The 144,179-nt window shown below is 35.7% G+C and overlaps 13 protein-coding genes and 2 pseudogenes across 13 annotated transcripts in view; 8 read left to right on the forward strand and 7 right to left on the reverse strand.

Annotated features, from left to right (window-relative positions):
* The window catches only part of LOC119986816 ((13S,14R)-1,13-dihydroxy-N-methylcanadine 13-O-acetyltransferase AT1-like), an 8,345-nt gene extending 4,650 nt beyond the window's left edge, over positions 1-3,695 (forward strand). Inside the window, exons 2-3 of the mRNA XM_038831511.1 lie at positions 2,985-3,547; positions 3,597-3,695. Of these exons, the coding sequence (XP_038687439.1) occupies positions 2,985-3,547; positions 3,597-3,695 (662 nt within the window). The remainder of the gene's footprint in view (positions 1-2,984; positions 3,548-3,596) is intronic.
* Positions 3,696-12,803: 9,108 nt separating this feature from the next.
* Positions 12,804-14,934, forward strand: LOC119986817. Its single transcript, XM_038831513.1, has 3 exons — positions 12,804-13,221; positions 13,346-13,380; positions 14,857-14,934. The coding sequence occupies exons 1-3, from the start codon at positions 12,804-12,806 to the stop codon at positions 14,932-14,934; spliced, it is 531 nt and encodes a 176-aa protein (XP_038687441.1).
* A 6,625-nt stretch (positions 14,935-21,559) lies between these two features.
* LOC119986796 (7-ethoxycoumarin O-deethylase-like) lies at positions 21,560-23,418 on the reverse strand. The gene is made up of 2 exons (XM_038831477.1): positions 22,420-23,418; positions 21,560-22,332 (listed from the first exon to the last, which is right to left on the reverse strand). Exons 1-2 carry the CDS (start codon positions 23,356-23,358, stop codon positions 21,709-21,711), a joined length of 1,563 nt encoding a protein of 520 aa, XP_038687405.1. The 5' UTR covers positions 23,359-23,418; the 3' UTR covers positions 21,560-21,708.
* Positions 23,419-24,700: 1,282 nt separating this feature from the next.
* Positions 24,701-25,447, forward strand: LOC119986818 (acylsugar acyltransferase 3-like). Its single transcript, XM_038831514.1, has one exon. It carries the CDS (start codon positions 24,701-24,703, stop codon positions 25,445-25,447), a length of 747 nt encoding a protein of 248 aa, XP_038687442.1.
* Positions 25,448-44,183: 18,736 nt separating this feature from the next.
* LOC119986819 (acylsugar acyltransferase 3-like) lies at positions 44,184-45,170 on the forward strand. Its single transcript, XM_038831515.1, has one exon. The coding sequence runs from the start codon at positions 44,184-44,186 to the stop codon at positions 45,168-45,170; it is 987 nt and encodes a 328-aa protein (XP_038687443.1).
* A 9,184-nt stretch (positions 45,171-54,354) lies between these two features.
* On the reverse strand, positions 54,355-54,837 carry LOC119986820. Its single transcript, XM_038831516.1, has one exon. It carries the CDS (start codon positions 54,835-54,837, stop codon positions 54,355-54,357), a length of 483 nt encoding a protein of 160 aa, XP_038687444.1.
* A 3,677-nt stretch (positions 54,838-58,514) lies between these two features.
* On the forward strand, positions 58,515-59,991 carry LOC119986795 ((13S,14R)-1,13-dihydroxy-N-methylcanadine 13-O-acetyltransferase AT1-like). Its single transcript, XM_038831476.1, has one exon. It carries the CDS (start codon positions 58,571-58,573, stop codon positions 59,957-59,959), a length of 1,389 nt encoding a protein of 462 aa, XP_038687404.1. The 5' UTR covers positions 58,515-58,570; the 3' UTR covers positions 59,960-59,991.
* A 3,524-nt stretch (positions 59,992-63,515) lies between these two features.
* LOC119986621 lies at positions 63,516-66,016 on the reverse strand (annotated as a pseudogene).
* Positions 66,017-67,513: 1,497 nt separating this feature from the next.
* LOC119986821 lies at positions 67,514-68,386 on the forward strand (annotated as a pseudogene).
* A 382-nt stretch (positions 68,387-68,768) lies between these two features.
* LOC119986823 (stemmadenine O-acetyltransferase-like) lies at positions 68,769-70,127 on the reverse strand. The gene has a single exon (XM_038831517.1). The coding sequence runs from the start codon at positions 70,125-70,127 to the stop codon at positions 68,769-68,771; it is 1,359 nt and encodes a 452-aa protein (XP_038687445.1).
* Positions 70,128-82,775: 12,648 nt separating this feature from the next.
* LOC119986824 lies at positions 82,776-85,076 on the reverse strand. Its single transcript, XM_038831518.1, has 5 exons — positions 84,979-85,076; positions 83,958-84,320; positions 83,295-83,789; positions 83,071-83,145; positions 82,776-82,800 (listed from the first exon to the last, which is right to left on the reverse strand). Exons 1-5 carry the CDS (start codon positions 85,074-85,076, stop codon positions 82,776-82,778), a joined length of 1,056 nt encoding a protein of 351 aa, XP_038687446.1.
* Positions 85,077-85,618: 542 nt separating this feature from the next.
* LOC119986825 (BAHD acyltransferase BIA1-like) lies at positions 85,619-86,497 on the forward strand. The gene is made up of 2 exons (XM_038831520.1): positions 85,619-86,149; positions 86,255-86,497. Exons 1-2 carry the CDS (start codon positions 85,619-85,621, stop codon positions 86,495-86,497), a joined length of 774 nt encoding a protein of 257 aa, XP_038687448.1.
* Positions 86,498-93,376: 6,879 nt separating this feature from the next.
* Positions 93,377-94,006, reverse strand: LOC119986826. The gene has a single exon (XM_038831521.1). The coding sequence runs from the start codon at positions 94,004-94,006 to the stop codon at positions 93,377-93,379; it is 630 nt and encodes a 209-aa protein (XP_038687449.1).
* A 3,330-nt stretch (positions 94,007-97,336) lies between these two features.
* LOC119986827 lies at positions 97,337-97,819 on the reverse strand. Its single transcript, XM_038831522.1, has one exon. It carries the CDS (start codon positions 97,817-97,819, stop codon positions 97,337-97,339), a length of 483 nt encoding a protein of 160 aa, XP_038687450.1.
* Positions 97,820-101,071: 3,252 nt separating this feature from the next.
* LOC119986828 ((13S,14R)-1,13-dihydroxy-N-methylcanadine 13-O-acetyltransferase AT1-like) lies at positions 101,072-102,260 on the forward strand. Its single transcript, XM_038831523.1, has 2 exons — positions 101,072-101,522; positions 101,641-102,260. Exons 1-2 carry the CDS (start codon positions 101,072-101,074, stop codon positions 102,258-102,260), a joined length of 1,071 nt encoding a protein of 356 aa, XP_038687451.1.
* Positions 102,261-144,179: the final 41,919 nt, after the last annotated feature.

Raw genomic sequence — 144,179 nt, forward strand, 5'->3', positions numbered from 1 at the left:
CATGAGAGTGAATATAAAGCTTAGGGATGTACTCAATTGCCCTCCCACGGTCTAACTCATTCCCTTTTGGTCTCACTTTGTTCTCCTCTTTCTCTTCATTTCTCTTCTCTTCGCTCTTTTCCTCAACCTTTTCAACTTGATAATTGTCCTTGTCTCGACATGATCTATCTCCAACTATAACATTTTTCACCTCACCACCCACTTCTTCCACTAATTTCTCATCCTCACTTACCTTAGGAGTCATGGTATTGTCAATTACTATCCCACTCCTTGAGGTAATGATGGGTTGTTCTTGTTCTTGCACATTCAACCCCTCACTTGAAGTTTCGAATTGAAATTCTAATGTTTGAGTGATCTTTGTCAATTGGCTTCTTAAATCTTCCAAGGCTCTATTGGTTTGCTCACGAAATTCAAATCTCCTTTGATTAACCTCCAATTGAGCTTCCATGAATATTTGAAGCGTATCCTCAAGTGATCTCTCTTGGGGTGGGGTGCATGGTTGGTAAGATGGTGGAGCTATACATTGGTGTGAAGATTTTGCTTGCCTAAAGGGTTGGTACTCATGTGCATGAATGTAGTCAAAAGGAGGAGGAGGAGCATGCACATCATGCCCATAATATGCATATTGTGGAACTTGAGGCGCATGAGGCATATAATGCATGAGTGATTCATTGGGATATTGAAAATCATGTTGGGGTGAATTTTGAAGTACATGATCATGTGGAACATTTATGGTCACATTTTGCAAATGGTTATCCTTTTGGACAATTTGTGGCACATTTTGCAAAACATTACCTCCTTGGGCATTTGGTTCATGCCTAGAATTTGACAATTCCTTTATGTTCACATTTTGCAATAAACAACACAATGTATTCAAATCAATTTTGTTTCCTTGACCACCCCCCATATCATTAGCATGAACACTACTCCCTCTAGATAATGACATTTTGGCACAAAGTTTCAATTAAGCACAAGGAGCACAAGATAGTAATCGAAGAGTTTCAAGCAAAGAGATCACAACCAAAGGTTCATTCAAAGCAAGAATTTATGAGAATAAGCAAAGGCAATGATAGATCAACAATAGGTTTCTAAGAAAAGATAACCACACCAAGTATACAAGCAAGTAGTAGGGAATAAAAAAAAATGCTCAAATCTCTCTCAAACAACGTTCCACTACCACAAAGCAAACAAGGTGGCATCCATCGCCCACAGGAAACTAAGTTAATCCCATCCGCCAAGTTCTCCTCACAATTTTTTTTTCTTTTCAGCAACTATACTAAATCAACTACTCTAGAAAGCAAGGAAAATGAAAGAACGAAGTTACCCTTGAAGCGTGACCATGCTCCTTCCTTATTTGATGGCGTTTAATAGCATAAAACTAGCATCTACAAGCCACCCAGCTCCGTCTTTGACACTCGCTTCCCCGGCAACGGCGCCAAAAACTTGACCGACACCAAAGTGTGTGTGTGTACTTACCCCAAGTGTAGGGTATCGTCAAGTAATAAACCGGTGAGTCCGGTATCGATCCACGAGGAAGCAATGCAAATTTGAAGTGAATGATATGCAAATGACTAGCTAACACTAATAAATACAATGAATATCAAATAAAAGCAAGTAAAAGAAATGGGCCGAATGACTCGGTAGCATGAGCGATTTTGTAATCAAAGTAAGCACAAATTGGATTTAAAACAATTAATTAAAAACCTATTCTCTAGTCCGTCCCGGTGGTTACTCGGTTCTCATACTCAAGATATCATTGCAAACACACACAACCATACACAATGCATTGTGTGATACTATCAATCATGCATATGCAAAGAGAATTGGGATATAAGACTTCAATTCATACATGTAGGCCATCGGGTCTCTTAATCTACGATGAACACAAAGGGATAAGCACCTAATATTATGGATTAATGTTCCCCCTTGGGGCTCGGCTTGGCTAACACCCTAGTTTCACACTCAAAGATCAATTAACCATAACTCTCCCATGCACATTCCTAAATTAACCCAAAACCCCATCATCAATACACATAATTAATAGCTATGCAATGGAAAACTCAATTAATTAAGGAAATCATGCAATGGGTTTAACAATTCTCAATCTAACACATTAGATGCAATCCCTAGACTAGACAATCCAAGAATACAATCAAATATGTCATTCTCATATATCCAATCACACAACTATCACGAAATTAAAAGAGAATGATCGAAACTACGACCCTTTGAGCATACCTTGAGTAATCGAAACCTTGCATCCACCCTTCGGGATTAGAAACTAGAGAAGAGAACTACCCACTCATGATTATTGCAATAAACATCCAATCTATTGTCATCTAAATCAGAGTTTATACAAAATCAAGAGAAAGCACCAAAAACAACAAAGAAAACTTAGAGAGAGAAACTAGATCTACACTACTCCTATGGTGGCTTCATGTTGGAGAAGTTCATGAATGAGAGAGCCAAAACAAATCTTAGGGTTTTCTCCTCTTTTTACAAGTATAATGACCTATTTACCCTTATAAAGCTTTCTCCCATTGGTTACATTTGAGAGATACCCAAAAACCCAGCTCAATTAATCATTCTCGGAATGCAGAAATCGGGCGACTGTCCGGACGGTTGAAATCTGTGTGGACAATTAAACCCTCTGGTTCCAACTGTCCAGACGGTTGAAATCTGTTTGGACAGTTTGTCCTGATTTTCATTTTTAGCTGTAGCTTCATGATTCTTTCACCTTTTTGCCCTTTGATTCAATTATCCGAACATCCAATGAAAGTGTCCGGACAATTCTTCATCTCTATGAACTTTTCTTCAATCCCGAGAGCTTCTAATTTTGTCGGTTTAATCATATTTTCTGCAAAACCAATGAAAGACAATCATAAGAGTAAAACTAACTTATTTAAACACAATTACATTACTTAAGATACTAGAACTCCCTAATTAGATGGTATTAGGACCTCAAAATAGAGGTCCGGTCAGTGGTCAAGAACAAGTGTGTGGTAGTTCTTCCATGTTCCCACCAAATGAACGTTTGTCGACTCGTCTAGCGGACTTGCAAGTAGTAGTGCCACCGAGAGCTGATGAAGCCAAAAGAAACAGCAGGATAAAAAGGTTTTTCTTTGATGCAAGTGCCATATCCTCTCTCAGGTCCAAGGCAAGAAGTGAAAATGTCCCTCACCCAACTCGTATCGAAGCAATCTGTGCACTTTTCTGGAAATGCCTGGCCAGTAGTACTGCTTCCACATCTGTGTTCATCAATTTTGTTAATATACGGAAAAGGTTAGATCCTCCATTACCCGCTCTCTCTCTGGGAAATATTTATTGGCTGGCGATCGCGGTAGATGACCAAATTACTAAGAGTGGTAAAAGTGATGAGAATAAGAAGGAACTACCTTACTTTGTCCATCTTCTGAGGAACTCCATCAAGAGAATTGATTCCAAGTATTTGAAGAATTTCCAAGGTGAACAAGGGCTTGAGCGAATTTGTAAATTCCATGAAAATGCGAAAGAATTGTATTCCAAATTACTAAGATGTGTTTTGTGGGTAATGTAGATTCTTGTTTTATCCTTCCAACGAATCATTTCTGAACCAGTCGAGGAGTTCTTCCAAGTCCAATTGGTTAGCGCAACACAACGCGGGTGTCATGGCGGATCTGGATTTCTTTATAGTAGACGAAGCTTTGGAGAAATAGAGATCTGCAATATTATTTCTATAACTTATAATCTTTGGGTGTGCAAATTGAACATGAAAAATCCTTCGGTGACGAAAAGTGCTATTAACGCGTATTAAATCCAAGGCCAAACATATTACACTAATAAGTTACCAACTTTTTTTGGTCTAATACATCTTATATCATCTCCTACTTCAAGCCTCATCTGCTTTCTATTCCTAAATTCATGTCTCTCTCTTAGAACATTGAACATTTGTTTTTGAATGATTATATGTACTTCATTTGCTATAAAATTTCATATCAACATTCTTACATGCTTAATATGATTTATCATGATTGAAATTTAAAAATTTTCACTGTTATGATTGGAAATCTACTATTTTTGAAAAAATTTTACTATTTATTACTTGTTTTAGTGATTATTCGTCTTGGAGGTTTTTGTTTATGATTCGCATACCAATCTTCTTCAATATGGTTATATACTTTACATGAATTTTGGATGAAAATTAATGCGACGTTTTGGTTTGAAACTAGCTTGCTTACTGAAATTAAGTGAATAATTACTAGATTAGATTGAAACGGATATTAAAGGAGTAGTCCTTTCTTCGTGCATATGTATAGACAAATTTTTAGCCGACACAAAGTGGCCAACATCTTCTCTTTGAAATAATAACTAGTTGCATGATCGCGTTTCGCGTGACACATAATTAATTTAAAAAATAAAGATTTTTAATAATTTTTCGATACTTTGTTACCATGATGAACAACATAGCTTGAATTATAGAAAATGAAGATAATTGTGAGATGAACAAATAACTACAATACCTTTTTCTCAATATGTTAAGAAATAATTTCTTAAGAGGGAGCGAAAAATTTGATGTATAAGGAAAAAATATGCTCAGAGTTTAACAATTATTGTTTGCGTTGGTTTTTTAAACAAAGTTGTCAAATAACTAAAAAAAATCTCATAAATTCTAAATTCTACAGCAAATATAGCGCACCTTCTTTGTCTCATAGTTTTTACTTCTCATTTATTATTGCTTCTTATGTCAGCACAATTTTTCATACTATGTCAATAAGCATATATAATATATAATTTGTTGTACTCTGTATCTCACATTTGATTAAATTCCTCATTTGTACGATCATCCACTAAGGGCATCCTAAACTGGATCTTTTTCATCATCAGGGTTTATTGAATTGTATAATTTGGTTGTTGTTTGACAACTAATTCCATGATTTGTAGGGTCATATCGTTAGAAATTTTCTTGAAATTGTTCATTTTTCCCATGAAGTTTTTGTAGTATCTCTTAGAACTTTATTGTGATCTTATATGTTTTTGTGTGTTATTTTATACCTATATTGTGAATATGTTTCATTTAAGCTTTTATCTTTTTGTTTTTCTATGCAATTAATAGGTGATAATTGATATAACTATTTATTGTATCATTAAATATGATTTTAAAATTATTTGTATATTATTAACGGTATTTGTTTGTGGGTATTAAAGTTATTCAATATATTTAATTTTTTCTTTTGTCCGTTACTTTTTGTTTTTTGTGTAGGTTTTTTTAGAAGCATCCACGTGGCACCAAGGAGAAGCCTTTTGGATCTTCCATTATATATATATAGATTGATGATTAATGATCAATAATGCAACCACGTGATGATACAAGTGATTTGATCAATTTTCTTCATATAGGTCCACCACAAGTATTTTCAAAAATAAAACGTTTTGAAATTTTATTTATGAAAAAAAAAATTTAAAAATATGATTTCAGCAAAATGAAGTCAGTGCTATGTGTGAGAATAATTGAACCAATTTTTTTTTACATAAAAATGAATATTTGTGAGGCATGGCTCAAGTTGAAGTCGTTGGAATTCACAAATGTGCTAGAGCGCTCGAGCACTCTATTGTGCGGTGGTGTGTGCTTGCGCGAAGTACTCCCGAGATTTGTGTGCATGAGGTAGCGCTCCTTTTGTGATAGTTGGGTCTTTGTCTACAAGATCAACAACCTGATCTAGATCATTTAGAATTGAGAATCTATTATTTATTCTAGGAGGGCTGTCAGGCTCACTGTCATTAAAAATGTCAGGCTGATTTTGGTTGGCATTAGAGCATTCAGGGACATCTAGAGCGTTCTGAATTTTTTGATAGATTTCTTTAAGAGGAGCCTGTGTTACAGAAGCTGGAAGATTGGGCTTATCCCCTTGCTTTTTGACCCCTACAACCTTCCATTCAGTGGAAGGTTTTTTGGTCTCTAAAGTGGGGGGATTAACAACAGCACTATTGTTGTTCTTGGGTTGGGGAAGACTAAGTTTTTTTGGACCACAGTTAGACTCAATATGACCAACCGAAAAGCATTTGGAGCAGTATTTTGGGATGTTTTCATATTCTACTGCTTGCCAATAGTCCTCACCTTTGTTCCCTAATTTGATCCTAATTCTTTCTGGAAAATCACCTAGTAAGTCCATGGCTACACTGATCTTAGCCATGTTAGGGCGAGAGAGAGAGGCAGTGGCTGCATCGATCCTTAGAGGATCACCGAGGCCTTTCACAATATAAAATAATGAAGAATCATTGAAGAATAAGGGGGGCATGTTGGACCTATGATCCTATATGTCTAATTTTGATGATATTAAATCATTTATAAATGATAATGAAACATTAAAGCAATATTTGATTTATATGAATTGAATTTAAATGACTATATATTTTTGAGATAGTGCTGGAAATTAAGTTTTGAAAACAAACATACATGGACTAAGTTAGAGCATCAATTTTCCAATTATCATATCTTAACCAACTTAGGTCCAAATGACTTGAAACTTGAACCACATGCACATGAAGGTTTAATATATGTTCTAGGACTACAATCATGAGAAATTAAGTGCATCACATATATATTTGGTCATATGCTTAAATTCCGCCAAAACTAGGTTTTACCTAATTTTGTGCATGTGTTCTTTGTGAACGTGGTGAACCAAATGAACTCCGATTTAAATGAAATTTCGTGTGAATCTTAGTTTCATCACTATGAAAATATTTGATTTAGTAAAGTTCAAGAGAAAAGGTCATTTACACTGAGTTTGCAAAATGACTTTGAATTTACACTTAGAATTTATCAGTTTCGCTATTAGTGATCTAATTGCTTGGTTGAGTGACCAAACGATTTCCGATTGTTATGAAATTTTACATGGACATTCTAATACATATAAAATGATTTATCATGCAGTAATATGAATTTTCTGGGTTGTTTTTCTAATGTAATTAACCTATGCGCTCTATATGAAGCTCTTTGAGCTTACATGCAATTGGGGAGTTCTACCTCCTATTTCCTTGTAGGTTAATCATCATTGTGGTCTCATATGGCTCAGAATTCAGTATGTTCAAGAGTGGTCGAAGTCCTGTTTCTAAGAATGAGCTTGGAGCTCTAGGAAACTATGAAAAAACCTATATTTGCCAACTTTCCACTAAGGCATTTAATCAAGTTGAATGAATCCAACATTGAGGCTATTGGTTGTGGTCTTCATGGAGATACAACTCTTTTCAAACATGTGGGACAAACCTTGTCCTCTCTATCATTAGTGATATATTCTTGTTTGACATTTTCACTCAAGACATGTGCTACCAAGAAAGTTAGGTTGGTGCAATCAAACAAGATCCTTGACTAAGAGATCACTTTTGAAGTCTTTGATTCAAAATGAAGGGACAAGATGGCATAGTACAATCTACATCCATGGTTGAGAATTAAAGAGAGTTTGAATGGTCAAGATTTGAAGACATACATTGATCAAATGGTTGTGCATAAGACAACTTTCTTGCTTGCAATTTTTGACTTAAAAAAGGAGCATGTGCAACGTCTATATGCTCTATGGTGGAGATTTATTTGCTCAAATCATCAATGACCAAGATTAGGAGCTGCAATGGATGGTAGAGATCAACTCTTGAAGTTTGATCCAATGGCTGCAAGCATAGGAGAGAATTGCCTTTAAAAGAGGATCTTCCCTTTCATACAACTTGGAGGAGCAAATTGAAAATTATCCTTGAGAGAAACCTCTTGCTATCAAGTTCATCAATCATCAAGCTTTCTTGCTATTTGCTACAACAATCTTCTCCAATACAAGCCTCTACAATCAAGGACTTCTCACTACTCTTGCTTTTGCAAAAGGGAAGTTCCTATATCCTTTAGGCTTTGTTTACTTACAATCTAAACCTCTCTTGTTCTTAAAATCCTATCTTTGAGAGTGTTGCTGTAATCTTGAGAGTTCCACACCAAATACCTTTGAGGTAACCTGTGAGAACCTTGGCTGAAAATCCAATTGAGAAATTCCCTTTGTTAGGGGAAATTGTAAACATTCACTATAGTGTATCACATCTTGCGTTGGATTGAATATTGATTAGGATAATCATTAGAGTCCAAATTTGTGTGTTATGTGTTAATTGTCATTAATTTGTTTAAATTTAAAAAGGGATTCCATTTCGAGGTTTTCATCATCTGATGCCCAATGTACCAGCTGTCTTTTGCCCACATTCGATGAAAATCCTCGTCATTGTTCAGTTGAATCAAGATGTGCTTACGGTCCAAGACCCCCAATTTGCAATCAGCTTTGAGGTTGAGGGTTAGGAATTGTTTTCTTAACCACTCAATCGGCGGTCGCTGGTGAACAAACTTGCCAACGAGGGTGCGGTTGAAAGGTAAGGAAAGAGATTCAAGTTCCTCGTCAGTAAATTCAACGGCTGGTTCGCCGAGAAATTTCAAGGAAGGTTTGGATTGAAAGGAAGGTTTGGGCTGGGAGAGGAGAGGGTCTTTCATTAGAGAAGCATATGATTTGGAAGGATCAGGGGGCTTCTCTTCTTGTGGCAGAACACGGCCAACGATGACCGGCACGGCCATTGGAATGGAGATACAGTCGGAAACGGCTATAAAATTAAGAAAGCTTTTTAGCCTCCGCTTATCGAGGAGTGAAAGAGAGAGACCGATCTTTTTTTTTTTATCAAACCCATTCTGATCAAAACCTTGAAATCTTGGACACTCAAACTGAGCAAATTAAGGGAGCTGAGAATATTGCTTTGATTGAATCTTACAGTCGTCAATTCACATCCACTAGTCAATCCTTAAGAAGAACTTCTTCAGCTAATGACCTTAATCAGATGACACACAATGATTTAGCTTCTCCTAATGGTTCTCAAACCTCCCATTGCATGATTCCTCTTAGAATCTGTGATGATTCTTCTATAGCTGTCCATAGGAGTCAAGTTATTCAGAATAAACTTAATAATGCAGAGTGTTTTTCAGACATGTCTAAACAATTTTATAAACATTATAGTAAGTCTGAAAAAAAGAAAACTAAAAAAGGGATAGATTTGGCTGTAGTTCTTTTTGAAAAGCCCACTACTCAAGGAAAAGTAGCTAACTCTCATAACAAAAAGAAATCTCCCCCAAAACAGAACCATAAAAAGAATGGCTCTTCAAAAAAATCTCAAACCAGAGAGCTTAAGCAAGCTCAAAAAACCACTTTTAATGATGATGTTTAATTGCTTAATTTGGAACATTAGGGAAGTTGGCAACTCCGCTTCTATTAGTAGGTTAAAATTTTTATGCAAAACTCATAACATCCAAATTTTAGCTATCTTTGAGCCTTTTATCCCAGTGGATCAAATTCAAAGTTTAACCAAAAAGATTAGATTGAATTCCTTTGCTAGTAACTCCTCCGGTAAAATTTGGATGTTTTGGAATGAGACCCTCCCTTTAAAGAGAGCCTATGACCATGATCAGATTCTAACTTTAGAGGCTAATTTAGGTCAGGGTCCTTGCCTTATTTCTGCAGTGTATGCTAAATGCAAAAGGAAAGACAGAATCCCTCTCTGGTCTAAGCTCCCAAATCTCTCTTCTCTAGATATGCCTTGGTGTGTGGGAGGGGATTTTAATGTGGTTCTCTCTCCCTCTGAGAAAAGAGGTCTTACTGGTGTTAATAGAGGGGCTGTCAATGACTTTTCCCAAGCCCTTCATCATGCTAATCTCTTTGACTTGGGCTATTCAGGATCTAACTTTACTTGGTCTAATGGAACTTGTTGGTCTAGGATTGATAGGATCTGTGCTAATGGTATTTGGCAATCATCTTTTGCCTCTACTTTTGTCTCTCACCTTCCTAGAGCTAACTCAGATCATTCCCCAATTTTAATCAAAATGATTCCTATTAATTCTAGCTCCCCCAAACCCTTTAGGTTTCTAAATGCCTGGACCTCTCACATAAATTTTCTTCAGATAGTTAGAAATAGTTGGGATGATCCTATTAAGGGCAGACCAATTAACTTAGTTTGTGAAAAACTCAAAAGATTGAAAAAAGCTCTTCAAGTTTGGAACAAAAACGGTTTTGGTCATATTTTCCAAAAAATAAACTCTGTAGAAAATGATCTTGATCAAATTCAATCTGCTTATGATCATACCCCAACTACAGCATTAAAAAACTCTTTATTGCAAAAAACTGCAGAGCTCTCAAATGTTCTTAAACAAGAAGAAATGTTTTGGGAACAAAAAGCTAGGACTAAATGGTGCAAAGAGGGGGATGCTAACACTAAATTTTTTCATGCCTCTGTCAAAGCCCAAAGACAAAAGCTTTTCATTGATAATTTGAAAGACGATATTGGTATTTGGTGTCAAGGTGAAGATCTAGGGAAAGCCATAAATCTCTTTTTTAAGAACCACTTGTCTCTTCCCCAAAATCATCCAAATAAGGATATCACTGATTTTTTTATTCAAAACATTCCTAGGATAGTTTCTCAAGTAGATAATGACTTGCTTGACCAACTCCCTGATCATTCAGAGGTCAAGCAGGTAGTTTTCTCTTTTAATGCTAATAGCAGCCCTGGCCCTGATGGTTTCAATGGCCTTTTCTTTCAATCATGTTGGGATATCATAGGGCATGACATTGTGGATTCCTGTAGGGCTTTCTGGGTGGGTCATAGCCTGCCAAAGGCCTGTACCAGCACATTAATTGTACTGATCCCTAAAGTGCCTCATCCTACTAAAATAACTGAGCTTAGACCTATAAGTCTATGTAGTTTTTTAAACAAAATTTTTTCCAAAATTATGGCTAAGAGATTAGGTAACATTCTTCCTAAAATTATTTCTCCTAACCAATGTGCTTTTGTGAAAGATAGAGACATTTCTGACAACATATTACTTGCCCAAGAACTTATTTCCAATTTGAACAAGAGAGTTAGAGGTAATAATATAGTCATCAAGTTGGATATGGCTAAAGCCTTCAAAGTTTCCTGGTTTTTTCTTATTCAAATTCTTAGAAAATTAGGTTTTAGTGAATGTTGGATTGATTTAGTTTGGAATCTTATTTCTAATAACTGGTTTTCTATCTTGTTTAATGGCAAACCCACTGGTTTTTTTAAATCAGAGAAAGGCCTAAGACAAGGAGACCCTCTATCTCCTGCTTTATTTATTCTCATGGCTGAGTCTCTTTCAAGAGCTCTGGAAGCCTTCCATGCTGCCAATCCTGCTTTTTCTTATTACTCTGGAAGAGAAATTAATGTTATTTCTCACTTGTCTTATGCGGATGACTTGCTCCTGTTTTCTAATGGTTCTAAAAAGGCCATTGAAGGTCTTATGAAAGTCCTTTCTTTATATGAAAAATGTTATGGCCAACAGATCAACAAAGAAAAAAGTTGCATAATCTTTCCTAAAAAGATGCACCTGTCTAGGATCAACACCCTTCTCCACATCTCTGGTTTTAAAAGAAAAGAGTTGCCTATAGTGTATTTAGGGTGCCCTTTGTCCTGTGATAGGAAAAGAATTGTCATGTGTGACAATTTAGTTGAAAATTTTAAATCTCATATTGTGAATTGGAGTACCGCTATGCTCTCTTCAGGAGGAAAACTAATTTTGCTAAAGCATGTCTTGTCTTCCTTCCCTATCTACTTGTTCTCTGTTCTTGATCCCCCTAAAAAAGTCATTAATCATTTGAACTCTATATGTGCTAATTTTCTTTGGGGAAATTCTGAATTTGGAAAAAAACATCATTGGGTTGCTTGGAGGAAAATCACTAGGCCTTATGCTGAGGGTGGTTTAGGTATAAGAAGCTTTGATGATATGGTGCAAGCTCTAAATTGTGAATTATGGTGGAAATTCAGGAATTTGAAATCCATGTGGGCTCTCTTTATGAGTCAAAAATTCTACAGGAATGTTCACCCCTCCATAGCTTCTCCCTTAGGCTCCTTCACTTGGAAAAGAATTTGTAGGGTTAGAAATTTTATGGAAAACAACATGAAATTCATAATTGGGAAAGGTAACATTAACCTATGGAGAGATAACTGGCTAGGGGATGGCCCTATTTCTAATAGGATTGAGATTGATCCTAGTTGGCCCTCTAAGTTGAATGGTTTCATTGTGAATGACAATTGGGACTTTGATAAATTAAATATCCTCATTCCTGATCATCTAGTTCAAGATATAGGTAGTTATAACTTTCAGATTTCAGCTAGGAATGATTTGATGGTTTGGTTTCCTAATGGCAATGGTTTGTTCTCTGTTAAGTCTGCCTATGATTCCATCAGAATTCATGATGCTTATTCTCCATTATTTGACTCTCTTTGGAATGAATTAATCCCTTTTAAAAATTTCTTTCTTCATGTGGAGATTGATTCAAAACTCTCTGCCTGTGGATGAAGCCTTATTCAAAATAGGTATTCAGTTGGTTTCTAAATGTCAATGCTGTAAAAACCATCCCCAAACTGAATCTCTATTTCATATTTTTGTGGAAAATCCTATTGCAGTTGTTGTGTGGTCCTTCTTTTATAATCTGGTTGGCATGTCCTTTAGAAGTGATCCTATTCATATCATTTTGGCTGATTGGTGGAAATTTAAAAAGAAAAACTCAGTCTTAGGTTCTTTGGCTTGTTTAATTCCTGTATGCGTTTGCTGGCAGCTTTGGAAAGCCAGGAACAAGTCTAGATTCGAAGACTTTGGTCTAAAAAGTCATGATATCACTAATTGTGTCATTGATCAAATTAGATTGATTTTTCAAAGCTCTTGCAAAACTCACCGGGACATTTGCAAAGACACTTTCTTAAATACTCTTTTCAATTTACCTGTGAAGGCTCAAAAGAAAGGCAGGATGACTGTTTTATATTGGAACCCTCCTCCTCATTCTTATGTGAAAATAAACTGTGATGGTAGTGTGCTTGGTCACAATGGTGATGCTGGTGGGGGGTGCTTGTTGAGAGATCACAATGGTCAATTTGTGGCTGGTTTATCTAATTATTATGGTGCTTACTCTATTACTTGCACTGAAATGAAAGCTATTCATGATGGCATCTGCCATGCTAAATCCCTAGGATTTAATCAGATCCAGGTTGAATCTGACTCTTTGGTTGTTATTAACATTCTGTCATCTAACTATCATTGTCCTTGGAAAGTTATTTATATTAAAAGACAGATTGAAGAAAGTTGTGGATCTATGGATATCCAGTTTAAGCACATCTTCAGGGAAATCAATGGTTGTGCAGATTTTCTAGCCACAAAGGCTTCCCAAGGTAAGCAATCTAGCTACTTCTACAAATACAACGACCTTCCAGCTCAAGTTAAAGGTATCATACACATTGACTCGATGGGGGTCCCTATCATAAGACATATTAACTGCCAATGTTCTATTTTTAGGCTATTATCTGCCCTTTTGGTTTGCTATTGTTATGGTTTGTTCTTTTCCTTCTTGGTGCTTGTTCTCTTGTTCTTTTTTGTCCATGGGTTAGGTTTAGTACCCCCATTGTGAGCCACCGGAGAAGGGCTTTTCTTCTCCTCCTTATGAAATAAAATTTCCGGTTTCCTAAAAAAAAAAAAATAAAAAAAAATGTAGCCCTCGAGCGCTATACTAGTCACTTGAGCACCAATTGTATCTGATGTGTTTTTAGGTTGAAATAAAGACCCAAAAACATAAAGAAAGAAGAGTTTTTTCGATTATGTTTTTACGAGAACCACAGAGAGAGAAAGAGAGAGAGAGGGAGAGAGGGAGAAAGGCCTCCAATTCTTATTTCACTACTTTCTGTAAATGTTGCAAATAAAATGCCAAATACTCCTATACGTAATTTGCCTCATAATATCATCTACCATATATGTTACCAGCAAAAATTGAACCAAAGACTACCAACCATTGAAACAACATATCTGCTATGATTATGTCTAGTATATCTATTAGCATATACGCTACTGACAAAATTGTTTGTCAAACGGAGCCATTATATGGGCACTGTAGCACATGAAATAATTTCTGATTTTTGCACCATAAAAGAACATCCACTCGCTAAAAAGGAAAGCAGTTACAAACCGAACTTGAAATTCAAGATGCATATTCATGCAGAAACACACACTAAAAATACTTTCAAAATAAGACAAATAGAAATACAACAGATAGTGAATAGCCCCACTTGTTCACAAATTAGAAATTAAACACTTAGTCAATCAAGAAGCAAATAAGCAAGCAATGCAATTAAGAAAATTGACACAAGTATTTTAGAGTAGTTCGGAAACCCTTCTCCTACGTCTACTACTTGTTTTCACAAGGATAGCACTAAGCTAATGATATGTAGAACTCTCTCAATACAACCAATATACCTCACGGGTAGAATATGAATGAAGAATAAGTAGGATTTTAAATTTGAAAATTCAAAGCCAAATGAGAAACACTCCCTTCTTTGCAAAAGCAAAATAGTGAGAAAGCCTTTAGAGTGGCTTGGGTAGAAGTTCGGATTCAATGGCACAAACTAGCTTGAACGCTTTGAGGGCAAGAATTTGTTCAATGTAATTTTGTCTTCTCCGAGGGGAATGGGGAAGAACCACTCTTTTTGATTTACCAAACTCTTGCTTTCCCAACCCTTGGATCTTCTCTCATGTCAAATCTGGACTCTTCATTGTAGTTTCAATTTGAACCGTTGATGAAAACATGAAGATTGAATCTCAGCTGTCCATGTTGTAGCATTTGCAGACGCTCCTCTTTTAAGTTCAAAATTGCAAGCAAGGATGTTGTCAAAAGCATGACCATTTGATATTGTTTTATGACTTCCATCTTAGCCCTTGAAATATCTCTAGGACACTCAGAATATCTCAACCGTTTGATAATTCACGTAGCAAATCTCATCCTTTCAAATAAGAGCGGTTGCCCTTGATATGAGTAGACAATAGTACAAGGTGCTAAGCCTTGTTTGGAGCAGCAACCAAGGTTTTCGAATGAGCTTAAAGATCTCCTAAAGTGAGCTGAACATGCCATAGTCCATATACGATAGAGAGAGGTGATGGCTTGTCCTTTACAGCATTAAATGATGATACCTTTTGGGTAAGTGATGAGCAGGCAACACCATGGCCTAGTAACTTGGCTCTACACAACTTTCTCTTGAATTCAAACATGACAGATGTAGTTTCTAAAAAAAATAATTATATCGAAAATAACATGTAGTCAAACGGTTTAGTAGTCCAAGGGAGCTCAAAAGTTTTATTAAATCAATGGAATAGCTTTGTTCAACTCTTTTGAGCCACAACAGTTTTATTGGATCTATTGTTTTTGAAATTCCATTTCAAAGACAATAGAATTTAAAAGACAATGAATTCTAATGTTTAAAAAATTACTTTACCATTAAAAGGCTAGCAATACTCAAAAAGTAGGAGATACGAACCGAATAACAATCAAGTATTATGGAAGCGAAAATGATGCGCACATGGTGCGGAACGTGCTTCCAAGCTATCCGTCCTTTCCATCTATAATTCTCTGCTTCCATTATTTCTGAGGGACCTCAAAATTAATTACAACAAACAAAATCTTTATAGTTTTCGATCGGCTTTATGAAACGATAAAATTTTATTCTAAACAAAAATCGAATTCAACATACGCACACATCAAGTTCTTAGTTGTCTCAAGCTTAATGCAAAATTAATGTTCTAAAGATTAATTTTAGCTAGGAGACAGTGGCTGAGCCGGGGACAGGGAGGCTCGGCACCCCCTGATTTTTAATAATTTTTTTATATGCATATAATATTAAATAATTTATATTAATACAAGTATACTATAATATCAAAATGAGCAAAATTATGAATTTTACCATATACAAAGATTCATAACAATAAAATAATCAGGATTGGAATGACTAAAATTGCTCCGGAAATTTTATCTTTCTCATAATTTAATTGGTTGGCTCACATGTTTGTTCAGTTAAGGGTACCTGTTGTAGTAGAAATTACAAACAATCCTCCAACGGTTAGGCGTTAGATATGTTTTAAAGTATGGGATCCATAATATTTTTTATTTCAAAAACAAAATCCGACGATCAAAGGTGGAATAAAAAAAAATTTATATACTTCATGTACATGATGATGAGAAGCATATAATAGCTTTCCAGGTTTGATAGAGAGTAACACCTTGACACAGAGCCAGAGAGCCATCCTTTCTATTTGGGGCAGTACATAGCTAAAAGGTAGACACACGATAGACTCCAAGATACATAGGTCAACAGGTTTGGATTGACTAATTGAACTATTAAATTTTCAATTAACCGTTTTCAGTTTTCCATTAAAATGGACATTTCATTGTGATTATTGCAAAATATGTATATATTTAGCTTGAAAATGTCTCTAAAATTGCTTCAAGGTGTTTGATCAACATGAATTTATCTTGAATATTCATCGAAATATCATTCAATTCAATATATTGTATTGTTGTAAAATAGCCTTAAAAAAAATTTGGGGGCTCTGTTCCTGAACCCCGTAAAACTTTTCCAAAAAATTAAAATTGCAATAGTCCACCTCATTATCATTTCTTGGCTCCGCTCCTACCGACGATTAAATGACTGTTTGTTTGGGCTTTTGCTGCATGTGCGAGTGTCCGAGGGAGAGGGGATTGTATCAGAAAATTACAGTACACCAAGTCCTGTCACTTGCCTCACAAGAGTGTGGGACCCATCATTTTCTAAGGGTCTATCTGGTTTAATGCAAAAATAATGTTCCTCTGACCATCACGTTCTAAGGGTACCCACATCATAATTATAATGTTCATGGAGCTTGTGTGAATTTTCTCCACCTTACGTACACACAGCATGTCAAATCATCATATTAGGTGGAAGACAGTGGCATGGCAGATCCATGGGGATCAGGGAGGCCCGGCACCCCCTGATGTTGCTCAAGTCAATAGATATCCAGTATCCCTATCAGATATAATCTATCAATCGCCATCGCTGTCCGTTGAACACGAACAAAACGAGGGTATTCAATAGTAGAAATGAGAAGTAAAAGTACCGCATCTGCATGAATTGTGGAGGAGCGTGATTGTTCTAGTCTCTAGGTAAAGTGTGTGTGGATTTTTGTGCGCTAGACTGCTATGAGTCTATGACAGACTAGATTCGGGTTGGGACATATATGATGTACGCAGAACTTACCATTACATAATATGTGAAAATTATAACTGTACCTCTAAATTTCACCCTTACAACTCTATTGCTAGTTAAGGGACTTAACATTGTGTCGTTGTCATTTAACAAATTTTGTCACTTGAGATTTTTCGAGTATGCCAAGTAAGCGCCATGTTTGATTTTTCCGACGTCAATCTCACTTAAAAGATGAAATATGTAGCTATTCAATTGAGGGACGAAATGTATATTTTTGCCGAAAGATCGTGTATATTTTGTTTTGCTAATAAAAGTTGTCCCCAATAATATCCATAATAACATTGAATTTTCTCCACCTGACGTACCATTCTCCATATTTGATGAGGTACAACGTTATATTCGCTTATGCTGGACCATAATAACTGTCAAAAGTTGTCCCCAGATAATATATATTTCTAAAATTATATTCGCTGAAGGTGGACCATAATAATTAAGAACTGTGATATTGATATATAATAAGATCTTTGCATGGACAAAGATAGGACCAAAATTCAGAGAATTAGCATATCTAATTAACAAATTTGTCTAATATTCTAATGATTAGCCGGTGCACTAGCGCATCAGCACTCCCCCCATACCTCTTGAAGACCAATACCAATAATTTCCAGGGACGTACTGATGTACATATATTTATACACACTTTTGTGCACATTTATATATTCGTTCTTGATATTTTTGATGGAATTGGGTTGATATTACATGAATTCTTTGTATTCTTATTGTAGGAGAGTCGGCGGAAATTAGTTTGGATTCAATGGCACAAACTAGCTTGAATGCTTTGAGAGCAAGAATTTGTTCAATGTAATTTTGTCTTCTCCGAGGGGAATGGGGAAGAACCACTCTTTTTGATTTACCAAACTCTTGCTTTCCCAACCCTTGGATCTTCTCTCATGTCAAATCTGGACTCTTCATTGTAGTTTCAATTTGAACCGTTGATGAAAACATGAAGATTGAATCTCAGCTGTCCATGTTGTAGCATTTGCAGACGCTCCTCTTTTAAGTTCAAAATTGCAAGCAAGGATGTTGTCAAAAGCATGACCATTTGATATTGTTTTATGACTTCCATCTTAGCCCTTGAAATATCTCTAGGACACTCAGAATATCTCAACCGTTTGATAATTCATGTAGCAAATCTCATCCTTTCAAATAAGAGCGGTTGCCCTTGATATGAGTAGACAATAGTACAATGTGCTAAGCCTTGTTTGAAGCAGCAACCAAGGTTTTCAAATGAGCTCAAATATCTCCTAAAGTGAGCCAAACATGTCATAGTCCATATACGATAGAGAGAGGTGGTGGCTTGTCCTTTACAACAATAAATGATGATACCTTTTGGGTAAGTGATGAGCAGGCAAAACCATGGCCTAGTAATTTGGCTCTACAAAACTTTCTCTTGAATTCAAACATGACAGATGTAGTTTCTAAAAAAAATAATTATATCGAAAATAACATGTAGTCAAACGGTTTAGTAGACCAAGGGAGCCCAAAAGTTTTATTAAATCAATGGAATAGATTTGTTCAACTCTTTTGAGCCCAACAGTTTTATTGAATCTATTGTTTTTGAAATTCCATTTTAAAGACAATAGAATTTAAAAAACAATGAATTCTAATGTTTAACAAACTACTTCACCATTAAAAGGCTAGAAATACTCAAAAAGCAGGAGAGATGAACCGAATAGCAATCAAGTTTTATGGAAGCGAAAATGACGCGCACATGGTGCGGAACGTGTTTCCAAGCTATCCGTCCTTTCCATCTATAATTTTTTGCTTCCATTATTTCTGAGGGACCTCAAAATTAATTACAACAAACAAAATCTTTATAGTTTTTGATCGGTTTTACGAAACGATATAATTTTGTTCTAAACAAAAATCGAATTCAACATACGCACACATCAAGTTCTAAGGTGTCTCAAGCTTAATGCAAAATTAATGTTCTAAAGATTAATTTTAGCTAGGAGACAGTGGCTGAGCCACACGGGGACAGGGAGGCTCGGCACCCCCTGATTTTTAATAATTTTTTTTATATGAATATAATATTAAATAATTTATATTAACACAAGTATACTATAATATCAAAATGAGCAAAATTATGAATTTTACCATATACAAAGATTCATAACAATAAAATAATCAGGATTGGAATGACTAAAATTGCACCGGAAATTTTATCTTTCTCGTAATTTAATTGGTTGGCTCACATGTTTGTTCAGTTAAGGGTACCTGTAGTAGAAATTACAAACAATCCTCCAACCGTTTGGCGTTAGATATGTTTTAAAGTGTGGGATCCATAATATTTTTTATTTCAAAAACAAAATCCGACGATCAATGGTGGAATAAAAAAAAATTTATATACTTCATGTACATGATGATGAGAAGCATATAATAGCTTTCCAGGTTTGATAGAGAGTAACACCTTGACACAGAGCCAGAGAGCCATCCTTTCTATTTGGGGCAGTACATAGCTAAAAGGTAGACACACGATAGACTCCAAGATACATAGGTCAACAGGTTTGGATTGACTAATTGAACTATTAAATTTTCAATTAACCGTTTTCAGTTTTCCATTAAAATGGACATTTCATTGTGATTATTGCAAAATATGTATATATTTAGCTTGAAAATGTCTCTAAAATTGCTTCAAGGTGTTTGATCAACATGAATTTATCTTGAATATTCATCGAAATATCATTCAATTCAATATATTGTATTGTTGTAAAATAGCCTTAAAAAAAATTTGGGGGCTCTGTTCCTGAACCCCCGTAAAACTTTTCCAAAAAATTAAAATTGCAATAGTCCACCTCATTATCATTTCTTGGCTCCGCTCCTACCGATGATTAAATGACTGTTTGTTTGGGCTTTTGCTGTGTCCGAGAGAGAGGGGATTGTATCAGAAAATTACAGTACACCAAGTCCTGTCACTTGCCTCACAAGAGTGTGGGACCCATCATTTTCTAAGGGTCTATCTGGTTTAATGCAAAAATAATGTTCCTCTGACCATCACGTTCTAAGGGTACCCACATCATAATTATAATGTTCATGGACCTTGTGTGAATTTTCTCCACCTTACGTACACACAGCATGTGAAATCATCATATTAGGTGGAAGACAGTGGCATGGCAGATCCATGGGGATCAGGGAGGCCCGGCACCCCCTGATGTTGCTCAAGTCAATAGATATCCAGTATCCCTATCAGATATAATCTATCAATCGCCATCCCTGTCCGTTGAACAAGAACAAAACGAGGGTATTCAATAGTAGAAATGAGAAGTAAAGGTACCGTATCTGCATGAATTGTGGAGGAGCGTGATTGTTCTAGTCTCTAGGTAAAGTGTGTGTGGATTTTTGTGCGCTAGACTGCTATGAGTCTATGACAGACTAGATTCGGGTTGGGACATGTATGATGTACGCAGAACTTACCATTACATAATATGTGAAAATTATAACTGTACCTCTAAATTTCACCCTTACAACTCTATTGCTAGTTAAGGGACTTAACATTGTGTCGTTGTCATTTAACAAATTTTGTCACTTGAGATTTTTCCAGTATGCCAAGTAAGCGCCATGTTTGATTTTTCCGACGTCAATCTCACTTAAAAGATGAAATATGTAGCTATTCAGTTGAGGGACGAAATGTATATTTTTGCCGAAAGATCGTGTATATTTTGTTTTGCTAATAAAAGTTGTCCCCAATAATATCCATAATAACATTGAATTTCCTCCACCTGACGTACCAATCTCCATATTTGATGAGGTACAACGTTATATTCGCTTATGCTGGACCATAATAACTGTCAAAAGTTGTCCCCAGATAATATATATTTCTAAAATTATATTCGCTGAAGGTGGACCATAATAATTAAGAACTGTGATATTGATATATAATAAGATCTTTGCATGGACAAAGATAGGACCAAAATTCAGAGAATTAGCATATCTAATTAACAAATTTGTCTAATATTCTAATGATTAGCCGGTGCACTAGCGCATCAGCACTCCCCCCATACCTCTTGAAGACCAATACCAATAATTTCCAGGGACGCACTGATGTACATATATTTATACACACTTTTGTGCACATTTATATATTCGTTCTTGATATTTTTGATGGAATTGGGTTGATATTACATGAATTCTTTGTATTCTTATTGTACGAGAGTCGGCGGAAACTAGCTTGGATTCAATGACACAAACTAGCTTGAATGCTTTGAGAGCAAGAATTTGTTCAATGTAATTTTGTCTTCTCCGAGGGGAATGGGGAAGAACCACTCTTTTTGATTTACCAAACTCTTGCTTTCCTTGCTCAAAATACGGGAGCTAACTTACCAGCAATTATACTGACTTGTCTTCCATTTTATGGATTAGAGAAGCTAGACATTACCATGATCAATGCCATTGTTTGAGTATTAGAAATTGATTTTCCTGTGTCCAAATCCTTGAAATCAAGCAGGTATTGCATATAAAGAGGCCCAAGCATCGCCTCAATTCGTCTTGACATTCAAGGATATTGACGTCTAAAAAGTTATTTGTAGCAGTATACAAAATAGCGAAAAAATAACCAACAAATGCTAATCTTATTTCAAGACAACAAGCCATGGAAACTTAATGTTCTGGATTTTGAAGCCGCGGTGTTGGAATAACAATCAATGGCCTCGCCTTCTTCACAATAATCCCTGATTTTTCTGATAATTCGAGCTCTTCGCCTGGCGGTAACTTCCAGTCAAAAGATTGCAACCATGAAGCCAGCAAATACATCAGCATCTTCTCTGCTAAGGGAACCCCAGCGCAAATCCTCCTCCCTGAACCAAACGGAAGATACTTACAATTATTACCAGAGAAATCCAATTTGCAATCTTCACCATTCAAAAACCTCTCAGGCCTAAATTCTAAGGGGTTGTCCCAAAGTTCGGGGTCTCTTTGGATAGCCCATACGTTCAAGAAAACTTGAGTACCCCTTGGAATGGTGAATCCGCCAACTGTGGCGGACGAGCTTGGACAACGTGGTACTAGCGTTGGTACTGCAGGGTGCAAGCGGCTTGTTTCCTTCACTACAGCATCCAAATAGAGTAGTTTGGGTAAGTGGAACTCTTCGACAGAGTTGTTCACACCAACGACTTCATCCAATTCCTGCTGTACCTTTTTCATTATATGTGGAGACATCATCATCTCTGCCATTGCCCACTCAACCACGGTTGCTGTGTCCCCCGTTCCACCGATCAAAACGTCCTGTGAACCACACAATAGAGGAGCAAACATCAGTATATGACTTTCAAAATCATTATTGGTTCAAGGTAATTAAAGGAGAAAACATACTACTAGCATGCCCTTAGCTTGGTTCATGGTAATTGATGTAGCAGGATCGTTACGTTCTTGAAGCTCTAGCACAAGTTGCAAGAAATCCCTTCCTTTCTTTTTTCCTACTCCATCTTCTTTCACAGCAATATTGGAGCTCATGTGTTTCTCGATTATAAAATTAACAATATCTTCTATCCAGACACCTACTTTTCTCGTTCTCCTCTCCACACCCTGTAGATCAAATCTTGCAAGAAACGGAAAAAAATCCGAAACATTTGCCTCCCCCATTATCACCATGAGTTCCGCCACAGCCTTTCGAAACTCCGCTGTGACTTTCGTCCCCTCCTCTCCTTGTAATGTTCCTCCCCACAGTATGTTCATGATAATATTAAACAAAGTCCCAAAAGCCAGTTCACCAAAATCCAGACACTCCCCTGCTTTGCCATGAACATTCTTTATACTCTTCTCCACCTCTTGTTTTCTCAAACTGTAACAAGCATCAAGACTTGTACTGCTCAACAGCTCTCGCACAAACACCTTGCGCATCTTTCTCCAATCAGGACCTAACGGTAGCCAGGTAATGTCGTTTCCAACAAAGGCTGCAACTTTTACTGAGACTGGTGGATCTCGGTTTGCAAAGATCGAGTCTTGGTCACGAACCACCTGTTTTGCTAATGATGGCGAGCTAATCACAACGTAGAGTTTGTTCCCGAGCTTGAGCTTGTAGATGGGGCCGTAGATTTGTGCCAATTTTGCGAATGTGTGGTGGAGATGGGTACCAAGAAAGGGGAGGTACCCGATTATTGGTAATCCTCGAGGACCTGGTGGTAGAGGAGCGACTTTGGTTCTTGATTTCTTGATCAAGAAGATCCATAACAGTACTGAAATAATCAGGACAGGAATGGCCAAAATCGCTCCGGAAATTTCATCGTTCTCAAAGTTCAGATGGCTCAACATGTTTGGGTTTGTTGTTTGTGTGAGGTGATGGGGAAGGGATTGTATCAGAAAATATAGTAACCCATTCTCACTTGCATCATCAAGTACGTCTTATTCATGTACGCCTTTTTTGATCCTACGGCTAAGATCTCAATAACACTGTTTGTTATTTTTAAAAATGAAAATTCTACAATATACATAAATCGTGTATATGTATATGTATATGTAGAGTCAAATCTTGATTTATTAATCAAGATAAGACGCGATATAGATATGATAAGATCTTGCATGTGACCGCAGTTCTGGGAATTAGCATATCTAATTAACAAATTGATCAACTCTCTGTCTTATAAATTAGATAAACATTCTGCTCCATGTAAATATTTATGCAGTAGTGTTGTGATTTCTTGGAACAAAAATACCATCATTCCTTTAAAGCTACACGTTTAATTTTGATGATGACATCGTTGTTTTTTTAACTTTTCTTTTTGTTAAATGAAATTTCAGAAGGTTTCGACTCTCAAAATACATATTAGATTTAGAAAAAAAATACATATTCGGAATTAGCACATCAAGCTTTTTCCAATAAGATTCATTATAGATAGTTTTTACCTGATGATTCTTAATCCTATTGTTTTTGCCATTGTTTTTGAAAACAATAGACTCTAAAAATAATGGAGTCTGAACTGTCCTTTTGAAAAACAATGGATCATGAATTGTACTCTTAAAAAACAATGGATTTTGCCCTATACCTTCAAAAAAACAGTGGAATATGGATTAAAAATAATGGAATCTGTACTAAAAACAATTGATTTTGTACTAAAAACAATATATCATGGGGGTGCTTTTAAAACATAATGAATTCTAGATTGCGTTTTAAAAAAAAATGAAATCTGGACTAAAAATAATGGATTATGGACCTTATTTTCAAAAACAATGAATTCCAGATGAAAAACAATGAATTATGGATTTGTGTTTTCAAAAAAATAATTAATTATGGAATAAAACAATGGAATTGAGCTTTTCAATTCTAAACCATTGTGTTTTATGCATTCATGAATAAATTTGCCCTCCTCTCTCTCTGTAGCTCATAGCTTTGCAATTGATAATAATGGAGGTTGAGATAGTATCCAGAGAATGCATCAAACCTTCTCCAACAACTCATCATCTCAAAACCCATAAAGTCTCTCTCCTTGATCAACTTGTCCCCTCCACATATGCTCCCATTATTCTCTTTTATCCACCAAACAAAGCATGCATCTCTGAAACATCGCAAGTGTTGAAACAAAGCATGCATCTCTGAAACATCGCAAGTGTTGAAACATCGCCGGAAAGGCTTTGGACGATCGTTCCTTTGACTGCAATGATGAAGGCGCTTTCTATATCAATGCCAGAATCAATTGCAATTTATGTGACTATCTCAAACACCCCCACTATCTCAGCATTCCCCAAATTTTTGCCAGATGAGATTATTTATGGAGAAATAACTGGCGGAGATCATGTTCTAATGATTCAAGAAACTCTGTTTTCTTATCATGGCATTGCAGTTGGTGTTGTGGCTTCGCACAAGATTTTTGATGGAACTGCTCTTTGTGCGTTCATGAAAACTTGGGCTACTATCGCTCGAGATTCAATTGAAGGAGCTCTGGCTCCAGATTTTAGTGCCTCATCAATATCCCCCCAAAACCATTCATTCCTAGAAGATCTAACCACCTCAGATTTAGCAAGTGTCTTGTATAAAAATAACATGTCTGTTACAAAGAGGTTTGTGTTTGATGGATCGATCTTGAGCAATCTCAAAGCCAAAGCAGCAAGCTCAATTGTGCCCAACCCGACTCGCGTAGAGGTTGCCTCTGCATTCATTGTTAAATGCATGATGTCTGCATTGAAGAAGGTAAAACCATGTATCCAAAAATCAGTTTTGGTGGCAAATTTAGTGAATATGCCACGAAGGGCTGTCCCACAATTCGCTGAAAATTCCCTGGGGAACTTTTTGATGATAGCGCTCATGATGTCAGAATCAGAGGATGAGGGAATAAAGTTGTGCGATTTCGTCCGCCAGATGAGGGAAGCTGTTAAGGCAATCAACGGTGACATTGGCAAGAGATAACAATGGAGTGGAAGAATGGGTGACACTAGATGAACAATTGATGTCTCTGTTAGAACATGATGAGGAATTACTCTCTTTAGCATGGGTGCTCTATAAATTGTTTTCGTTTTGTGTTTAATCGCTGATATTCCCTTTTTGTCTCTTTTACTTCTTTGATTGCCTAATCGTTGAATTATACGAACTCTTCAGGATTTCGAAACATAGCCTCGACCTTGGCTCTCTCAGTCCGCTGGTCTCCATGTGGTGTCTAGTAGATTGGTATGATTTTTATCAATTCATTACATAAAATAGCAGGTGATAATTTATATGTAAAACAGCAGGTGATACTTATTCCCAAGATTAGAAATCCGCAAGGATGGAGCCAGCATCTAAGCTGGGGTGATGCAAATCAACCCAATAATCACAATTGAATTGATTAACATGAAAGATAATAGGACAAATGAGAATCACTCTCTAACACTAAGATCAGCAATCACTCCTCTCACCATTCTTTCTTGTTTCAAATACAGAATAAGCTACCCCTCATTAGAAAATAAACTAGATTAAATAGGACTAGGTTGGAGAAGATTGTTGCACGTTCTTGGCCTTCACTCATGCCTCTATCAATGCTGATGGATTCAAGCCTCTACTCATAACTATTCCACAATTCATGCAGCCCAAGTCTAGCCTTTAGTGATTCCCATATCAATGATATCATAACTATGTTCACATTGCAGTCTTTGATAATACCATTAAGATTTGTAGCATCACCGAATGAGAATCAAATTTCAAATCACACCTAATTAGAAAGAATCAAATATTAAATCATATATAAAATAATATTAATAAAAAAACATTTGGGGGTGGGATAACCAATTTAGGGGATGAGAATACTTTCACTTTTTTATATCCGTTTAAATATAATCTAAGGGATTTCGTTGGAACCGCAAAAATGAGGGGTCGATTTAATCTAATGCAAAAATTATTTGCTTCGACCCAGCATCACCAAAGGTGTACCAAAATCAATTCAATAATAGTTAATTATCACTTCAACATAGCTTCCTTTTTTTTGGTAATTTTTTTTTTTTTTAAAAAGGGCTTAGCCCGGAATTTTATTAATGAAGGAAGAGAAAAAGCCTCTCTTCGATGGCTTAAAAGAAACGAGGGGGGCATGAACCTGACCTCGGCAACAAGAAAAAAAAACACAACAATGACATAACCAACCAAACAACACCAAGCAGAAAAACCACTGGAAACCTATTTTCTAATACGAAAGGCTGGGATCCCCAACCTATCCATTTGGAGCAAACCTTTAACAGTAGGAGGGAGATTACAGAACCTGTCATAGGCTACAGAAACTTTAGTGTTGAAAGCTTTGGAAGCTAGGAAATCTGCAGCACCATTGAGCTCCCTGTAAACATGTTTGAAGTTGATGTCCAAAGACATACAATTTTTGGCTATAGCTCTCTTCAAGTAAATCAGATTCCAAGGGCAACTCATGCTCTCAGAAAGAATGTTAATAACAATTAATGAATCAGATTCAACAAGCAGGTTTGAGAGCCCTAAAGAAGCAACAAGATATATACCCTCATGAATAGCCATCATCTCAGCAAAGGTAATGGAATTAGAGCCATAAAAATTAGAGAAAGCAGCCACAAAAATGCCAGAACTACATCTAATAACACCTCCACCCCCTGAATCTCCAGGATTATTCAAGGCACTACCATCACAATTAATTATAGTAACATCATGAGGAGGAGGGTTCTAGTAAAGAATAGAAACCTTACCTTTGCTGTTGGCTCGCATAGGAATACAGAAGAGCTTACTAACATTTGAATCTCTGAGTTCCATATTCAAAGTCTTGACTTTGCACTGGAATTGAACTCTGATTTGATCAATAATTTCCCCAATAATTTGCCCACCAGTAAGCTGAGTTTGATCAAACCTGCATTTATTCCAAGCATACCACAAATTCCAACAAATAAAAGCAGGAATCATGCAGGCCAAAGCCCCAATGACTGACGTCTTGTTTTTATGCTTCCACCAAGTTGTAAGTCTCAATAAAAGAGCATTGCTACTAAAATTGAGACCAAAAAAATTACAGAAGAAGGACCATACTTGACAAGCAATGGACCCTTCCACTAGAACATGTTCCAAAGTTTCAACATGAGGAAAATTAGTACAGCAATCACATTTAGAAACAAGACTAATACCTTTTTTCTTAATATTTTCATCTACAGGCAGCTTATTATTTAATACTTTCCACATGAAGATGGAAATCTTGATTGGAATTAAGTCATGCCAAATATAGCCATAAACTGGATTGAAAACATTACTCTGCCTAGTGACAAGCCATGCAGACTTAACCGTGAAGTTATCATTTTGATTAGGCATCCAGATCATCTTATCAAGGCAATCATATATGGAAGGGATTTCATTGAGGATTTTCTCCACTATGAAATCAGATATAAGATGTCTAATTTTATTTTCATCCCATTTATGATTTAAAGTGAAACTAAGAACAGAAGTTGGCCAATTTGGATTACTGTGAATTAAGGCAGCCAGAGGGCCATCCCTTAACCAATTATCCCACCACATATGAACTTTTCCTTGACCAATGATGACTTTAATATTTTTTTCCATCACTTGTCTAACACTACACATTCTTTTCCATGTTACAGAACCTGAAACAGGAGCTTGAATGGGATGACAATTCCTACTATATTTTTGATGCATAAAAGAAGCCCATAAAGAATTATTTTGTCTAAATTTCCACCATAACTTACAACTTTGGGCCACCACCATTTCTGAAATATCTCTGATGTCTAAACCACCCTCAGCCTTAGGCCTAGTAATCTTCCTCCAAGCCACCCAATGAAACCTGTTTCCAAACTCAGACTTCCCCCAAAAGAAATTGGCACATATTGAATTTATTTCATGAAGAATCTTTTTAGGAGGAGAAAGGACAGCAAACAGATAAATGGAAAAGGAGGATAGCACATGTTTGTTTTCTGGATCCATATTTAGTATAATCCATGTAAAATGGTTCTCTTTCAAGTCTGTTGGTATTTTTAATTCCTTAAGTGTACTTGCAATTTGGGCTGAAAGCTTGTTATTGAGTTAATCATTATAATGTGTTATGATAATCATTCGTAGCTTTCTGTTGAAAATATTGGCATGCTAGACCCTTCTTAAAAATTTTGAAACATTATGGTTGCTGGCCTATTTGTGCTTTGTTTTCAATTAAAGTATGGACAGTTTGTTTCGGATTTAATAGCAAGTATGCTTAATGTCTCTCTTCGACCGAAAGTGGTAAGCCTATGCATGTTAATGACCCAGTTCAATTATATTTCGGTTTATTGTCATATAAGTGTGGGCTCATTTCTTAAGGCTGTTATTATGTTTTGGGAATATTTAATTTCTGGGTTCATTTATTCATATATATCTTCTATTTGATTGGGCTGAATCGAATTATCAGAAAATTTTAACTGAATCTTTTGACTTTCAGTTGTTTACATTTTTATGCCTGGTTAAAATTCATATTCGGTATTGTTGATTTGTTCATAAATGAATATTTGCAATTATTTATGGTAGTGCATAATTATTTATTTGTTTAATTATGCATGTACATGTACCGATTTATGTATATTTTGAGTATTATGGTATAACTCAAATAAAATTTAGAGAATACTGTTGGTTAGTTTTATTTTTATATGGTTTATTAACTTGTAGTCGCCAAAGTGACCTATGTTGATGAATTTTATAAATAAAAACTACATTAAAGGTTAGTCATTAAGGGTGACATGAAAGACAATAATATTCTCAATGGCATTACATAATTAGAAGATTGAGACTATCCCAAAGGAAGTTACTTTTAACTAGTTATGTACTGGATAGGGTGATATAATTTTAATGGTTGTAGTGTACATCCAAAGGTGACACAACTAATTTAAGGTAGTAAAATTATATCAGACCTAATAGGTGATTAATGTGTTGCACCTAAAGAGTGGATAATATATATGCTAAGGTTTTGCCCAAAGGTAAACCAAAGTGATATAAATGATCCATCTTTTAGAATTTAATTCTATATTAAAGATCGACTCAAAGCCTTATTTGTGAGCATAATTTTGTTTTCAGTTTCCGTTCCTACCATGTTGCATTCCCATGCTTCTAGCATTCCGGTTCTCGATGGGACAAATTTCTCTGACTGGCTTGAACAAGTCAACTTTACACTAGGTTTGTTGGATTTGGATTTGGCTCTTCTGATGGACAAACCTGAAGCATATAACTGAATATACATCCATAAAATATAAGTGAATGACCCAAACTTAAAAGTCTGTTAAATTGATTTTAATTCACAATACCAAATACTTGATCCAAAATATAATAGATAAAAAAATTTACACCATTCTTATTCGGAATTTATGTGTAGATAAATCACTACGTGTCATTGTATGAGCAAAACCATGACCAAATACGGTCACGGAACTCGGTATTTATTTGATCAAAGACAAACGGAAAACATCACAGATTCAAATCGAAAACCATTATTGAACAGTACATAGTAATCAAACAAATCTGATAATTATCAAAACCAAGTAGAAATCATGAATCGGTCATATCAGATATGCAAGATTAAATCGGCTAATAATGAGATTTTATGTTCATGTTAACAAGTCATACCCACCGAAACATGAAGCATATATAATATTGAAAAGAAACCAAGATCTCATATGACCAACACCTTATATGAACATCATTCTGGATTAATCCACTTTGGATGTTATGGATCACGTAGTGCAGGTAACATAATAACCACAATGATTTCAATATCCCATGCCAAGATCATGAAACGAAACATATATATTACCCATATGTATATAGCCGCATGCATACTGAAGCATACATAGCTATTTCACATGTGAAATCCGAACATCCAGAGAATATAAAGTTGAACCGTACATCACATATAATTGTTCTAAAACAATAAACATGTAATCGTTCAACATTCTAAGATCTAGCAATTCAAACCTGCTCTGATACCAATTGTTAGAATAATCACCCTATATACTCTACTTATAATGCGGAAATAACTTTAATAGGATCGATATCATGTACCGTTATTTGCCATATCGATGGATGAAGAAAGTGTTCCACAAATGCTCCAAGAATAACCTGCAAAACAAACTTAACACACTTCTTCTCTCTGCCTCTCTTTTAGCACTGAAACTTTAGTGATGGAAAAAACAGTACGCTTAACGTATTGTATGTGCTGTTTTAATAGAGGAGAGAAGAGGGTTAAGATAAGAGATAACCACTAAGAGTTACCACCCATCATGGCTCTTTGATTTTATCTTAGTGGTTATTATCTCATATTAAAACTCATCTTAATTGGTAATTTAATAATCAGTCTTTCCTTAATGATAAGTCCAAGTTAAACTAAAACACTAAAAGAGATAAAGGTTAGTGGACCATATTTAAATAAAAAGTTTATAAGGTAAAGTCGTTTCCAACAAAGGCTGCAACTTTTACTGAGACTGGTGGATCTCGGTTTGCAAAGATCGAGTCTTGGTCACGAACCACTTGTTTTGCTAGTGATGGCCAGCCAATCACAACGTAGAGTTTGTTCCGGAAATTTGATCAAGAAGATCCATAACAGTACTGAAATAATCAGGACAGGAATGGCCAAAATTGCTCCGAAATTTGATCGTTCTCAAAGTTTAGATGGCTCAACATGTTTGGGCTTTGTTGTGTGTGAGGTGATGGGGAAGGGATTGTATCAGAAAATATAGTAACCCATTCTAACTTGCATCATCAAGTACGCCTTCTTGATCCTACAGCTAAGATCTCAATAACACTGTTTGTTATTTTCACGGAATTGGAGCTCCACAATTTCCTAAAATCTACAATTCAAAAAAAGTTATATAAATTTTAAAAATGAAAAAAAAAAACACGGTGTGATGTGACACACCTCGCACATCATTGAATTCAAATTATAGATTCTACAATTTTAGATGAATTGCGGAGCCCCTAAATCGTCTATATGTATATTCATACGTAAAGTTAAATCTTGATAAATATACATAAATCGTCTATATGTATATTCATATGTAGCGTCAAATCTTGATTTATTAATCAAGATAAGACGCGATATGGATATGCAAAGTTCTTGCATGTTTTTTTTTTTTTGATAAAGAGGACGGTACCTCAAGATTTTATTAAAACCCTCACTTATGGCGGAGGAATACCGAGGTTACAGACAAAAAGACCTTAAAGGAAAAACAAAAACAAAAAACAACAACAAACCTTAAACAAAAAGACAACTTCCAAAAAGGAAGCAAAGACCGAGAAAAGAAAGAGCATATCTCAAAACCAAACAACGAACTCTAAAACTTGATTGACCCTTAATTAGCTAGCTCATCTGCAATCATAATTGAGTCCCTCTGGAGTACTCTACACAAGAACAACTTTAGACTATTTCTGGAAACCAAGCCACAAGATAGTCTCTTCTTTCAATTCCTTTCTTTGCCAGGCAGTCAGCCACATGATTGGCTTCCCTCCAAATATGATTAAAAGTGACTGGAGGTAGAACTTGCAGATAGTTGTTAATAGCATTGAAATCCTGGTCAAGCTTCCAAGGATTGCTAGAGTCGTTCTTAAGCCAAGAAATAGAATTTAGAGTCTGATTCTATGATTATATTACCCCTTTCTGCTACTTCATATTCAACAGACAATTCCAAAGCTTTTCTAATAGCTTTAATTTCAGCTCCATTTGCATCCTGAGATTCCACAGAGCCTGAAAAAATGCAAATGAATTTTCCCTGGCTATCCCTTAAGACACCACCAACACCTGCTTTGTTCCCTTGAAAGGATCCATCAGTATTCCATTTAAGAAATCCAAGAGGAGGGGGAATCCAGAAAACATTAGCTCTGACAGCTTTGCACAAATTTGATTTGAACTTCAACTCATCACTGGAAGTCATAATTTCTAAGCCACAATAAGGAAGGGGGATGTTGATAGCTTTAAGCCATAAGCCATACCTGATGAAAATTAGATAGAATATATTCTCCCAATCCAAATGACTATCCTCAAAAATCACCTTGTTTCTCTCTGTCCATAGGGTCCAAGTAGTGGTAGCAAACATCAAATACCACACTTTCTTTGTATCTTTACCAGAGGCAAACGACAACCATTCTTCAAATAAATTAGAAACTGATCTTGGAGAGCACCAATCCATACCCCACCAATTCATTATTCTATACCATATTGAATTTGCTCCATTGCAGTGCAAGAGGAGATGATCAATTGTCTCTGAATGAGAGTTGCAAATTGGGCATAAATTATCATCCACAATGCCTAGTCTGTGAAGCCTATCTCTTGTATTGACTCTGTCATTCAGAACTAACCAATTGAAAAAATCCACCTTTGGAGGAGCCAAACCACTCCAAACTTTAGAATAATTAATTTCATGAACAGAACTTCCATATGAATCTGCAGCAGAAGTCAAGGATTTAACTGAGAAATTCCCATCTACTGCAAATCTCCAAATAATTTTGTCCTTTTTAAAAGGGCAGATAGCAACATGCTCAATGATACCCATAAGATCTTTAACCTGCTCTTCCTCCCACTGAAACAGATTCCTTCTCCAAACCAACCTCCATTTCCAACTTTGACCATCCCACACACCAAATTGCTCTACAGATTGACTTTGAGACCCTGAAATGCTAAATAATCTTGGAAAACGATCTTTGAGAGGAATATTACCCACCCAGAGATCTTCCCAAAAATTAACCTTTTCTCCATTGCCCACACTAAAAGCCAGACCTTCTTTAATAGCCCTTTCAATCCCTCCCTCAGAAGCCCCCAAGAGACTCTGAATATTCTTCCAATTTTTAGATACTGTGTTGGAAGCAGAAGGATCTAAAATCACATCAGGTAGGTTATATTTATCTTGAAGCATTCTCTTCCACTCCCATTTTTCACTATCCTTGGCTGCATTATATCTCCAAATCCATTTAAAAAGTAAAGCTTTATTCTTCTCTATGATGGATCCTACCCCAGCACCTCCCTTATTCTTTGGCTTTATAACTTGACTCCAGCTTATGTTGTGAAGTTTCTTTTGAGTCTCAGAATCTCCCCATAGAAATTTACTTTGCAACCTCTCAATCTTCCTAGCTACACCTTTAGGCATTTTAAAAAGAGACATGTAGTATGTTGGTAAGCTACAGAGCACAGACTTAATTAAGGTCAATCTTCCTCCCGAAGATAACTGCTTTGCCTTCCACATAGCCAACCTTGTTTCAACTTTTTTAACAACAGGATCCCACATTCTATTCCTCTTCATATTTCCACCTAAGGGCATGCCAAGATAATTCATAGGTAGAAAATCAGCCTTGCACTTCATCATCATTGCCATATTCTTAACTGTGTCCTCATCAACCCCAACACCTACCAGAGATGACTTGTGAAAATTCACCTTGAGACCAGATAAAAGTTCAAAGCAACGCAGCAACCGTTTCAAATTTAACAAGGAGTCTTTGCTTTCTGTACAAAAGAAGACAGTGTCATCAGCATACTGAAGATGAGAATAAACTGCCCTCCCAGCCTTAATAGTAATTCCTTCAATCAGATTCAAGTTGGTGGCATTTCTAATCATTTGGTGGAGACCCTCAGCAGCTATTATAAATAGAAAAGGAGATAAGGGATCCCCTTGTCTCACTCCTCTATGTAAGTTTACTTCATTAGTGGGAGAACCATTCACCAGAATTGCTGTTTTTGCAGTTTGAACACATTCCATAATCCACCTCACCCATTTAAGACCAAACCCCATCTTAATTAAGACACCTTCCAAGAATCTCCACTGAATAGAATCAAAGGCTTTTTCAAAGTCTATCTTCAAAATGAACCCTTTCTTCTTTTTCTTCTTCAGATGATCTACCACTTCATTGGCCATCAAGATTGAGTCCATTATTTGTCTTCCTTTAATAAACCCTGTTTGAACTTCACTGATAACGGAACCCAAAGATTGTTTTAGCCTATTTGCAAGAGTTTTAGAGATAATCTTATATAGACTGCTAATTAAACTAATTGGCCTGAAATCCTTTAGGCTCTCAGCTCCTTCAAGCTTAGGAACCAAGGTTAAAAATGAGGAATTAACACCTTTAGGAAGATGACCATACTGATAAAATCTCTCCATCATGCTCATTATGTCTCCAGAGACCATCTCCCACATGTTTTTATAGAACCCCATGTTAAAACCATCCGGACCTGGTGCTTTGTTACTATCACAACTCCAAACAGCTTCTCTAACTTCTTCAAAGGAAAAAGGAAGCTCCAGAGAAATTCTCATTTCACTGCTGATGCAATTAAAAGTCAAACCGGGCATCTCAACCAACTTTCTACCATTATCAGAATACAATCTTTGATAATGCTGAAACACTTCATCTCTGATGGTGGTTGGATCTGCAATTCTTCTTGAGCCAATGACTAGACTAGTAATCATGTTCTTCTTACCTCTAACAGAAGCAACTGTATGAAAGTATCTAGTGTTTCTATGTCCTTCCTTAACCCACCTTGCACGAGATTTCTGTCTCCAAATGGACTCTTGAAACTTGCTTAGATACCATAAAGTAGACTGCAAACGTTTATAATTATCTTCTTCAAGGCCCGATAATATCCTCAATTCCTTCAATTTTTCCAATTTGTCAATAGCATCCTCCACTTTCTTCAAATTCTCATCAATATTACCAAAGACACTGACATTCCATTCTCTCAGAAATTGCCTCAGCCTTTTTAACTTGGGAACTATACTGTAGTGTCCCCTTACTGAAATAGAGATTCCAGCCCAAGCAGAGCTTAAAAACTGTCTAAATTGAGGATGATCCCACCAGCAATTTAAAAATCTAAAGGGCCTAGGACCCCAGTTAAGATTCATCAAGGAGATATGAAGAGGGCAATGATCTGACAAACCTCTGCTAAGACCTTGAAGAGAAAGATTGGGGAATTTGCCAAGCCAATCAGAATCTATAAAAACCCTGTCAATGCAACTCATGCTTCTGGAATTACACCAAGTGTATTTTTTCCCTTTGAGAGGAACCTCAATCAGATTACAACAATTCACAAAATCACCGAACCAATTCATCCCTCTCGTCACTGAGGTACCTCCTAGTCTATCACTAGGAAGAAGAACTTCATTAAAATCCCCCCAAACCAACCAAGGAAGAGAACTAGCAGTTTTCAAATTGGCAATGCTTTCCCATTGCTCCAATCTCATAGTGTCTGTACTATGGCCATAAACAGAAGCTATAACACATCTGAAATTATGGCAGGGAATGATCCCTTCTAGAATAATAAATCTGTCCCCCATAATGGCAGCCTGCAAGGAGAAGGAAATTGGATTCCATATACATAAAAGACCCCCTGAAAGGCCATCCGCATCACAAGCTTTCCAATCAAAAAAATCAGAGCCCCAAATAGATTTGACACAGTTATAGTCCACTGTCGAAAGCTTAGTCTCAATTAGACAAAGAAAATCAACCTTTTTATCCCTAATCCACCTTTTAACAGCTCTTTTCTTCAGAGAGCTACCCACACCCCTAATATTCCAAGAAAGAAAACTAACCATAATGAGAATTTAACCTTACGAAAAAAATAGGCCTGATTAAGCATCCTTTGGATGGATGCTCTCCCATTCCTGCTCTTCCCGGGTGATTAGATCTTGTACCTCCCCTTCAATCTCCGAATCCTGCTCCCGACTGCTCAATCCGATCTCCTTCCCCAATCCCCAAGTTTTCTTTGCCTCCTTTTTCAACTTGCTTTGAGTCATATTAGAGCTTAAATCATCTGTCATTGCATGATCTTCAGAGTTTTGGTCAGCTGAAAACCTAATTATCTTATTTCTGTTGTTTATTCCTTCATCCGAAACAGAATTACCCACCACCTTAGCAGACTCTTGACTATTCACCGTAGGTTCCTCAGAATCTCTCCCTTCAGATAAAGCAATGGTTTTATTCCTGTTCATTATTCCTTCATCAGAGACAGAATTACCCATCACCTTGGTAGACTCTTGACTATTCACCGTAGATTCCTCAGAAGTGCTCCCTTCAGATAAAGCAATGATTTTATTCCTATTGATTATTCCATCATCAGAAATAGAATTACCCATCATCTTCATAGAATCAGTTGACTTGCTCTCTATTGTAGAGTCATTTTCAGCTTGCATAATACAACTAAGACGCCTGAGCTTCCTTTTCGTGGGATTTGCAAGTTGAGCCATCATTAGACCGTATTTACCCGTCATCTTCATAGAATGAGTTAACTTTCTCTCCATTGCAGGGTCATTTTCAGCTTGCATAATACAACTAAGACGCCTGAGCTTCCTCTTCATGGGCTTTGCAAGTTGGGCCATCATTAAACCATATTTCAGAGCTCCTTGAGTATACCTGGATTTTTTCCTCACTAGCTTTCGCTTAGAGCTTCTCCTAATATTTCTGTCTTCTTCATCTTTCTCCAGCTCACTGGAAGCCCCCATCTGAATAGGATCATTTCTATCTTCAGAGTCCATAGCCGTGGTATTGCTTGACCTTCCCTCGCTTGAGACACTCACCTGAGTTGAATCAATTCCTGTTCCTACATCATTATACACATCAAACTTATTTGTTGACCTAGGCCCCTTTTTATTCCTTCGATCCCTCTTCTTCTTTTTCTTTCCTCCAGTAGATCTATTTTCAGACTGAGGTTTGATGCAAGTTTCAGACTCACCACTAACTTGGGCTTTGGTGTAATCCAGGTCTAGGTTGCGGTCCTTCAGCCTATCTTCCTTCACAATGCTGGGCCATATATTGGGACATATGCCACCCTCTGATTCACTAATAGATTTGACATCTCCACTTGTTGGGCCATCCCTTAAATAATGCTTTCTGGCATTAGGCCCAACAACACTCCCACCCAAAAATCCAGGCCCATTTTTACCATCTGTGACTGCAATGCCCATTCTATCTACAGCTTGCAAATTCTGGCATATCATGACCGTATCCGAATTGTCAGACTTGTGAGATTGCGTTTCTGGCACTCTATTAGTACTGCTGCAGTGAAATGATGGAGACCTGTCCTTCTGACTCCTGCCTTTGTTCCCGCTGACATTCTGGGATTTGAAATTCAAATTGTGGACACTATCAGTTCTCCGGTCACCTGAATGTTCTCCCACTGGACTGATGTTGCCGGAAGAGAATAGCATCAGCTGGCCATCCTCATGCACCCCTTTCAATACATCAAACCTACCGGAACTGCATTCCTCTAAGCTCTCAGACTCCAGCATCCACCTACTGCAACCTCCATATCCATCATCTTGATCATACACTCTAGCTTTCTCTTCAAAAAATCTCCCGTACCCAGGTCCATCCGCCGGATCCTCCGTAATTTTAATCAAAAAAATATCTCCATCCACTGAAAGTTTTATTATTTGGCAAATAGCATCCTTTCTTTCTGTCCCTACAAGAACCTTAGCAACATCTAACCTCTGTTTTTTGGCAGTCAAGATATCCACAGAGACTGTGTTCCCGACAATGTCACCAATCATCGTGAATAGTCCAATGTTCCATGCATGCAACGGAACCCCTTCACATCTAAGCCAGACATACCTCTCCTTGCTTATATCCCGAAGCTGCCAAGGTTTAATTGATTCAAGCAGCACCTCCATCCAATCTGGCTTGTTTAACATGGCTGCCTGCATTTCCTTTTCAGAAGAGAACGTTAGAAGAACCATCTTACCCCCCATGGGAGTAGGGACACATTCTATACTGTTTTCCTCTCTACATTTGTCCCTCAGCTGTTGTATCGAAGAACTTTGCCATAACCGACCCACTGCAGACCTTTCCACCCACTCTCTATCCTCACGAACTGTATAGTACTCTAGCTGCACTTCATTATTGTCCAATTTGGGTGAGGGAATGAGCTCAGTATTTCGTGGATTTCTTCCTTCATTCTCACTGGTTTTGTTAGAGGCCATGTCCACAGCATCCACTTTTCTCCCCAATCCATGTTCACTCCTAACCACATCCACATAGCTTTTAGAGTTTTCTCCCCGAGATTGGTGATTATCCTCTTTCCTTCCACCCATCTTCACTCTGCCCCCCTCATCCATCAAAGCCTTTGCTCTCCGATTGACTGGCATTCTTGGCTTACTCATGTCCTGATTATACCGCACTTTGTTTGCCCTGAGCTTGTATGTACCTATCCAGATACCTTTCAGACTATTCAGAATCACCTCATCCCTCTCTGAGTTGTGGAATTTGACGAATCCGAAACGAACTCCTTTCTTGTTAAGTTTTGTCGGAACATAAACCTCCTCCACTTTTCCATATTGTGAAAATGCCCACTTTAGTGCCTCTGCATCCCAATCCGAAGGGAAGTTCTCAAAGTAGTATTTTTTGGATGGGATTAAAGAATGTAGCTGGTTAGGGTCATAATGGTGGCTAAGAATATGAGGTTGGTTCTGTGGATAATTAGTTTTCTGGCATGTGTTTGGGCTTACAGTAGTGTGTTTTGACTGGTGAATGGATAAGGATGGATGTTTGGATGTTGCCCGTAGTTCCGGCCAGCTCCCATACGGCATGAACGGGGATGGTGCATGTAATTTATGCAGTAGTGTTATGATTTTTTGGAACAAAAATGCCATCATTCCTTTAAAGCTACACGTTTAATTTTGATGATGACATTGTTGTTTTTTTAACTTTTCTCTTTGTTAAACAAAATTTCAAAACGTTTCAACTCTCAAAATACATATTAGATTTAGAAAAAAAAAGGTTACATATTCGGAATCAGCGCATCAAGCTCTTTCCAACAATATCCATTATCGATAGTTTTTACCTGGTCATTCTTAATTCTATTGTTTTTGCCATTGTTTTTGAAAACAATGGACTTTAAAAATAATGGAGTTTGAACTGTCCTTTTGAAAAATAATGGATTCTGCATTGTACGATTAAAAAACAATGGATTATGCACTATACCTTCAAAAAACAATGGAATCTGTACTAAAAACAATTGATTCTGGATTAAAAACAATATATCATAGTCTGTGCTTTTAAAACATAATGGATTATGGACTGTGTTTTAAAAAAAAATGAAATTTGGACTAAAAATAATGGATTATGGACCTTATTTTCAAAAACAATGAATTCGGATTAAAAACAATGAATTATGGATTGTGCTTTCAAAAAAAAAATTAATTATGGAATAAAACAATGCAATTGAGCTTTTCAACTCTGAACCATTGTGTTTTATGTATTCATGAATAAATTTCATTGTTTTTGAAAATAATGGAGTAACAATATAGATTATGGAATTGGCCTTTTTGATGTCTAATTACATTAAAATAAGATATTATAACATATTTATAATTGTTTAAAACAAAGGGGTTGAAGTTTCAACTCTGAAAAAAATGTGATTTATCCATTCATGAAATAATTCCATTATTTTTGAAAACAATGGAATAATAGTATAGATTATGGAATTGATCTTTTTGAGGTTCAATTTCATTGAAATTAGATATTAGAACATATTTGTGATTGGTTAAAACATGGAATTGAGGTTTAAACTATGAACTAGAGTGTTTTATCCATTCATGAAGTAATTCCGTTGCTTTTGAAAATAATGGACTTGACCCTTTTGAGTTATTGTGTCATCACTCAAGCGCTCATTAATGAGGATCAAAGAAGAGTGATCGTGGATGGAGACCGGCAAATGATGGTGTTTGAGCTGAGTATTTAGGCGGAGAATAGTGATAGAGAATTTAGAGCAAGTGTAAAAGACAAAGCTTTTGGTAGGTAAGAAAGGCAAAGCTCTAGCAAGAGTTTTGCGAAGATTCCCATGCAAGCATGATAATGCTCCAAATACCTCAGCCTTGTTTGAACAATTAAAGAAGTCAGATTTAGATGAATTTGGTAATGAACCTCTTTATTCCTGAATAACCAGACCGTACGTGTCCATGGCAGAAACATCGTGAAGCTGGAAGCCGGGCACATGGAATACACACCTCTTCTGTTGAACCACGTAAATTTGGTAATGAACCTTTTTCTTTATCCATCTGGATTGGGGGACGTCCGGTAATCAATTACCGGACTAATGTCCGGTCGAAAATATGAACTATTGGCTTGGCTTTAGCCAATCGAACGGTCTACTCTTTGAAGCTACTGGAAGTTGAAAACTCAAAGAGGTTGGGAAAATCGAAATTCTTATTGAAGGTAAATTAATAACTGTCTCAACAAAACCCTACTAACGACATATATATATATGAATAAGAAACCCTAATAAGTTTAGAAAACCGAATAATACTTGGAAACAAATAAGGAAATCCGAAAGAAACTAAAACACCTCCATAAACTAGGTAAACGTCGTTTTCTGGCCTTGATTAGGACTCTTCAATCGGTTTTACCGGAAATGCCCTAGCTGAATTTCAATTCAGTCCTTAAAAAGATATTATGGGTCTCATAACTCCAAGCAGATCAAAAATTACAGCTACTTTTAAATTTATCGTTAAACAACTAAACCGAACTTCGTTTTTTGACCTTTCGACGCTCCAAACAGTCTAGAAACTCATTCGCAACGACATCCACGTCTCTCTTTTGTCTCAATTTTCTCTTCTTTGTTTCACTTTCACCCAAAGAAGTTTTTGCCCCAATTTTCAGTTCTTAGTTTCTCTCTCTTCACCCAAACAAAAATCTCCGAAATTGTTCTCCCTGCTTCTTCGTCCCCTCCTCTCAAATTTTCTGGTTCACCACCTCCAACCGTCTGCCCTTACCCATGCTACCTACCACGCACAAGATCCGGTACACCGACGACCTCCTCACCTCAAAGGGGTCCTTCTCCAACACCATAGTGACTATCGGAGAAAGCTTCCGAAATCATTACATCTTCTCCTCAATCAATTTGCTGCAGCATAATTTATGACAAATAAAATTAACATTAAATCCTAGAAGACTTAATAATTCTATCATCAAAAGTATTTATTGCCAAATTGACAATTCTTTCATCTGCTTACATGAAGGAGTTTCTTTTTTCTTTTTTTTTAAGAAAAGGGCTTAGCCCGGAATTTTATTAATCAAGGAAGAGAAAAAACCTTTCTTCGATGGCTTACAAAAAACGAGGGGGGCATGAACCTGACCTCGGCAACAAGAAGAAAAAACACAACAATGACATAACCAACCAAACAACACCAAGCAGAAAAACCACTTGAAGCCTATTTTCTAATACGAAAAGCTGGGATCCCCGACTTATCCATCTGGAGCAAACAAACCTTTAACAGTAGGAGGGAGATTACAGAACCTGTCATAGGCTATAGAAACTTTAGTGTTGGAAGCTTTGGAAGCTAGGAAATCTGCAGCACCATTGAGCTCCCTGTAAACATGTTTGAAGCTGATGTCCAAGGACATACAATTTTTGGCTATAGCTCTCTTCAAGTAAATCAGATTCCAAGGGCAACTCATGCTCTTAGAAAGAATGTTAATAACAATTAATGAATCAGATTCAACAAGCAAGTTTGAGAGCCCTAAGGAAGCAGCAAGATTTATACCCTCATGAATAGCCATCATCTCAGCAAAGGTAATGGAATTAGAGCCATAAAAATTAGAGAAAGCAGTCACAAAAATGCCAGAACTACGTCTAATAACACCTCCACCCCCTGAATCTCCAGGATTATTCAAGGCACTACCATCACAATTAATTATCGTAACATCATGAGGAGGAGGGTTCCAGTAAAGAATAGAAACCTTACATTTGCTGCTAGCTCTCATAGGAATACAGAAGATCTTACTCACATTTGAATCTCTGAGTTCCATATTCAAAGTCTTGACTTTGCACTGGAATTGAACTCTGATTTGATCAATAATTTCCCCAATAATTTGCCCACCAGTAAGCTGAGTTTGATCAAACCTGCATTTATTCCGAGCATACCACAAATTCCAACAAATAAAAGCAGGAATCATGCAGGCCAAAGCCCCAATGATTGACGTCTTGTTTTTATGCTTCCACCAAGTTGTAAGTCTCAATAAAAGAGCATTGCTACTAAAATTGAGACCAAAAAAATTACAGAAGAAGGACCATACTTGACAAGCAATGGACCCTTCCACTAGAACATGTTCCACAGTTTCAACATGAGGAAAATTAGTACAGCAATCACATTTAGAAACAAGACTAATACATTTTTTCTTAATATTTTCATCTACAGGCAGCTTATTATTTAATACTTTCCACATGAAGATGAAAATCTTGATTGGAATTAAGTCATGCCAAATATAGCCATAAACTGGATTGAAAACATTACTCTGCCTAGTGACAAGCCATGCAGACTTAACCGTGAAGTTACCATTTTGATTAGGCATCCAGATCATCTTATCAGGGCAATCATATATGGAAGGGATTTCATTGAGGATTTTCTCCACTATGAAATCAGGTATAAGCTGTCTAATTTTATTTTCATCCCATTTATGATTTAAAGTGAAACTAAGAACAGAAGTTGGCCAATTTGGATTAATGTGAATTAAGGCACACAGAGGGCCATCCCTTAACCAATTATCCCACCACATATGAACTTTACCTTGACCAATGATGACTTTAATATTTTTTTTTCCATCACTTGTCTAACACTACACATTCTTTTCTATGTTACAGAACCTGAAACAGGAGCTTGACTGGGATGACAATTCCTACTATATTTTTGATGCATAAAAGAAGCCCATAAAGACTTGTTTTATCTAAATTTCCACCATAACTTACAACTTTGGGCCACCACCATTTCTGAAATATCTCTGATGTCTAAACCACCCTCACCTACGACCTCCTCACCTCAAAGGGGTCCTTCTCCAACACCATAGTGACTATCGGAGAAAGCTTTCGAAATCATTACATCTTCTCCTCAATCAATTTGCTGCAGCATAATTTATTACAAATAAAATTAACATTAAATCCTAGAAGACTTAATAATTCTATCATCAAAAGTATTTATTGCCAAATTAACAATTCTTTCATCTGCTTACATGAAGGAGATTTTCTATAATTTGAAGTGAAAGTTAAGCAAGATTTGATCAAGTGGTGGAGGCACATAATATGTTAAATTCTCTGACACAGGGGGAGGGTGAAGACCCTGAAGGAGACAGCGGCGTTTTGGTGGTATTTGTCCCGGATCCGGTGGGTGATGGGTAGAAGGAGCAAGGGAATACATCATCGGTGAACCTGAATCTTAGGGGAAGAAGAGGAGGGGGGAGAATAATTTTGGAGACATGTTTCTTTGGTTGAAGAGAGAGAAACGAAGTGTAAATTGGGGAATAAAGTTGAACCGTTGAATTAATCCAATGGTTCAGATCTGGTACTGGTTTGATTGCTCTATAATTTGTTGTCTATGAAGGAGCTGTTTTAATAGAAGCTGCAGGGAAAGTGAGATTATTCTAATGCTCACACCTATCGTTCCCTCCCCTCCTCTCTCTCTGTAGCTCATAGCTTTGCAATTGATAATCATGGAGGTTGAGATAGTATCCAGAGAATGCATCAAACCTTCTCCAACAACTCATCATCTCAAAACCCATAAAATCTCTCTCCTTGATCAACTTGTCCCCTCCACATACGTTCCCATGATTCTCTTTTATCCACCAAACCAAGCACGCATCTCTGAAACATCGCAAGTGTTGAATCAATCTCTTTCACAGATACTGACTCTTTACTACCCTCTTGCCGGAAAGGCTTTGGACGATCGTTCCTTTGACTGCAATGATGAAGGCGCTTTCTATATCAATGCCAGAATCAATTGCAATTTATGTGACTATCTCAAACACCCCCACTATCTCAGCATTCCCCAAATTTTTGCCAGATGAGATTATTTACGGAGAAATAACTCGCGGAGATCATGTTCTAATGATTCAAGAAACTCTGTTTTCTTGTGGTGGCATTGCAATTGGTGTTGTGGCTTCGCACAAGATTTTTGATGCAACTGCTCTTTGTGCGTTCATGAAAACTTGGGCTACTATCGCTCGAGATTCAATTGAAGGAGCTCTGGCTCCAGATTTTAGTGCCTCATCAATATTCCCCCAAAACCATTCATTCCCAGAAGATCTAACCACTTCAGCTTTGGCAAGTGTATTGTATAAAAATAACATGTCTGTTACAAAGAGGTTTGTGTTTGATGGATCAATCTTGAGCAATCTCAACGCCAAAGCAGCAAGCTCAATTGTGCCCAACCCGACACACGTAGAGGTTGCCTCTGCATTCATTGTTAAATGCATGCTGTCTGCATTGAAGAAGGTAAAACCATGCATCCAGAAATCAGTTTTGGTGGGAAATTTAGTGAATATGCGACGAAGGGTTGTCCCACAATTCCCAGAAAATTCTCTGGGAAACTTTGTGATGATAGCGCTCATGATGTCAAAATCAGAGGGTGAGGGAATAGAGCTATGCGATTTCGTCCACCAGATGAGGGAAGCTGTTAAGGCAATCAACGATGACGTTGTGAAGAGCTTTGAAGGAGATGAAGGATCGGAAAATCTTTGTGGGGCCATGAAAGAGATTCTTGAATTATCTTTGAAGTCTGTATCCGAAGGAATGGCTCTTGCCTTATTAATTGCTGGTGCAACTTTGGGGCACATGAAGTCGATTACGGGTGGAGAAAGCCTTTTTGGGTTCTGTTTCCCGGTGTGGCGGAAGCGGTGGCTGAGCATGCGATCAATTTTGTGGAACATGATGAGGAACTACTCTCTTTAGCCTCGGTTAATCCGAGTGATCTATAAACTGTTTTCCTTTTGTGTTTAATCGCTGATATTCCCTTTTTGTCTCTTTTACTTCTTTGATTGTCTAGTCGATGTGATTTGGGTCGGTTGAACCGCATTACTTTGTATCAAATATTAGTTGCCGGAACACACTAGAAATGACCGATGATTAAGAAGTTTTGATATATGAATGAGATCTAGAATGGAATATTAATTCTATTTATCTAAGTCATTAACTAGCGATCCATGTAGTTAGTTACTTTTATCATTTCACAATTAATCATTAAAACTAGTAATTGTACAAGATGTTTTAACAAGAATAACCCTAAAAATGAATTGATGTCACCGATCAACAATTTAACAGAATAACCCTAACAATGAACTCCTGTAGTGCCCCCTCATTCCCAAGGATACTAGATTGAGAAAGCTGGAAATCCCGCACATGGAATACACAACGTACTCTTCCCAAGAATACTAGATTGCCCACAACTACACTATTGCCTCTCTCCCTCTCTCACGCCCAAGGACTCACCCACACTGCCCACTGCATTTCAAAAGCTCAGGTTCATGGAACCTGTGCCAAAGAAAAAGCTTGAAATGTGTTTACGTGCAGTTTGATCTGTCATACTGTTGAATTTCAAGATGTTCACATGGTAGACTGACTTCTTCCTACATGAAGATTTTAAATTTATTCATGCATACGAGAATTGCTGAATCGTATTAGTTGCTTATATAATTTCACCATAAATTATTTTATCCTATGCCACCTTTGATTCCGTGCACCAATCTGGTCCTTAGCTGAATCGTCAAGCAAAATCGTGTTTTGTTAATATGACACGGTGTACTATACGGAGTCTTATCCTCTAATCCAAACGGACCCTTATATAACAATAAACTCACTTTAAATTATTTAGTAAAATAATATACGACGTAACTCATAGTATCGTCTACTATACTTGAATGCTACTAGGATCATCATATATTCTTTAAAATGGTCTAACGATGTTATTGCGGATAGTATTGGGGTTGACAGATGTAGGGCCACGGGCCCACTCTGTGTTTCTAAAGAAATTAATTATATCGAAAATGACAAGTAGTGTAACAGTTTGGTAGCTTAAGGGAGCCTAATAGTTTTATTAAATAAATGAATAACTTTGTTCCACTCTTTTTTTGTCAAAACTTATTGTCCAGAATTTATTTGTTTTAATTTTGATTCCATTGTTTTTCAAATTACATTTTAAAAACAATAAATTTTAATGTTTAACAAACTACTTCATCATTAAAAGGCCAGCAATACTCAAAAAGCAGGAGAGGAGAGATGAACCGAATAGCAAACAAGTTTTATGGAAGCGAAAATGATGCGCACATGGTGCTGAACGTGCTTCCAAGCTATCGGTCATTTCCCTCTATAATTTTCTGCTTCCATTATTTCTGTGGGTCCTCAAAATTAATTACAACAATCAAAATCTTTATAGGTTTTGATCGGTTTTACGAACTCAACGATATAATTTTTGTTCTAAACAAAAATCAAATTCAACATACGTACACATCAAGTTCTAAGGTGTCCCACCCAAGCTTAATGCAAAATTAAGAGTGCGTTTGGTTTGTTTTCTATTTTTATTTTCTATTTCCTATTTTCTGTTTCCTATTTCCTATTTTCTGTTTTCTAAGGAAGAGAAAATGTGTTTGGTTTGAAATAGGGAAACATTGTTTTCCATTTTCTATTTACTGATAATTAAGCAATGTATCCGGTCCTCAACAGAGTCATAGTCCTCATCCTTTTCATCAAAGTCTATCATTCAATTTCAACTAGAAGCCAACCTACTGCACAGGGTTGTATCATGTTCTTGAATGTGTATCAAATTCATAAAAGCTTGGCCCCAGTAGCTTGGTATCAAATTCATAACAGGTTATATCAAATTCATAATAGCTTGGTATCAAAATTTTGACTACCCTGATGAAGAATCCCCCATAAGAAGAGCTTCAGTCCCGGTGGCTTGGTCCTTGCTTCCAATACAGCTATGGAAAATGACTACTCTCCATGACCACCTTTACTTCACTTAAACAAATACAGAACAGAACTAGCATCCTCCAATTCCTTTATCCATAGCTGTTTGAATTCATAAAATAAATCAACGAAAAATAAGTATGAAGAGCACATAAGGGAAAACAATACAAAGAAATAGAAGAATAAGAAAAGCAAGGAAATTGCCTTAAGTAGTGGAAGCCAAGAACAGAAGTCAGAAGAGTGAAGAATAGGAAGAAAAAGAGAGCCCCAGAACAATAGCCGAAAGCTATTGTATATATACACATACATACATACATGTATAGGTGTAATCGGTCCATTGCTGACGTTTTCTGGTCATAGGGAACTACAACAAAAACTAATCATTATTTAATTACACAAACTGTTATTTAATTGTATTTAGGCAAAGTAAAGCCACTTCTTAAAGCACGTCAATAGTGCAAGTTTAATGACCCAACAAAAATCAATACTGGGTCCCAAATTTATACTAGGTAAAATCAATAACACAAAAGTCTTGGATATTTAAAACAAATTTATTCAAACATATTAACACATGCTACATTTCTAATCTTCCAACACAATGGTTTCAGAAGGAAACCTAGGACGCATATGTTGGACCTATGGTCCTATATGTCTAATTTTGATGATATTAAATCATTTATAAATGATAATGAAACATTAAAGCAATATTTGATTTATATGAATTGAATTTAAATGACTATATTTTTGAGATAGTGCTGGAAATTAAGTTTTGAAAACAAACATACATGTACTAAGTTAGAGCATCAATTTTCCAATTATCATATCTTAACCAAGGTCCAAATGACTTGAAACTTGAACCACATGCACATGAAGGTTTAATATATGTTCTAGGACTATAATCATGAGAAATTAAGTGCATCACATATATTTGGTCATATGCTTAAATTCCGCCAAAACTAGGTTTTACCTAATTTTGTGCATATGTGTTCTTTGTGAACGTGGTGAACCAAATGAACTCCGATTTAAATGAAATTTCGTGTGCATCTTAGTTTCATCACTATGAACATATTTGATTTAGCAAAGTTCAAGAGAAAAGGTCATTTACACTGAGTTTGCAAAATGACTTTGAATTTACACTTAGAATTTATCGGTTTCACTATTAGTGATCTAATTGCTTGGTTGAGTGACCAAACGATTTCCGATTGTTATGAAATTTTACATGGACATTCTAATACATATAAAATGATTTATCATGCAGTAATATGAATTTTCTGGGTTGTTTTTCTAATGTAATTAACCTATGCGCTCTATATGAAGCTCTTTGAGCTTACATGCAATTGGGGAGTTCTACCTCCTATTTCCTTGTAGGTTAATCATCATTGTGGTCTCATATGGCTCAGAATTCAGTATGTTCAAGAGTGGTCGAAGTCCTGTTTCTAAGAATGAGCTTGGAGCTCTAGGAAACTATGAAAAATCCTATATTTGCCAACTTTCCACTAAGGTATTTAATCAAGTTGAATGAATCCAACATTGAGGCTATTGTTTGTGGTCTTCATGGAGATACAACTCTTTTCAAACATGTGGGACAAGCCTTGTCCTCTCTATCATTAGTGATATATTCTTGTTTGACATTTTCACTCAAGACATGTGCTACCAAGAAAGTTAGGTTGGTGCAATCAAACAAGATCCTTGACTAAGAGTTCACTTTTGAAGTATTTGATTCAAAATGAAGGGACAAGATGGCATAGTACAATCTACATCCATGATTGAGAATTAAAGAGAGTTTGAATGGTCAAGATTTGAAGACATACATTGATCAAAGGGTTGTGCTTGTGACAATACTTATGGAAGATCATTAGTGATATATTCTTGTTTGACATTTTCACTCAAGACATGTGCTACCAAGAAAGTTAGGTTGGTGCAATCAAACAAGATCCTTGACTAAGGGATCACTTTTGAAGTCTTTGATTCAAAATGAAGGGATAAGATGGCATAGTACAATCTACATCCATGGCTGAGAATTAAAGAGAGTTTGAATGGTCAAGATTTGAAGACATACATTGATCAAATGGTTGTGCATAAGACAACTTTCTTGCTTGCAATTTTTGACTTAAAAGAGGAGCATGTGCAACGTCTATATGCTCTATGGTGGAGATTTGTTTGCTCAAATCATCAATGACCAAGATTAGGAGCTGCAATGGATGGTAGAGATCAACTCTTGAAGTTTGATCCAATGGCTGCAAGCATAGGAGAAAATTGCCTTTAAAAGAGGATCTTCCCTTTCATACAACTTGGAGAAGCAAATTGAAAATTATCCTTGAGAGAAACCTCTTGCTATCAAGTTCATCAATCATCAAGCTTTCTTGCTATTTGCTACAACAATCTTCTCCAATACAAGCCTCTACAATCAAGGACTTCTCACTACTCTTGCTTTTGCAAAAGGGAAGTTCCTATATCCTTTAGGCTTTGTTTACTTACAATCTAAACCTCTCTTGTTCTTAAAATCCTATCTTTGAGAGTGTTGCTGTAATCTTGAGAGTTCCACACCAAATACCTTTGAGGTAACCTGTGAGAACCTTGGCTGAAAATCCCATTGAGAAATTCCCTTTGTTAGGGGAAATTGTAAACATTGAAGTTAGAGGGAGTTCTTAGAAACCCTTGGTGTAAGGAGTTTTGTGGGTCTCTTAAAACCACACCTTAGTGGAGTTGGGAAAATCCTAGGTTGGTGAATCTAGGTAGTAGACGTAGGAGAAGGGTCTCCGAACTACTATAAATCGCTGTGTTGATTTCTTTGTTTACTTGTTTATATTTACTACTTGTTTCAAACTGCAGGATTTTCAAAACCCTAATCTGTCCGAGATTAGCCGACTGCCTTAAACTTTGAATTTTGATCTGAAATTTTGATATAGTGTTTATTAAGGTGTTGTGACATTGCATATAAAATTTCGTTACATTTCGACATCATTTGATAGGTAAAATCTGAGTTGAAAAATCTGTGTGCAGTGTGTTGCTTGAAAATCTGTTTTGTGCAATTCTTGATTATTTGATATTTGGTCATTCACTATATTGTGTCACATCTTGCATTGGATTGAATATTGATTAGGAAAATCATTAGAGTCCAAATTTGTGTGCTACTTGTTAATTGCCATTAATTTGTTTAAATTGAAAAAGGGATTCCAATTGGAATTTGGGGACACAATTCACCCCCCCCTCTTGTGTTAAACTTGATCCGTCAGCATATACTACATGTACGCATGAATTCGCTCCGCATATGGGGTAGCCCATGTAGTTGCACAATCATGCCTGAAGTGAACCCATTGAGGCATAATGGGAGGCATCGGGTAACCCTCTGTCAATACAACCTGGACATAGTGATTATTATTTACGTACCCAATAGCGATAGCAACATGTTGATACGACGGTGGTGGAGTAGATCGAAGTGTAAAATACTTGAAGCTTTGTGCAGCACTTAAAACGTGTAATTTCACATTGAACTTTGAAGCAATCAAGAGATCCATGTCTGACATAGCCATCCAATGCTCAATCGATGCTCCTCTATCTAATGTAAAGAAGTTCAGTGAGTTGTAAACACGAGTCCACTGGCCATCACTGCCAAATATTGCAGCATACTGTGTTCTGAATATGTGCAACTCTTCTATTAGGTTATATCGGATAGTTGCCCATGCATCTTCATCAAGACCAAGATAGACAGCTATCGCCCGAAAAACGTAATTTCCATCAGGTTTTACGTCTTGTATATGCATAATGTAAGGATGTAGTATAAACATTACAACTTGCATCTGGGTTTTACCGACTTTCTCTGTAGTTTGAAATTTCTGGCGTGCATTATAAACAGTCTTAATGGTAGACATGTTGTTTGGATTATACTTCTTCAACGATGTCAAGATATCTCTTGCTTCATATTTTTCGTAGACAGATGTACCATCAACTGGATTTAGAATTCAGAGAGTCGACCAAGGTATGGATGTCACTCCATAGATGTTGTAGGGGCATGATTATGTGTTCCACATACCACCCTTACCATCAAGTCATCACCTGTTCGCATTTTCACCCCTTTCAATTTAAAAGGACAATCAATTTTTTTTGTGCCTGTAACCTTCGTGGAGGTTTTCTTGCTTTTGTACGTGTCACCGCGATCACATTGAAACAAAAGTCTAGGACTCTTCTCGATTAGACTAGTCTATGACGTTTTAATGACAATGATATATCCTAAACTGCGTCCAGTATTTTGAATCCAATCAATAAGAGATTGGCGCGAATTGAATACCTAAAAATGCATTAATTTTGTTAGAAATTAACAATTTTTTATGACAAATTGACATAATAAAACAAACATTAATTGAGTTAAATATCCTACCATGTCGGTAGAAAATTCCTCCACATTTTCGTCAACATTTTCGACCACATTTTCATCAACATTTGCGTCCAAAATTTCATCTTTTTGTTGTATTTCGTGTCCGAGAATATCATCTTGAGAACAATAGACATTCACTTGAGCATCTGCAATTAATGAAAAAAATTTCCTAAAACAATTAAAAAGTTGTATATTTATCTGATCACTTGAACCACTTGACAATCGCAGATCATTGGCCCAAATCCTCAATTGATCTAAATTCATACCTTCTGCTGGTATGTATATTGCCAAGAACAACCATATATATGTATATATAGATTAATGGTGTTAAACTTAAATTTGTTGATGGAACTAAAGAGTTACACCCTTTTACAGAGAATATATTCTCTGCAAATAAAGAGTTTTACCGTTTTACAGAGAATATATTATCTGCAAATAAAGAGTTACACCCTTTTACAGAGAATATATTCTCTACAACTAAAGAGTCATACCCCTTTATAGAGAATATATTCTCTGCAACTAAATAGTTACACATTTTAATAGAGATTATATTCTCTTTAGACAGATAACACAGGACAAGACAAGATATGAGCATGCTTATCACTAGGCTAGGTAAAAACCCAAGATTTTTATAAAATTCAATAATAAATTCGAAACAGGGCCCAAAGGCTTAAATATGTTTTGAAAACCCTAATCCAACTAAATTAAAACAGAATTAAAATAAAACATGTGAAAAAGTAAACTCCGAGCTTTGACTGCAAATATGAGGCCCTAAACGAACTCGGATGGTCAAAATCCATCGAATGTCTACGCCACAAGGCATAGAGTATGATTTCTGTCATCGTTCCGCTTCCGACAAGGTATGGTTCACCCGAAACGGAGCTCATCAACAATTATTAAAATACCGGCTCTATCCTTTTTTAATGACGACTATGTCCTTTTTGTATTTTAAACTTCTTCCCCTCCAATTTTATGCAAATCCGACTAGTACGACTAGGATCTGATTGTAGAGGCTATCACCACTTGCTGTGTCTAGTTAATTACGAATAGCATGCAAGTTTTATGAAAGTGAAAATGACGCGCATATGGAGCGGAACGTTCTTCCAAGCTATCCGTCGTTTCCCTCTATAATTTTCTTCTTCCATTATTTCTGAGGGTTCTCAAAATTAATTACAACAATCAAAATCTTTATAAGTTTTGATCGGTTTTACGAACCCAACGATATAATGTTCGTCCTAAACAAAAATGAAATTCAACATACATACACATAAAGTTCTAAGGTGTCCCAAGTTTAATGCAAAATTAATGTTCCTGGGACCATCAAATCACCCCTGATTCTTAATAATTGATTTATATACATATAATATTAAGTAATTTATATTAATACAACTATAGTATAATATCAAAATGAGCAAAATTGTGAAAAAATAAAGACTGGAATGACTAAAATTGCTCCGAAAATTTTATCTTTCTCATAATTTGGTTGGCTCACATGTTTAAATTTTCAATTAACCGTTTTTAGTTTTCCATTAAAATGGACATTCCATTGTGATTATTGCAAAATATGTATATATTTAGCTTGAAAATATCTTGTCTGAGGGAGAGGGGATTGTATCAGAAAAATACTGTACACCAAGTCCTGTCACTTGTCTCAATGAGTGTGGGACCCATAATTTTGTAAGGGTCTATCTAGAGGTTTTAATGCAAAAATAATGTTCCTTCACGTTCGAAGGGTACCCATAGCATAACTATAATGTTCATGTAGCTCGTGTGAATTTTCTCCACCTTACGTACACACTGCATGCCAAATTGTCATATGAGGTGGCCGTGGGGACCAGGGATGCCTCACAAGAGTGTGGGACCTAATGCAAAAATAATATCACGTTTTAAAGGCAACTATAATGGTGCCCTATTTGTTGGGCCAATATTTTTGTTGACTCGGTCCACCTCTATTATATAAAAAGTTAAACCTGGACCTCTATTATATAAAAAGTCAAACCAATCACATATTCTAATACAGTCATATCAGCGAAACACATATCCCATTATAACCATATCAGCAAAACACAAATTTCTATACATTATCCCTTCCCATCCAATATGGAGGCCAACAACATTTCATGCTTTCATCTATATTGTCCCCAACTAAACTACACCAAAACACACAATCCCAATACAATCACATCAGTAAAACACGTATCTCAATACAGCCATATCAGAAAAAAAAAAATTTCAATACAGCTACATCAACAAAAGACAATATCTTTATTGGCCCAACAACAATTTACCATTACAAGTGCCTAAGGGTACCCATCCTACCCTAAACCTAAACCTTTAAGCCATTAATTCTGACACTCACGTGGGTCCCCTTACCTATTTGCCATTGGTTGCACCAGCTTCTCTTCAATTCATGCATAATATATATATATACACATACATACATGTATAGGTGTGATAGGTCCATTGCTGACGTTTTCTAGTCATGGGGAACTACAACAAAAACTAATCATTATTTAATTACACAAATTATTATTTAATTGTATTTAGGCAAAGTAAAGCCACTTCTTAGACCACTTGCAATGGTGCAAGTTTAATGACTCAACAAAAATCAATATTGGGTCCCAAATTTATACGAGGTAAAATCAATAACACAAAAGTCTTGGATATTTAAAACAATTTTATTCAAACATATTAACACATGTTACATTTCTAATCTTCCAACACAATGGTTTCAGAAGGAAACCTAGGACGCATATACTACATATACGCATGAATTCGTCCCGCATATGGGCTGGCCTATGTAGTTGCACAATCATGCCTGAAGTGAACCCATTGAGGCATAATGGGAGGCATTGGGTAACCCTCTGTCAATGCAACCTGGACGTAGTAATTATTATTTACGTACCCGATAGCGATAGCAACATGTCGATACGACGGTGGTGGAGTAGATAGAAGTGGAAAATACGTGAAGCTATGTGCAGCACTTAAAACTTGTAATATCACATTGAACTTTGACGCAATTAAGAGATCCATGTCTGACATAGTCATCCAATGCTCAATCGGCGCTCCTCTATCTAATGTAAAGAAGTTCAGTGAGTTGTAAACACGAGTCCACTGGTCATCACAGCCAAATATTACAACATACTGTGTTCTGAATATGTGCAACTCTTCTATTAGGTTATATCGGATAGTTGCCCATGCATCTTCGTGAAGACCAAGATAGACAGCTATCGCCCGAAAGCCATAATTTCCATCAGGTTTTACGCCTTGTACATGCATAATGTAAGGATGTAGTATAAACATTACAACTTGCATCAGGGTTTTACCGACTTTCTATGCAGTTTGAAATTTCTGGCGTGCATTATATGCGGTCTTAATAGTAGACACGTTGTCTGGATTATACTTCTTCAACGATGTCAAGATATCTCGTGGCTTCACATTTTTCGTAGACAGATGTACCATCAACTGGATTTCGAATTTAGAGACTCGACCAGAGTATGGATGTCCCTCCATATATGTTGTAGGGGCATGATTATGTGTTCCACATACCACCCTTACCATCAAGTCATCACCTGCTCGCATTTTCACCCCTTCAATCTAAAAGGACAATCAATTTTTTTTTTGTGCCTATAACCTTCGTGGAGGTTTTCTTGCTTTTGTACGTGCCACCGCGATCACATTGGAACAAAAGTCTAGGATTGTTCCCGATTAGACTAGTCTCTTACATTTTAATGACAATGATATATCATAAATTGCGTCCAGTATTTTGAATCCAATCAATAAGAGATTGGCGCGAATTGAATACCTAAAAATGTATTAATTTTGTTTGAAATTAACAATTTTTTATTACAAATTGACATAATAAAAAATATATTAATTGAGTTAAATATTCTACCATGTCGGTGGAAAATTCCTCCACATTTGCGTCAACATTTTCATCAACATTTGCGTCCAAATTTTAGTCTTTTTGTTGTATTTCGTGTCCGAGAATATCATCCTGAGAACAATAGATATTCACTTGAGCATTTGCGATTAATGAAAGGAATTTCCTAAAACAATTAAAAAGTTGTATATTTACCTGATCACTGAACCACTTGACAATCGCAGATCATTGGCCCAAATCCTTAATTGATCTAAATTCATACCTTCTGCTGGTATGTCTATTACCAAGAACAACCATATATATGTATATATAGATTAATGGTGTTAACCTTGAATTTGTTGATGGAACTAAAGAGTTACACCCTTTTACAGAGAATATATTCTCTGCAAATAAAGAGTTATACTGTTTTACAGAGAATATATTCTCTGTAAATAAAGAGTTTACCGTTTTACAGAGAATATATTCTCTGCAAATAAAGAGTTATACCGTTTTATAGAGAATATGTTCTCTGCAAATAAAGAGTTACACCATTTTACAGAGAATATATTCTCTGCAACTAAAGAGTCATACCCCTTTATAGAGAATATGTTCTCTGCAACTAAATAGTTACACATTTTAACAGAGATTATATTCTCTTTAGACAGATAACACAGGATAAGACAAGACATGAGCATGCTTATCACTAGGCTAGGTAAAAACCCAAGATTTTTATAAAATTCAATAATAAATTCGAAACAGGTCGGCTTAAATATGTCTTGAAAACCCTAATCCAACTAAATTAAAACATAATTAAAATAAAAAATGTGAAAAAGTAAACTCTGAGCTTTGACTGCAAATATGAGGCTCTAAACAAACTCGGATGGTCAAAATCAATCGAACGTCTACGCCACAAGGCATAGAGTATGATTTCTGTTGTCGTTCCGCTTCTGACAAGGTATGGTGCACCCGAAACGGAGCTCGTCAATAATTACTAAAATACCGGCTACATCCTTTTTTAATGACGACTATGTCATTTTTGTATTTTAAGCTTCTTCCTCTCAAATTTTATGCATATCCGACTAGTACGACTAGGATCTAACTGTAGAGGCTATCACCATTTGCTGTGTCTAGTTAATTACGAATAGCATGCAAGTTTTATGGAAGCGAAAATGACGCTCATATGGTGCGGAACGTGCTTCCAAGCTATCCGTCGTTTCCCTCTATAATTTTTTGCTTCCATTATTTTTGAGGGTCCTCAAAATTAATTACAACAATCAAAATCTTTATAGGGCTCGATCGGTTTTATGAATCCAACGATATAATTAAACAAAAATCAAATTCAACATACGTACGCATCAAGTTCTAAGGTGTCCCAAGCTTAATGCAAAATTAATGTTCCTGGGACCATGAAATCATCAATTTGATCCAACAGTGGTCCATCATATTAGCTAGGAGACAGTGGCGGAGCCACACGGGGGACCAGGAGGCTCGGCACCCCGTGATTCTTAATAATTTTTTTATATACATATAATATTAAGTAATCTATATTAATACAAGTATAGTATAATATCAAATTGAGCAAAATTGTGAATTTTACCATATACGTAGATTCATAACAATGAAATAATAAGGACTGTAATGACTAAAATTGCCCCGAAAATTTTATCCTTCTCATAATTTGTTGGCTTACATGTTTAAATTTTCAATCAACCGTTTTTAGTTTTCCATTAAAATGGACATTTCATTGTGATTATTGCAATATTCATCGAAATATTCATCGAAATATCATTCAATATGTTGTATTGTTATAAAATAATCTTAAAAGAAATTTTCGGGGCCTCTGTCCCCGAACCCCGGTAAAACTTTTCCGAAAAATAAAAATGCAATAGTCCACCTCATTATGATTTCTTGACTTCGCTCCTGCCGACGATTAGATGACTGTTTATTTGGGCTTTTGCTGCATGTATGAGGGTCCGGGGGAGAGGGCATTGTATCAGTAAAATACAGTACACCAAGTCCTGTCACTTGTCTCACAAGAGTGTGGGACCCATAATTTTGTAACGGTCTATCTAAAGGTTTTAATGCAAAAATAATGTTTCTTCAAGTACCCATAGCATAATTATAATGTTCATGGAACACGTGTGAATTTTCTCCACCTTACGTACACACTGCATGCCAAATTATCATTTTGATCCAACAGTGATCCATGGCAGAGCCATGGGGACCAGGGATGCCTCACGAGAGTGTGGGACCCATAATTTTGTAAGGGTCTATCTACTTTTAATGCAAAAATAATATCACATTCTAAAATAATTTGTCACCTACTCCCAATCACACATCTTGATATTCTAAACTAAACAATTTCTAAACATGCATATTGATTAAATCCATCTAAACTAACATTCAAATCAAGCATATCAAACATGCATATTGATTTAATCCCGAACCATGCGTACTAAATCATCTAGCATCCTAAATAAAATTAATTAACTACTTTATACTACTTTCCACTATTTTCCACTATCCTATTACAAAAATTTCATGTGCTTGATTGACAAGCATGATGGAGTGTTGGGGTTCTAATGTTTTGAGTTTATATTCTACAATTTAAAATTATTATTTATTTTTCATATTGGATATGATTTTTGTTAAGAACAAAATATTCATTATTCAATTTGTTGGACTAAAAATTACACATATATAATATTAAAAAGAAAAAAATAAATTATCTTAACAGAACCCCGACACTCCATGATTGGAGATTTTTGTGCTATAACCTATAGATTAATCCAATACATCAAAAGACAAAGCAGTTGAATTCATTTTAATAGATATTGATCAATTTCGATATATTTAAGTTAATAATATTTTTACTAAATACTATTTTATGAATTTATATTATTCCATGAATTGCTTAATTAAATTTCTTCTAAATCCATCTTAAATCATATTTTATACTAAAAGAATCCCATTTGCCGTGCTTAGATAGTGGTAAAATGATACTACCAGTTCTACCCTTAGCTTCCAATTCGACTAACCAATTCGACTATAAATTAGAAGTGAAGGTGGATTCATTCATTCATTCGAGCTAGACTAGCCTGCAAAGAAATATTAGTGCTTGAAAACTTTTGTTTGCTTGCTGAATAAACAATGGTGGCATTCGAAGTTCACACCACTTCACCAGAAATCATCAGACCATCTTCACCAACACCCCATCACCTTAGATCCTACAAACTCTGTGCTCTCGACCAGCTAGTGGATGGCACAGTATATTCTCCAGTATGGTACTTTTACCCCTTCTCAAAAGACCATATGTCCATGTCCGTGGAGAGCCACTTGGTCACCCTCAAAGATTCGTTATCAAAATCCCTAACTCGCTTTTACCCTTTGGCGGGGAGGATCAATAGTGATTCTACCACCATTGATTGTAACGATGAAGGAGCTCTATTTAGACAAGCCAAAGTAAGTTGTGATATGGATGATTTTCTTGGTCAGGTCTCTTCAGAATTTGAGTTATTATACAAGTTGCTTCCATGCCAACTTACTTGTCCGGAGGGCGTGGAAAAGGTGGCGCAAGTAGCAATCCAAGCCAACGTATTCGTATGCGGTGGTATTGCTTTAGGGACGTGTCTCCTGTACAGAATTGTGGATGGAACCACTTTTACTGCTTTCATCAGAGCATGGGCGGAGATGGCTCGTACCAACATTAAGGATTTTGATGGTCAAGAACAAGTGTGTGGTAGTTCTTCATTGTTCCCACCAAATGAACGTTTGTCGACTCGTTTAGCGGACTTGCAAGTAGTAGTGCCACCGAGAGCTGATGAAGCCAAAAGAAGCAGCAGGATAAAAAGGTTTTTCTTTGATGCAAGTGCCATATCCTCTCTCAGGTCCAAGGCAAGAAGTGAAAATGTCCCTCACCCAACTCGTATCGAAGCAATCTGTGCACTTTTCTGGAAATGCCTGGCCAGTAGTACTGCTTCCACATCTGTGTTCATCAATTTTGTTAATATACGGAAAAGGTTAGATCCTCCATTACCCGCTCTCTCTCTGGGAAATATTTATTGGCTGGCGATCGCGGTAGATGACCAAATTACTAAGAGTGGTAAAAGTGATGAGAATAAGAAGGAACTACCTTACTTTGTCCATCTTCTGAGGAAATCCATCAAGAGAATTGATTCCAAGTATTTGAAGAATTTCCAAGGTGAACAAGGGTTTGAGCGAATTTGTAAATTCCACGAAAATGCGAAAGATCTGTATTCCTCTTCTGGACTCACTCTTGAGGTTTCTGCTATAAATAGAATGGGGTCTTATGATGCAGATTTTGGGTGGGGAGAGCCTTCATGGGTGACTTCCGCACCATCTTATAGAAATGAAATACTTCTCATTGAAACCAAATCTGGTGACGGCATTGAAGCATCGATGATGTTGGACGACCATCAATTGGCACTATTAGAACATGATCCTGACTTCCGAGCACACACCAGGTCTGGCCAGTCCGTTCATCAACCTCTTAAGAGGCAGTTAATTTGTAATTTGTGAAATAAGAGGAGATGCTCTTTAACTGTTGTATCTCTCATTTTGAAAGTTGTGTGTTTATGTGCCTGGATATCATATCAGGCTTATGCATTTTGAATAAGTTTGTTTTCTGTGGGCTACTTGCCTTGAATCTCTGTGCTTGTAAAAGTTGCATCAAACTCTTTGTAATATCAGTTTTTTTTGGAAATTTAGAGATGATAAAAATTTAAAAAGATGATAAAACAATTATGGGAAATTTACTTAGAGTTCCCTGAGTTAAAAACAATGTATTAAATCAGGTTAATAGCACTTTTGATCACTGAAAGATTTTTCATATTTCAATTTAAACACTGAAAGATTTTTTGTGCCAATATGATCAATAATGTATAATGTATAGGCCCTTCATTAAAATAATAATTAATTATCAATAATGTATAGACCATTCTCCTACGTTTACTACCTAGGTTCACCAACCTAGGACATTTCAATCCACTAAGGATACGGTTTTCACAAGAGCTACACAAAACTCACAAGGGTTTTTAGGTGACCCTTAAAACTGAAGATTTCAAGACAATCTTCAAACTTTACAACCATGAGTTTTAAGCACTCCCTCAAACTCAACATCAACAAGCTTTTTGCTCATGTGATCGCGTTGATCTACTTGGTTTGCTGAAGTAATCACGTTGATCGACTTGATTTGCTCAAGTGATCGCGTTGATCGACTTGGATGTCACTAAAGTAGTCATGTTGACTGACTAGGTTTGCTCAAGTGATCGCGTTGATTGACTTGGATGTCACTCAAGTGATCACGTTGATCGACTTGGTTTACTCAAGCGGTCAAGGTTGGCGGGCCTGCAAAGTTGCTCAAGTAGTCGCGTTGACCGACTTGGGATGTTGCTTGGGCGGCCAAGGTTGGCATACTTGGATTTGTTTTAGTTGTATGTTTCGACGAGCATCATCTGTCTTAAAATGACGAGTAATTTAAGAAATACTGACTGAAAATGACAAACACATGACTTAGTGAATGAAAGAAATGAGAAAAAGAAAGGTAAGGGAAAAGAGGGTGGATGAAAAGGACGGAGATCAGAAGTAGGTTCTATGCTTAGTAGAGTAATAGTGAGAGTAATACTTTGATTTCTTAGAAGAGTATTACTAGGTTTGTACTTAACTTTATTAATGAAAGGTTTCTTTTAAATTTCTAAGTTTAGTATGTGACAAATTAGAGTTGAGATTAGTGACGAAATAGTAGACTTGGTAAGCAAAGGCTTTTCGGAGATCAAATTGTTATGATAAAATGAAGAATATGTATGATTGAGGAAAAGATAAGCTATAAAATAATCAAGTTAATGTTGGGAAGAGGGAGGGAATATCACTGTTCAAAACCCATGTTTGCATTGTGTAAAGACAATATTGTTCTAGATATTGAGTGATAAAGACAACATTGAAATTCCATTGAAAAAAACAATGGAATTAAGATTTACCTGAGAAAACTCATCGACAATGGATTTTGTTAGAAAGAGTTTTAGTCACTAATTCTGAATATGTAATTTTTTTTTAAAGTCTAACATGTATTTTGAGAGTTAAAATGTTTTAAAAGTTCGTTTAAAAGACTCGGACTCCCATGGGCTATCGCTATATGGGCTACCTAACATTACTGTTATACGATAGAAGGGTATTAGCATGTAGGTGAAATTACATGTAGGTGTGGAAAATACATGTAGATATTCAGTTTAAAGAGTTAGTTTACTCGTGTTCGTTCGCTTTGATTGTCATATCATACTTTGAATGCCATGTCCTTCAATCTGATGTTCGAGCGCCACAGGTATTTTGTTCTTTCTTGCTCGAGCATCGTATGCCTCGTCTCTCAATTTGATGTTGTTCGAGTGCCATGGATTTGGGATTGGTTCTTGTCGCAACCGGGGTCACGATGCGGATCGCCAATGGAGGATGAAATACGTTTAGAGTCGCCACCAATTGATTTAAGGTGCAATTAGACACCGTAAAGACCTGCGAACCAGAGAAAAGGGGTACGGGGATCGATTGAGTTTGGGGAAGGTGTTAGGCACCCCACAACTCCCGTTTGAGAACGGTTACCCTAATTAATTTAATGGTTATCTCTTGGAAATTTGTTCTTTGCAAGATATAATTGTTTTGAAAAAAAGTTTGTATGAAAAATACTATCAACTTATGATAGTTTTGAAAAAAAGGTTTGGAATAACGCTATCAACTTATGATAGTTTTTTTTTTTTGGAAAAAGTTTAAAAGGATACTATCAACTTATGATAGTTTTTTGAAAAAAAGTTTGGAATACTACTATCAACTTATGATAGTTTTTGAAAAAAGTTTGAATTATTACTATCAACTTATAACAGTTTTGGAGAAGATTTTGAAAAGCACTATCAACTTATGATAGGTTTAATGAAAATACACTACCAACTTTTGATAGGTTTAATAAAAATACCAAGTTATGGTATAAACTAATTTTAATTTTAAATACCAACTTATGGCATAAATAGACTATTGAGAAAGTGTCACTTATCAATTTAGACTTATTGTCAACTTATGATGAACAAAATTAGACAACATCTATATCCAAATAAAGAAAACCAACTTATGATTTTCTTAATTGAAATTACCTACATCCAATTTTAAGTTTACACATTCATGATCAATACAAACAAATAATCCAAATAATAAATGTTCAAGTTATACAAGCCAATATGAATGGAATAAATTATACAACATGAGGGTCAAATATGCGCACATTACAAATCGCAATAACATGGTATATTAGCACCCTATATTGACCCGATTAGGAACGACCCAACACCAGCACAATATATCAAGTCGAAAACATCAACTAGGACGATGTATGCTATTGCTTTCTCAAAAGTGAAACCATGGAGATGCAGAGATGGAAGTAGAAAGATACAACCAGAAATATAACCCTAGAGAGATGCAGAGCAGGAGCAAAAGAATAGAACCATAACAAATGGTCAATATATATATATATGCCGATTATTGCTCTCTCAAATATGGAACTAATAAAATCCAATCCAAATACTACCACAATGGACAAACAAGGGTATCAAGGCTAGACGTTGAAACCAAACATCAAAAACAGATATGAAGACAAATTCAGATATGACCTTATCTTCTTTCGTCCAGCACCTTTTCTCTACTTCTTTGAATCTGGTGCAGTTGTCTTTGCTCCTCTCTCACTGCTTTTTGTTTGAGTTGCTCAGCTACCCTTTTTTGCCTTCTTGATGGTGTGCGGCCCTCTCTCTTTTGTGTGGCTCCTCTCTATGAGACTATGCAAGATTCATATTAGAAAATCAATTTCATAAAGAAAATTGGTAAGAAAAATATTCTCTGCAGCTATAGTCATGAAAGAGGAGCTTTAATAAGTAAAAGAGGAATTTCTGTAAATTTTATGATTAATTTTTAAAATTTAAATAATTAAACTGAGGTTATTTTAGTCATTTAAAAAAATTAGGATAAGAGTTTGTCCTTTTTGAAATATTAGTTTAAAGTACATGGACTTTATGGAGACTTTTAAGAATGTCCCTATTGGAACAAAGCTCTCCCATGAAGGACTTATATTTAATTTTCTCAAAAAGTTATTTGTAGCAGCATACAAAATAGCGAAAAAATAACCAACAAATGTTGATCTTATTTCGAGACAACAAGCCATGGAAACTTAATGCTCTGGATTTTGAAGCCGCGCTGTTGGAATAACAATCAAAGGCCTCGCCTTCTTGACAATAATCCCTGATTTTTCTGATAATTTGAGTCTTCGTCTGGCGGTAACTTCCAGTCAAAAGATTGCAACCATGAAGCCAGCAAATACATCAGCATCTTCTCTGCGAAGGGAACCCCAGCACAAATCCTCCTCCCTGAACCAAATGGAAGATACTTACAATTATTACCAGAGAAATCCAATTTGCAATCTTCACCATTCAAAAACCTCTCAGGCCTAAATTCTAAGGGGTTGTCCCAAAGTTCAGGGTCTCTCTGGATAGCCCATACGTTTAGGAAAACTTGAGAACCCCTTGGAATGGTGAAGCCGCCAACTGTGGCGGACGAGCTTGGACAACGTGGACTAGCGTTGGTACTGCAGGGTGCAAGCGACTTGTTTCCTTCGCTACAGCATCCAAATAGAGTAGTTTGGGTAAGCGGAACTCTTCGACAGAGTTGTTCACACCAACGACTTCATCCAATTCCTGCTGAACCTTTTTCATTATATGTGGATACATCATCATCTCTGCCATTGCTCACTAAACCACGGTTGCTGTGTCCCCCGTTCCACCGATCAAAACGTCCTGTGAGCCACACAGTAGCTTGGTTCATGGTAATTGATGTAGCAGGATCGTTACGTTCTTGAAGCTCTAGCACAAGTTGCAAGAAAACACCTTGCGCATCTTTCTCCAATCAGGACCTAATGGTAGCCAGGTAATGTCGTTTCCAACAAAGGCTGCAACTTTTACTGAGACCGGTGGATCTCGGTTTGCAAAGATCGAGTCTTGGTCACGAACCACTTGTTTTGCTAGTGCTGGCGTGCTAATCACAACGTAGAGCTTGTTCCCGAGCTTGAACTTGAGCTTGTAGATGGGGCCGTAGATTTGTGCCAATTTTGCGAATGTGTGGTGGAGATGGGTACCAAGAAAGGGGAGGTACCCGATTATTGGTAATCCTCGAGGACCTGGTGGTAGAGGAGCGATTTTGATTCTTGATGTAATTTTTTTATTTTTAAATCAATTTCCACGTGTACAAAAAAAAATCATTTATACAAAAAACCCTAATTTCTATCATATCCAAAAGACTCTGTCGGCGACCTCACTCCGGCGATCAAATCAATCAAGCTAGTGGAAATCGAGATCCAACCGAACGACTTATCAACGCTGGTAGTTTCCAGTACGACCCAAAGCAACGCATCTGGAAAGAGCACGACGAGATGCGACCCAATTTTTCTGACTTGTGCTTGGAGTTGGACGTGGTCGTGAACTTGATGATGCTTCCTATAAAACAGATAATATAACCCACATATATTTTTAAGATTAAATATATACTTCACGAGTGGCATAAGCTTCTCACTTCAACAAACAATCAAAAACAAAGAAACAGGAATTAGGAGAAAATGTTTTTTAAATTATATGAGTAGTTTCATAACATTTCATGAGTCGGACTCCATGTCACATTTATCAGAGGAAAAGGTCATATACGAGGGGCTTTCCACAAGAATCCATCAAATTCCTGTGAAGTAAGTACATATTTCCATCATATAGCAAATTTCACCAGGAGAGATCTACAAAACAAAAGAGAGTAATTGCTAAAATAAAAGTTCAGCATCATAAGGTCCATAACTACTGAGACGGCCACATTTCATTCAATAGCAGAAGGAGGTTCAGAAAAAAGAAAGAAAGAGAGGGACTCAAAGTTTTACTAGTAAACAATAATACACCAAGAATTCAAGTAAAAAGTATCCCCATAGGGAAGGGATTCAAACCCCAACAACTAGGCTGTACCACAAAGTAATGAAGAAACAACTTACGGTGACAATTAATTAAGGCATTGATCATTAAAAGGTCAACTACTTTCCTAATCTTCTTTTTCATGAGCCAAGTCATAGTTAGCAAGGAATCAGCTAGCCTCTTCATAAAATTTATGACCGAAATGACATAGCAACTGCGATAAGAAATTGGACAGGAGTCTATTAATTATGTAATGTATTTTTCAATTTTCTGTTCGTATGTGACAACAAAAATATCGAGAAACTAGATGATCACGAGAAGTTCAGATGACACTCATGTTCTTGTCCTCATCTTTTTTTTTTCTTTTTTTTCTTAGAGCAAAAAAATGGAAATTACCTTATTGTTAATGGCATTTCTCTTCATTGGTGGCCTTATTAACATCTACTTCTACATACCCACCAAGAAATTCGATGATTGGCTTCAACATCTATTTCGAGTCCCCAAAAGTTCATTTTTATCTTCAGCATCAACATCCCCTGTTTCTATCACCAATACTACCAGTCAAGTAGCCTCAGCCCGTAGGTGAGTTCCATTCTTTCATTGAGATTTCCTCGTTCATGTGCACCGCCTCAAATGGATGAGTCCATAGTATGAGATGGTCTGGATGAGAGAGGCTTTTATCGTTGGGTTTGTAAAACTGATCAAAATAAAAATATATTTTTTTAAAAAAAATTTTGAGTCTTAAAAGTTAGGACCTTGAAGAATTCGTCTATTATTATATAAACTTTCATATGTTTATTTGAATATTTCTTTTGACTTAGTTTGTTTTGTGTATTTGTAAGTACATATGCAAATGGGCTCGAAATGGGCGTAAGACATGTCATTTGATGTACAATTTCTCTTATAATATCATCACATAGCCGATACTCTAAATCATTTAAATATTCATTTATTGGATCAATTTTTTTATTTGAACTCAATTCTTTTTACATCTTCCATAACAAAAAATGAAACCATATTTAAATAATAAATCAATTGTACTTAAATTTTTTTTATTCAATTTAATTATAACTTAAATGGTCCCAGGCTCCCAACCCCATCTCTGTCTCTGCTATTATTGATGCAGATTGAGATGGACTGTGGCGTCCACTTGGATTTTATGTGTAAAATGTGTGGATAAAATGTGTGGATTTTCTTGGATGCTTTTCCTTTTTATTGTCCCCACACGTTTTCTTTTTCGTCCTTCCATTATGACACACTGCTTGGCAGTTCATGCTCAAGCACAGTCAGCGCCGGGTCACAGTGACAGCCGATATGATGGGTGAGAGGGGCACCCGCTGTCGGGGGATTAATAAGACTTAAGATGTTTGAAAATTTTTGAAAAATTATATTTATAATTTTTTTAGTTTTACGAATACAACGATATATTTTTTGTTCTAAACAAAAATAAGACTCGACATAAAAATACATGACAATTATGAACCGTTGGATATAAATCAAAAAACATGATATACATTTTTCATGTTGAGTTTGATTTTCGTGTCAAACAAAAAGAAATTTTGTTGGATTCATAAAACCAATCAAAATGCAAATATGATTTTTTAAAAAATTTTTATAAAAATTACACCATTAAAATTATTTTACATTGGGCTTTGGTGTAGTTTTTTTTTTTACAGGAGAGCACCGGCACCCCATTGTGACAAACTTATCAATTCTTGGTACTCTTCACAATATTAAATTACCAAAAAATATTAATAATAAAATTAAAAATGTTAATTTTTCTAGAATTCATAAAAACTACAAAATACGTCTTATTAGTAAGACAATAACAACAATTTTTAATAATTAACTAAATAATGAAAATCTTATCCTATGTCAATCTCCTCCTTTTAATGACAATCACCTAGGTCTTCCTCTTCGAAACCCCCGACCTCCAATTTTGAAGAGTTTCAATAGAAAATTTCTTGACATCTTGATCCGCATCAATTTCTCTGTTTTTTCCTTGGAGTGGTGACACCAAATCCCATAAAAACTCTATAATTAAGTGTGTTTCTGTGAGATAACCAATGAGACCCAAAACAAACAAAGTATTACTGGTATTGAGGGGCAGGCTGTTACACCGTTGTCCACATAAGAAAATTATGTGTTTTCTCACACACTCACTAAGATTATTACTGAGGGTGAAAGTGAGTGGGGCAAAAGGGCCATCTATACCTTGATAACAAGCCAAAGCAAAGAATAGAATCGAAGATCAAAAAAAATAACAAGGTATTCTATGATGACAACTGCAGATTCTTCATTGTCTTTAACTAATGCTTCCTCTTCTGTTACTGATATTGAGCAAGAACAAGAAGAGGTTGCAATGTGCTTGATCATGCTATCTAAGGATGCGTGTAACTGAGGTCGTTTCGAGTTTCTTGCTGAGTATTCTGATAATAATTATGTATCTTTGGATGCTCCCTCATCCACTCAAACTAGTAAAAATGCTAGTAAGATTATGAAACCTGAAGATTTTGTTGATGCTATTGTGAAGAAAGAAAAAATTGAGACCAACAAAACTAGACCAGATCAAGCTAGTTATGATTCAAGCAAGCGAAAATCGAGCGATCATTTCGATCCTGATTACTCGAAGAGATTCAGGATCGATGCTTCTGATTCTAAATTCTTCAATAGCTCTAATAAGAGAAACAAATTCGAGTGTACTAGTTGCAGCAAGACATTCCACTCTTACCAAGCTCTAGGAGGTCACAGAGCCAGCCATAAAAAGAACAAAGGTTGCTTTGCGTCCGGAATTAACAGCAGCACTGAAACTGCTGGCAGAAGTTCTGTCGAGCATTTTATCGAACACTGTGACAACACGACTGAGAGAGGTGTCAGGGCAAAGAAGAGGAGTGAAGGACATCAATGCTCAGTTTGTCTCAAGGTTTTCTCTTCAGGCCAAGCAATGGGTGGTCACAAGAGATCACATTTATTTTTCTAATGTCGAAATCATTTGAGGGACAAACGGGGTACCTTTGAATAGTTGAGGGACGATTTAAGAGCAAAAAATGTTTAGTGACAAAAATGAAATGAAGGGTATAATTGAGGGACCAAATTAAATGTATATATTTGTCAATTACAAAATGGTAGTTGGGCTGAGCCCTTCCCGGTCAGAAAAAAAGAAGATGATTTTGTTAGTCCCCGTATCTATAACAAAATTCTTGTGCAAAACTATACTTAAATCAGGTGCACACACACGAAGGATATTCGTTTTTATTAATGTTTAAAAACAAAAACAAGAATATTGAGTGAATCAATTTCAAGAGGACTAGGATCCACTGAGAATCACAACAACCAAAACAGTTTTAGAAGACATAAATTGATCAAAGCTTTGAATTGAGCGAATCAATTTCAAGAGGACTAGGATCCACTGAGGCTACTGAAAGGAGTTCCTTGTCTCGTTCTACCACACCCATGATTTCTTCTTCCAGTGACACCCATGCTTCTATTCCATCACCGCTCCTTGTATCCACCAGCTGAATCCCGGATGCCGGAACTCCTAGTGCAGGAACACAAGCTGGGTACCATAATGGCTTCCCCCAACCAAAGTCAACACTGTAATTGCCTGAGTTACACCAGCTAGTAAACACAAGTATTTCATCTTCATTGGAGATACCCTTTGAATATGATTCACCAACCCTCCTCAAATATTCGCAAAGAGACTTCAATCCTTGCTCCCCTTGAAGGCTCTTGACAAAATCACCATTCATTGGAGAAAATGTGTCTCTCATCCGGGACACGAAACTACGCACATCTGTTTCTTCACTATTTAATTTTATCGGGGCAATCAAAAGTATATTCCCCACACTTGTATCTGGGAATTTTGGCGCAGCCCTTCGTCGCAAGTTCACTGAAGTTGGTAACAAAGCTGACTTCTTCTTGCCACCAGATTTTGCCTTGGATGCAGAGATGATGCATTTAAACAGGAGTGCAACCACTACCTCTGCTCGCGTTGGCTTCTGCACACCTAATCTCGTTGCTTTGGCCTTAAGATAGCTTATCATTGGTCCTTCAAACACAAACCTCCTTCCGACAAAGGTGCTCTTTTCTTTAAAGAATCGAGTCATTGAAGTCGAGGCAATTAGATCTAGCGGCAATGATTTGTTTCGAGGAAAGATATATGAGGAGCTGAAATCGGGAGATAGAGCTGCTCCTTCTCGCGCCATGCTACCCCAAGCGTTCAGGAATGCCGTGAAAGATGTTACATCGATTATGTTGTGTGTAGTACCAATGCCTAATGCAAAACCACCACAAGCAAACATAGTTTCTTGTATCTTAACAAGATGACAACCTGGAGTCATCTCACAGTGAATGATTTCTTCTGGCACAAATTTAGGAAACTTTGAGAAATCAGGTTGCTTGAGATAATCACATAATTTGTAACCGACTTTAGCCACCGTATAGGAAATCCCCTCATCATTACAATCGATGGAAAATTTGTCGATGTTCCTTCCAGCGAGGGGATAATAGAGAGTTAGTGTTCGTGATAGCGATTGTTTCAAAACTTGTGATCTCTGGGAGTTGGATATGGAGGCAGCTTTGTTTGCAGAATAAAATAGGAGGGCTGAATGATAAACGGGAGGTGCAAGTTGATCAAGGAGACTGAGGACATGGGTTCTAAGGTGAGTAGGTGTTGGAGAAGAGGGTTTGATGTTCTCTCTTGATATTATCTCAATCTCCATTGTTCTTTTCTCCACTTGCAAGATGGAGCTCACAATATAATGGTGGCTATATACTATACACATAAAAATTTGCAAGGTCAAACTTGTATACCTACTAAGTTTCATCATCGCATGGCATGGAAATCGTGCCAACTTTATGACATGTTTGTTAGCTATTAATTATGCAATGTATTTTTCAATTTTCTATTCGTATGTGACAACAAAAATACCGAGAAACTAGAGGATCATGAGTAACTCAGATGATACTCATGTTTTTGTCCTCATCATTTTTTTTTCTTAGAGCAACAAAATGGAAATTACCTTATTGTTAATGACATTTCTCTTCAACATACCCACCAAGAAATTCGATGATTGGCTTCAACATCTATTTCTAGTCCCCAAAAGTTAATCATTTTTATCTTCAGCATCAATATCCCCTGTTTCTATCACCAATACTACCAGTCACTACCAGTCAAGTAGCCTCAGCCCGTAGGTAAGTTCCATTCTTTCATTGAGATTTCCTCGTTCATGTGCACCGCCTCAAATGAATTTCTAGATGGATGAGTCCATGGTATGAGATGGTCTGGATGAGAGAGGCTTTTATCGTTAGGTTCGTAAAACTGATCAAAATAGAAATATATATATTTTTTTAAAAAATTTTAAGTCCTAAAAATTAGGACCTCATCGAAGAATTCGTCTATTATTATATAAACTTTCATATGTTTATTTGAATGTTTCTTTTGACTTAGTTTGCTTTGCGTATTTGTAAGTACATATGCAAATGGGCTCGAAATGGGCATAAGACATGTCATTTGATTTACAATTTCTCTTGTAGTATCAATCACATAGCCGATACTCTAAATCATTTAAATATTCATTTATTAAATCAATTTTTTTATTTGAACTCAATTCTTTTTACGACTTCCATAACAAAAAATGAAACCATATTTAAATAATAAACCAATTGTACTTAAATTTTTTTTATTCAATTTAATTATTACTTAAATGGTCCCAGGCTCCCAACCCCATCTCTGTCTCTGCTATTATTGATGCAGATTGAGATGGACTGTGGCGTCCACCCATTTTATGTGTAAAATGTGTGGATAAAATGGGTGAATTTTCTTGGATGCTTTTCCTTTTTATTGTCCCCACAGGTTTTCGTTTCGTTTTCGTCCTTCCATTATGAGACACTGCTTGGCAGTTCATGCTCAAGCACAGTCAGCGCCAGGTCACAGTGACAGCCGATGGGTGAGTGGGGCACCCGCTGTAGGGGGATTAATAAGACTTAAGATGTTTGAAAATTTTTGAAAAATTATATTTATATATTTTTTGGTTTTACGAATCCAATGATATATTTTTTGTTTCAAACAAAAATAAGATTCAACATGAAAAATACATGACAATTATGAACCGTTGGATATAAATCTAAAAACATGACATACATTTTTCATGTTGAGTTTGATTTTCGTTTCAAACAAACAGAAATATCGTTGGATTCATCATATAGACGATACTCTAAATCATTTGAATATTCATTTATTGAATCAATTTTTTTATTTGAACTCAATTCTTTTTACAACTTCCATAACAAAAACTGAAACCATATTTAAATAATAGATCAATTGTACTTAAATTTTTTTTATTCAATTTAATTATTACTTAAATGTTCCCAGGCTCCCAACCCCATCTCTCCCTCTGCTATTATTGATGCAGATTGAGAAGGACTGTGGCGTCCATCCACTTGGATTTTCTTGGATGCTTTTTCTTTTTATTGTCCCCACACGTTTTCTTTTTCGTCCTTCCATTATGAGACACTGCTTGGCAGTTCATGCTCAAGCACAGTCAGCGCCAGGTCACGGTGATAGCCGATGGGTGAGAGGGGCACCCGCTGTAGGGGATTAATAAGACTTAAGATGTTTGAAAATTTTTGAAAAACTAGTGTTTGGATCTGTGCAATGCACAGATAATAAAATAAATTTACAATTTTTTTGAAATACTTAATCATAGAAAAACCAATATATAAAGTGGGCATCAAGAAACATATATGCATAATTTTGTTTGCTATGAAATATTGATCTAAAAGATATTGTTGAATAGAAATTGGGTTAGGAGGATATAGTTTTCTTGAATACCTAAAGTAAACTTTCATAAAAAAATAAATATATACGCAGATAGCATATCATATACACGATGGATGACTCTCAAGAACTACATGTTACTTTTTGAAGTTATTATGTCTTGAGAGAAAACCTCTAGAGACACATAATCAATGAAATCAAACAATTCAGTAATTGGGTCGGTGAGATTCTCATCATTAACTCAATCTAAAGTATATGATCTTCAACGATGAATTCTCAAAATCATTCAAGAAAAGATAGTTTTCAGGCTTCAAAGTCCCTGTGAACTATATCAGAGTTTTAAAGATATAAGACATCACAAATGTTAAAACAAAAAATAATATGATGAAATTATTCCAATTGAGAATAGATAGCATCGAGTCAAATATAGAACTCTGGATCAAGTAGAAACTTCACAAAGAGCTAAAACATTTAAGGGAAAAGTAATTGTTAAATACAACAAAGCAGCATACCTCTGTCGTTTGTTTGAGGAGGATGATCTCTTAATTGACAGCTACTCTAAGTGTCTTGAGCTCTCTTGACTCACTATATATATGCTACACAAATTCCTTAAAAATCATTAGATAAAATAGTAGAATAACTTATAGATTATATTATACTAAATTTAATACTTTTTGTAACGAACAGTTGAAATAATTTCCTTGAGCATGATATGATGTAAGCTTCATAATTCTTTTTTTCCATCACACGCAATGCCGATATCAGACACGCAATGCTGATATCCAAACATATCCAGACTTGGTGCACCAAGGCTAACGTATCCTGCCGTTAGCGTACAGTATTCTGACAGATAGTAACTCCCAAGGAACAGATAACAATCAATCAATCAATCATCAAACTGAACCAGAATAGGATACAATCACAAGTCCAATAAGAACATCATTATAATTACAGAATCAGAATCTCATAATCAGAGTTAGGATCTCAGGGTCAGAAGTAGAAACTCAAACTCAGAAACTAGTGCCAGAATTTCAGAATCAGGACAATATCAGAATCAACCGAACATACAGTATTAGAATTGGAATCGGAATAGACACAGTTTCAGAAACAATAATCAGACGATTAACAGAATCAAGCTGGAACCAGCATAACAAACTTTTATCCCAGTACCTGTCCCAACATGTATATCAGTCAAAGGATTTCAACAGAAGTCGATAGAACATAAGAAGAAACTGATATCAGATCAAAAACCAGAATTCGGGATCATAGGAGTGTGTACAGTGTATCAAATAAGTTATCTATCCACTCACCTGATATGTCGCTGGCACGCTATCTACTACCACTTCTTGGAGTAACCGTATAACCCATCGAACTAATAGTTGAAACCCCATAGAACTTACAATACCCATGAATCTATGATCCTTGTTTGTTCAACATATCATTGTTAAGGAAGCAACAAACCATTTTTAATATAAAAAAAAGGAAAATTAGATAATATATGCTTCTCTCTGTACTGTAGCACGCCTCTTCAAATCCTGCATATCCATTCTCTTCAAATGATCCCAACGATGCTCAACATAAAAACTAACTTGATATGAAGTTCAAGGAACAACTGAAATTCAAATTGTTTAGTTGATTCTCATTTCCACAATCCACAATATGTTGCAGAAATCAAAAGTACAATTTGGGCTCATTCCGGAAGTGTCATCTTTGATGTGTACAAAGCTGCACAAAGAATATCAAATATAATTAATTAGTCATTGTTACACCAATAAAATGATAGTACAAAAAATAAAAAGCAAACATGACCATTTACTCATTTAACATTGTTTCCACGAATGAAAGCAACACCATAATTGATGAGGATTGTCTCGTTTATATATGTTTATAGTATGATTATCACAATCTTTTTGAATATATTTAAAATCTTTGAAAAACTTTTAATTGTTGATTTTCACAATTTTTTTGAATGTTTTTAGAATATTTGAAACAAACCATTGAAGTTTAAGAGAATAAGAGATATCCTGATTTAAAACATTTCATTATTGGTTTATGAGGCAAAAAATAATTAATTTTATAAAAATCTTTCACGTTTTGAAGTGTAATTTTTGAATCTCATGGTAAGAAAATATATTTATATTATAACTTAAATACTGATAAAGGATAATGGGTAATTTTAAATGGTTGTTAGAAGAAAAAGGATGGAAAATCAAATTTGTTGACATAACTAAGCAACTAAAAGATAATGACGATTAAAATATCTAAAAAATAATAAGAAATAAAAAAATCTTAGAGATTCAGAGGGAAAAATTGTGTAGTGTATCCTGAAAAAATCTCTCTCAAACTTATGGACAAAAAAGAAAGAAGACTTGACAAGCAATGAGAAATGTTTAATACATGTAATCACTCTTGAGCAAGTTTCCCAATGCATTACAAATGACTTGTTTATATACAAAGGTACCAACGGGCAAAACAAGTAAATAAGGAAAGAATAAATTTTGTTTTGAAAGCATATATCTCTCATATCTTCTTTCTTTAACGTTTCCTCTTTGTGAGCCTTGCTTTAGTGAATCCCTTTGCTATTGCCAATAAATTTTGTTTTGAAAGCATATATCGCTCATATCTTCTTTCTTTAACGTTTCCTCTTTGTGAGCCTTGCTTTAGTGAATCCCTTTGCTATTGCCTTGCATAGAATGAGGTTGGTGTCTAACGGTCCAAGAGAGATTTTCTCCTTGACTGACTCTGATTCTTCAATGGTAATAGATGATATGTTTGCTTGATTGTTGGGTTGATGTTTGTGGCTATTGTCAATGGCCAACGGTCCAATAGTTAAACTTGATTGTGCATGATTTCCTCCTTGATTTGTGTGGCTATCTAAGGTGACAAGAGATATATGGGAATTTGCTTGATCTCCTCCATGAGTTGCATGAGTGGTAGGGCTATTATCATTAACACCCTTCCTCAAGTGGGAGAGTGGAATGCAATGAACTCCCAACTTGACTTTAAAGTGGTGAAACAGATGCTTGGGGAGTGCTTTAGTGAGAATGTCGGCTGTTTGGTGAGTAGAGGGGATATGATGGGTAACAAGAGCTCCTACAGCCACTTTTTCACGAACAAAGTGGAAGTCAATTTCGATGTGTTTGGTACGAGCGTGGAACACAGGATTAATGGTCATATGTAGAGCTCCAAGATTGTCACTGAACAACTGAGGTGGACGAGATAAAAATAATCCAATATCACGAAGTAGATATGTGAGCCATGTTATTTCAGCGGCAGTTGAGGCAAGTGCTCGATATTCAGCTTCGGTGCTTGATCGAGATACGGTGGATTGTTTCTTAGAGGACCAGGAGATGCAATTCGCACCAAGGAAGATACAATGACCGGAAGTGCTGCGTCGAGTAACATGACAACCAGCCCAATCTGCATCACAAAATGCATTTAAAGTTAGACTACTTTGAGTGATAAATCTAATACCTTGATCGATGGTGCCCTTTAAGTAGCGTAGTATTCTTTTAACGGCGCGAAGGTGAAGGAGAGTTGGTTTTTGAAGATGTTGACAGACTCTATTAACCGCATGTGTTATATCTGGCCGAGTGAAAGTAAGATATTGTAATGCTCCAACAATGCTGCGGTATTCTGTTTCATTAACAAGCTGACTATCATCCAGGAGTTCAGTAGGTTTAATAGCGATTGGAGTGTTGAGTTTGGTGGCCTCAAGCATTTGGGTGCGTTCAAGTAGTTCTCGTGTGTACTTTGTTTGAGATAGAAACAACCCTCCATGGAAATATTTAACCTCGATGCCTAAGAAATAGTGAAGAGCCCCAAGATCCTTTAAAGCAAATTCCTCACCAAGTTTGGAGATGATGGCACGAATAAAATTGTCATTATCACCTATAATTATAACATCATCCACATATACAAGTAATAATATGGTATGGTCATTGCTTTTTAAAATGAATAATGAAGAATCAGCTTGTCCACATATAAAACCTAAAGAAAGCAAAAACTGAGATAATCGATCAAACCAAGCTCGTGGAGCTTGTTTTAAACCGTATAGAGATTTTTGAAGTAAGCAAACATGATGGGGAAGAGAAGGATTGATAAAACCTGGAGGTTGTTCCATATATACTGTTTCTTTGATAAGTCCATGAAGAAAGGCATTCTTGACATCGAGTTGGCGGATGGTCCACTTTGAGGTGACAGCTATTGCAAGGATGGTGCGAATAGTTGTGGGTTTGACAACCGGACTAAACGTCTCATTCTCATCAAAATCAATCCCAGGAACTTGAGTAAATCCTCTAGCAACAAGACGAGCTTTATAACGTTCTAAGGACCCATCCTCCTTATATTTGATGCGATACACCCATTTGGAGCCAACAATGTTTGAGTTGGGAGGTCTAGGAACAAGCTTCCAGGTGTTGTTGGCATGAAGAGCATCTATTTCTTCTTGCATAGCTGCTCTCCAGTAGTTGGATTTGAGAGCTGTTTTTAAGGACTTTGGTTCCTCAAACTTTGAGCGTTGTACTGCATTCAGAAGAAACATTTTAGACTTTAATTGAGGATCTTGTTTGAGTGTACCTCGTGTGATGATCGGAGTTGGAGGAGATTGTTCTGACGACGTGGTTGAGAGCGATGGAAGTTCGACGACTAGTTGTTCCGTGAGATCATTGGTAGCATCATATAATCGTGAAATGTCTGTGTTTATATTGTCATCAATGGCACTTGAAGTGGCTGCGGATGATACAACTTCTGGGATAATTTGCTTAATTGAGGGAGTAGTTGCATGAGATGGTGTTGTTGAGGCAGTTGTGTCGACAAGATTTCTATCTATGAGAGGAGAGTTCCCTTCCTGAATAGGAGCTTGCTGTATTTCAGTGGGAGACGGATTCTCGTCTGGAATGGCATTTATGGTGACAGAATGTTGATCGGTGTGAGGAGAGCTCCCTTCCTGAATGGTAACTGGTCATATTTCAGTGGGAATATAATTCTTTTCCATGACAGTTGCTTCAACATCAAGAGCATTGGGAGTGGTGGATTCTGGGATATGGATACCATCCATGGTATGTTTCGGTTGGAAAGAACAACAGTCAATTTCTAGATTGCTTGATGTTGGAGGAGTTGTTTTGGTAGGTGGTGCTAGTGAATGATTCTTCTCAAACCAATCAAAATCATTGGGATATTCTGTAACTGCAAGATCAGTAGAGATATTAGAAGAATTATGCATATAAGGAAAAACTTTTTCGTCAAAAACCACATGTCTTGAAATATAAACTTTATTGGTAGAAGGATCCATGCATCTATAGCCCTTATGAATAGGACTATATCCTAAAAATATACATGGAACAGTTTTCTTAGAAAATTTATTGTTAGAAGAATTTTTTATGTAAGGAAAGCATTTACAACCGAAAACACGTAATCCACTATAATTAGCATCTTTTTGGAATAACTTTAAGAAAAGGGTTTTCTTATTTAAAACCGAAGAAGGCAAACGATTGATAAGAAAGATGGCAGTTAAGAAAGCATCAACCCAAAAACATAATGGGACATTAGCATGAAAAAGTAAAGTGAGCCCTGTTTCGACAATATGATGATGCTTTCTTTCGGCGATGCCATTTTGCTCCGGTGTGTGTGGACAAGATAAACTTTGAATGATGCCGCAAGAGGAAAGGTGATTTGTGAATATTGTTGAAGTAAATTCTCCTCCGTTGTCGGCTTGAAATACTTTTATTTTCCTGTCAAACTGATTTTCAACTATTCTTTGAAACTTTAAAAAACAATCAAAAAAGTCAGATTTCTTTCTCAAAGGATACAACCATGTGTAACGAGAGAAATCATCAATAAATAAAACATAATATCTGAAATGTTGGATAGAAGAGACCGGAGCCGGCCCCCATAAATCACAATGCACTTTTTCTAAAAGAAATTCGAAGATGCTATTAGAAATGCCAAATGGTAGTTTGCATTGTTTTCCTATTTGACAACTATTACAAATAGGTTTCTTTTCAATCCATCTAGCAATGTTAATAACTTCGCTTCCTTCTAAGATTTTTAAAGAATTTGAGTGGGGATGTCCCATTCGCTATTAGTATATGTTTGTTGTAATCCTTGACAACAAAGCCATTAGAGTCAAATTCAAAACTACATGCAATATCATCCGTTAATTGACTAACCGAAATAAGATTTTTTGTTAAATTGGGCACAACAAGAACATCATTTAATACTAATTTCCCATGTGGTGTGGGTATATGCATATTACCAGTATGAGAGATAGGTAATTTTTCACCATTTCCAACATAGATTACTTCATTTCCTTTATATAATTTTGGTGAAGAAATCTTACCAATATCATTTGTCATGTGGGTCGTTGCTCCCGAGTCGGCATAGAAGTTTGGATCACTTTCATCATTGATGTGCATTGCCGCTAAAGCTGTGGGAACTTCATTTTCCTGATAAGCATAATCATACCTATTATAGCATTTTAGAGCCGTATGGTTGTACCTGCCACATATTTGACATGGATTGCCTTGTGCATCATTGTTGGCCTTTTGATTTGTTTCATTTCTAATCTTGTCTCTTTCGGTTCCACCATTGGAATTTCGTCCATGAGGATTGTGGTTTCTATTCTGATTATAGTATCCTCTTCCAGCAGGAGTGAAGCCTCGCCCTTGAGAATTGAAACGTCCTCCTCCTCTGCTGAATCTACCCATCGGTATTGAGTCGCAAGCATTTCTTGTGATAAACAATATCGATCATTTGGTTGCATCAAAGGAATGCCCAATAAATCTCAAGTCTTGAACAGAGAATGTCAAACAAGAAATATAGGTGATGTGGCATATGACCCCAATGCTTAGCCCTAAGACTCGTTTCGATCATCCATCGAGTCTTTAGTGGTAAGTTGGTGAAAATAGGATTTTCCATAGTTTCCTAGAGCTCCAAGCTCATTCTTAGAAACCGGACTTCAAATCTCTTGAACATACTGAATTCTGAGTTATATGAGACCTCAAAGATGATTAACCTACAAAGAAATAGGAGGTAGAACTCTCCAATTGCATGTAAGCTCAAAGAGCTTCATATAGAGCGCATAGGTTAATTATATTAGAAAAGTAACCCAGAAAATTCATATTACTGCATGATAAATCATTTTATATGTATTAGAATGTCCATATAAAATTTCATAACACTTGAAAATCGTTTGGTCACTCAACCAAACAAATAGGTTACTAATTATAGTGAAAACCGATATATTCTAAGTGTAAATTCAATGTCATTTTGTAAACTCAGTGTAAATGACCTTTTATCTTGAACTTTACTAAGTGAAATATGTTCATAGTGATGAAACTAAGGTGCACACAAAATTTCATTTAAATCGGAGTTCATTTGGTTCAACACATTCACAAAAAACACATATGCACAAAATTAGGTAAAACCTTGTTTTGGCGGAATTTAAGCATATGACCAAATATATATGTGATGCACTTAATTTCTCATGATTATAGTCCTAGAATATATATTAGACCTTCATGTGCATGTGGTTCAAGTTTCAAGTTATTTGGACCTAAATTGGTTAAAATATGATAATTGGAAAATTGATGCTCTAACTTAGTCCATTCTAGTTCATTTGCAATACTAAATTTCCAGCAATATATCAAGCATGAGTAAATGTTAGTATTAGGCAAAAGACTCACTTAAATGATATATTCAAGTAAGGTAATCAATAAGATATATTCATTTAAATTCAATTCACATAAATCAAATATTGTTTTAATATTTCATTATCATTTACAGATGATTTAATATCATCAAAATTAGATATGTAGGACCATAGATCCAACAGTTTCCCACAAAGGCTGCAACTTTTACTGAGACTGGTGGATCTCGGTTTGCAAACCACTTGTTTTGCTAGTGATGGCGAGCTAATCACAACGTAGAGTTTGTTCCCGAGCTTGAGCTTGAGCTTGTAGATGGGGCCGTAGATTTGTGCCAATTTAGCGAATGTGTGGTGGAGATGGGTACCAAGAAAGGGGAGGTACCCGATTTTTGGTAATCCTCGAGGACCTGGTGGTAGAGGAGCGATTTTGGTTCTTGATTTGTTGATCAAGAAGATCCATAACAGTACTGAAATAATCAGGACAGGAATGGCCAAAATTGCACCTGAAATTTGATCGTTCTCAAAGTTTAGATGGCTCAACATGTTTGGGGTTGTTGTATGTGTGACGTGATGGGGAAGGGATTGTATCAGAAAATATAGTAACCCATTCTCACTTGCATCATCAAGTACGCCTTATTCATGTAGGCCTTCTTGATCCTACGGCTAAGATCTCAATAATACTGTTTGTTATTTTCACGGAACTGGAGCTCCACAATTTTTTAAAATCTACAATTCAAAAAAAGTTACACAATTTTTAAAAATGAAAAAAAAAAACATGGTGTGATGTGGCACACCTCGCACATCATTGGATTCAAATTATAGACTTTATAATTTTAAATGAATTGCGAAGCTCCCAAATCGTCTACAATATACATAAATCGTCTATATGTATATGCATATGTAGAGTCAAATCTTGATTTATTAATCAAGATAAGACGCGATATAGATATGATAAGATCTTGCATGTTAGGACGGCAATTCTGGGAATTCGCACATCTAATTAACAAATTGATCAACTATCTGTCTTATAAATTAGATAAACATTCTGCTCCATGTAATTTACGCAGTAGTGTTATGATTTTTTGGAACAAAAATGCCATCAAAACAATGGAATCTGTACTAAAAACAATTGATTCTGGATTAAAAACAATATATCATAGTCTGTGCTTTTAAAACATAACGGATTCTGGACTGTGTTTTAAAAAAAAATGAAATTTGGACTAAAAATAATGGATTATGGGCCTTATTTTCAAAAACAATAAATTCGGATTAAAAACAATGAATTATGGATTGTGCTTTCAAAAAAATAATTAATTATGGAATAAAACAATGCAATTGAGCTTTTCAACTCTGAACCATTGTGTTTTATGTATTCATGAATAAATTTCATTGTTTTTGAAAATAATGGAATAACAATATAGATTATGGAATTGGCCTTTTTGATGTCTAATTACATTAAAATAAGATATTATAATATATTTATAATTGTTTAAAACAAAGGGGTTGAAGTTTCAACTCTGAAAAAAATGTGATTTATCCATTCATGAAATAATTCCATTATTTTTGAAAACAACGGAATAATAGTATAGATTATGGAATTGATCTTTTTGAGGTTCAATTTCATTGAAATTAGATATTAGAACATATTTGTGATTGGTTAAAACATGGAATTGAGGTTTAAAATATGAACCAGAGTGTTTTATCCATTCATGAAGTAATTCCGTTGCTTTTGAAAATAATGGACTTGATCCTTTTGAGTTATTGTGTCATCACTCAAGCGCTCATTAATGAGGATCAAAGAAGAGTGATCGTGGATGGAGACCGGCAAATGATGGTGTTTGAGCTGAGTATTTAGGCGGAGAATAGTGATATAGAATTTAGAGCAAGTGTAAAAGACAAAGCTTTTCGTAGGTAAGAAAGGCAAAGCTCTAGCAAGAGTTTTGCGAAGATTCCCATGCAAGCATGATAATGCTCCAAATACCCCAGCCTTGTTTGAACAATTAAAGAAGTCAGATTTAGATGAATTTGGTAATGAACCTCTTTATTCCTGAATAACCAGACCGTACGTGTCCATGGCAGAAACATCGTAAAGCTGGAACCCCGGCACATGGAATACACACCTCTTCTGTTGAACCACGTAAATTTGGTAATGAACCTTTTTCTTTATCTATCTGGATTGGGGGACGTCCGGTAATCAATTACCGGACTAATGTCCGGTCGAAAATATGAACTATTGGCTTGGCTTTAGCCAATTGAACGGTCTACTCTTTGACGTTACCGGAAGTTGAAAACTCAAAGAGGTTGGGAAAATCGAAATTCTTATTAAAGGTAAATTAATAACTGTCTCAACAAAACCCTACTAACCACATATATATATATATATATGAATAAGAAACCCTAATAAGTTTAGAAAACCGAATAATACTAGGAAACAAATAAGGAAATCCGAAAGAAACTAAAACACCTCCATAAACTAGGTAAACGTCGTTTTCTGGCCTTGATTAGGACTCTTCAATCAGTTTTACCGGAATTGCCTAGCTGAATTTCAATTCAGTCCTTAAAAAGATATTATGGGTCTTATAACTCCAAGCAGATCAAAAATTACAGCTACTTTTAAATTTATAGTTAAACCACTAAACCGAAATTCGTTTTTTGACCTTTCGACGCTCCAAACAGTCTAGAAACTCATTCGTAACGACGTCACTCTTTTGCCCCAATTTTCAGTTCTTAGTTTCTCTCTCTTCACCCAAACAAAAATCTCCAAAATTGTTCTCCCTGCTTCTTCGTCCCCTCCTCTCAAATTTTCTGGTTCACCACCTCCAACCGTCTGCCCTTACCCATGGTACCTACCACGCACAAGATCCGGTACACCGACGACCTCCTCACCTCAAAGGGGTCCTTCTCCAACACCATAGTGACTGTCGGAGAAAGCTTCCGAAATCATTACATCTTCTCCTCAATCAATTTGCTGCAGCATAATTTATTACAAATAAAATTAACATTAAATCCTAGAAGACTTAATAATTCTATCATCAAAAGTATTTATTGTCAAATTAACAATTCTTTCATCTGCTTACATGAAGGAGTTTTTTTTTTTTTTTTAAGAAAAGGGCTTAGCCCGGAATTTTATTAATCAAGGAAGAGAAAAAACCTCTCTTTGATGGCTTACAAAAAACGAGGGGGGCATGAACCTGACCTCGGCAACAAGAAGAAAAAACACAACAATGACATAACCAACCAAACAACACCAAGCAGAAAAACCACTGGAAGCCTATTTTCTAATACGAAAAGCTGGGATCCCCAACTTATCCATCTGGAGCAAACAAACCTTTAACAGTAGGAGATTACAGAACCTGTCATAGGCTACAGAAACTTTAGTGTTGGAAGCTTTGGAAGCTAGGAAATCTGCAGCACCATTGAGCTCCCTGTAAACATGTTTGAAGCTGATGTCCAAAGACATACAATTTTTGGCTATAACTCTTCAAGTAAATCAGATTCCAAGGGCGACTCATGCTCTCAGAAAGAATGTTAATAACAATTAATGAATCAGATTCAACAAGCAGGTTTGAGAGCCCTAAGGAAGCAGCAAGATTTATACCCTCATGAATAGCCATCATCTCAGCAAAGGTAATGGAATTAGAGCCATAAAAATTAGAGAAAGCAGCCACAAAAATGCCAGAACTACGTCTAATAACACCTCCACCCCCTGAATCTCTAGGATTATTCAAGGCACTACCATCACAATTAATTATAGTAACATCATGAGGAGGAGGGTTCCAGTAAAGAATAGAAACCTTACCTTTGCTGCTGGCTCTCATAGGAATACAGAAGAGCTTACTCACATTTGAATCTCTGAGTTCCATATGCAAAGTCTTGACTTTGCACTGGAATTGAACTCTGATTTGATCAATAATTTCCCCAATAATTTGCCCTCTAGTAAGCTGAGTTTGATCAAACCTGCATTTATTCCGAGCATACCACAAATTCCAACAAATAAAAGCAGGAATCATGCAGGCCAAAGCCCCAATGATTGACGTCTTGTTTTTATGCTTCCACCAAGTTCTAAGTCTCAATAAAAGAGCATTGCTACTAAAATTGAGACCAAAAAAATTACAGAAGAAGGACCATACTTGACAAGCAATGGACCCTTCCACTAGAACATGTTCCACAGTTTCAACATGAGGAAAATTAGTACAGCAATCACATTTAGAAACAAGACTAATACATTTTTTCTTAATATTTTCATCTACAGGCAGCTTATTATTTAATACTTTCCACATGAAGATGAAAATCTTGATTGGAATTAAGTCATGCCAAATATAGCCATAAACTGGATTGAAAACATTACTCTGCCTAGTGACAAGCCATGCAGACTTAACCGTGAAGTTACCATTTTGATTAGGCATCCAGATCATCTTATCAGGGCAATCATATATGGAAGGGATTTCATTGAGGATTTTCTCCACTATGAAATCAGGTATAAGCTGTCTAATTTTATTTTCATCCCATTTATGATTTAAAGTGAAACTAAGAACAAAGTTGGCCAATTTGGATTAATGTGAATTAAGGCACACAGAGGGCCATCCCTTAACCAATTATCCCACCACATATGAACTTTACCTTGACCAATGATGACTTTAATATTTTTTTTTCCATCACTTGTCTAACACTACACATTCTTTTCTATGTTACAGAACCTGAAACAGGAGCTTGACTGGGATGACAATTCCTACTATATTTTTGATGCATAAAAGAAGCCCATAAAGACTTGTTTTATCTAAATTTCCACCATAACTTACAACTTTGGGCCACCACCATTTCTGAAATATCTCTGATGTCTAAACCACCCTCACCTACGACCTCCTCACCTCAAAGGGGTCCTTCTCCAACACCATAGTGACTATCGGAGAAAGCTTTCGAAATCATTACATCTTCTCCTCAATCAATTTGCTGCAGCATAATTTATTACAAATAAAATTAACATTAAATCCTAGAAGACTTAATAATTCTATCATCAAAAGTATTTATTGCCAAATTAACAATTCTTTCATCTGCTTACATGAAGGAGATTTTCTATAATTTGAAGTGAAAGTTAAGCAAGATTTGATCAAGTGGTGGAGGCACATAATATGTTAAATTCTCTGACACAGGGGGAGGGTGAAGACCCTGAAGGAGACAGCGGCGTTTTGGTGGTATTTGTTCCGGATCCGGTGGGTGATGGGTAGAAGGAGCAAGGGAATACATCATCGGTGAACCTGAATCCTAGGGGAAGAAGAGGAGGGGGGAGAATAATTTTGGAGACATGTTTCTTTGGTTGAAGAGAGAGAAACGAAGTGTAAATTGGGGAATAAAGTTGAACCGTTGAATTAATCCAATGGTTCAGATCTGGTACTGGTTTGATTGCTCTATAATTTGTTGTCTATGAAGGAGCTGTTTTAATAGAAGCTGCAGGGAAAGTGAGATTATTCTAATGCTCACACCTATCGTTCCCTCCCCTCCTCTCTCTCTGTAGCTCATAGCTTTGCAATTGATAATCATGGAGGTTGAGATAGTATCCAGAGAATGCATCAAACCTTCTCCAACAACTCATCATCTCAAAACCCATAAAATCTCTCTCCTTGATCAACTTGTCCCCTCCACATACGTTCCCATGATTCTCTTTTATCCACCAAACCAAGCACGCATCTCTGAAACATCGCAAGTGTTGAATCAATCTCTTTCACGGATACTGACTCTTTACTACCCTCTTGCCGGAAAGGCTTTGGACGATCGTTCCTTTGACTGCAATGATGAAGGCGCTTTCTATATCAATGCCAGAATCAATTGCAATTTATGTGACTATCTCAAACACCCCCACTATCTCAGCATTCCCCAAATTTTTGCCAGATGAGATTATTTACGGAGAAATAACTCGCGGAGATCATGTTCTAATGATTCAAGAAACTCTGTTTTCTTGTGGTGGCATTGCAATTGGTATTGTGGCTTCGCACAAGATTTTTGATGCAACTGCTCTTTGTGCGTTCATGAAAACTTGGGCTACTATCGCTCGAGATTCAATTGAAGGAGCTCTGGCTCCAGATTTTAGTGCCTCATCAATATTCCCCCAAAACCATTCATTCCCAGAAGATCTAACCACTTCAGCTTTGGCAAGTGTATTGTATAAAAATAACATGTATGTTACAAAGAGGTTTGTGTTTGATGGATCAATCTTGAGCAATCTCAATGCCAAAGCAGCAAGCTCAATTGTGCCCAACCCGACACACGTAGAGGTTGCCTTTGCATTCATTGTTAAATGCATGCTGTCTGCATTGAAGAAGGTAAAACCATGCATCTAGAAATCAGTTTTGGTGGGAAATTTAGTGAATATGCGACGAAGGGTTGTCCCACAATTCCCAGAAAATTCTCTGGGAAACTTTGTGAAGATAGCGCTCATGATGTCAAAATCAGAGGGTGAGGGAATAGAGCTATGCGATTTCGTCCACCAGTTGAGGGAAGCTGTTAAGGCAATCAACGATGACGTTGTGAAGAGCTTTGAAGGAGATGAAGGATCGGAAAATCTTTGTGGGGCCATGAAAGAGATTCTTGAATTATCTTTGAAGTCTGTATCCGAAGGAATGGCTCTTGTCCTGATTAATTGCTGGTGCAACTTGATGGATCGTACTTAACACAAGAGGGGGGTGAATTGTGTCCCCAAATTCCGATAGGAATCTCTTTTTATAATTTAAAAGAAAATCAATATCAATTAACAATTAGCACACAAATTTGAACTCTAATGATTATCCTAATCAATATTCATTTCAATGCAAGATGTGATACAATATGGTGAATGATCAATTATCAAATAATCAAGGAATTGCAAAAACAGATTTTTTTAAACAACACACTGCACACAGATTTTACAACTCAAATTTCACCTAGCAAATCAAGTCAGAATTCAATGAAATTTGGTATGCAGTATCACAATACCCTAATGAATACTATATAAAAATTTCAGATTAAAATTCAAAGTTTAGCTATGTGAACAGTGCACGGACAGACTAGTGGTTCAGAAAATTCTGCAATCAAAACACCTAATCAATCAACAAGCAAGCAATGCAATCAAGAAAGTCCACACAACAATTTATAGTAGTTCGAAGACTCTTCTCCTACATCTACTACCTAGGTTCACCAACCTAGGATTTTTCAACCTCCACTAAGGATGTGGTTTTCTCAAGAGCTCCACAAAACTCACAAGGGTTTTTAGGTCACCCTTAAAACTGAAGATTTCAAGATAATCTTCAAACTTTACAACCAAGGGTTTCAAGCACTCCCTTAAACTCAACCTCAACAAGGTTTTTTTGCCCAATGAAGGGACTTTTACAAGTGTTCGGTATAAATGGTTCACTCAAGGTTTGCACTAAGCAAATGGGGTTGAGGAACACTCAAGAATCACAATATCACCTCACGGGTTGGATAGAAAATGAAGAATAATGAGGATTTTCGAATCTGAAAATAAGAAGCCAAATGAGAAGCACTCCCTCTTTGCAAAAGCAAAATAGTGAGGAAGCCTTTAGAGTGGCTTGGGTAGAAGCTTGAATTCAATGGCACAAACTAGCTTGGAAGCTTTGAGAACAAGAATTTCTTCAATGTAATTTTGGCTTCTCCAAGTTGGAATGAGGAAGAACCCCTCTTTATAATTTACCAAGCTCTTGTGATTTCCACCATTGGATCTTTTTCTATCTTCAAATCTCGACCTTCAATTACATGTGCAAATCTTGGCCATTGAATGAATAGATCATTAAATCTTGACCTTACAATATGTAGCCGTTGCACTTGCATTATTTTCCAAGTCTAGCTTTCCAAGATTTGAGTTGTCATGTGCACTTGCAGCCATCTTTGACAATTTGATCAAACTTGCACCAAATCTTGACCTTGGTATCTCCAACAATTTTGTCATCTTTGACCATTTGATCAAACTTACACCAAATCTTGGCCTTGGTATCTCCAATGATTTCCTACAAAATGTGTAGCAACTTGCAACAATCTTTGACTCCAAAAATCAAGTAAGATCTTCTTTTAAGTCAAAAATTGCAAGCAAGAATATGGTATTATGCACAACCATTGGATTCACCTTTTAAATGGTCATCTTAACCCTTCAAGTCTTGTTGTAATCTGATCCATTCATAATTCAAAACAATTCAATCTCAGCCATAGATTAGTGTACCGTTGGAGCTTGTAGTCTTCAAGAATATCTTCATAATCTAAGTCTTGTCTAGTTGCAAAATATACTTTCTCATCTCTTACAAATTTCAACCATTGCATTTGTCCTTTAGCTTCATCAATTGTCTTCTCACAAAAATATGATCATTGACCTCAATAAAGGAAGCATGTGCAAGATCTTGTTTGATGAAGACAAGAGATCCTTCAAGTGACCAAACATGTCCCTCCAATCTTGACTTCAAACTCTGAATTTGGCAGCACCAATATATCCATATTATACAGCCCTAAGGCTAGTTCCAATCATCAATCAAAATGCCTTAGTGGAAGGTTGATGAACATAGGTTTTTCTTGGTTTTCTAGAGATCCAAGCTCATACTTGAAAACCGGACTTCAATTCACTTGAGCAAACTGAATTCTGAGTGATATAACATCCTCATGATGATTAACCTACAAAGAAATAGGAGGTAGAACTCCCCAATTGCATGTAAGCTCAAAGAGCTTCATATAGAGCGCATAGGTTAATTACATTAGAAAAACAACCCAGAAAATTCATATTACTGCATGATAAATCATTTTATATATATTAAAATGTCCATATAAAATTTCATAACAATCGGAAATCGTTTGGTCACTCAACCAAGCAAATAAGTCACTAATAGTGAAACCGATAAATTCTAAGTGTAAATTCAATGTCATTTTGCAAACTCAGTGTAAATGACCTTTTCTCTTGAACTTTACTAGGTCAAATATGTTCATAGTGATAAAACTAAGATGCACACGAAATTTCATTTAAATCGGAGTTCATTTGGTTCACCACGTTCACAAAGAACACATATGCACAAAATTAGGTAAAACCTAGTTTTGGCGGAATTTAAGCATATGACCAAATGTATATGTGATGCACTTAATTTATCATGATTATAGTCCTAGAACATATATTAGACTTTTATGTGCATGTGGTTCAAGTTTCAAGTCATTTTGATCTAAGTTGGTTAAAATAAATTATGATCATTAGAAGATTAATGCCCTAACTTAATCCATGTATGTTTGTTTTCAAAACTAAATTTCCAGCACTATTTCAAAAATATATAGATATCAAATTCACATAGAGATATGCATAAGCCTTCATTTAAGTGTATATGCACAATTAAGATATTAAACAATTAACCAAATAACCATTTAAGCATGTTTTCTAGCATTTTAGGGTATGTTCAAGTCAAGCATGCTCACACACATTTTAGTATACAATCATACACAATCATCAAAAACACAATGTTGACCTAGACAGTAAGTCTTGCTCCAATACTTCCTTCATATTCCATTTGTATAAATATTCAAAAGTAAGAATCAGCAGAAACCAATATCTTTCTCAAGAAATCTTCAAGGATGGATACTCCTAACTCTCCACCTGCAAAAAGGTCTAGAACTGATGAAGGTTCTACTTCTAAAGAAGATGAAGGTGGATATGATCCCAGATTCAACCTCTCCCCTATAAGGGAAGACATATACGAGGACGATCCCCAGAAAACCATCGAATCTCTACAAGAAGCTTTGAGGGAAACCAAAAGGAGACTTAAAGAAGCAACCGACAAAGTTCAAGACTACAAAAGGCAACTTATGGTTTCAAAGTATGTCATACAAGGTGTTCGATATATGTCATGGGGCAGACAAGCAAGTACTCATGACCCAGATAAATTACACGAAGCAATCACTGAGATCACAGTACAACTTGGATCTGTTGTAAATGGAATAGATAGTGTTCTTTATACCCTAGAATAAAATTCCTGTCCAACACAACTTTGGGGCACATGAAGTCGATTACGGGTGGAGAAAGCCTTTTTGGGTTCTGTTTCCCGGTGTGGCGGAAGCGGTGGCTGAGCATGCGATCAATTTTGTGGAACATGATGAGGAACTACTCTCTTTAGCCTCGGTTAATCCGAGTGATCTATAAACTGTTTTCCTTTTGTGTTTAATCGCTGATATTCCCTTTTTGTCTCTTTTACTTCTTTGATTGTCTAGTCGATGTGATTTGGGTCGGTTAAACCGCATTACTTTGTATCAAATATTAGTTGCCGGAACACACTAGAAATGACCGATGATTAAGAAGTTTTGATATATGAATGAGATCTAGAATGGAATATTAATTCTATTTATCTAAGTCATTAACTAGCGATCCATGTAGTTAGTTACTTTTATCATTTCACAATTAATCATTAAAACTAGTAATTGTACAAGATGTTTTAACAAGAATAACCCTAAAAATGAATTGATGTCACCGATCAACAATTTAACAGAATAACCCTAACAATGAACTCCTGTAGTGCCCCCTCATTCCCAAGGATACTAGATTGAGAAAGCTGGAAGTCCCGCACATGGAATACACAACGTACTCTTCCCAACAATACTAGATTGCCCACAACTACACTATTGCCTCTCTCCCTCTCTCACGCCCAAAGACTCACCCACACTGCCCACTGCATTTCAAAAGCTCAGGTTCATGGAACCTGTGCCAAAGAAAAAGCTTGAAATGTGTTTACGCGCAGTTTGATCTGTCATACTGTTGAATTTCAAGATGTTCACATGGTAGACTGACTTCTTCCTACATGAAGATTTTAAATTTATTTATGCATACGAGAATTGCTGAATCGTATTAGCTGCTTATATAATTTCACCATAAATTATTTTATCCTATGCCACCTTTGATTCCGTGCACCAATCTGGCCCTTAGCTGAATCGTCAAGCAAAATCGTGTTTTGTTAATATGACACGGTGTACTATACGGAGTCTTATCCTCTAATCCAAACGGACCCTTATATAACAATAAACTCACTTTAAATTATTTAGTAAAATAATATACAACGTAACTCATAGTATCGTCTACTATACTTGAATGCTACTAGGATCATCATATATTCTTTAAAATGGTCTAACGATGTTATTGCGGATAGTATTGGGGTTGACAGATGTAGGGCCACGGGCCCACTCTGTGTTTCTAAAGAAATTAATTATATCGAAAATGACAAGTAGTGTAACAGTTTGGTAGCTTAAGGGAGCCTAATAGTTTTATTAAATAAATGAATAACTTTGTTCCACTCTTTTTTTGTCAAAACTTATTGTCCAGAATTTATTTGTTTTAATTTTGATTCCATTGTTTTTCAAATTACATTTTAAAAACAATAAATTTTAATGTTTAACAAACTACTTCATCATTAAAAGGCCAGCAATACTCAAAAAGCAGGAGAGGAGAGATGAACCGAATAGCAAACAAGTTTTATGGAAGCGAAAATGACGCACACATGGTGCTGAACGTGCTTCCAAGCTATCGGTCATTTCCCTCTATAATTTTCTGCTTCCATTATTTCTGCGGGTCCTCAAAATTAATTACAACAATCAAAATCTTTATAGGGTTTGATCGATTTTACGAACTCAACGATATAATTTTTGTTCTAAACAAAAATCAAATTCAACATACGTACACATCAAGTTCTAAGGTGTCCCACCCAAGCTTAATGCAAAATTAAGAGTGCGTTTGGTTTGTTTTCTATTTTCGGTTTTCTATTTTTATTTTCTATTTCCTATTTCTGTTTCCTATTTCCTATTTTCCGTTTTCTAAGGAATAGAAAATGTGTTTGGTTTGAAATAGGGAAACATTGTTTTCCATTTTCTATTTACTGATAATTAAGCAATGTATCCGGTCCTCAGCAGAGTCATAGTCCTCGTCCTTTTCATCAAAGTCTATCATTCAATTTCAACTAGAAGCCAACCTACTGCACAGGGTTGTATCATGTTCTTGGTCCTTGCTTCCAATACAGCTATGGAAAATGACTACTCTCCATGACCACCTTTACTTCACTTAAACAAATACAGAACAGAACTAGCATCCTCCAATTCCTTTATCCATAGCTGCTTGAATTCATAAAATAAATCAACGAAAAATAAGTATGAAGAGCACATAAGGGAAAACAATACAAAGAAATAGAAGAATAAGAAAAGCAAGGAAATTGCCTTAAGTAGTGAAAGCCAAGAACAGAAGTCAGAAGAGTGAAGAATAGGAAGAAAAAGAGAGCCCCAGAACAATAGCCGAAAGCTATTGTATATATACACATACATACATACATGTATAGGTGTGATTAGGGCTGTTACTGGTATGGTAAATTATCCATTGGTATACCATTACCGACATATTGGTTACCGAAAATAGCAAAAGACTGGTATACCGTTACCAATTGTCCGGTACGGTAAATTTACCGATGACTTTGGTAACGGTAACGGTAAGCAAAGTTAAAAATCGGTAAATTTCCCGATTACCGACATATATATTAAATATATATTAATATTATTTTTAGTTTTAGTCTTATGTAATTATGACTATTAGATTAATCTAATTTAATCTAGACCATTGATTATTTTTAGTGTTATCATTTATATATCACTCGTAGCAATTTCATTAACTTTAAAGCAGTATTTGTTACATAACAAAATGCTTTGTTGGTATTGATTATTGGGTTTTCTTCTCTCCTTTCATTATGGTCTTTTATCTTTTATTTATCTTGTTTCTTCTAGCTTTTCTGCTATGGAGTTTAAAACACTTCGGATACTAAAAATATTAGAAATTAATGAAATGAAAGATTTTCTATTATAGATTGTTGGAATAATATTATGTGAATTCTCCTTTCTTTTTTTCTCCGATTGATAGGTCTTTTCTCTGATTCACATGTAGCACAATTATCCTTCTCATTAATCTATCAATTTTATTATTGGTATTGTAGACAAGATGAAAGTGTTATAGTCTCATACAATGACTCTTAAGCACAATGCTATTTGATGCTTTTTTTTCTTCTCTTTTTTAAATAGGTTTTAAGAATTGGCAAATTTACCAATTACCGACTTACCATTACCGATCGATCGGTATACCGACCATCGGTATACCGACTCTTCCGGTAACGGTAACGGTAACATTTTTTGAGTTACCAAAAGAATTGGTATGGTAACGGTATTCCGTGATTGGTAACGGTAACCGTACCAATAACAGCCCTAGGTGTGATCGGTCCATTGCTGACGTTTTCTGGTCATAGGGAACTACAACAAAAACTAATCATTATTTAATTACACAAACTATTATTTAATTGTATTTAGGCAAAGTAAAGCCACTTCTTAAAGCACGTCAATGGTGCAAGTTTAATGACCCAACAAAAGTCAATACTGGGTCCCAAATTTATACGAGGTAAAATCAATAACACAAAAGTCTTGGATATTTAAAACAAATTTATTCAAACATATTAACACATGTTACATTTCTAATCTTCCAACACAATGGTTTCAGAAGGAAACCTATGACGCATATACTACATGTACGCATGAATTCGCTCCGCATATGGGGTAGCCCATGTAGTTGCACAATCATGCCTGAAATGAACCCATTGAGGCATAATGGGAGGCATCGGGTAACCCTCTGTCAATACAACCTGGACATAGTGATTATTATTTACGTACCCAATAGCGATAGCAACAAGTTGATATGACGGTGGTGGAGTAGATCGAAGTGTAAAATACTTGAAGCTTTGTGCAGCACTTAAAATGTGTAATTTCACATTGAACTTTGAAGCAATCAAGAGATCCATGTCTGACATAGCCATCCAATGCTCAATCGATGCTCCTCTATCTAATGTAAAGAAGTTCAGTGAGTTGTAAACACGAGTCCACTGGCCATCACTGCCAAATATTGCAACATACTGTGTTCTGAATATGTGCAACTCTTCTATTAGGTTATATCGGATAGTTGCCCATGCATCTTCATCAAGACCAAGATAGACAGCTATCGCCCGAAAACCGTAATTTCCATCAGGTTTTATGTCTTGTATATGCATAATGTAAGGATGTAGTATAAACATTACAACTTGCATCTGGGTTTTACCGACTTTCTCTGTAGTTTGAAATTTCTGGCGTGCATTATATACGGTCTTAATGGTAGACATGTTGTCTGGATTATACTTCTTCAACGATGTCAAGATATCTCTTGCTTCACATTTTTCGTGGACAGATATACCATCAACTGGATTTAGAATTCAGAGAGTAGACCAAGGTATGGATGTCACTCCATAGATGTTGTAGGGGCATGATTATGTGTTCCACATACCACTCTTACCATCAAGTCATCACCTGTTCGCATTTTTACCCCTTCCAATTTAAAAGGACAATCAATTTTTTTTGTGCCTGTAACCTTCGTGGAGGTTTTCTTGCTTTTGTACGTGTCACCGCGATCACATTGAAACAAAAGTCTAGGACTCTTCTCGATTAGACTAGTCTATGACGTTTTAATGACAATGATATATCCTAAACTGCGTCCAGTATTTTGAATCCAATCAATAAGAGATTGGCGCGAATTGAATACCTAAAAATGCATTAATTTTGTTAGAAATTAACAATTTTTTATGACAAATTGACATAATAAAACAAACATTAATTGAGTTAAATATCCTACCATGTCGGTAGAAAATTCCTCCACATTTTCGTCAACATTTTCGACCACATTTTCATCAACATTTGCGTCCAAAATTTCATCTTTTTGTTGTATTTCGTGTCCGAGAATATCATCCTGAGAACAACAGACATTCACTTGAGCATCTGCAATTAATGAAAAATTTTCCTAAAACAATTAAAAAGTTGTATATTTATCTGATCACTTGAACCACTTGACAATCGCAGATCATTGGCCCAAATCCTCAATTAATCTAAATTCATACCTTCTGCTGGTATGTATATTGCCAAGAACAACCATATATATGTATATATAGATTAATGGTGTTAACCTTAAATTTGTTGATGGAACTAAAGAGTTACACCCTTTTACAGAGAATATATTCTCTGTAAATAAAGAGTTTTACCGTTTTACAGAGAATATATTATCTGTAAATAAAGAGTTACACTCTTTTATAGAGAATATATTCTCTGCAACTAAAGAGTCATACCCCTTTATAGAGAATATATTCTCTGCAACTAAATAGTTACACATTTTAATAGAGATTATATTCCAGATAACACAGGACAAGACAAGATATGAGCATGCTTATCACTAGGCGAGGTAAAAACCCAAGATTTTTATAAAATTCAATAATAAATTCGAAACAGGGCCCAAAGGCTTAAATATGTTTTGAAAACCCTAATCCAACTAAATTAAAACAGAATTAAAATAAAACATGTGAAAAAGTAAACTCCGAGCTTTGACTGCAAATATGAGGCCCTAAACGAACTCGGATGGTCAAAATCCATCGAATGTCTACGCCACAAGGCACAGAGTATGATTTATGTCATCGTTCCGCTTCCGACAAGGTATGGTTTACCCGAAACGGAGCTCATCAACAATTATTAAAATACCGGCTCCATCCTTTTTTAATGACGACTATGTCCTTTTTGTATTTTAAACTTCTTCCCCTCCAATTTTATGCAAATCCGACTAGTACGACTAGGATCTGATTGTAGAGGCTATCACCACTTGCTGTGTCTAGTTAATTACGAATAGCATGCAAGTTTTATGGAAGTGAAAATGACGCGCATATGGAGCGGAACGTGCTTCCAAGCTATCCGTCGTTTCCCTCTATAATTTTCTTCTTCCATTATTTCTGATGGTCCTCAAAATTAATTACAACAATCAAAATCTTTATAAGTTTTGATCGGTTTTACGAACCCAACGATATAATGTTCGTCCTAAACAAAAATGAAATTCAACATACATACACATAAAGTTCTAAGGTGTCCCAAGTTTAATGCAAAATTAATGTTCCTGGGACCATCAAGTCACCCCTGATTCTTAATAATTGATTTATATACATATAATATTAAGTAATTTATATTAATACAACTATAGTATAATATCAAAATGAGCAAAATTGTGAAAAAATAAAGACTGGAATGACTAAAATTGCTCCGAAAATTTTATCTTTCTCATAATTTGGTTGGCTCACATGTTTAAATTTTCAATTAACCGTTTTTAGTTTTCCATTAAAATGGACATTCCATTGTGATTATTGCAAAATATGTATATATTTAGCTTGAAAATATCTTGTCTGAGGGAGAGGGGATTGTATCAGAAAAATACTGTACACCAAGTCCTGTCACTTGTCTCAATGAGTGTGGGACCCATAATTTTGTAAGGGTCTATCTAGAGGTTTTAATGCAAAAATAATGTTCCTTCACGTTCTAAGGGTACCCATAGCATAACTATAATGTTCATGGAGCTCCTGTGAATTTTCTCCACCTTACGTACACACTGCATGCCAAATTGTCATTTTTATCCAACAGTGGACCATCATATGAGGTGGCCGTGGGGACCAGGGATGCCTCACAAGAGTGTGGGACCTAAAATTTTGTCAGGGTCTATTTGGTTTTAATGCAAAAATAATATCACGTTTTAAAGGCAACTACAATGGTGCCCTATTTGTTGGGCCAACATTTTTGTTGACTCGGTCCACCTCTATTATATAAAAAGTCAAACCAATCACATATTCTAATACAGCCATATCAGCGAAACACATATCCCATTATAACCATATCAATAAAACACAAATTTCTATACATTATCCCTTCCCATCTAACATGGAGGCCAACAACATTTCATGCTTCCATCTATATTGTCCCCAACTAAACTACACCAAAACACACAATCCCAATACAACCACATCAGTAAAACACGTATCTCAATACAGTCATATCAGAAAAAAAAAAAAAAAAAAAAAAGACAATATCTTTATTGGCTCAACAACAATTTACCATTGCAAGTGCCCTAAGGGTACCCATCCTACCCTAAACCTAAACCTAAACCTAAACCTAAACCTAAACCTAAACCTTTAAGCCATTAATTCTGACACTCACGTGGGTCCCCTTACCTATTTGCCATTGGTTGCACCAGCTTCTCTGCAATTCATGCATAATATATATATATACACATACATACATGTATAGGTGTGATAGGTCCATTGCTGACGTTTTCTAGTCATGGGGAACTACAACAAAAACTAATCATTATTTAATTACACAAATTATTATTTAATTGTATTTAGGCAAAGTAAAGCCACTTCTTAGATCACTTGCAATGGTGCAAGTTTAATGACTCAACAAAAATCAATATTGGGTCCCAAATTTATACGAGGTAAAATCAATAACACAAAACTCTTGGATATTTAAAACAAATTTATTCAAACATATTAACACATGTTACATTTCTAATCTTCCAACACAATGGTTTCAGAAGGAAACCTAGGACGCATATACTACATGTACGCATGAATTTGTCCCGCATATGGGATAGCCTATGTAGTTGCACAATCATGCCTGAAGTGAACCCATTGAGGCATAATGGTAGGCATTGGGTAACCCTCTGTCAATGCAACCTGGACGTAGTGATTATTATTTACGTACCCGATAGCGATAGCAACATGTCGATACGACGGTGGTGGAGTAGATCGAAGTGGAAAATACGTGAAGCTCTGTGCAGCACTTAAAACGTGTAATATCACATTGAACTTTGAAGCAATCAAGAGACCCATGTCTGACATAGTCATCCAATGCTCAATCGGCGCTCCTCTATCTAATGTAAAGAAGTTCAGTGAGTTGTAAACACTAGTCCACTGGTCATCACAGCCAAATATTACAACATATTGTGTTCTGAATATGTGCAACTCTTCTATTAGGTTATATCGGATAGTTGCCCATGCATCTTCGTGAAGACCAAGACAGACAGCTATCGCCCGAAAGCCATAATTTCCATCAGGTTTTACGCCTTGTACATGCATAATGTAAGGATATAGTATAAACATTACAACTTGCATCAGGGTTTTACCGACTTTCTATGCAGTTTGAAATTTCTGGCTTGCATTATATGCGGTCTTAATAGTAGACACGTTGTCTGGATTATACTTCTTCAACGATGTCAAGATATCTCGTGGCTTCACATTTTTCGTAGACAGATGTACCATCAACTGGATTTCGAATTTAGAGACTCGACCAGAGTATGAATGTCCCTCCATATATGTTGTAGGGGCATGTTTATGTGTTCCACATACCACCCTTACCATCAAGTCATCACCTGCTCGCATTTTCACCCCTTCAATCTAAAAGGACAATCAATTTTTTTTTTGTGCCTATAACCTTCGTGGAGGTTTTCTTGCTTTTGTACGTGCCACCGCGATCACATTGGAACAAAAGTCTAGGATTGTTCCCGATTAGACTAGTCTCTTACGTTTTAATGACAATGATATATCATAAATTGCGTCCAGTATTTTGAATCCAATCAATAAGAGATTGGCGCGAATTGAATACCTAAAAATGTATTAATTTTGTTTGAAATTAACAATTTTTTATTACAAATTGACATAATAAAAAATATATTAATTGAGTTAAATATTCTACCATGTCGGTGGAAAATTCCTCCACATTTTCGTCAACATTTTCGTCCACATTTTCATCAACATTTGCGTCCAAATTTTCGTCTTTTTGTTGTATTTCGTGTCCGAGAATATCATCCTGAGAACAATAGATATTCACTTGAGCATTTGCGATTAATGAAAGGAATTTCATAAAACAATTAAAAAGTTGTATATTTACCCGATCACTGAACCACTTGACAATCGCAGATCATTGGCCCAAATCCTTAATTGATCTAAATTCATACCTTCTGCTGGTATGTATATTACCAAGAACAACCATATATATGTATATATAGATTAATGGTGTTAACCTTGAATTTGTTAATGGAACTAAAGAGTTACACCCTTTTACAGAGAATATATTCTCTGCAAATAAAGAGTTACACCGTTTTACAGAGAATATATTCTCTGCAAATAAAGAGTTACACCCTTTTACAGAGAATATATTCTCTACAACTAAAGAGTCATACCCCTTTATAGAGAATATGTTCTCTGCAACTAAATAGTTACACATTTTAACAGAGATTATATTCTCTTTAGACAGATAACACAGGATAAGACAAGACATGAGCATGCTTATCACTAGGCTAGGTAAAAACCCAAGATTTTTATAAAATTCAATAATAAATTCGAAACAGGTCCCAAAGGCTTAAATATGTCTTGAAAACCCTAATCCAGCTAAATTAAAACAGAATTAAAATAAAACATGTGAAAAAATAAACTCTGAGCTTTGACTGCAAATATGAGGCCCTAAACAAACTCAAATGGTCAAAATCCATCGAACGTCTACGCCACAAGGCATAGAGTATGATTTCTGTTGTCGTTCCGCTTCCGACAAGGTATGGTTCACCCGAAACGGAGCTCGTCAATAATTACTAAAATACCGGCTACATCCTTTTTTAATGACGACTATGTCCTTTTTGTATTTTAAGCTTCTTCCTCTCAAATTTTATGCATATCCGACTAGTACGACTAGGATCTAACTGTAGAGGCTATCACCACTTGCTGTGTCTAGTTAATTATGAATAGCATGCAACTTTTATGGAAGCGAAAATGACGCGCATATGGTGTGGAACGTGCTTCCAAGCTATCCGTCGTTTCCCTCTATAATTTTTTGCTTCCATTAATTACAACAATCAAAATCTTTATAGGTCTCGATCGGTTTTATGAATCCAACGATATAATTAAACAAAAATCAAATTCAACATACGTACGCATCAAGTTCTAAGGTGTCCCAAGCTTAATGCAAAATTAATGTTCCTGGGACCATCAAATCATCAATTTGATCCAACAGTGGTCCATCATATTAGCTAGGAGAGTGGCGGAGCCACACGGGGGACCACGGAGGCTCGGCACCCCGTGATTCTTAATAATTTTTTTATATACATATAATATTAAGTAATCTATATTAATACAAGTATAGTATAATATCAAATTGAGCAAAATTGTGAATTTTACCATATACATAGATTCATAACAATGAAATAATAAGGACTGTAATGAGAAAATTTTATCCTTCTCATAATTTGGTTGGCTCACATGTTTAAATTTTCAATTAACAGTTTTTAGTTTTCCATTAAAATGGGTCTATATACTTTTAATGCAAAAATAATATCACATTCTAAAATAATTTGTCGCCTACTCCCAATCACACATCTTGATATTCTAAACTAAACAATTTCTAAACATGCATATTGATTAAATCCATCTAAACTAACATTCAAATCAAGCTTACCAAACAAACAAGCTTTAATCCCTAACCAGGCGTACTAAATCATCTAGCATCCTAAATAAAATTAATTAACTACTTTATACTACTTTCCACTATTTTCCACTATCCTATTACAAAAATTTCATGTGCTTGATTGACAAGCAAGATGGAGTGTTGGAGTTCTAATGTTTTGAGTTTATATCCTACAATTTAAAATTATTATTTATTTTTCATATTGGATATGATTTTTGTTTAGAACAAAATATTCATTATTCAATTTGTTGGACTAAAAATTACACATATATAATATTAAAAAGAAAAACATAAATTATTTTAACAGAACCCCGACACTCCATGATTGGAGATTTTTGTGCTATAACCTATAGATTAATCCAATACGTCAAAAGACAAAGCAGTTGAATTCATTTTAATAGATATTGATCAATTTCGATATATTTAAGTTAATAATATTTTTACTAAATACTATTTTATGAATTTATATTATTCCATGAATTGCTTAATTAAATTTCTTCTAAATCCATCTTAAATCATATTTTATACTAAAAGAATCCCATTTGCCGTGCTTAGATAGTGGTAAAATGATACTACCAGTTCTACCCTTAGCTTCCAATTCGACTATAAATTAGAAGTGAACGTGGATTCATTCATTCATTCGAGCTAGACTAGCCTGCAAAGAAATATTAGTGCTTGAAAACTTTTGTTTGCTTGCTGAATAAACAGTGGTGGCATTCGAAGTTCACACCACTTCACCAGAAATCATCAGACCATCTTCACCAACACCCCATCACCTTAGATCCTACAAACTCTGTGCTCTCGACCAGCTAGTGGATGGCACAGTATATTCTCCAGTATGGTACTTTTACCCCTTCTCAAAAGACCATATGTCCATGTCCGTGGAGAGCCACTTGGTCACCCTCAAAGATTCGTTATCAAAATCCCTAACTCGCTTTTACCCTTTGGCAGGGAGGATCAATAGTGATTCTACCACCATTGATTGTAACGATGAAGGAGCTCTATTTAGACAAGCCAAAGTAAGTTGTGATATGGATGATTTTCTTGGTCAGGTCTCTTCAGAATTTGAGTTATTATACAGGTTGCTTCCATGCCAACTTACTTGTCCGGAGGGCGTGGAAAAGGTGGCGCAAGTAGCAATCCAAGCCAACGTATTCGTATGCGGTGGTATTGCTTTAGGGATGTGTCTCCTGTACAGAATCGTGGATGGAACCACTTTTGGTGCTTTCATCAGAGCATGGGCGGAGATTGCTCGTACCAACATCAAGGCTTTTGGTGGTCAAGAACAAGTGTGTGATAGTTCTTCCATGTTCCCACCAAATGAACGTTTGTCGACTCGTCTAGCGGACTTGCAAGTAGTAGTGCCACCGAGAGCTGATGAAGCCAAAAGAAACAGCAGGATAAAAAGGTTTTTCTTTGATGCAAGTGCCATATCCTCTCTCAGGTCCGCTACTTGCCACTATCTGTGCACTTTTCTGGAAATGCCTGGCCAGTAGTACTGCTTCCACATCTGTGTTCATCAATTTTGTTAATATACGGAAAAGGTTAGATCCTCCATTACCCGCTCTCTCTCTGGGAAATATTTATTGGCTGGCGATCGCGGTAGATGACCAAATTACTAAGAGTGGTAAAAGTGATGAGAATAAGAAGGAACTACCTTACTTTGTCCATCTTCTGAGGAACTCCATCAAGAGAATTGATTCCAAGTATTTGAAGAATTTCCAAGGTGAACAAGGGTTTGAGCGAATTTGTAAATTCCATGAAAATGCGAAAGAATTGTATTCCAAGTCAGGACTCACTCTTGAGGTTTCAGCTTTAAATAGAATGGCGTTTTATGATGCAGATTTTGGGTGGGGAGAGCCTTCATGGATGACTTCCGCACCATCTTATAGAAATGAAATACTTCTCATTGAAACCAAATCTGGTGACGGCATTGAAGCATCGATGATGTTGGATGACCATCAATTGGCAATATTAGAACATGATCCTGACTTCCGAGCACACACCAGGTCTGGCCGGTCCGTTCATCAACCTGCTAAGAGGCAGTTAATTTGTAATTTGTGAAATAAGAGGAGATGCTCTTTAACTGTTGTATCTCTCATTTTGAAAGTTGTGTGTGTTTATGTGCCTGGATATCATATCAGGCTTATGCATTTTGAATAAGTTTGTTTTTCTGTGGGCTACTTGCCTTCAATCTCTATGCTGGTAAAAGTTGCATCAAACTCTTTGTAATATCAGTTTTTTTTTTTGGAAATTTAGAGATAATAAAAAATTTAAAAAGATCATGAAACAATTATGGGAAATTTACTTAGAGTTCCCTGAGTTAAAAAAAAATGTATTAAATCGGGTTAATAGCACTTTTGGTCCTTGAAAGATTTTTCATGTTTCAATTTTAACACTGAAAGATTTTTTGTACCAATATGATACACCAAAGTTTCAAATTGTGTCAAATTACACAATCGAACAGATTTGGTCAGTTTCGGACAGTCAACATGCCCATGTGGCATGCTGACCGTTCAAATTGTGTCAAAACCCATGTTTGCATTGTGTAAAGACAACATTGTTCTAGATATTGAGTGATAAAGACAGTCGTTGGTTTGGGTAGTGAGAGACCAAAGACAACATTGATTTAGATCAACACAACTAAGCTGCAGTTTAAAGAGTTAGCTTACTCGTGTTCGTTCGCTTTGATTGTCATATCATACTTTGAATGCCATGTCCTTCAATTTGATGTTCGAGCGCCACAGGTACTTTGTTCTTTCTTGCTCGAGCATCGTATGCCTCTTGTCTCTCAATTTGATGTTGTTCGAGTGCCATGGATTTGGGATTGGTTCTTGTCGCAACCGGGGTCACGACGCGGACCGGCGATGGAGGATGAAAAACGTTTAGAGTCGTCACCAATTGATTTAAGGTGTAATTGGACACCGTAAATACCTGCGAACCAAAGAAAAGGGGTACGGGGATCGATTGAGTTTGGGGAAGGTGTTAGGCACTCCACAACTTCTGTTTGAGAACGGTTACCCTAATTAATTTAATGGATATCTCATGGAAACTTGTTCTTTGTAAGATATAATTGTTTTGAAAAAAGTTTGTATGAAAAATACTATCAACTTATGATAGTTTTGAAAAAAAGGTTTGGAATAACGCTATCAAACTTATGATAGTTTTTTTTTTTTTTTGGAAAAAGTTTAAAAGAATATTATCAACTTATGATTGTTTTTTGAAAAAAAGTTTGGAATATTACCATCAACTTATCAATCATAAGTTGGACTATTGGGAAAGTGTCACTTATCAATTTAGACTTATTGTCAACTTATGATGAACAAAATTAGACAACGTGTATATCCAAATAAAGAAAACCAACTTATGATTTTTTTAATTGAAATGACCTACATCCAATTTTAAGTTTACACATTCATGATCAATACAAACAAATAATCCAAATAATAAATGTTCAAGTTATACAAGCCAATATGAATGGAATAAATTATACAACATGAGGGTCAAATATGCGCACATTACAAATCGCAATAACATGGTATATTAGCAGACTATATTGACCCGATTAGGAACGACCCAACACCAGCACAATATATCAAGTCGAAAACATCAACTAGGAGGATGTATGCTATTGCTTTCTCAAAAGTGAAACCACGGAGATGCAGAGATGGAAGTAGAAAGATACAACCAGAAATATAGCCCTAGAGAGATGCAGAGCACGAGCAAAACAATAGAACCATAACAAATGGTCAAAATATATATATATATATATATATATATATATATATATATATATATATATATATATATATTTGCCGATTATTGCTCTCTCAAATATGGAACTAATAAAATCCAATCCAAATACTACCACAATGGACAAACAAGGGTATCAAGGCTAGACGTTGAAACCACGTGGACTTATATTTAATTTTCCCAAAAAGTTATTTGTAGCAGCATACAAAATAGCGAAAAAATAACCAACAAATGCTGATCTTATTTCGAGACAACAAGCCATGGAAACTTAATGCTCTGGATTTTGAAGCCGTGCTGTTGGAATAACAATCAAAGGCCTCCTCTCCTTGTAATGTTCCTCCCCACAGTATGTTCATGATAATATTAAACAAAGTCCCAAAAGCCAGTTCACCAAAATCCAGACACTCCCCTGCTTTGTCATGAACATTCTTTATACTCTTCTCCACCTCTTGTTTTCTCAAACTGTAACAAGCGTCAAGACTTGTATTGCTCAACAGCTCTCCCACAAACACCTTGCGCATCTTTCTCGAATCAGGACCTAACGGTAGCCAGGTAAAGTCGTTTCCAACAAAGGCTACAACTTTTACTGAGACTGGTGGATCTCGGTTTGCAAAGATCGAGTCTTGGTCACGAACCACTTGTTTTGCTAGTGATGGCCAGCCAATCACAACGTAGAGTTTGTTCCGGAAATTTGATCAAGAAGATCCATAATAGTACTGAAATAATCAGGACAGGAATGGCCAAAATTGCTCCGGAAATTTGATCGTTCTTAAAGTTTAGATGGCTCAACATGTTTGGGCTTTGTTGTGTGTGAGGTGATGGGGAAGGGATTGTATCAGAAAATATAGTAACCCATTCTAACTTGCATCATCAAGTACGCCTTCTTGATCCTACAGCTAAGATCTCAATAACACTGTTTGTTATTTTCACGGAATTGGAGCTCCACAATTTACTAAAATCTACAATTCAAAAAAAGTTATATAAATTTTAAAAATGAAAAAAAAAACACGGTGTGATGTGACACACCTCGCAAATCATTGAATTCAAATTATAGATTCTACAATTTTAGATGAATTGCGAAGCCCCTAAATCGTCTATATGTATATTCATACGTAAAGTTAAATCTTGATTAATATACATAAATCGTCTATATGTATATTCATATGTAGCGTCAAATCTGGATTTATTAATCAAGATAAGACGCGATATAGATATGGTAAGATCTTGCATGTTAGGACCGCAATTCTGGGAATTAGCATATGTAATTAACAAATTGATCAACTCTCTGTCTTATTCATTAGATAAACATTATGCTCCATGTAATTTATGCACTAGTATTATGATTTTTTGGAACAAAAATACCATCATTCCTTTAAAGCTACACGTTTAATTTTGACGATGACATTGTTATTTTTTTTAACTTCTCTCTTTTTTACACGAAATTTCAAAGAGTTTCAACTCTTAAAATACATATTATATTTAGAAAAAAAAATTACATATTCGGAATCATCGCATCAAACTCTTTCCAACATGATCCACTATCAATAGTTTTTACCTGGTCATTCTTAATTCTATTGTTTTTGCCATTGTTTTTGAAAACAATGAAATTTAAAAAATAATGGAGTCTGAACAGTACTTTTGAAAAGATTCTGAATTGTACTCTTAAAAAATAATAGATTCTGCCCTATACCTTCAAAAAACAATGGAATATGGACCAAAAATAATGGAATCTGTATTAAAAATAATTGATTATGGATTAAAAACAGTATATTTTGGTCTGTGCTTCTAAAAAATAATGGATTCCGGACAATACTTAAAAAAATGAAATCTGGACTAAAAATAATGGATTATGGACCTTAATTTCAAAAACTATGAATTCCGGATTAAAAACAATTGATTATGGATTGTGCTTTAAAAAAATAATGAATTATGGAATGAAACAATGGAATTAAGCTTTTCAACTCTGAACCATTGTGTTTTATGCATTCATGAATAAATTTCATTGTTTCTGAAAATAATGGAATAACAATATAGACTATGGAATTGACATTTTTGATGTCTAATTTCATTAAAATGAGATATTATAACATATTTATAATTGTTTAAAACAATGGGCTTGAAGTTTCAACTCTTAAAAAGTGTGTTTTATCCATTTATGAAGTAATTCCATTATTTTTGAAAACAATGGAATAATAGTATAGATTATGGAATTGACCTTTTTGAGGTCCAATTTCATTGAAATTAGATATTAGAACATATTTGTGACTGGTTAAAACAATGGAATTGAGGTTTAAACTCTGAGCCAGAGTGTTTTATCCATTCATGAAGTAATTCCGTTGTTTTTGAAAATAATGGAATTGACCCTCTTGAGTTATTGTGTCATCACTCAAGCGATCATTAATGAGGATCAAAGAAGAGTGATCGTGGATGGAGACTGACAAATGATGGTGTTTGAGCTGAGTATTTAGGCAGAGAATAGTGATAGAGAATTTATGCAAAGTATTTAGGCTTCTTTGTGCATATCCTTCTCCAAAATGGGGAAGGACTATTTATAGATGTTCTTGTAACAAGTGATATGTTATTTTTCGTAAAAATAATGTCTTGAACCTTGGGCCCATGCAAGCTGGTTGTTTTGACAAATAAAAGTAGTTTTCAACAAGTGGTAAAGTAGATTTGTGAAATTTCACTACCCCTAAATCCTAGCAATGCCCACCTCATTTCAATTCTTGACTACATTTTTAGATATATCTACTGGTTATGAAATCGTGGCTAAGTTTTTACCCGCAGTTTGTATGACTGCACTTGTAAATGAAAAAAAAAAACCGAAACAAAATTTTACCTATGAATGTGGGTAAAATTATTTTGACCACACTTCTAATAAAATTTTAGCTGCGGTTTTATAACAAAGAAAGACAAAGCTCTTGGTAGGTAAGAAAGACAAAGCTCTAGCAAGAGTTATGCCAAGATTCCCATGCAAGCATGATAATTTTTGTGATTCCCATATCAATGATAGCATAGCTATGTTCACATTGCAGTATTTAATAATACCATTAAGATTTGTAGCATCACCGAATGAGAATCAAATTTCAAATCATACGTAATTCGAAAGAATCAAATATCAAATCATATATAAAATAATATTAAAAAAAATCATTTGGGGATGGGATAACCAATTTAGGAGATGATAATACTTTTTCACTTTTTTATATCCATTTAAATCTAATCTAAGGGATTTCGTGGGACCCACAAAAAATGAGTCTATTTAATCTAATGCAAAAATTATTTGCTTCGACCCAGCATCATCGAAGGTGTACCAGAATCAATAATAGTTAATTATCACTTAGACATAGCAAAATTATTTGTTAAAAGTATCTGTTGTGAATGGTCTAAATATCATCTGACATATAGCAAAAAAAACTCGGGAAAAGAAACTGAAACTTTAGCGCAGATCCATGCATGCAAAGTTGCATTAGCAATATTTAGGAGCGAGTCGGTATATTACATAATAAATTTAGGAGCGAGGGATTTCATGGGACCCACTGAAATAAGAAGAAAAAGGACTACTATATTCGCTTAAATCTAATATAGGATTTCATGGGACCCATAAAAATAAATACACTCATTTTTTACTCTATACACCCCCTCCTTTTTTTTTTTTTCTATACACCCTCCGGTTCCACCATTGACCCCACCTCTTTTATATTTTTATAATTTTAAATTTATTTGGTTGAAAAAAATATATTAAAATACAATATTATGAAAAAATAATACTATTAAAAAATAATACTATTGAAATATAATATTAGAATTTTTATTTTAATATTTTGTGTCATGATGTGAATTTTTTTGTATGTTTGTTATTATTTTAATTTGAATTTTTACGATGTGAATTTATTTTGTATGTTTGTAATAATTTTAATATGAATTATCATTGTTATGATGTGAATTTTTTGTATGTTTGTAATTATTTTAGTTTGAATTTTTATGATGTGAATTTTTTTTGTAGGTTTGTAATCATTTTAGTATGAATTATAATTTTTATGATGTGAATTCTTTTGTATGTTTGTAATTATTTTAGTTTGAATTTTTATGATGTGAAATTTTTTTGTAGGTTTGTAATCATTTTAGTATGAATTATAATTTTTATGACGTGAATTCTTTTGTATGTTTGTAATTATTTTTTGTAGGTTTGTAATTATTTTACATTGAATTTTTACGATGTGAATTTTTTTTGTAGCTTTGTAATCATTTCAGTATGAACTATAATTTTTATGATGTGAATTATTTTGTATGTTCATAATTATTTTAGTTTGTATGTTAAATTACTGTAATATCCTTTTCAAGTATTATAAATACATGTCTTTATTATCATTTTCTCAACATCTTCTTTTGGTATATTCTACTCTACATTTGGTTGTAAATTAAGTTACTCATCCACTATAATTTAAGTAACTTATCTATAATATTTTTCTAATATTATGGATACCTATATAAGTTTATGGGCCGACGATTTAAGATTATTCAGTGGAGGATCAAGTGAGGTATTTTCATACATTATTGAGCGAGCACGAGTACATATATTTCTATCGGGCTAATGATGAGACTAACGAGCTCCAATATTTATTTTTTGCTCATCCATGCTCATTAGACATATTGCGTGCCTTTCCATTTGTTTCATGGATTCCACTTACAAGACAAACAGGTTTCGTATGCCACTTTTTGAGATTGTTGGCGTAACATCAACCGATAAGACATTTTCTGTAGCATTTGTCTTGCTCCAATTAGAGAAAGAAGATAATTACACATGGGCACTGAGTTGTTTGCACTCTATGTAAAGCTTGTGTCTGAACAAGCTTTACAAAAAGTCTTAGAAGAGATGGATCGGGCAAAAGTTGTTGGACTTGACATTCAAGCATGCAGATGTATTGTTCGGTTAACTCATGGACTTCCTTTTGCACATGAGATATCATTATATGCACGCGAAAAACGGCCAATTCCTTTATCTTCTGTTGATCGTTTTTGAAAAAAACTTGACTTCGAGCCAAACGAGTTATTAGAAGATGATGATCTCAGCTGTACGGTTGAGATAGAGCAAATTGTGGAACAGTTTCAAATAAAGCTATGATCTAGTAAAATTAGACTATTGAGGAAGCTACGAGAGATAATCAAACCGTCCACTACCTCACTTTTGGAACCAAAACTCATACAAAATACATGTGGTCGACCCTCATTGAGAAAGAAGGATGAATCGACTCGTAGAGATCCCTCTGCATTTGAGTATGTGAAAGCTTCTTTGAAGACTTCATATGTACCTCATTGTCATAGTTGTTCATCAATTGGCATTACTTCATCAAGACGAGGACGAAAAGTTCCATCACCAAGTTATGTCAACCAATTTTCCCTGATACTGAGAAGATATGTCGTGAATGTTATCGATGTAGCAGCCGACGGTAATTGTGGGTTCAGAGCTATTGTTGGTTGTTAGGTCGCGAAGGAGGTGAATTTGCTTGGTCTTCTATTAGGCGTGATTTAATTGAAGAGCTAAGGGCATTTTAGAAAGAGTATGTATCTTTGTTTGGCAGTTATGAACAGGCATGTTATATTCACAATGCGCTTGCATTTTTCGAGATAAATGAACCAGCACCAGTCAATTGTTGGATGAATATGCTTGATATGGGATACCTTATCGCATCAAGGTACAACATCGTCTTGCATCTCATAAGCGATGTACAATATTTGAGTTTTTTACCATTGCGATCCATTTCACCTCCACATGCAGAACGTAGGGTCATCACAATTGGATATGTGAATGGTAACCACTTTGTTCAAGTATTTATGAGTGGGAATTATTCGATGCCCCCTATTATGATCTAGTGGTTTTTATACAAGTATGATTGTGCAATAGAATGGGCGACACCATATAAGAAACAACTCCATGATTATGAGAAGCTTGTTCATTCGATAAATGTATCTCAACTCAATATAGACATAACTTCTGATTAATGTGTTTTGTATTGATAACAATATTATTTTTTAATAATATTGTTTTTTTACCAAATAAATTAAAAATTATAACCAAATAAATTAGAAATTATAAAAATATAAATATAAATTAAAAAATATAAAATATAAATGATACAAATATAAAATATAAATTATAAAAATATAAATTATAAAATTTAAAATTTAAAAAACATAATATATAAATTTAAAAAATATAAATTATAAATTATACAAATATAAAAATATAAATTATAAAATATAAAAGTGATGGGGTCGGGGTGTATAGATAAAAAAAAAATTGAGGGGGTGTATGTAAAAATATGGGTGCATTTAGATTTTGGCTTTGATCTAATGCAAAAAAAAATTTCCTCGGACCCACCAAGTTCAATTGCAATGGTGTATTTAGGTTGGAGCATGGGTGTGGTTTAAGCAATTTTTGTTCCGCCATAAATCAAAATGATGGCACAACAATGTCACTTTGATGGTCTATTCTTGTCGAACCAAACATGAGAGCATGAACTTTGGTTTGCCCCTTATGCTTTCTTGTTTTCTGAAGACAAAGACCTACTTTTTGAAGAGAAATAATTAATTAGTTGATATTGGCTCCCAAAATACTTGGCAATCCAAACAAGCAAAAATGCATTATTGTGTAGTTTTCATATCCTTTCCGATGTCACCAAAACACATTTTCTAATAATTCGAATAGCCCCAATGAGAATAGCGCCATTGCAATTGCTAGCATTGTTGCGTTGTCACTCGAGTTTTTTTTAACTTTTTTTTTTAGGAATAGTTCTTTTTTACTTAAATTGCACTATTTTCATAATTATATACCAGTATAATTGGGTTGCAAATGACGTGATTATGAAAACATACCACTAATCACATCATTGTCTCTGACGTGAACGGTGAAGTGCTATAATGATAATAAATTACAATCTAGTGTTATATTGATATATAATATTATTAATAGTGTTATTTTGGGAAGAAAAAACAAAACTCTAATTATCTCCACCTGCCGTACCCATGCCTTGGTAAATCATTGATCCAGCAGTAAACCTTGGCAGGTGATACCTTTAACTTGTTAGTAGGTCTCACGTGGCATATATAGCTTTTTTTGATAAGTATTAGGTGACATCTTTTCTTGAAAAGTATTGGTAAGTGATAGCTTTGATTTGTTGGTAGGTATCACGTGGCATAGCTTTTTTTGTCACCTTTTTTTTTTTTCAATTATGCAACCTTTTTCTAGAGATTGATTCAAAAATGGTCCATTTCTATGGTTTGACATCATTTATTAGCTGTGATTGATTGTATAAATATTTTTTATTTGGCTAAATCAGGTTTAACTGAAACACAATCAACATGATTGAAGGTGTTGAAATTTGATGCGGACAAAAAATTGTTTTTATTTCATTTATAAATTTTCAGGATGTTTCGTCTTGGAGGTTTTTGTGTATGATTCTCATACCAAATCTTCTTCAATGTGGTTATATCCTTTACATGAATTTTGGATGAAAATTAATACAAAGTTTTGGTTTGTGACTAGCTTGCTTACTGAGATTAAGTGAATAATTACTAGATTAGATTGAAACGGATATTAAAGGAGTAGTCCTTTCTTCGTGCATATGTATAGACAAATTTTTAGCCGACACAAAGTGGCCAATGTCTTTACTCTTTACCATAATAATTAATGATCAATAACGCAACCACGTGATGATACATGCAACTGATTTGATCAATTTTCTTCATATAGGTCCACCACAAGTATTTTGAAAATTTGTATCAGTAAAATACAGTACACCAAGTCCTGTCACTTGTCTGACAAGAGTGTGGGACCCATAATTTTGTAAGAGTCTATCTGGTTTTAATGCAAAAATAATGTTCCTTCTCGTTCTAAGGGTACCCACAGCAAAATTATAATGTTCATGGAGCTCGTGTGAATTTTCTCCACCTTACGTACACACTGCATGCCAAATTGTCAGTTTTATCCAACAGTGGACCATCATATGAGGTGGAAGACAGTGACATGGCAGAGCCATGGGTGATGGGGGCCAGGGATGCCTCACAAGAGTGTGGGACCTATAATGTTGTAAGGGTCATCTGGTTTTAATGCAAAAATAATATCAAGTTCTAAGGGCAACTACATTGGTGCCCTATTTGCTGGGCCGGCATTTATGTTGACTCTGTCCCAACTCTATTACATAAAAGGGCAAACCAATCACGTCTTCTAATATAGCTATATCAGTAAATACATATCCCAATATAACCACATCAGTAAAACATAAATTTCTATATATTATCCCTTCCCACCCAACATGAAGGCCAACAACATTTCATGCTTCCATCTATGTTGTCTCCAACAAAACTACACCAAAACACACAATCCCAATACAATCACGTCAGCAAAACACATATCTTAATACAACCATATCAGTAAAACATATTTTTCAATACAACTATATCAACAAAAGACAACATCTTTATTGGTTCAACAATAATTTACCATTGCAAGTGCCCTAAGGGTACCCACCCTACCCTAAACCTAAACCTTTAAGTCATTAATTCTGACACTCATGTGGGTCCCCCTGCCTATTTGCCATACCATTGGTTGCACCATCTTCTCTTCAATTCATGCATAATATATATATACACATACATACATACATGTATAGGTGTGATAGGTCCATTGCTGACGTTTTCTGGTCATAGGGAACTACAACAAAAACTAATCATTATTTAATTACACAAATTGTTATTTAATTGTATTTAGGCAAAGTAAAGCCCCTTCTTAGAGTACTTGCAATGGTGCAAGTTTAATGACCCAACAAAAATCAATACTGGGTCCCAAATTTATATGAGGTAAAATCAATAACACAAAAGTCTTGGATATATAAAACAAATTTATTCAAACATATTAACACATGTTATATTTCTAATATTCCAACACAATGGTTTCAGAAGGAAACCTAGGACGCATATATTACATGTACGCATGAATTCGCTCCGCATATGGGGTAGCCCATGTAGTTGCACAATCATGCCTGAAGTGAACCCATTGAGGCATAATGGGAGGCATCGGGTAACCCTCTGTCAATGCAACCTGGACGTAGTGATTATTATTTACGTACCGAATAGCGATAGCAACATGTTGATACGACGGTGGTGGAGTAGATCGAAGTGTAAAATACGTGAAGCTTTGTGCAGCACTTAAAACACGTAATATCACATTGAACTTTGAAGCAATCAAGAGACTCATGTCTGACACAATCATCCAATGCTCAATCGATGCTCCTCTATCTAATGTAAAGAAGTTCAGTGAGTTGTAAACACGAGTCCACTGGTCATCACTGCCAAATATTGCAACATACTGTGTTCTGAATATGTGCAACTCTTCTATTAGGTTATATCAGATAGTTGCCCGTCCATCTTCGTCAATACCAAGATAGACAGCTATCGCTCGAAAACCGCAATTTCCATCAGGTTTTACATCTTGTACATGCATAATATAAGGATGTAGTATAAACATTACAACTTGCATCTGGGTTTTACCGACTTTCTCTGTAGTTTGAAATTTCTGGCATGCATTATATACGGTCTTAATGGTAGACACGTTGTCAGGATTATACTTCTTCAACGATGTCAAGATATCTCTTGCTTCACATTTTTCTTAGACAGATGTACCATCAACTGGATTTCGAATTCAGAGAGTCGACCAAGGTATGGATGTCCCTCCATAGATGTTGTAGGGGCATGATTATGTGTTCCACATACCACCCTTGCCATCAAGTCATCACCTGTTCGCATTTTCACCCCTTTCAATCTAACAGGACAATCAATTTTTTGTGTGCCTGTAACCTTCGTGGAGGTTTTCTTGCTTTTGTACTTGCCACCGCGATCACATTGGAACAAGATTCTAGGACTCTTCCCGATTAGACTAGTCTATGACGTTTTAATGACAATTATATATCCTAAACTGGGTCCATTATTTTGAATCCAATCAATAAGAGATTGGCGTGAATTGAATACCTAAAACTGTATTAATTTTGTTAGAAATTAACAATTTTTTATTACAAATTGACATAATAAAACATATATTAATTGAGTTAAATTTCCTATCATGTCGGTGGAAAATTCCTCCACATTTTCGTCAACATTTTCGTCCACATTTTCATCAACATTTGCGTCCAAATTTCTGTCTTTGTATTGCATTTCGTGTCCAAGAATGTCATCCTCAGAACAATAGACATTCACTTGAGCATCTGCAATTAATGAAAAAAATTTCCTAAAACATTTAAAAGGTTGTATATTTATCTGATCACTTGAACCACTTGACAATCGCAGATCATTGGCCCAAATCCTCAATTGATCTCAATTCATACCTTCTGTCGGTATGTAAATTGCCAAGAACAACCATATATATATTAATGGTGTTAACCTTGAAGTTGTTGATGGAACTAAAGAGTTACATCCTTTTACAGAGAATATATTCTCTGCAAATAAAGAGTTACACCCTTTCACAGAGAATATATTCTCTGCAACTAAAGAGTTATACCCTTTTACAAAGAATATATTCTCTGCAACTAAATAGTTACACATTTTAACAGAGATTATATTCTCTTTAGACAGATAACACAAGACAAGACAAGACATGAGCATGCTTATCACTAGGCTAGGTAAAAACCCAAGATTTTTATAAAATTCAATAATAAATTCGAAACAAGACCCAAAGGCTTAAATATGTTTTGGAAACCCTAATCCAACTAAATTAAAATAAAATATGTGAAAAAGTAAACTTCACGCTTTGAATGTAAATATGAGGCCCTAAACGAACTCGGATGGTCAAAATCCATCGAACGTCTACGCCACAAGGCATAGAATATGATTTCTGTCGTCGTTCCGCTTCCGACAAGGTATGGTTCATCCGAAACGGAGCTCGTCAACAATTACTAAAATACCGGCTACATCCTGTTTTAGTGATGACTACGTCCTTTTTGTATTTTAAGCTTCTTCCTCTCCAATTTTATGCAGAGACGACTAGGATCTGACTGTAGAGGCTATCACCACTTGCTGTGTCTAGTTAATTACGAATAGCAATCAAGTTTTATGGAAGCGAAAATGATGCGCACATGGTGCGGAACGTGCTTCCAAGCTATCCGTCGTTTCCCTCTATAATTTTCTGCTTCCATTATTTTTGAGGGTCCTCAAAATTAGTTACAACAAGCAAAATCTTTATAGGTTTCGATCTGTTTTATGAACCCAACGATATAATTTTTGTTCTAAACAAAAATCAAATTCAACATGTGTACGCATCAAGTTCTAAGGTGTCCCAAGCTTAATGCAAAATTAATGTTCCTGGGACCATCAAATCATCAATTTGATCCAACCGCGGTCCATCATATTAGCTAGGAGACAGTGGCAGAGCCAGACGGGAACCACGGACGCTCGGCTCCCCGTGATTCTTAATAATTTTTTTATATACAAATAATATTAAGTAATTTATATTAATACAAGTATAGTATAATATCAAAATGAGCAAAATTGTGAATTTTACCATATACAAAGATTCATAACAATGAAATAATAAGGACTGGAATGACTAAAATTGCTCCGAAAATTTTATCTTTCTCATAATTTGGTTGGCTCACATGTTTAAATTTTCAATTAACCGTTTTTAGTTTTCCATTAAAATGGATATTTCATTGTGATTATTGCAAAATATGTATAAATTTAGCTTGAAAACGTCTTGACTTGAATATTCATCGAAATATCATTTAATATGTTGTATTGTTGTAAAATAGCCTTAAAAGAAATTTTCGGGGCCTCTGTCCCGAACCCCCATAAAACTTTTCCGAAAAATAAAAATGCAATAGTCCACCTTATTACGATTTCTTGACTCCGCTCCTGCTGACGATTAGATGACTGTTTGTTTGGGCTTTTGCTGCATGTATGAGGGTCCAAAGGAAAGGGCATTGTATCAGTAAAATACAGTGCAACAAGTCCTGTCAGTTGTGTGACAAGAGTGTGGGACCCATAATTTTGTAAGGGTCTATCTGGTTTTAATGCAAAAGTAATGTTCCTTCACGTTCTAAGGGTACCCACAGCATAATTATAATGTTCATGGAGCTCGTGTGAATTTTCTCCACCTTACGTACACACTGCATGCCAAATTGTCAGTTTTATCCAACAGTGGACCATCATGTGAGGTGGAAGACAGTGACATGGCAGAGCCATGGGGATCAGGGATGCCTCACAAGAGTGTGGACCTATAATTTTGTAAGGGTATATCTGGTTTTAATGCAAAAATAATATCACGTTCTAATTAGGGCAACTACAATGGTGCCCTATTTGTTGGGCAGACATTGTCGATATTTTTGTTGGTCCGGTCCCACCTCTATTACATAAAAAGTCAAGCCAATCATGTCTCCTAATACAACCATTTCAGTAAAACACATATTCCAATATAATCACATCAGCAAAACAAAAATTTCCATACATTATCCCTTCCCATCTAATATGGAGGCCAATAACATTTCATGCTTCCATCTATGTTGTCCCCAACAAAATTATACCAAAACACACAATCATAATACATCCACATCAGCAAAACATGTATCTCAATACAGTCATATCAGCAAAACACATTTTCTAATACAGCCACATTAACAAAAGACAACATCTTTATTGGTCCAACAATAATTTACCATTGCAAGTGCCCTAATGGAACCCACCCTACCCTAAACCTAAACCTCTAAGTCATTAATTCTGATACTCACGTGGGTCCCCCTACCTATTTGCCATACCATTGGTTGCACCAGCTTCTCTTCAATTCATGCATAATATATATATACACATGCATACATACATGTATAGGTGTGATAGGTCCATTGGTGAGTTTTCTGGTCATAGGGAACTACAACAAAAACTAATCATTATTTAATTACACAAATGGTTATTTAATTGTATTTAGGGAAAGTAAAGCCACTTCTTAGAGCACTTGCAATGGTGTAAGTTTAATGACCCAACAAAAATCAATACTGGATTCCAAATTTATACGAGGTAAAATCAATAACACAAAAGTCTTGGATATTTAAAACAAATTTATTCAAACATATTAACACATGTTACATTTCTAAACTTCCAACACAATGGTTTCAGAAGGAAACTTAGGACGCAGATACTACATATACGCATGAATTCGCTTCGCATATGGGATAGCCCATGCAGTTGTGCAATCATTTCTGAAGTGAACCCATTGAGGCATAATGGGAGGCATCAGGTAACCCTCTGTCAATGCAACCTGGACGTAGTGATTATTATTTACGTACCCGATAGCGATAGTAACATGTTGATACAACGGTGGTGGAGTACATCGAAGTGGAAAATACGTGAAGCTTTGTGCAGCACTTAAAACGTGTAATATCACATTGAACTTTGAAGCAATCAGGAGACCCATGTCTGACATAGTTATCCAATGCTCAATCGGTGCTCCTCTATCTAATGTAAAGAAGTTCAGTGAGTCGTAAACACGAGTCCACTGGTCATCACTGCCATATTGCAACATACTGTGTTCTGAATATGTGCAACTCTTCTATTAGGTTATATCGGATAGTTGCCCATGCATCTTCGTGAATACCAAGATAGACAGCTATCGCCCGAAAGCCGTAATTTCCATCAGGTTTTACACCTTGTACATGCATAATGTAAGGATGTAGTATAAACATTACAACTTGCATCTGGGTTTTACTGACTTTCTCTGCAGTTTGAAATTTCTGGCGTGCATTATATACGGTCTTAATGGTAGACACATTGTCTGGATTATACTTCTTCAACGATGTCAAGATATCTCGTGGCTTCACATTTTTCGTAGACAGATGTACCATCAACTGGATTTCGAATTCAGAGAGTCGATCAGAGTATGGATGTCCCTCCATATATGTTGTAGGGGCATGATTATGTGTTCCACATACCACCCTTGCCATCAAGTCATCACCTGTTCGCATTTTCAGCCCTTTCAATCTAACAGGAAAATCAAATTTTTTTGTGCCTATAACCTTCGTGGAGGTTTTCTTGCTTTTGTACGTGCCACCGCGATCACATTGGAACAAAATTCTAGGACTCTTCCCGATTAGACTAGTCTCTGACGTTTTAATGACAATGATATATCTTAAATTGCGTCCAGTATTTTGAATCCAATCAATAAGAGATTGGCACGAATTGAATACCTAAAAATGTATTAATTTTGTTAGAAATTAACAATTTTTTTTATTACAAATTGACATAATAAAACATATATTAATTGAGTTAAATATCCTACCATGTTGGTGGAAAATTCCTTCACATTTTTGTCAACATTTTCGTCCACATTTTCATCAACATTTGCGTCCAAGTTTTCTTCTTTTTGTTGTATTTCGTGTTCGAGAATATCATCCTGAAAACAATAGACATTTACTTGAGCATCTGCAATTAATGAAAAAAATTTCCTAAAACAGTTAAGAAGTTGTATATTTATCTTATCACTTGAATCACTTGACAATCGCATATCATTGGCCCAAATCCTCAATTGATCTAAATTCATACCTTCTGCTGGTATGTATATTGCCAAGAACAACCATATATATGTATATATAGATTAATGGTGTTAGCCTTGAAGTTGTTGATGGAACTAAAGAGTTACACCCTTTTACAGAAAATATATTCTCTGCAAATTAAGAGTTATACCCTTTTACAGAGAATATTTTTCTGCAAATAAAGAGTTACACCCTTTTACAGAGAATATATTCTCTGCAACTAAAGAGTTATGCCCTTTTACAGAGAATATATTATCTGCAACTAAATAGTTACACATTTTAACAGAGATTATATTCTCTTTAGACAGATAACACAGGACAAGACAAGACATGAGCATACTTATCACTTGGCTAGGTAAAAACCCAAGATTTTTATAAAATTCAATAATAAATTCTAAACAATGCCCAAAGGCTTAAAATATGTTTTGGAAACCCTAATCCAACTAAATTAAAATAGAATTAAAATAAAACATGTGAAAAAGTAAACTCCGAGCTTTGACTGCAAATATGAGGCCCTAAACGAACTCGGATGGCCAAAATCCATCGAACGTCTACGCCACAAGGCATAGAGTATGGTTTCTATCATCGTTCCGCTTCTGAAAAGGTATGGTTCACCCGAAACGGAGCTCGTCAACAATTACTAAAATACCGGTTACGTCCTTTTTTATTGATGACTATGTCCTTTTTGTATTTTAAGCTTCTTCCTCTCAAATTTTATGCAGAGCCGACTAGTACAACTAGGATCTGACTATAGAGGCCACCACCACTTGCTGTGTTTAGTTAATTACGAATAGGAAGCAAGTTTTATGGAAGCGAAAATGACGTGCACATGGTGCGGAATGTGCTTCTAAGCTATCCGTCGTTTCCCTCTATAATTTTCTGCTTCCATTATTTATGCGGGTCCTCAAAATTAATTACAACGATCAAAATCTTTATAGGTGTTGATCGGTTTTACGAACCCAATGATATAATTTTTGTTCTAAACAAAAATCAAATTCAACATACGTACACATCAAGTTCTAAGGTGTCCCAAGCTTAATGCAAAATTAATTTTTCTGGGACCATCAAATCATCAATTTGATCCAACAGTGGTCCATCATATTAGCTAGGAGACAGTGGCAGAGCCACACGGGGACCACGGAGGCTCGGCACCCAGTGATTCTTAATAATTTTTTTATATACAAATAATATTAAGTAATTTACATTAATACAAGTATAGTATAATATCAAGTATAGTATACAAGGATTCATAACAATGAAATAATGAGGACTGGAATGACTAAAATTGCTCCGAAAATTTTATCTTTCTCATAATTTGGTTGGCTCACATGTTTAAATTTTCAATTAATCATTTTTAGTTTTCCATTAAAATGGACATTTCATTGTGATTATTGCAAAATATGTATATATTTAGCTTGAAAATGTCTTGTCTTGAATATTCAATGAAATATCATTCAATATGTTGTATTGTTGTTGTTGTCACCTAAATGTGGCCCAAGGTGATGGTGATTTGCGAGGGTGCCAAGGATTAAAGTTTCCTACACTAATGAATATATTGCACCAAATGTAAATATGACTTCTATCTAGACGATTGAGCAAACTATCTTGGGACCTCAATAGCTCTAGGTTCCCCAACTCCACTGAAGTGCGCTTCGTTGAGATTGAAATGAAGAAATAAAAACAGATACCAAGAACAATTTACACAACGATGGTTGGTATTGAAACTTGATTGGAAATAAATGTTGGAAAATGAGGGTCAACTATAGTTTGACCATTATTAATTGAAAGCTCAATAATAATTATTGAATGAAAATTATGGGCAATTGATCCTTGTTATAAGGACAATAAATTGGAGCAATTAGTGTGACCAAATCATTTATTGGTTGAATGTAAAAAGACTCCAAAGTGACCATGATGAGCATGGTGGACATAGTGCAATAAGTGTGTGTATGGGAATCCCACATTGGAAAAATACCATGTGGATGTGTTGTTTATAAGTCCAAGTGTTGTAGTAAGACTTTGGGCCCAAGGGCACCCAAGCTTTTGTAGGAGTGAGAGGCTCCACATTATGAACTTGGACTAAAACACGCCCGCCGAGCCTAGCCGATCGATCGGGCGTGGCGAGGCGAGCGTGCGTATCAGGCCCTTCGCAGACTTAGCCCAATAATTTCTTACATTTTTGCACTTTGTTATAAGCCCATAAGAGAGGCCCAAATGCATTGAATATGGACTGTTCAAGCCCAGCCCATGTCTGGCATCTTTACCTGGTCAACCACCAGAGCAGTTGCAACAGCCCAAGATATGGGCTGGTGGTTGCAACCATGCTTGGTCAAATTGCCAGCCCGAAAATCAGTGATTTCTCACTGATTTTTCTGAGTTTTTGTTGCTAAGCCTCCTATATAAGGAGAGCCTTGGCAGCAGCTTCATAAGAGAGAAAATCTGCTGCTTCTTCTTCTGTCATTCTGCTGCTCTTCTAAGTCTCGTTTTTTTTGTCTTCAATCTGTTTGAGAGTGCAATTCTAAATTGGTTCGTCTAAGCCCATTAGTATTGAAGTGCTGCTTACTAGTGGTTTGCGGAGCGTTGTATCTTGGGAAGAGTCTATCCGGAGAGCTTGGCACCAGTGGCTGGATATTTCTCTTTAAGGAGATTCGCAAAAGGTGTACCTCGCTCCCACAATTCCTATCAACTTTTTCCGGTTTTTGGTATTTTAATTTAAGCATCGATTATTGAGTTCATATATGCTGATGTTACTGTTTCTGATTAATGTTACTGTTTTATTTTTGTAGCTTGTTCACTGTTCATGCAATATAAATATTATCTGGTTTATTGCATGTTATAGTCCAACAATCTTAAAGAGAAATGTGTCATCTTTTTGTGCTTAATCAGTGAATTGCTACAAATCTTGTTGATCTGTACGTGCATATTGACCGCATGCTCATTACTTGAACGTGCATATCTGCCTGTTATATCAATTGCTAACTGCTATATCATTTATCTGTATAAATCACTATTGTTCTTTCGGTGCATTAATTGGAACAAAGCATGATGTATGCTTAAATGCTTTTGATTCTCTGTCTATTGTTTATTTAGTTGTTTTGGCACAAATTTGGTCCAATAAAGGTACTTGCATGTGAATTGAGTAAGCCAATTAAAAATCAATTGATAATTAAAATTTTGCCGTGTATGTCTTGTGCATGAAAATATATGTGATACACAATTGAAACTAATTTTTGTTTTGCTTTAATAATTACGTGAGATATTGAATAGTTATTTGTTTATATATTCAAATATTTTGGTAATCTTTTTTGGTGATTAACAATAAAGTGGCAATGTCTAGAAAGTTCTGTCTAGGAAAGGGGTTATTTAATTGAGCACCGTATTATACGGAAGGCCCCCACTTACCTGGGAACGATCTGGTTGCTACAATTGTTAGTTCCTAACAAAGAAAGCCGACAGAAGTTGTGTATTTTTAAAACAAAAATTCTGTGTTTAATTGACCTGAATATTGTTGAGATTTATATCATTAAATTATTTGATATTTTTGTGTTACTAATTCTACACTTTGAATTGTGTAGAAAAATAATGGCTCAAAATACTGAGGGATCCACCATCCATCCTGGAGGTGATGACTCGACCCCTGGTGGTTTGAATAACCCAAGTGGTGAAACGATGACTGCTCCTATTGGAGGTATGGTTGCTCCAAACGGAGGCGAGCCTAAGACTGCTCCTATTGAGTCTGCTGCTCCAGCTTATGCTGATAGGAGGACTGCGGCTCCTCTGGCTGGCCGTGTAATGATTCCAGCTGAAAAGCCAGAAAAGTTTACCGGCAAGGATTTCAAGAGGTGGCAACCAAAGATGCGCTTCTACTTGACCACCTTGAACCTTGTCAAGTACCTCTACGAGGTGTGCCCTGTTCTGTCACCGGGAGAGCAAGACAGAACGACGATAGCAGCAGTCCAGTTTTGGAAGGACAATGAATATCTGTGCAGGAACTATATCCTCAATGGATTAGTTGATGACCTGTACAATGTGTACTCCGAAACATCTTCAGCAAAAGAGCTTTGGGACTCTCTTGAAAAGAAGTACAAAACCGAGGATGCTGGTACTAAGAAATTTGTAGCGGCCAAATTTCTTGACTTCATGATGGTGGATGGCAAGTCTGTTGTCAATCAACTTGAAGAGTTCCAGCTCATCTTGCATGAAGTACATGCTGAGGGATTGGTAATAAATGAACCATTCCAAGTGGCGATAGTCATCGAGAAGCTACCTCCTAGCTGGACTGATTTCAAGAATTACTTGAAACACAAACGCAAGGCGATGAACATGGAAGAATTGATGGTCCGTCTAAGGATTGGGGAGGACAATCGGAAGAAGTTTGCACTTCCAAAAGGCTCTAAGGCCCACCTGGTGGAAACCTCCAAGACTAAACATGGGAAGAGAAAGAGGGAGCCCCAAACCAAAGGGAAGCCGAAAGAGCAAACCAACAAGTTCCAGGGTACCTGCTATGTCTGTAACAAACCTGGACACCGGGCCAAAGATTGCAGGAAGCGTCTTAACAAAGACAAGGCCAATAACAAGGGAAAGAAGCAAGCCCACCTAGTTGAGGAGGAGGAAGATCAAGAAGTGTTTTGTGGTGTCATCTCTCAGGTGAACATAGTCACAAACACCAAAGATTGGTGGATGGACACAGGTGCAACAAAACACATCTGCGTCGATAAGGAGCTCTTCTCAACATATGAGAAGAAAGATGATGGTGAGAAGGTTTATATGGCTAACTCTGCTCCAGCCACCATTGAAGGAATCAGAAAGGTGATACTGAAATTCACTTCAGGCAAGAAGCTTGAGCTGTTAAACGTGATGCATGTCCCGGATATCAAGAAGAATCTGGTATCAGTACCCACTTTGATCGAGAAAGGATTCAAATTAGTGCTTGAATCAAACAAATTTGTACTTTCCAAGGGTGGGATTTATTTGGGAAATGGGTATATCAATGATGGGCTTTTTAAAGCCAATTGTGCTGTAATAGACGAAAAGTCTAAATTCTTGTACCCAAAGACTGTTATTAATAAAGAAAAGTCTTCAGCTTACATGGTTGTGTCTTCTTTTCTATGGCATGGTAGATTAGGACATGTAAACTATGGTACACTGAAAATATTGGGAAACTTAGGTTTAATTCCCCAATTTAATTTGGATGTCAACCACAAATGTGAAACATGTGTTGAAGCAAAGTTTGCCAAGAAACCCTTTCCCAATATTGAAAGAAGTACTGAGCCTCTGGCATTAATCCATACATATTTATGCGACTTGAAATTTGTTCAAAGTAGAGGTGGGAAGAAATACTTTATTACTATCATTGATGATTGTACCCGTTATTGCTATGTTTATTTATTAACTAGCGAAACGAAGCAATGGACATGTTTGTGAAGTACAAGAATGAGGTTGAAACTCAACTTGGTACGAAAATTAAAGCACTAAGGTCCGATAGGGGAGGAGAATATGATTTTGCTCTCTTTGATGAGTTATGTTCTGAGTTTGGAATAATCCATCAAACTACAGCACCATATACACCTCAACAAAATGGAATTGCTGAGAGGAAAAACCGAACTTTAAAAGAGATGGTTAATTCCATGCTCATAAGTTCAGGTCTACCACAAAACTTGTGGGGGGAAGCAGTTTTGACTGCTAATTACATTCTTAATCGAATGCCCCACAAGAAAACAGGTAGCATTCCATATGAGATGTGGAATAAGAGACCTCCATCTTTCAAATATTTGAAAGTGTGGGGGTGTCTTGCTAAGGTGGCTGTACCTCCACCAAAGCAAGTAAAACTCGGACCTAAAACGGTGGATTGCATATTCATCGGATATGCTCAAAATAGCAGCGCATTCAGATTTCTGATACACAAATCTGAAATTGATGACATCCATATCAATACGATAATGGAAACGAGAGACGCAGAATTCTTTGAGAATATTTTTCCTTGTAAACAAGGCGAAACCTCTCAGAAACGGAATAGAGATTCAAATTCTGAGAATGAAGAAATTGATGAACGAGAGACCGATGAAATAGAACCAAGAAGGAGTAAGAGATCAAAAATCTCTAAGTCTTTTGGTTCAGATTATCTAACATACATGTTAGAAAGCGAACCACAGACTTATAATGAAGCAATGTCATCTCCAGAATCTCCATTCTGGAAAGAAGCTATTGACAGCGAACTGGAATCCATCCTAAATAACCATACTTGGGAATTGGTTAATCTCCCACCCGGGAATAAACCAATTGGATGTAAATGGATTTTTAGGAAGAAGCTAAAAGCTGACGGATCCATTGATAAGTACAAAGCAAGGCTTGTAGCCAAAAGGTATAGACAAAAGGAGGGTCTAGACTACTTTGATACTTATGCACCAGTTACGAGGATTACATCTATTCGATTGTTAATCTCGATAGCTTCACTATATGGATTGGTGATACATCAAATGGATGTAAAAACCGCTTTCTTAAACGGTGAACTCAATGAGGAGATTTATATGGAACAACCTGAGGGTTTCAAGGTCAAAGGACAAGAACACAAAGTGTGTAGACTTGTCAAGTTATTGTATGGGCTTAAACAGGCTCCAAAGCAATGGCATGAGAAATTTGACCAAGTAATGATTCGAGACGGATTTCGAATCAACGAGTGTGACAAATGCGTTTACACAAAAAATATGAACAATGAATGTGTAATCGTTTGTCTATATGTCGATGATATGCTAATTCTTGGTCGTAATGTTGAGATTATCAACAAAACTAAGAAAATGCTATCAAAGAACTTTGACATGAAAGACATGGGTGAAGCAGATGTGATACTAGGCATTAAGATCCTCAAATCTTCGGAAGGCCTAGCTTTATCTCAATCACACTATATTGAGAAAGTGATTGAACGGTTCAAAGGACATGGCATCAAGGATACGAACAATCCTTTTCTCCCTCACCTGGTCTTACATAAGAATACTGGCAACAATATTAATCAGCTAGAATATTATCGCATTATTGGCAGTGTCATGTATATCATGAATTGCACGAGACCGGATATTGCGTACTCTGTTAGCAAACTAAGCAGATACACGAGCAATCCTGGGCATGAGCATTGGAAAGCTCTCTTGAGAGTATTAGGGTACCTAAACAAAACAAAAAATAATGTTTTGAGCTATGGTAAATACCCTGCTGTTGTAGAAGGATACAGTGACGCTAATTGGATTTCAGATTTAGAGGAATCGAAATCAACTAGTGGTTATGTATTTCTTCTTGGAGGGGTAGCTATATCATGGAAGTCCTCAAAGCAAACGTGCATTGCACGATCGACGATGGAGTCAGAATTCATCGCTCTCGATAAAGCCGGTGAAGAAGCAGAGTGGCTTCGATATTTTTTGGAGGACATTCCAATATGGCCAAAGCCTATGCCTGCAATTTGTATTCATTGCGATAGTCAAGCTGCAATTGCAAGAGCACAAAATATGATTTATAACGGTAAGTCTCGACACATTCGTCGAAGACATAATTCCGTTAGGCAGTTACTCTCTAGTGGAATAATTTCCATAGACTTTGTGAAGTCTAAAGAAAATATTGCGGATCCGTTTACAAAAGGTTTGAGTCGAGAGTTGATAGACTGCGCATCGAGGGGAATGGGCTTGAAAGCCTTGATTGAATAAGTTACCTTGATGGAAACCTAACCTAGCGATTGGAGATCCCAGGGACTAGGTTCAATAGGACAACACAAATTGAGTGTAACTTAAGTGTGAGCAGTACGGAGTTTTACTCCAAACCCATTCCTAAGATGCACAAAGTGCTGCTAGAATGTGTGTATAAGGTTAAGCTATGCTTTTAATGATTCCTATATCTTGTGATAAACAAGTAGAGTACTAGAGGATACTTTTGATAGGAATTCACCTATGTGAGTGAAGAGCATGGCCGGCTCTATGAAAGTATTTTAAGGCGATACTTTCTAAAGCACTCACTGAACCCAAGAAGTTCATGGCCGAAATAATGAACACAACCGAGAACCAATATGAATTGGATCAGTGCTGCGTGAGATCTATTGACTAGGCTTACACAAACAACTGGCAGTTCAAGGCGTCAGTCCACTGACTAGTTAAGTTAAGTCCGATGGATTTTCACTAGAGAAGGTTCAAAGCCAAAAACTACCTATCTCGATGCAGTATTGATTCTACTGCACTCTCAGACGTTTTCCCGTGTCAGTATAGTCGTCTGTTCACATTCAATGTGGGGGATTGTTGGAAAATGAGGGTCAACTATAGTTTGACCATTATTAATTGAAAGCTCAATAATAATTATTGAATGAAAATTATGGGCAATTGATCCTTGTTATAAGGACAATAAATTGGAGCAATTAGTGTGACCAAATCATTTATTGGTTGAATGTAAAAAGACTCCAAAGTGACCATGATGAGCATGGTGGACATAGTGCAATAAGTGTTTGTATGAGAATCCCACATTGGAAAAATACCATGTGGATGTGTTGTTTATAAGTCCAAGTGTTGTAGTAAGACTTTGGGCCCAAGGGCACCCAAGCTTTTGTAGGAGTGAGAGGCTCCACATTATGAACTTGGACTAAAACGCACCCGCCGAGCCTAGCCGATCGATCGGGCGTGGCGAGGCGAGCGTGCGTATCAGGCCCTTCGCAGACTTAGCCCAATAATTTCTTACATTTTTGCACTTTGTTATAAGCCCATAAGAGAGGCCCAAATGCATTGAATATGGACTGTTCAAGCCCAGCCCATGTCTGGCATCTTTACCTGGTCAACCACCAGAGCAGTTGCAACAGCCCAAGATATGGGCTGGTGGTTGCAACCTTGCTTGGTCAAATTGCCAGCCCGAAAATCAGTGATTTCTCACTGATTTTTCTGGGTTTTTGTTGCTAAGCCTCCAATATAAGGAAAGCCTTGGCAGCAGCTTCATAAGAGAGAAAATCTGCTGCTTCTTCTTCTGTCATTCTGCTGCTCTTCTAAGTCTCGTTTTCTTTGTCTTCAATCTGTTTGAGAGTGCAATTCTAAATTGGTTCGTCTAAGCCCATTAGTATTGAAGTGCTGCTTACTAGTGGTTTGCGGAGCGTTGTATCTTGGGAAGAGTTTGTCCGGAGAGCTTGGCACCAGTGGCTGGACATTTCTCTTTAAGGAGATTCGCGAAAGGCGTACCTCGCTCCCACAATTCCTATCAACTTTTTCCGGTTTTTGGTATTTTAATTTAAGCATCGATTATTGAGTTCATATATGCTGATGTTACTGTTTCTGATTAATGTTACTGTTTTATTTCTGTAGCTTGTTCACTGTTCATGCAATATAAATATTATCTGGTTTATTGCATGTTATAGTCCAACAATAAATACAAGAGAATTTGACATAGTTTGAGATTAACAAAGATTTGGAAATGTAATTGAAATGCTAGAATGCTAGGAAGCTTGAAAGTTGAAGTTGCCTTTGGGCTTGAGTAGTTTGTTTGTTTGATTCGTTCCTCCTCTCGCATCTGTCTGTCTACCATCTTATATACTCTCTGTCTTGCACGAAAATCTCCTCCATAAACTGTAGTTATTCTTGATTTACTCCATGTTTTGTAAATTGGAAGTTACTGCCATCTTCTCACAGCAATTTTCCTCATTTCTCTCATGTGCTGCCACCTGGTCCATCTTGTTATAACTGCCTCCACTTCTTCCTCTTTTCATGGGCCATTCTCAGCACAACTGCTCCTGGCAGTTACTCACCACTTTGGCTCCACTTTTACAACAATATGGGCTTATGGGTTGCACCTTGGGCCTTGTATATGGACTAGGCTTATTAGGCCCAAGATATTTTTTGATGCCAACAGTTGTAAAATGGCCTTAAAAGAAATTTTCGGGGGCTCTGTCTCCAAACCCCCATAAAAATTTTCCAAAAAATAAAAATGCAATAGTCCACCTCATTATGATTTCTTGACTCTGCTCCTGCCGACAATTAGATTATTTTTTGTTTGGGCTTTTACTGCATGTACGACAAGTAGATTATTGTTTGTTTGGGCTTTTACTGCATGTACGAGGGTCTGAGGGAGAGGGGATTGTATCAGAAAATTAAAATACAATTGTATTCCTTTCGAACAAATTTTGCTGCAGGTGCGAGGGTCCAAGGAAGAGGGGATTGTGTCAGAAAAATACAGTCCACCAAGTCCTGTCACTTCTCACAAGAGTGTGGGAGCTATAATTTTGTAACGTTCTAAGGGCACCCATAGCATCATTATAATGTTCATTGAACTCGTGTGAAGTTTCTCCACCTTTACGGACACACAGCATGCCAAATTATCATTTTGATCCAACAGTGGACCATCATATTAGCTGGAAGACAGTGACATGGCAGAGCCATGGGGACAGGGATGACTCACAAGAGTGTGGGAGCTATAATTTTGTAAGGGTCTATCTCGTTTTAATGCAAAAATAATATCACGTTCTAATATCCCAATATAATTTTCTAAGGGTCTATCTGGTTTTAATGCAAAAATAATATCACATTCTAAAATAATTTGTCAACTACTCCTAATCACACATCTTAAAATAATATCATATTCTAAACTGAACAATTTCTAAACATGCATATTGATTAAATCCATCTAAACTAACATTCAAATCAAGCATACCAAACAAACAAGCTTTAATCCCTAAATATGCATACTAAATCATCTAGCATCCTAAATAAAATTAATTAACTACTTTATACTACTTTCCACTATTTTCCACTATCCTATTACAAAAATTTCATGTGCTTGATTGACAAGCATGATGGAGTGTTGTGACGGATCGAGTTTAACACAAGAGGGGGGGTGAATTGTGTCCCCAAATTCCAATTGGAATCCCTTTTTAAATTTAAACAAATTAATGACAATTAACACATAGCACGCAAATTTAGACTCTAATGATTATCCTAATCAATATTCAATCCAATGCAAGATGTGATACAATATAGTGAATGACCAAATATCAAATAATCAAGATTTGCACAAAACAGATTTTCAATCAACACACTGCGCACAGACTTTTCAACTCAGGTTTTACCTATCAAATGATGTCGAAATGCAACAAAATTTTATATGTAATATCACAACACCTTAATAAACACTATATCAAAATTTCAGATCAAAATTCAAAGTTTAAGTAAGTCTGCTAATCTCGGACAGATTAGGGTTTTGAAAATCCTGCCGTTTGAAACAAGTAGTAAATATAAACAAGTAAACAAAGAAATCAACACAGCGATTTATAGTAGTTCGGAGACCCTTCTCCTACGTCTACTACCTAGATTCACCAACCCAGGATTTTCCCAACTCCACTAAGGTGTGGTTTTAAGAGACCCATAAAACTCCTTACACCAAGGGTTTCTAAGAACTCCCTCAAACTTCAATGTTTACAATTTCCCCTAACAAAGGGAATTTCTCAATGGGATTTTCAGCCAAGGTTCTCACAGGTTACCTCAAAGGTATTTGGTGTGAAACTCTCAAGATTACAGCAACACTCTCAAAGATAGGATTTTAAGAACAAAAGAGGTTTAGATTGTAAGCAAACAAAGCCTAAAGGATATAGGAACTTCCCTTTTGCAAAAGCAAGAGTAGTGAGAAGTCCTTGATTGTAGAGGCTTGTATTGGAGAAGATTGTTGTAACAAATAGCAAGAAAGCTTGATGATTGATGTACTTGATAGCAAGAGGTTTCTCTCAAGGATAATTTTCAATTTGCTTCTCCAAGTTGTATGAAAGGGAAGATCCTCTTTTAAAGGCAATTCTCTCCTATGCTTGCAACCATTGGATCAAACTTCAAGAGTTGATCTCTACCATCCATTGCAGCTCCTAATCTTGGTCATTGATGATTTGAGCAAACAAATCTCCACCATAGAGCATATAGACGTTGGAAGCTTGAGAGAAGTCAAGTTGTACCTTTCTTCCATAAGTGTTGTCACAAGCACAACACTTTGATCAATGTATGTCTTCAAATCTTGACCATTCAAACTCTCTTTAATTCTCAACCATGGATGTAAATTGTACTATGCCATCTTGTCCCTTCATTTTGAATCAAAGACTTCAAAAGTGATCCCTTAGTCAAGGATCTTGTTTGATTGCACCAACCTAACTTTCTTGGTAGCACATGTCTTGAGTGAAAATGTCAAGGATCTTGTTTGATTGCACCAATCCTAACTTTCTTGGTAGCACATGTCTTGAGTGAAAATGTCAAGGATCTTGTTTGATTGCACCAATCCTAACTTTCTTGGTAGCACATGTCTTGAGTGAAAATGTCAAGGATCTTGTTTGATTGCACCAATTCTAACTTTCTTGGTAGCACATGTCTTGAGTGAAAATGTCAAACAAGAATATATCACTAATGATAGAGAGGACAAGGTTTGTCCCACATGTTTGAAAAGAGTTGTATCTCCATGAAGACCACAACCAATAGCCTCAATGTTGGATTCATTCAACTTGATTAAATGCCTTAGTGGAAAGTTAGCATATATAGGATTTTTCATAGTTTCCTAGAGCTCCAAGCTCATTCTTAGAAACAGGACTTCGACCACTCTTGAACATACTGAATTCTGAGCCATATGAGACCACAATGATGATTAACCTACAAGGAAATAGGAGGTAGAACTCCCCAATTGCATGTAAGCTCAAAGAGCTTCATATAGAGCGCATAGGTTAATTACATTAGAAAAACAACCCAGAAAATTCATATTACTGCATGATAAATCATTTTATATGTATTAGAATGTTCATGTAAAATTTCATAACAATCGGAAATCGTTTGGTCACTCAACCAAGCAATTAGATCACTAATAGTGAAAGCGATAAATTCTAAGTGTAAATTCAAAGTCATTTTGCAAACTCAGTGTAAATGACCTTTTCTCTTGAACTTTACTAAATAAAATATGTTCATAGTGATGAAACTAAGATGCACACGAAATTTCATTTAAATCGGAGTTCATTTGGTTCACCACGTTCACAAAGAACACATATGCACAAAATTAGGTAAAACCTAGTTTTGGCGGAATTTAAACATATGACCAAATATATATGTGATGCACTTAATTTCTCATGATTATAGTCCTAAAACATATATTAAACCTTCATGTGCATGTGGTTCAAGTTTCAAGTCATTTGGACCTAAGTTGGTTAAGATATGATAATTGGAAAATTGATGCTCTAACTTAGTCCATGTATGTTTGTTTTCAAAACTTAATTTCCAGCACTATCTCAAAAATATATAGTCATTTAAATTCAATTCATATAAATCAAATATTGCTTTAATGTTTCATTATCATTTATAATTGATTTAATATCATCAAAATTAGACATATAGGACCATAGGTCCAACAATCTCCCCCTTTTTGATGATTACAAAACATGCATGATATAAATGTCTATTTGATTGTAATTGAATTTAATATCAATTCAAAGTGCATTAAAAAGTTTAATGATATCAATTTAAAACAATTTTGAAACTCATATACAACTTTAGTTAAGTAAGCTTAGCTCCCCCTTACTTTAACATCTATTCTCTCCCAATTATGGCATATACACTCCCCCTTAAGTTATGCCTATATATGCATTTTGGCAAATGATTTTAATGTAATTTATCATCATGTCTCTCCCCCTTTTTGTAATAATTCAAAAAGTGGAGAACTAAGGGGTTGATGCAAGTTTTGTAAAAGATTTATAAGCATTTTTGAGATTTTATCACAAAAGTGATTTAAGACCATAAACATGCTTCAAATAATATCAAAACTAGTTCTCATCAACAAATAGTCATGGCAACACACCAATTGAACTAATAGAACCTAAGTGAACCAATTTGGAGCCTATCACACTAAGTGACCCATGGCCTCCTAATGACACTAGGTTACTCCCCCTTCAATCATGCATACCAATTTATACATTTAGCTTATAAGCACATATCACCAAGAAAATATAATAAGCATTCAAGTTCAAACTTGGGATATCAATCAAACAAGGATATGCATTCAAGTAATATGCACTCAAGGTGCTTCACACAAACCCAATGCATTTCTTAGTTTTATGAATCTATCCTTAGCTAAAGGCTTAGTGAACAAATCGGCAATATTATGTTCCCCTTCTACATGTTCAAGCACAATGTTCTTTTTAGCAACATGATCTCTAATGAAATGATGTCTAATGTCTAAATGCTTAGCTTTACCATGATATCTAGGATTCTTAGACAAATGTATGGCACTTATGTTATCACAAAGAATTGGAATGTTTGAAAATTCCATATTAAAATCAAGCATTTGTTGTTTAATCCAAAGCAATTGGCAAGTACAACTACCAATAGCCATATATTCGGCTTTGGTAGTGCTCAAAGCAACACATGTTTGCTTCTTGGAGAACCAAGATATGAGCATATTTCCTAGGTATTGACAAGTACCACTAGTATTTTTCCTATTTATTTTGTAACCCGCAAAGTCGGCATCTACAAATGAATGCAAGTCAAATGAAGATTTCTTATCATACCACAACCTTAGGGAAGGTGTGTCCTTTAAGTATCTAAGAATCTTCTTTATGGCCATGAGATGTGTTTGCTTAGGATTAGATTGAAATCTTGCACACATGCAAACACTAAACATAATATCGGGCCTAGATGCGGTCAAGTAAAGTAAACAACCAATCATTGACCTATATCTCTTTTGATCAACATCATTACCATCTAGGTCGGGTTCTAATTTGGTTCCCACTCCCATAGGTGTGGATGAACCTTTAGAAATATCCATGCCAAACCTTTTTAATATCTCATTTGTATACTTAGTTTGACTAATGTGAGTGCCAAGTGGGGTTTGTTTAATTTGTAAACCTAGAAAGTAAGTCAACTCACCCATCATACTCATTTCAAATTCATTCTTCATGCATAATGCAAAATCTTCACACATAGATTCTAATGTAGCACCAAACACAATATCATCAACATATATTTGCACAATTAGCATATCAAGACATTTATATTTAATAAACAAAGTATCATCAATACTACCACATTGAAAACCATTTTCAAGCAAGAACTTAGACAATCTTTCATACCAAGCTCTAGGAGCTTGTTTTAAACCATATAAAGCCTTGTCTAGTTTGTAAACATGGTTTGAAAATTTCTTACTTTCAAATCCGGGAGGTTGTTTAACATAAACTTCCTCATTTATCACACCATTTAAAAATGCACTTTTCACATCCATTTGAAAAGGTTTGATATTTTTGTAACATGCAAATGCAAGCAATAATCTAATAGCCTCTAACCTTGCAACCGGTGCAAAGGTTTCATCAAAGTCAATGCCCTCTTCTTGGCAATATCCTTGGGCCACTAATCTAGCTTTGTTCCTAGTTACATTACCATTTTCATCCATCTTATTCCTATAGACCCATTTTGTTCCTATAATGGTGTGGTCTTTAGGTTTAGGACAAAGAGTCCAAACCTTACTTCTCTCAAATTGTTCTAACTCCTCTTGCATGGCATACACCCAATCATCATCATGCAAAGCATCACGTACATTTTTAGGCTCTACTAAAGAAAGCATGGCAAAAGAGTTTAAAGGATTAGAATTGACCGTAGAGTCCCTTTTGGCTCTTAGTTGCAAGTCTCCAATAATTAATTCTTTTGGATGAGACTTCATCACCTTGTATTTGTGAACACCCGGTTGTTTCATAGCATTTTCAGCTTCATTTTGTTCTTCATTTCCCTCGGGTTCACCTTCACTTTCTTCATTTGGTGGTGTTTCTTCATTTGAGATATTCATCTCCCTTAAGTTCTCCACCAAAGGGACATCATCTTCATCTTCTTCTAGCAATTGTACTCCATGTGTACCTTCATTTTTGTGCTTCAAAGGATGTTCCAAATCTGAAAATTTATTTTCTACACGCACATTTGGAGCAAGTGTGGTCATATCATCGAATTTAACATTTATACTTTCTTCCACAATTTTAGTTCTAGAGTTAAATACTCTATATGCTTTAGATGATGATGAATATCCTAAAAATATTCCAATGTCACTCTTTGCATCAAATTTATCCAAATTGTCTTTGGTATTTAAAATAAAACATTTAGCACCAAAAACCTTAAAGTAATGTACTTTAGGTTTCTTGCCATACAAGAGTTCATAAGGAGTTTTCTTTAATGTTTTTCTAATGCTAAGTCTATTACTCACATAACATGCATTACTAGTAGCTTTGGCCCAAAAATATTTAGGAAGATTATATTCTAGAAGCATGGTTCTTCCTAGTTCTTGTAAAGTTCTATTCTTCCTTTCTACAACCCCATTTTGTTGAGGTGTCCTAGGAGCACTAAACTCGTGTTTAATACCAAAAGAAGCACACAAAGAATCAAAATTAGCATTTTCAAATTCACCTCCATGGTCACTTCTAATTTTTGAAACCTTTAAGTTATGCTCATTTTGCAATCTCCAAAGTAAGTTTTCAAAAGCATGCAATGCATCACTTTTATGCACAAGAAACAAACACCATGTAAATCTAGTATAATCATCCACAATAACAAATGCATAGTATTTTCCACCTAGACTCCTAACTCTACTAGGACCAAATAAATCCATATGTAACAATTCTAGAGGCCTAGAAGTACTAATATCAAGTTTAGGCTTAAAAGACTCTTTAGTTTGTTTACCCCTAACACAAACATCACAAACATGTTCAACATTGAAATTTAACTTAGGCAATCCTCTAATAAGTTCATTGGCACACAACTTTTTCAATGTAGACATTCCGATATGACCTAATCTTCTATGCCAATGCAAAGCATCATCATTCTTAGCAAGCAAGCAAGATATTTTAGAATTTTTCATAGCATCAAAATGCATTACATACATATCACCACTTCTACTTCCTAATTTCACAACATTACCATAAACATCAAACACATAACATTTATCATTTTTGAAAAGAATATCAAAGCCTTTATCGGCTAAATGACTAACACTCAATAAATTAAAAGATAAATTTTCAACCAATCTTACTTCACTAAGGGAGAAAGAAGAGTTACCTATGGATCCCAAGCCTAGGATCTTACCTTTGACCTTGTCTCCAAAAGGTCACAAATCCTCCATTCTTCTTTGCTTCAAAGGATGTGAATAATGAAGCATCTCCCGTCATGTGTCTAGAACAACCACTATCCAAATACCATTTGCATGACTCGGATTTGGATTTTAAGCACACCTAGATAAACACATGTTTAATATACCTTAGGTATCCAAACTTTGGATCCTTTGGGGTTAGTAGCAATAAAGGCATATGCATCAATTTTGAAAGTTCTCATCACATATGCTTTCTTTTCAAAGTCATTCAACCCTTTAGGCACCCAAACCTTCTTCACATAAACTTTCCTTTTCGTAGGTGTAGTTCCCTTAGGAACATTAGCCTTACCCTTAGGGTAGGTACCATTTTTGTTCACGTTGACCGTGGCCTCCTTAGCCTCTAGGGTGTCCTTAAGTTTCATAGGATCATATCCTAATCCACTCTTGTCAAGATAATGTCTTTGAGATGCAAGAAGTTCATCCAATTTAGAAGAACTCATAGAAAATTTTGAAAATTGTTTTTCAAGCATATTGTATTTCTCATTGGCCATATCAAACTCTTTTTGTAGAGAAGAAGAGTTAGGCATAATAATGCACTCATGATCATCCCATGTATCCAACTCACCTTCTAGCTCATGAATCCTAGCATGCAAAGCATCTAAGCCATGTGAATTGCTAGATGATGCAATGTTACTAGAATTAACACATGTTTTCAATTGATCTTTTAAATCCTCATTTTCTTGAACTAATGCATCAAGTGAAAAACATACATGATCATATTTAGATTTCAAATCACAACACTCATTTAGATGCATTTTTTCTACTTTAGAAAGTCTACTAACTTCTTTCTTAGCATGCTTGTGTTTATGCATCAATTTCTCATAAGCAATATAAAGTTCATCATAAACACAAGAGAGCTCATCATAAGAAGGTTTAGAAGATGTTACCATCTCATCCGAATTTGATGAGGACACTTCCTCTTCCTCATTTGCCATGAGACACAAGTTGGCTTGGAGTTCCTCTTCACTATCACTTGAAGATGATGATGAAGAATCATCCCAAGTGGCCTTGAATGCCTTCTTCTCCTTCTTCCCTTTTTCCTTCTTCTTCTCTTTCTCTCTATATTCCTTATGCTTCTTCTTTTGAAGCTTAGGGCAATCGGCCATAAAGTGACCTACTTTGCCACACTTAAAGCAAGTACTCTTTTCTTTCTCTTTCTCCTCTCTCTTTTCTTTAAAAGCCTTTCTATTCTTGAATCCTCCACGTTTGTTCATCTTCAAGAACTTCTTGAAATGCTTAGCTAATAAGGCTGCCCCTATTTCACTATCATCATCACTAGAATCCGAACTAGTGTCACTGTTGATCCTAAGAGCTAAGCCAATTTTCTTAGGTGGTGCATCTTCCTCATCTAATCTTGACATCTCCAACTCATGTGTCATTAGACTTCCTATTAATTCCTCTATCTTAAGCTTCCTAAGGTCTTTAGCCTCTTTAACCTTATCAACTTCCTCATATGGTTTGTTCAAAGCTTCTAATTCATTACATATGCAAGTAAGTCTAGAAAACATCTCCCTAATGCTCTCACCCTTCTTCATTCTAAAGGTCTCAAACTCGGTGACTAGCATGTTTATCTTAGAGTCCTTCACTTGACTTGTTCCTTCATGCTTCAACTCTAACATATCCCAAATCTCCTTTGCACTCTTACATTGAGCTATGTAATCAAATTCACTCCTAATAAGTGCAATGTGCAAAGTGTTGATTGCCTTATTATTTAGGCTAAGTAATCTCTTATCTTCCTTAGTAAACTCACTCTTTTCCTTATCTACCATCTCATCACCCAAAAGTTTCCTAGGAACATAAGGACCATTCTCTACAACTTCCCACAAATCATAATCAATGGAATTTATAAAAATTTTCATCCTATTTTTCCAAAAACCATATTGCAAGCCATTGAAAAATGGTGGTCTATTCATGGATAGGCCTTCGGCCTCACCATAAGAATTAATATTTGCCATAAATATGCCAAATAAGATATAACTCCTAGTTTTAGCTAACCTGCTCCGATACCAATTGACGAATCGAGTTTAACACAAGAGGGGGGGTGAATTGTGTCCCCAAATTCCAATTGGAATCCCTTTTTAAATTTAAACAAATTAATGACAATTAACACATAGCACACAAATTTAGACTCTAATGATTATCCTAATCAATATTCAATCCAATGCAAGATGTGATACAATATAGTGAATGACCAAATATCAAATAATCAAAATTTGCACAAAACAGATTTTCAATCAACACACTGCGCACAGATTTTTCAACTCAGGTTTTACCTATCAAATGATGTCGAAATGCAATAAAATTTTATAGGCAATATCACAACACCTTAATAAACACTATATCAAAATTTTAGATCAAAATTCAAAGTTTAAGTAAGTCTGCTAATCTCGAACAGATTAGGGTTTTGAAAATCCTGCAGTTTGAAACAAGTAGTAAATATAAACAAGTAAACAAAGAAATCAACACAGCGATTTATAGTAGTTCGGAGACCCTTCTCCTACGTCTACTACCTAGATTCACCAACCTAGGATTTTCCCAACTCCACTAAGGTGTGGTTTGAAGAGACCCACAAAACTCCTTACACCAAGGGTTTCTAAGAACTCCCTCAAACTTCAATGTTTACAATTTCCCCTAACAAAGGGAATTTCTCAATGGGATTTTCAGCCAAGGTTCTCACAGGTTACCTCAAAGGTATTTGGTGTGGAACTCTCAAGATTACAGCAACACTCTCAAAGATAGGATTTTAAGAACAAGAGAGGTTTAGATTGTAAGCAAACAAAGCCTAAAGGATATAGGAACTTCCCTTTTGCAAAAGCAAGAGTAGTGAGAAGTCCTTGATTGTAGAGGCTTGTATTGGAGAAGATTGCTGTAGCAAATAGCAAGAAAGCTTGATGATTGATGTACTTGATAGCAAGAGGTTTCTCTCAAGGATAATTTTCAATTTGCTTCTCCAAGTTGTATGAAAGGGAAGATCCTCTTTTAAAGGCAATTCTCTCCTATGCTTGCAACCATTGGATCAAACTTCAAGAGTTGATCTCTACCATCCATTGCAGCTCCTAATCTTGGTCATTGATGATTTGAGCAAACAAATCTCCACCATAGAGCATATAGACGTTGGAAGCTTGAGAGAAGTCAAGTTGTACCTTTCTTCCATAAGTGTTGTCACAAGCACAACCCTTTGATCAATGTATGTCTTCAAATCTTGACCATTCAAACTCTCTTTAATTCTCAACCATGGATGTAAATTGTACTATGCCATCTTGTCCCTTCATTTTGAATCAAAGACTTCAAAAGTGATCCCTTAGTCAAGGATCTTGTTTGATTGCACCAACCTAACTTTCTTGGTAGCACATGTCTTGAGTGAAAATGTCAAGGATCTTGTTTGATTGCACCAATCCTAACTTTCTTGGTAGCACATGTCTTGAGTGAAAATGTCAAGGATCTTGTTTGATTGCACCAATTCTAACTTTCTTGGTAGCACATGTCTTGAGTGAAAATGTCAAACAAGAATATATCACTAATGATAGAGAGGACAAGGTTTGTCCCACATGTTTGAAAAGAGTTGTATCTCCATGAAGACCACAACCAATAGCCTCAATGTTGGATTCATTCAACTTGATTAAATGCCTTAGTGGAAAGTTAGCAAATATAGGATTTTTCATAGTTTCCTAGAGCTCCAAGCTCATTCTTAGAAACAGAACTTCGACCACTCTTGAACATACTGAATTCTGAGCCATATGAGACCACAATGATGATTAACCTACAAGGAAATAGGAGGTAGAACTCCCCAATTGCATGTAAGCTCAAAGAGCTTCATATAGAGCGCATAGGTTAATTACATTAGAAAAACAACCCAGAAAATTCATATTACTGCATGATAAATCATTTTATATGTATTAGAATGTTCATGTAAAATTTCATAACAATCGGAAATCGTTTGGTCACTCAACCAAGCAATTAGATCACTAATAGTGAAAGCGATAAATTCTAAGTGTAAATTCAAAGTCATTTTGCAAACTCAGTGTAAATGACCTTTTCTCTTGAACTTTACTAAATCAAATATGTTCATAGTGATGAAACTAAGATGCACACGAAATTTCATTTAAATCGGAGTTCATTTGGTTCACCACGTTCACAAAGAACACATATGCACAAAATTAGGTAAAACCTAGTTTTGGCGGAATTTAAGCATATGACCAAATATATATGTGATGCACTTAATTTCTCATGATTATAGTCCTAGAACATATATTAAACCTTCATATGCATGTGGTTCAAGTTTCAAGTCATTTGGACCTAAGTTGGTTAAGATATGATAATTGGAAAATTGATGCTCTAACTTAGTCCATGTATGTTTGTTTTCAAAACTTAATTTCCAGCACTATCTCAAAAATATATAGTCATTTAAATTCAATTCATATAAATCAAATATTGCTTTAATGTTTCATTATCATTTATAATTGATTTAATATCATCAAAATTGATTTAATTGATTTAATGTTCTAAAGATTAATTTTAGCTAGGAGACAATGGCTGAGCCACACGGGGATCAGCGAGGCTCGGCACCCCCTGATTTTTAATAATTTTTTTTATAGGCATATAATATTAAATAATTTATACTAATACAAGTATACTATAATATCAAAATGAGCAAAATTATGACTTTTACCATATACAAAGATTCATAACAATAAAATAATCAGGATTGGAATGACTAAAATTGCTCCAGAAATTTTATCTTTCTCATAACAATAAAATAATCAGGATTGGAATGACAAATCCTGTCACTTGCCTGACAAGAGTGTGGGACCCATCATTTTGTAAGGGTCTATCTGGTTTAATGCAAAAATAATGTTCCTCTGACCATCACGTTCTAAGGGTACCCACATCATAATTATAATGTTCATGTAAAAAGTGTACGTTTTTACTGTAAATTTAAAGAATCTATTAAAACTATCTACTGCGAATGGTCTAAGTATCACGTTACATAGATTTTTTTTGGTAAGTATCATCTGACATATAGCAAAAACACTCGGGAAAAGAAACTGAAACTTTAGCGCAGATCCATGCATGCAAAGTTGCATGCATTTGTTCTTCTAGTCACACGGGGCATTTGGTTACTAATCCAGTGACAGTGAGTGTGAGTATGAGTGTGAGGCGAGCTTTAGGTGAATGTGAGGTGAGTATGATATGAGTGAAAAACATACTCAACTTCAAGCTGATCTTGTGGAGCATTTGTAGAACATCCATAGCAATGTTTAGTAATATTGTTGTTTGAAATGGTTTAATGTAACAATTTAATTTTCTAAATTTTAATGTTATTGATTTCAATTTTTAATATAATTTTGTAGTTTTAAAATAATATAAACAAGTAAAATGAAATTGAAAATTAATATTTTAATGTTGTTAAGGATAACAATAGAGATTCTGATGCAGTTGTTCTTGGTAAGAGATTCTGTAAACGGTCAAAAAGTAGTGTTTGAAAAGGTAATATAGAGAATCTGTTAAGAGACACTGATGCAACTGCTCTAATGAGCGAATGAGGGTGGGATGAGTTCGTGATTTCACCCTCTCAAACTCAACCAAACGAGGGAATGAGTGATTCTCACCCTCGGCTCGCCTCATTCCCCCCTAAAAATGCGAACGAAATTCCCTATTAGAACAATGACGTCCAAGTCAACTTGCCACCAAAGTTATATTTTTAAATATATGTTATAATAAGATATCGGGATCGAGCCGGTATATTACATTAGGAATAGAAAAACCAAACTAAATTAATTAATTTAATTTCATTAGGAATATTTAATTGTTATTTTATGTCCATAGATCTCAAAGCAAATCTAGTGCTATCTGTATTGATTAGCTCTGTCTAATTTAATATTTACACCATCTTTCTTCTGCTTTCTGTTTATTGTAACAAAAACTACGGCGAAAGTGATATAATTAATAACAATTACAGTAGATCCAGGCACCCCAATAATTCTCTGTAGTTTCTTTATATATATATATATATATATATATATAGGATTTCTCATATAAGGGTCTAATGTAAGGGTGTAAAATAAGAGTCTATGTTCACACCATTGATTTGAAACATGTGGAACCTAAAGCAGTGGATTCCACCTGTCATCTCATTCATCCATATAATTAAAATATAACCCTTATTTTATACCCTTACAATAGACTCTTATATGAGAAAACCTCTATGTGTGTGCGTGCGTCAATTGTTGGTAAGAAAATTGATCATATAATTTGTCTCATCATCTCGTTGCATTATTGGTCAAAAATTAATTAATAAGAGATCGGGATCGAATCGGTATATTACATAATAAATTTAGGAGCGAATGAAATTGGAATAGAAAAACCAAACTAAATTAATTAATTTAATTTCATTAGGAATATTTAATTGTTATTTTATATCCATAGATCTCAAAGCAAATCTAGTACAATATTTACGCTATCTTTCTTCTCCCTTTTGTTTATTGTAACAAAAGCTACGGCGAAAGTGACATAATTAATAACAATTACAATAGATCCAGGCACCCCAATAATTCTATGGAGTTTCTTTATATATATAGGAAATAATTCTATGGAGTTTCTTTATATATATATAAGAATTCTTATATAAGGGTATAATGTAAGGGTATATGTTCACACCATTAATTTGAATCATGTGGAATCTAAAGCAGTGGATCCCACTTGTCATCTCATTCATCCGTACCATTAAAACGTTACCTTATTTTACACTCTTACAATAGACCCTTATATGAGAAAACCTCAAAGCGTGCGTGCGTCAATTGTTGGTAAGAAAATTGATCAAATAATTTGTCTCATCATCTCGTTGCATTATTGATCAAAGATTAATTAATAAGAGATCGGGATCGAGTCGTTATATTACATAATAAATTTAGGAGCAGGTGAAATTGGAATAGAAAAACCAAACTAAATTAATTAATTTAATTTCATTAGGAATATTTAATTGTTATTTTATATCCATAGATCTCAAAGCAAATCTAGTACTGTCTGTATTGATTAGCTCTATCTAATTTAATATTTACGCTATCTTTCTTCTGCCTTTTGTTTACCGTAACAAAAGCTACGGCGAAAGTGATATAATTAATAACAATTACAGTAGATCCAGGCACCCCAATAATTCTATGGAGTTTCTTTATATATATATATATATATATATATATATATATATAGGAATTCTCATATAAAGTTTTAATGTAAGGGTATAAAATAAGGGTCTATGTTCACACCATTGATTTAAAATATGTGGGACCTAAAGCAGTGGACCACATTTGTCATCTCATTCATTCACATCATTAAAACGTAACCCTTATTTTACACCCTTACAATATGCCGTTATATGAGAAAGCCTCCATATGTATGTGTGTGCGTGCGTGCGTCCGTGTGTGCGTCAATTGTTGGTAAGAAAATTGATCAAATAACTTGTCTCATCATCTCGTTGCATTATTGATCAAAAATTATCATTGTAAAGACTAAAGGGTAAAAAAAAAAAAAAAAGTGGTCACTTAATCCACAGTTGTGCCCACAACCCAAATGCCTCAATTCTTGTGCAATTATCAATTTAACAAGTGTTACATTTCAATTCACCCACAGTGGGTATAGTTGAGCCAACACACCATACTCATCTTCTTTCTCTTCCTTTTCCATCATCTTTCTTTTCTCTCTTTATTTTCATCATTTCTCTCTCTCTTCTCTCTTTTCACTATTCATCAACTAATAACTATTTCAAATTTGGAGTGGCTCTAAGTTTTGCTTGATTTTTGAAGTGTCCAAAATTTGCCATAGACATATAGTACTAGATATATAGAGAGAGTGAGTTTTGAGACACTTGAAACAAACCCCATTGTGGATATATAGGCAAGAACAACTTTGCTTGAGGGATGAAATAGAACTAGTTGCATGCTCGCGCTTCGCGCGATACATAATTAATTTAAAAAATAAAGATTTTTGATAATTTTTCGATACTTTGTTACCATGATGAATAACAGAGCTTGAATTATAGAAAATGAAGATAATTGTAAGATGAACAAATAACTACAATACTTTTTTCTCAATATGTTAAGAAATAATTTTCTAAGAGGGAGCGAAAAATTTGATGCATAAGGAAAAAATATGCTCAGAGTTTAACAATTATTGTTTGCATTGGTTTTTTGAACAAAGTTGTAAAATAACTAAAAAACATCTCATAAATTCTAAATTCTATAAAAAATATGGCGCACCTCCTTTGTCTCCTAGTTTTTACATCTCATTTATTATTGCTTCTTATGTCAGCAAGCCACAATTTTTCATACTATGTCAATAAGCAAATATAATATATAATTTGTTGTACTCTGTATCTCACATTTGATTAAATTCCTCATTTGTACGATCATCCACTAAGGGATTATCTTATACCGGATCATCGGGATCATTCTGTAACGACCCATCCCACACACCCACCCCGCAGTAATGGGCTGTGCGTACAAGCCGGGCCCATGGGCCGCTACCCCCA

Source organism: Tripterygium wilfordii, chromosome 20 (assembly GCF_013401445.1).
Source record: "Tripterygium wilfordii isolate XIE 37 chromosome 20, ASM1340144v1, whole genome shotgun sequence".
Lineage (NCBI taxonomy): Eukaryota > Viridiplantae > Streptophyta > Magnoliopsida > Celastrales > Celastraceae > Tripterygium > Tripterygium wilfordii.

What these genes read in the sequence shown, in the direction of transcription:
- LOC119986817 (XM_038831513.1), top strand. Translation starts at nt 12,804, where the DNA reads ATGACTGTTTTATATTGGAACCCTCCTCCTCATTCTTATGTGAAAATA. An exon ending in AGCCACAAAGGCTTCCCAAG is followed by an intron (nt 13,222 to 13,345) that starts GTAAGCAATCTA and finishes TTCTATTTTTAG; the next exon opens with GCTATTATCTGCCCTTTTGG. An exon ending in TTTGGTTTGCTATTGTTATG is followed by an intron (nt 13,381 to 14,856) that starts GTTTGTTCTTTT and finishes TGATATGAGTAG; the next exon opens with ACAATAGTACAAGGTGCTAA.
- LOC119986796 (XM_038831477.1), bottom strand. Translation starts at nt 23,358, where the DNA reads ATGTTGAGCCATCTGAACTTTGAGAACGATGAAATTTCCGGAGCGATT. An exon ending in AAGCTAAGGGCATGCTAGTA is followed by an intron (nt 22,333 to 22,419) that starts GTATGTTTTCTC and finishes TGTGGTTCACAG; the next exon opens with GACGTTTTGATCGGTGGAAC.
- LOC119986818 (XM_038831514.1), top strand. Translation starts at nt 24,701, where the DNA reads ATGATGAAGGCGCTTTCTATATCAATGCCAGAATCAATTGCAATTTAT.
- LOC119986819 (XM_038831515.1), top strand. Translation starts at nt 44,184, where the DNA reads ATGATGAAGGCGCTTTCTATATCAATGCCAGAATCAATTGCAATTTAT.
- LOC119986820 (XM_038831516.1), bottom strand. Translation starts at nt 54,837, where the DNA reads ATGCATGTACAAGGCGTAAAACCTGATGGAAATTATGGCTTTCGGGCG.
- LOC119986795 (XM_038831476.1), top strand. Translation starts at nt 58,571, where the DNA reads ATGGTGGCATTCGAAGTTCACACCACTTCACCAGAAATCATCAGACCA.
- LOC119986823 (XM_038831517.1), bottom strand. Translation starts at nt 70,127, where the DNA reads ATGGAGATTGAGATAATATCAAGAGAGAACATCAAACCCTCTTCTCCA.
- LOC119986824 (XM_038831518.1), bottom strand. Translation starts at nt 85,076, where the DNA reads ATGTATTCCCTTGCTCCTTCTACCCATCACCCACCGGATCCGGAACAA. An exon ending in AAGAGTTATAGCCAAAAATT is followed by an intron (nt 83,146 to 83,294) that starts GTATGTCTTTGG and finishes TGTTTGCTCCAG; the next exon opens with ATGGATAAGTTGGGGATCCC. An exon ending in TTTCTGCTTGGTGTTGTTTG is followed by an intron (nt 82,801 to 83,070) that starts GTTGGTTATGTC and finishes ATTATGCTGCAG; the next exon opens with CAAATTGATTGAGGAGAAGA.
- LOC119986825 (XM_038831520.1), top strand. Translation starts at nt 85,619, where the DNA reads ATGATGAAGGCGCTTTCTATATCAATGCCAGAATCAATTGCAATTTAT. An exon ending in TGCTGTCTGCATTGAAGAAG is followed by an intron (nt 86,150 to 86,254) that starts GTAAAACCATGC and finishes AACTTTGTGAAG; the next exon opens with ATAGCGCTCATGATGTCAAA.
- LOC119986826 (XM_038831521.1), bottom strand. Translation starts at nt 94,006, where the DNA reads ATGTCTACCATTAAGACCGTATATAATGCACGCCAGAAATTTCAAACT.
- LOC119986827 (XM_038831522.1), bottom strand. Translation starts at nt 97,819, where the DNA reads ATGCATGTACAAGGCGTAAAACCTGATGGAAATTATGGCTTTCGGGCG.
- LOC119986828 (XM_038831523.1), top strand. Translation starts at nt 101,072, where the DNA reads ATGTCCGTGGAGAGCCACTTGGTCACCCTCAAAGATTCGTTATCAAAA. An exon ending in CATGTTCCCACCAAATGAAC is followed by an intron (nt 101,523 to 101,640) that starts GTTTGTCGACTC and finishes ATCCTCTCTCAG; the next exon opens with GTCCGCTACTTGCCACTATC.